At 53.3% G+C, this 106,646-nt stretch overlaps 5 protein-coding genes across 15 annotated transcripts; 4 read left to right on the forward strand and 1 right to left on the reverse strand.

The window, feature by feature from the left end:
- Positions 1–1,765: 1,765 nt before the first annotated feature.
- On the forward strand, positions 1,766–14,622 carry CENPM (centromere protein M). 6 transcript variants are annotated; one of them, XM_027595586.2, is made up of 6 exons: positions 1,766–1,872; positions 2,422–2,501; positions 3,557–3,649; positions 6,168–6,247; positions 7,341–7,480; positions 11,842–14,622. In XM_027595586.2, the coding sequence occupies exons 1-6, from the start codon at positions 1,816–1,818 to the stop codon at positions 11,980–11,982; spliced, it is 591 nt and encodes a 196-aa protein (XP_027451387.1). In that variant the 5' UTR covers positions 1,766–1,815; the 3' UTR covers positions 11,983–14,622. The 6 variants fall into 6 exon arrangements, with proteins under 6 accessions (XP_027451387.1, XP_027451389.1, XP_027451390.2 ...); XM_027595588.2 differs by having other exon boundaries at positions 7,389–7,480; XM_027595589.2 differs by lacking the exon at positions 1,766–1,872 and adding an exon at positions 2,137–2,288.
- A 6,600-nt stretch (positions 14,623–21,222) lies between these two features.
- Positions 21,223–24,844, forward strand: TNFRSF13C (TNF receptor superfamily member 13C). 4 transcript variants are annotated; one of them, XM_027593943.2, is made up of 3 exons: positions 21,223–21,512; positions 21,791–22,105; positions 22,497–24,844. In XM_027593943.2, exons 1-3 carry the CDS (start codon positions 21,368–21,370, stop codon positions 22,676–22,678), a joined length of 642 nt encoding a protein of 213 aa, XP_027449744.1. In that variant the 5' UTR covers positions 21,223–21,367; the 3' UTR covers positions 22,679–24,844. The 4 variants fall into 4 exon arrangements, with proteins under 4 accessions (XP_027449744.1, XP_027449745.1, XP_027449746.1 ...); XM_027593944.2 differs by having other exon boundaries at positions 22,569–24,844; XM_027593945.2 differs by having other exon boundaries at positions 21,225–21,512; positions 21,872–22,105; positions 22,497–24,843.
- A 6,772-nt stretch (positions 24,845–31,616) lies between these two features.
- SHISA8 (shisa family member 8) lies at positions 31,617–37,443 on the forward strand. Its single transcript, XM_027593857.2, has 4 exons — positions 31,617–32,555; positions 35,217–35,347; positions 36,144–36,290; positions 36,728–37,443. Exons 1-4 carry the CDS (start codon positions 32,032–32,034, stop codon positions 37,120–37,122), a joined length of 1,197 nt encoding a protein of 398 aa, XP_027449658.1. The 5' UTR covers positions 31,617–32,031; the 3' UTR covers positions 37,123–37,443.
- A 2,247-nt stretch (positions 37,444–39,690) lies between these two features.
- On the reverse strand, positions 39,691–106,154 carry SREBF2 (sterol regulatory element binding transcription factor 2). Of its 3 annotated transcripts, none has more exons than XM_027592886.2 (19): positions 105,872–106,154; positions 72,770–73,186; positions 71,632–71,813; positions 70,812–70,958; positions 69,151–69,372; positions 68,022–68,136; positions 67,624–67,805; positions 65,534–65,726; positions 64,713–64,894; positions 62,320–62,605; positions 59,281–59,450; positions 51,965–52,133; positions 50,745–50,862; positions 49,801–49,910; positions 48,277–48,409; positions 45,682–45,850; positions 43,437–43,622; positions 41,898–42,009; positions 39,691–41,433 (listed from the first exon to the last, which is right to left on the reverse strand). In XM_027592886.2, the coding sequence occupies exons 1-19, from the start codon at positions 105,957–105,959 to the stop codon at positions 41,213–41,215; spliced, it is 3,402 nt and encodes a 1,133-aa protein (XP_027448687.1). In that variant the 5' UTR covers positions 105,960–106,154; the 3' UTR covers positions 39,691–41,212. The 3 variants fall into 3 exon arrangements, 2 of the variants coding, with proteins under 2 accessions (XP_027448687.1, XP_027448688.1); XM_027592887.2 differs by lacking the exon at positions 105,872–106,154 and adding an exon at positions 71,922–72,001 and having other exon boundaries at positions 72,770–72,883; XR_003519779.2 differs by lacking the exons at positions 39,691–41,433; positions 41,898–42,009 and adding an exon at positions 49,676–49,727 and having other exon boundaries at positions 43,484–43,622.
- Positions 59,932–62,313, forward strand: LOC113921743. The gene has a single exon (XM_027592889.1). It carries the CDS (start codon positions 60,861–60,863, stop codon positions 61,920–61,922), a length of 1,062 nt encoding a protein of 353 aa, XP_027448690.1. The 5' UTR covers positions 59,932–60,860; the 3' UTR covers positions 61,923–62,313.
- Positions 106,155–106,646: the final 492 nt, after the last annotated feature.

Below are 106,646 nucleotides of genomic sequence, written 5' to 3' on the forward strand. Positions count from 1 at the left end.
CATCCATGAGTTCTATAGGGCTCCACGGTGGGTCCTTTGGAGGGCTCGGGGGACATGGGGTACTGACACAAACACACGTAAAGCCCCTGCTACTGTTTTTACCATGAGTAATAGGAAACAAGCTAAACAAAATCCTTGGTCTCTTACTCAGGAGTTTCATCCATGAAACAGTAACACACTATTACTAAACAGTAATAAACAGTAACAGTTTATTAGTTTGTAAATACTGTACAATCTCCGAGGCTGTACAGTTCCTGACCACATGTGAAGTGGAGATTAGTGCTGTTGAGAAAAATAGAGCAGAAAAAGGAAGACAAGGAGCATGGGGGAGGGGCGCCTGGGTGGCTCAGTTGGTTAGGCAACTGCCTCCGGCTCAGGTCATGATCCCAGGGTCCTGGGATCGAGCCCCACATCGAGCCCCGCATCGGGCTCCCTGCTCGGCGGGAAGCCTGCCCTCTTCCACTCCCCCTGCTTGTGTTCCCTCTCTCTCTGTCTCTCTCTCTCTCTCTGTCAATTAAATAAATAAAATCTTTTTAAAAAAAGGAGTATGGGGGAGACTTGATATTTTTTAAAGATAATGGAGGTTTTCTTTGATAATTTATTATTATTATTTTTAAGTACACTCTACCCCCAAGGTGGGGCTTGAACTCACAACCCCAAGTTCAAGAGTGGCATGCTCAACCAACTGAGCCAGCCAGGCTCCCCAAGACTTGCTATCTTAGATAGGATTGTTAAGAATTCCTAAGGCCCCTCTAAGAATTTTTTTAATTAAAAAATAAAAATTAGGGGCGCCTGGGTGTCTCAGTCCGTTAAGCAACTGCCTTCAGCTCAGGTCATGATCTCAGGACCCTGGGATTGAGCCCCATGTCAGGCTCAGCTGAGAGTCTTCTTCTCCCTCTGCCCCTCCCCCTGCTCATGCTCTATCTCTCTAAAATAAACAAAATCTTAAAAATAAAAAAATTTTAAAAATAAAAATTAATAAACATTTAAAATATTTTTAAAATAAAAAAATAAAATTAATAGATAAAATTTTAAAAATAAAAAATATTTTTTTAATGAAAAGAAAGGCCCCTCTGATAAGGTGGCGCTGGAGGAGAAACGTGGACAAAGCGAGAAAACAAGCCAAGTGACTATTTGGGAGAAGAGATTTTCAGCCACAGGGTACCACGGGGACAAGGCAGGAAGTAGGAGGATACTTGGAATATCTGAAGAACAGCCTAGTAGTGGCCGTGTGACCAGAAGAGTGTAAAAGGGAGAAGAGCAGCAGATGAGGTTGGGGAGTTTGTCAGGGATCAGAACGCATAGAGCCTCAAAGTCCATGTAAGGCATTTGCAGTGTACTCTGAATAAGGTGGGAACTGTCGGTGGGGTTTGATCAGGTTTTTTTTTTAATTAATTAATTTATTTATTTATTTATTTATTGTTCTGTTTTAAAAAGGACGACTCTGGGTGGCTCCGTAGTTAAGCGTCTGCCTTCGGCTCAGGTCGTGATCTCAGGGTCCTGTGATCGAGCCCCGCATGGAGCCCCGTATCGGAGCCTGCTTCTCCCTCTCCCACTCCCCCTGCTTGTGTTCCCCTCTCTCGCTGTGTCTCTGTCTTTAAAAAAAAAAAAAAAAAAAAAAAGAGCCTGCGGCCAGAGCTGGAACTCCCCTCTCAAAAAAGGAGGTAGGGTCCTTTAAGAGGGCTCCGCCCCGTCCCGCGAAGCCCCGCCCAGATTAGGGTCACGTGCCCCTCGTCGCTCACTTAAGGGCGGGCCTCTGCGCGGTTTGAAAGATCCGCGCGCGCTGCGGGAGCGGCGGTTCTGCCCGCGGCTAGGATGTCGGTGTTGCGGCCGCTGGACAAGCAGCCTGGCCTGAACACGGCCACCATCTTGGTAGGCGTCAGCTGCTCCGCTTCCTCCGCCCGCATTCCCTCCTTAGCTGCGCCTCCGCTGCCCGCTCCTCTGCGCTCTCTCAGGTTCTGGAGCGCGTTTTTCAGGCCGGGGTGTGGTGGGCGGGAGAGGCACACTCTGAACCAATTGGAGTAGCCGCCCTCTGAGGCTGAAGGACGCCCCCACCAATAGGTGCGCGGCGGGCTCTTTCCCCGCTTCTGATTGGTGGGGCTGCTGGGCGGGGAGACTGGGCAGGGTCCCGGGAGGCTGAGTTCCGCGCGGGCCGGGTAATGTGCTTCCCGGGGTTGCTGGTCCGGCCGCCCGAGGGAGGGTCCCGGGAGGTAAGAAGTGCTGTGCGGACTGGACCGGAGCGGCTGCAGCCTGGGCCCTCACCCCGTGCCTGGCGGAGCCCTCTCTCGGTAAAGGGCGCTCTGCGCGCGCGAGCGGGAATCCTGGGAGTCGCGCGCCGTTCTGTCTGTGGCCTGGTCCCCAGGCCCTCCGGCGGGACTGCTGCGCCCAGACATCAGTAGGCCGCCCTCTCTCCCTGGGCAGCTGGTGGGCACGGAAGATGCTCTTCTGCAGCAGCTGGCCGACTCGATGCTCAAGGAGGACTGCGCCTCGGAGCTGAAGGTGTAAGTAGCCGAGGCTGGGAGTGTCCGATCGCTCTGCGGTGGCCTGAACTGTGGGCTGCCCAGGAGGGCGAGCGGAGGAGCTGCCAGAGAGGCGGGCGCAGGTGGGGCCAGGCCCGCGAGGCGTGATCTGTCCCCAGCTAAGGGATGCTCCGTCACTGTCTGTCACACACTTCTGTTTCCTGCAGCACTTGTTACCACAGGAAATGTCCTTGTTCTCCTGTTTGTTTACTTGTTTCCGGTCTGCCACCCCCATGGACCCTCAGGTCAGCCCCTTGAGGTCAGGGACTTTGACTTTTTTCACTACTGAATCCCCGGTAGTTTGTGCTTGGCACAGAGGAGTGTTCAGATAGCCCCCGCCCCAAATTTCGAGAAAAGTTGACTAAAAAAGTAGTATTTTGTTTTTCTTTGTCTAACTGATGGAGAGTTAGAAACGGCTGCTGGTGGGAATCAGGTGACTGGATATATGTGGGTGTCCTTCTCCCTGATAAGCTCCAGCGGCTCATGTTGAAGGAGAAGGATCCCCGTCTACAGGGTGTTCCTCCATGGGAATCAGAAACACCCCTCAGTAGGAGAATAAACCCGTTACAGCATTTGAAAGAATCTGATGAGGGAACAAGTTCAGACGGGAGTGATGAGGGTGACTTACAAGGTCACATAGCTGATAATTGGCAGACCTGAGATCTGAGCCCACTTTCCATCACCCTCCAAAGGGGGTCCGCCTTAACCCCTGCTCTTCACAGTCCAACACCCCTCTTCTGAGCCTGATCTCCCTCCCAGCATACTGTGTAGCTGGCTAGCCCCGTGCCATCTTATATCACGAACTCCCTCTTGCCAAGGTGGTTCCCAAGCGGAGCTCCCTTCTGGCAGAAGGAGTCAGTCTAGATAGGACCAGCTCTGCCCTGTCCCTATGCTCACCTGAGGAGTCTAGCCCACAAGAGCCTCCGGGGAATAGGTGAGGAGCCTTTGACAGCCTCTTACCCCGTGGAGGGCAGCATGTGAAAGTTCACTGTGATGTGGGTATGTGTATCTTTATCCTGCAATTTCTCACTTTTCAGCCACCTGGCAAGGTCCCTCCCTCTGCCCTCCAACGTGAATCGGCCCCGAATTGACCTGATCGTATTCGTGGTCAACCTTCACAGCAAATACAGGTGAGAGCCAGAGATTAGGGGCTGTCAGGTCTCAGCTAGACCTGGCTCAGGGGTGCACAGGGATGGTGACCTCACTTGTGATGGGAAGGAGAGGACACAGGGAGAGGCTGCCTGGGGTTAGCCCAGAGGGTGAGGATGGGGCAAGTGCATGATATTTTTTTTTTTTTAAGATTTTATTTATTTATTTGACAGAGAGGGACACAGTGAGAGAAGGAGCACAAGCAGGGGGAGTGGGAGAGGGAGAAGCAGGCTTCCAGCTGAGCAGGGAGCCCAACGCGAGGCTCGATCCCAGGACCCTGGGATCATGACCAGAGCCAAAGGCAGACGCTCAACGCCTGAGCCACCCAGGCACCCCGCAAGTGCATGATATTTTAAAGACACTGATAGAGGGGCGCCTGGGTGGCTCAGTCGGTTAAAGTGTCAGACTTGATTTCGGCTCAGGTCATGATCTCAGGGTCCTGGGATTGAGCTCCACGTCAAGCTCCACACTCAGCACGGGGTCTGCTTGAGATTCTCACCCCTTCTCCCTCTGTTCCTCCCCACTATGTGCTTCCTGTCTCTCTCTCAAATAAATAAATTTTAAAAAATAAAAAATAAAGACACTGATAAACTCCAGCAGTGGCATCAGTCATTTCTCTAAAGCTTTCTGCAGCCTTCTCTGTATCCCTGATGGCAGGCCCAGACATGAATGAAGCAGACCCCTGTCCCCAAGGTGTTCCCAGCCCACTGGGAGAGGAAGCTAGACTCCTGAACGGATGAGTACAGTATCTGGCATAGGTACCATAAAAGAAGAACACGTTGGGCTATGAGAGCCCCAACAAGACCTCTGACTCTCAGGACTTGGGGCAGGGTAGACTTTCTGCTGGAAGTGACCAGGTCGAGCTAGCCTGGTAAAAATGGGAGTCAGTAGAAGGTTCCAGATGAAGAAGGTTAATATAACAGGCAGGAGGAGCGTAATGTGTGCAGGACTGCGAAGGCCAGTCCAGGCTCAGGAGCCCAGTGCAGTGTGGGGCTTTAGCCAGGGGAGAATGAGTGGGGGTGATGTTGGGGGCCCGGCCTGGCCTCCCTGTGGTGCTGACTGCCCTGGGGGACAGGACTGCAGCCAACCTGGGGAGTACGGAGGAAGGTCTGCTCCCTCCCTCTTGGGGGATGGCTGACTGAGGTTAGGCAGGGTACAGCATCCAGCACGGAAACCAAGGCACACACCCAGTCATGTGGGGGTTAAGGGAAGGCTGTGGTGGAAACACCTAGCACCGGGGACATAGAGCTACCAGACACACCCAGCAGCAGGATCAAATCCAAACCTGCTGCCCAGCCAGCTGGAACAGGTGGGCAGTGACTGGAGCCCATGGTGGGGCACAGAAAGGCCTGAGATCTGCCATGATTGCCAGAGGTCCTAACTCAGCAGATCTGTTGCTCTTTGGGTGAGACCTCTCTGTTCAAAAGGGACGCTGACTGGTCTCTGGGGAGATTCTGCTCTGCAGTCACACTTAGGGACAGAGAGCCATCCTTACTGTTTGTCTCAGGCCTTGCTCGTTCAGGCTGAAACCTTGGCTTGGTTCACCTGACCAAGTTGGCTTTTTGGCCAGGAAACAACAGATTTCATCACTCCTTGGACACCAGTGAATGAAACCCTTGACCCAGAAGGTCAAAGTGCCCTTTTCCTAGAGGAAAAGACTATTTTCATATACTTGATATGACTGTAAATACCGTCACCTTATTGGAAAGCAATTTTGTGATATCTAGGTACTTTTTTTTTTGAGAGAGAGAGTGTGCATGCACATGAACAAGTGGGGGTGGGCAGAGGGAGAAGGAGAGGGAGAATCTCAAGCCCCAAGACTGGGCTCTATCTCAGGACCCTGAGATCATGACCTGAGCTGAAACCCCAAGAGTCAAGAGTCAGACGCTCAACTGATTGAGCCACCCAGGTGCCCCTACCGAGGTACATTTTAGAAAGACACATATTGTGACCCAGCCATTCTCCATCTAGCATCTTTCCTACAGAAGCATTTGCCCACATGTTTGAGAATACAAGTAAAAGAATGTTCATGTGACATTCTTTGTAATGGTGAAAAATTGGAGCCCATGTAAGTGTCCATCACCTAGAAAATAGATTGTGATACCAGATGATCATTCCAAAGAATGTAACAGGTCTAACCCACCCAAACCCAACTACATGCTTATACGTATGACTGCCTGTATTTGCATATGAGAAATTCATATGCAAATGGCATTATACCTCAAACTGTGGGCAGCAGTAACCTCCAGGATATTGAGACGGAAGGTTGATGCTGGAGAGGGAGACTTACTTTTTACTGAATGCATCCATATTTACTGTTGGATTATTCTACTGGCTTGAGTCACTCTGTAATTAAAAGTCCTTAAACAGAAGGAAAGACAAAATACTCCCCTAGTGGTGTTTCCTTTTACGTCTCCTTCCCCGGCCTCTCTGGGATGAGGAAGGCCTTCTGCCTTCTCGTTGGTAAGGTCTGTCCTCTGGTTTGTCTTCTCGCGCCAGCCTCCGGAACGTGGAGGAGTCCCTGCACCATGTGGACACCACCTTCTTCCTCGGGAAGGTGGGCTTCCTCATCACAGGCGGTAAGTGCATCCCCCCTCTGCCCCCGCCGCGGGTGCTGTGTGCCTGGCACTGTGCAGACTCCTCACTGAGGCCGCCCCGGGGGGACGGAAAGAACGTGAGCTTCAGGCTCTGACCTGTTGGCCGTCTCTTCGAAAGCAGTTCTGAGCAGATCATTCTGCTGAGATAATTGTGGAGAGTTACCCGGTGACTCCCTGTGGCTTTCAGAGTAAAATCCCAACTCCTGTGAAAACACAGGTTTGGCCTTCCACCTTCCTGTCTGGGCTTGTCTCCTGTCACTCTCCCATTCTTTGGTTCGGCTTATAGTTCTCTGAACAAGTCCCGCCGTTCCGGAGACTTTGTCATATTTAGCAGCAGAAATAACAGTAGCTCGCCTTTCCTGAGCACTCACTGTATACCAAACATTGTTCCAGAAGTGCTTCGTTTCTGTATCACTTCATCTTCACTACACGCAACCCTTTGAGCCACATACTGTCAGGCTGTATAGCTGAGGAGACTGTCCGTGTGGTTCAGGAACCTGCCCGAGGCCCACCGCTAAAAAGTGGTAGGGGCAGTATTCATACCTCTGGAGTCCAGGCCCTTGACGATTATATCCTACAGCTTCTCTTGAATGCTCTTCTCTTTGCCGAGCTAACCCCTGTTTCCCGTCTCGTGGGGGACACCTCCCTGACCAGCCCCGCAGTCCGGGGCCCCGAGGAGTCCACCCCATAGACTCCTCCCCACCCTTCCTCCCACACGGGTGGTGTGTCTGAGCTCTCCGCCGCCACCCAGCTGAACCGTGAACTCCTGAAGGGGGAAGGGCCTGGCACAGATTATTCTCAATAAGCATTGATGAATAAGGAATGCCAGGTCATTCCTATAGATTAATTCACTGAATCTCTGTAGTGCTGGGGGCTGTTCCCATCTTCATCCCATCCTCAACACGAGATGAGGAAACTCGTGTTTTTAGAGAGCACTCTCTCCAGGGCCTTCCAGCTTTATGTTCTAATTTGATGAAAAGCAGGTTGAACAGGATGGTCACCCCACTGGCCAGTAAGCAACTGAGGCCCTGAGAGGGGTAGTGAATGAGTTTTCCCAGTGTTTCCTGGCTCACAGCTGCGAAGGCAGACATTCCAGCCCGCGGCCCTCACGGTTTCTCCGCAGCTGGGCGGGAGGGCCACTGCAGCATTCACCGGAACACCGTCGTGAGGCTGGCCCGCACCTACCGGAGCCCTCTGCTCTTCTGCGACCTGGAGGTGAGGACACGGATCGCGTGGGCACAGGGAAAGGGCCGTCAGCACACCGTGGGTGTGTCGGGAGCGCTTCTCGGAGGGTCGTCGCGTGCCCGAGCAAGGGGGTCCTGATGTGAAGATCCTGATTTGAACCCTGGCTTGTCTGCTCACTGGCTGTACCTTGGGTGCAGCGGTCACCCTAAGCGTTGGGGTGCACAGATGTAAAGCAGGGCGATGATATGCATTCAGCCCGAGCACCTCTTAGATGCCAGGTGCTAGGGCTTGTGCCTTGCTTTTTTTCTTTTGCTTTGTTTTCTCTCATAACTAAGTCTTGTGTGTGTATGTGTGGGTCCTCGTTAATATCGCACTCTCCTGCTGGGCTGGAAGTGCTATGACGCCAGGCATCTTGTCTGTTTCATTAACCAGGGCCGCTCATGTCCCCCCACAGTCAGAATGCCCACTGTCCCCCTTATGCCTCTGGACTACAGGCCTGGTCCAGTCCCAGCCTAGGGCACGGCATCCGGCAGGCAGCAGGGATGGTGGGGGAGTGGGTGGGTAGAGGGTTGGAGGGATGTGTATGGTGTCGGTTCTGCCCCAACTCACTTTTGTTGGTGTTTCTCAGAGGTGATCCTAATTATGAGCACAGCAGAGCAGATTTCCGTTTTGCTGATACATTTTGCTTTTCAGCTTCTCTTTCTGCAGTATGAATCCTGACTTTTTGCTAAAAGTGCTCAGCAGCTGCTTCCTCTGGGTGGTCTTCGGAGGGCTCCCAGGGCCTGGGCCGCCCCACCCACGTACCAGACCTGCTCAGTTAGTTTTGGGGTCTGTTTATTGGGTTTGAGGTTCATTTCTACTCTGTTCTGGGTCTTGCATCTATTCCCAAAGGCCAAGTGATGTCATGCAGAGAGAGATGAGTCAGCACCCTGTCCGTTATCACCACCCAGACCTGGGGTTCTTAGTCATGGGTCTGTGGACCCCCCTGGACTGAGGGTAGAATTCGGGGGATCTGTGAACTTGTACAAGAAGAAAATACTTCTTTCTTTCCCACTAAGCTCTATGTAGAATTTAGCATTATGAATAAAGGCAAGAGATGTCAGTAGTACTAGCAGGGGCTAGGGCTGTTTTACCAGCAGAAATGGCGGATGTTTCCATCTCGGAAGGGGATGGGCAGCTCTTCTTACTCAGTGCATCAATAAAGATGCACACCCTACTCTGTCATGAACTCGTTTTTCGTATTTGATGACCATTTTAGTCAGGACTCTGGTGTCAGATAGGACACCAGAGTCCTGGGGCACGCCCCAAGGGCCTGCCCGTCCGGGCTCTTCTCACCACATACCCCAGAAGCCCAAGACCTGCTTGCTCAGCCATGCAGCTAGTAAGTTAGCGGCAGAGCCCGCGGGTTTGCAAACGGCCGTCTCCTGCCCTTCCTAGTCTGCTGACTGTAGCTTTGAACAAGTCACTTCTCCTACCTGCAGCCTTCATCTCCTTATCTCCAAAGGGGAATCCTAATCTTTGCTCCACAGCTCAGGTACCTCAAACCTTGGTTGGTTCCGGCTGTGGTGTCCCCGAACCTGGTGCTGTGTGGTGCAGTCCTCCTTGTAGCCAGTAGGTGGCAGGCCACACCAGGTCCTGGGGTCTCGGGAGCCTGAGCGCCCAGGAAAAGGCCTGTGGCCCCCTGTCTGTCTGCAGGCAGCAGCTGGCCTTCCCTGAGACGAAGCACCTGGCACTTGGACAGTCATCACTCCTCGTCCCTGTGCTGTCCTTCGCAGGGCACACTCCACATACCTGAGTTTGAGCCTCGCTGTATTTTAAAGCCTTGCGGGGCAGGAATTTTCAGCCCCCTTTTACACATGAAGAAACACATTCAAGAAGCTGGGGGATTGGCGCAGTGACTATTTCCAAGCGCCGCTGACAGGGCCCTGTGCCGTTCCCTGGGCGCACACATGAGCCAGGCATTGCGCCCGCCCCCTCGGAATCGGGTGAGCTAGACCAGCAGGCGCAGTGTGCCACAGCAGAAGGACCTGCAGAGACCTGGCAGCCTGGTGGTGGGATGAAGTCGTTCCTGCAGGTGACGGGAGCAGCCTGATGTGCTCAGACTTGGGTTTGGGGCCACATTTCCGGATTGGAGGAGGCCTGGCCAGGGACGAGGCTTGGGGCTCGAGGATGCTGCAGGAGGCCAGCCGGGGAGCCTGGGTGCGAGCAGCAACAGCGGCTCGGAGGTATATTTCGGGGGGCAAAGCCACAGAACTCAGAGGGAGAGGATTTCGGCAACAAAGACTTCTTAGGTCCAGTGTGCCAAGCACTGGGGACGCAGCATAGAACAAAAGAGTGAAAGAAGAAGAAAAAAATCCCTGCTCTGTTGTGGAGGGAACAAAGTAAAGAAGTCAAGGGTGTGACGTGTTAGAAAGTGAGAATGTGGCACGTCAGGTGGTAAAGCGGTTATGGTTTAGCAGCCTTGACGGGAGTGACCATTAATGAGACCTTGGAAGAGCTGAAGACGGGAGGAGGGCAGGCCCTGGAAGGAGCACAAGAGGCCGGAGGAACAGCAAGTGCCAAGGCTTGGCGTGTGGGGCCTGCCTGGTGTGTCCAGGCTCCCCCCGGGGAGGCCGAGGGCCAGAGCGCAGCAAACACAGGGCAGAGTAGTGGTGGATGCGCCAGAGTCACCGCGTCGCCAGAGGAGGGGGGCCTTGTGGGCCTCAGTGAGGGCTGTGGCTTTCGCCCTGGGTAAACCGGGAGCCACAGGGAGGGTGTGGGGGCAGGGAGGGATGCGGCCTGACCTGGCTTTATTTACTTTTCTTTTCTTTTCTTTTCTTTTCTATTTATGTGAGGCGGGTTTAAATGGATCCCTCCAGCTGTTGGTAGGAGAGTATGTAGAAGGGAAGCAGGGGCAGAAATGAGGAAATGGCCGGGGGGATGTTTCTGAAAGTTAGAAGTGGCCTGGGCTCCGTGGTGTTCAGAGAAGAGGGAGGCAGGACCGTCTGCAATACTGGGGCTTTTCCAGGGTGGAGCCCACCGACTGTGCGGGTGGCCTGGGTATGAGACATGGAAGGAGGGAGACTCAGGATGGCCCTGGAGTTTTCAGCTGAGCCGCTGTTAGGATGGAGCTGCTTTTGGCTGAGATGGGGTGACTGCAGGGGGGACAGGTTGGGAGGGCCCTCAGGGACTCCATTGGGGACATGCTAATAAGATCAGGCTGTCTCGGGTAGGGAGCCACATACGTGCATCTGATGTTCAGAGGAAGGGTCTGGAGATGTAATTTGGGCATCGTGGGCAGTGAGATGGTTTTAGATCACGGAACTGGATGAGGTCTCCAGGGAGTGTGTGGGGGGAAGCCCTGCAAAGGCCAAGGCCGTGGGCAGGGGCAGCACTTAGATATGCGACAGGAGGGGCGCCTGGGTGGCTCAGATGGTTGGGCGTCTGCCTTCGGCTCAGGTCATGATCCCAGGGTTCTGGGATCGAGTCCCACATTGGGCTCCCTGCTCCTTGGGAGCCTGCTTCTCTCTCTCTCTCTCTCTCCTCCTCTGTCTCTCATGAATAAATAAATAAAATCTTTAAAAAAAAAAAAAAAGATATGCGACAGGAGGGAGCAGCCTGGGAGGGGGGAGGAGGTGGGGGGGGGAGCGTGGCCTCCCGGGGGCAGGTGGGAAGCATTCTGGAGAGGGGGAGCGCTGTGGCAGGCCAGGGTCTGCTGAGAGGAGAGTCGGTGAGAATGACAGCCACCTCTGGATTTGGAATAGTTACAGTGACTGGTCAGACGGCAAGGCCCCTTTCCTCAGTTAGAGGGGGAGCACAAGATGCTCCTAAGGCGGCCGTTGGCAGGGTAGGGCGACCGAGTATCGTTTGTCCTTCACCAGGCACCGACCTGGCGCCAGGCCCCGGGGTCAGTGTTGCCCGCCCTACCTGACCCCACCCCACAGCACCTCTGGGCCCCTGCCTTTGAAAGCCCTGGTAAAGGAACTCTGTTGATGGCACCTCGCTGTCCCCATGAGGGCCACTCTGTGTCCACTCCTCTTTTCCACGCCTGGGAGTATCTTCCTCGCTCCCAGGTAAGGAGCCTTTGGAGCTTCTGCCTCCTGGGCGTCGGTTGGAACTAGCTCTGGTTCAGATTCCAGCTCGGGCGGCCACTAGACGCTTTGCCTCCTTCGCCAGCCCGGCCTGCTAAGCTTTGTTTCCCCTGGAGGAGGGGCCGTCGCCTGTGGCGTCCCTGGAGGGCGTCTGAAGGCTCTGTAAGCCGGAGCAGTTGGAAGCTGCTGGGTGAGGAGTGCTGCGGACAGGGGCCTGGCCGTGATGGGCAGTGGTGCCCGAATCCAGCCCCCCTCTGGCAGCCTGTGCAGCTGCTCTGGCCCAGATCTGCCTCACCCCTGTCCTCCGCTCTCCCTCTGCAGGTGGAAGGCTTTCGAGCCACGGTGGCCCAGCGCCTGGTACGCATGCTGCAGATCTGCGCGGGCCACGTGCCCGGTGTCTCGGCCCTGAACCTGCTGTCCCTGCTGAGGAGCTCTGAGAACCCCGCCCTGGAGGACGTGTGAGAGCCGCCGGCCCCCCGAGCTGGCCCTCCCCACGGCCCGGTGCCTGGCGCGGGAGACTTCCGCTGTTGCCTGCCGGGCTCTGGGTCAGCGGTCGGTTCCCCGCACGGCCCAGCCTCGGAGCCCCGCTGGTGGGAATGCAGCCCCCTCCCCGCCATGCTCTTCATCCACCGGCCGGGCTCCCTCTCCACCTCAGGCTTCGCTTGAACAAAGCGTCTATGGCTCAAAAATAAGTTTGAAAACCCCTGGTCTCCTCCACCACCTTGACTGTGCAGATGAGGACACTGACTCCGGACAGTTAGGGTCGGGCAGGGGAGCTTGGACTCTGCGACCCAATCTGACCCCACATCCTAGCCTTGCCAGCCTTACAGAGCCTGCCGTGGCCTCCTAGAGCCTCAGTTTCCCAGGTGTGCAATGGAGATCGTTCTAGTGTCCTTGCTGCATTGCGAGGACTGAATGAAATGACAAGCCTGCAGCTGTATTTCTCCCTCCACTTGTATTCCGTGTGTCCCATGATCCCTTGCAGTAAGGCCTTGCCCCGTACCAGCTAAGCGCTCAGTGAACGGTAACTGTTGTGTGAAATCCCACGGAGCTAGGTTCAAAAGCTGGTGCAAACCCAGGAATTACACTGTTTATGAATTGATACATTTGTGGGAATTGTGTGAATTGATATGTTTGTGGGAATTATGTGAGAGAGGCTGTCTGGTGGGCTGGCTCCCGGCTTGGCGGCCGGAGGTTGCACCGTGACTATGGCTCCCCGTCTCCTCTGGGTCTAATGAGAATTTGCAGAAGTGCCAGGGTTGGAATCCAGGAATCCGGTCAGCCAGCTGGGCACACAGGCTGGTGGACAGGACCTCAGGAGGAGAGCCGGGTCTGGGCTCCCTTGGACCATGACGCTGCCCCCTACCTGGCTTGTGCTGGGCCCTGCCTTGGTGCCCGGGGCAGGGCTGGCACCGCGGGGCCTCTGCTTTGACTTTGCCATCACGGCCGGAGCCCATGCTCTCCATGAAGTGGGGCCAACTTGAAACTCATGAGGGCGGGGCCTGCCTTTCTCCTTTCCCGGGGCTCCTGCCTGAGCCTGGCCCAGCGCTGCACGCCTAGTGCTCAGTAAGGTCCGGCAGCCAGACACCTGGCTGATTGGAGGCCACCCCGTGGGCCCACCGAGAACCTCAGCTGCGAGGATTCCAGTTGAGGTCCCCCGTGTCCGCGACGCAGCAAGGCACTGCATGCTTTAGTCTCCTCACCAGCCGTTCCTGTGCCACCCCCACCCCCCCACCCCCGTCCCGGCGGACCTGCGAGGTTGATACTGTTTCCCTACTTACACTCGAGGAGCCAGGACTGAAGTGGCCAGAGGCGGGTCCACGTCACACAGCTAACCAGGCGGCTGCCTCCAGACCCCCCTCTGCTCTTCCCTCCAGTCGTTTTCTTAGGTGCCTAATGGTTGGACAAAGGTTCCGGCGCTTCTGCTGGGCAGGCGCTGACTGAGAAAGCAGCCGTCAGGAAGGGCAGTCTCAAGGAGCCGCTCCCATGTGCTGGGGTCCGCGCCTCAGGACAGGGGCAGGCCTGGGGGAGGAGAGGGCGAGGAGCAGGGTGGGAGCACTGCCCGAGCCAGGGAGAATATGACTGCAGACCTGGGGCTCCTCGGCGCTGGGGAAGGGAGCCCAGCTCCCGTGGTGAGGTTGCTGCATCCAGGGTTGAAGGAAGAGGCCGAGGTGAGAGGTGTGTTGGTCTCTGAGGGGATGGGCAGGATCGCCAGAGGCCCCGGTGCCCCCTAGGAACCAGCCTTGTCTCAGCTCCTCAGTAGCCTGGGCCGGAGAGGGTGGGGCTTTGCAGGGCAGTGTGGAGACGGGGTGCAAGCAGGGTAGGTCCCCGGGAGCTGATGGAGCAGGTATCCAAGCAGAAGAGGAGGGCAGTGTGGACACAGCCTGCCTGCCTCCGCTGGGCACGGCACTTTGTTGGAGACCAGGGGGTCTCCCCATACCCCTTGGCCTCCCCACAGCTGGCACGGGGCACACTCTCTCTCTGGTCCCTGTGCCATGTTTTCTTTGCCACCTGGTGCCATTTAACAAGAGAAGTGGCATCACACTCCAGCCGAGGATCTGAGAGCCTTCCAAGTGCCGGGGGGGGGGACTCAGTGCTGTCGCGGCTGCCAACTCCAGCGAGCTTGGCAGGGGCCCAGGAACCGAGAGGCTGCGTCTGCCTCACAGCACAGCTGAGCAGCTCTGAACAGCAGTCGGCAGCCCTCCCAGGCCTGTGCCCCTGGCCAGGCAGAGCGGCTGTTCTGCACGGTCTGGAGGCCAGGGACGCTGGGAGGCAGTTCCATCAAGCGAAGTAATGGAAGACCAGTCTTTATGCCCCAGTGGTGCCTGGAATGGGTGCTTGGTGCTGTGGCGGGGTGGACGGAGCTGGGAGAGGCTGTGCTTGGCTCCTTACGGATCTCATGACCTTAGGCCGGTCACTTTATCCTCCGGGAGCCTGTTTCCTTGTCTGTAGGATGAGATCAGGCTAATGAATGCCTTTCTCCCCAGCTGGTCTCAGGACTGAGAAGGAGAAGCCATTATTTTATTTTATTTATTTATTTTTAAAGATTTTATTTATTAGAGAGAGAGAGAGCATAAGCAGGGGGAGAGGCAGAGGGAGAAGCAGAGCCCCCGCTGCGTAGGGAGCCCGACTCGGGGCTCGATCCCAGGACCCCGAGATCATGACCTGAGCTGAAGGCAGACACTTAACCAACTGAGCCACTCAGGAGCCCCAAGAAGCCATTGTTTTAAACAGAATGCTTTAAGCAAATGTCAGAATTCTCAGGCTGGCCTTGGTCACAAGATGGTCACATTGGAGGCAGTGACAGAGGGTGGGCTACCAATCTGAATGGGTGGGCGGCCTGAGGCTCCTGCAGGAGATGCTTTACTATTGGACCTGGGAGCTGCCGGGTCCATGCTGTCTGAGTACACGGAGGAAAGAGTGGGGTTTGGGCCCCGCCGGGCGGATGAGGTATCCGGGGCTCTCAGAGGGGCAAGGCTTGTTCAAGTCACAGGTTCCTTTGTTCCTTGGGCGCACCCCAGGGAGCTCACATTCTTCGTAGGAGATAGCCGGGGCCTGTGTGTCCTGGCCCCGATCTAATGCTATTTCCCACCCTGGCCAAGGAAGCAGAGCCTTCCCAGGGAGGAGGGGGCTCAGCAGCATGGCACCTGTGTCTCCTTCACCCCTCAGTGAACAGAGGCAGGGGCAGCCTCGGGCTGGGGCTCCGACAGGACGACCTGGTCACAGAGGGGAAGTGATGCAGTGGGAAAGGACCCAGCCCTTGAGTCTCACTGACTCGGGGTCTGTGGCCAACCTGCAGTGTGACCTGGGGCAGCTCACTTCCTGTCTTCCTGTCCCCACAGCCTCTTGAGGTTCTCATAAGTCTCAGAGAAACCAAAGAGCCTGACATTGTGCATGCCCCGTGGCTGCTTGTGCCCAGGGGGTGGTGGGCAGGGTGGAGTGCTGGGGAGTTCGTGAGATAAAGGCCTGCCCCAGCTTGCCCCTCCCCTCACACATCTGGTGCTGGGCCAGGCCTACTGGACAGGACTCCAGCAGAAAGGGGCCCTCTCCACAGGGCCCCTGCTGGCTTACCCTCCTTCCCTCCGTCTCCCCTGGGGCCATAAGAGTGCAGCAGTCAGTGTGGAAAGACTTCTCATAGACACCTGGAGACTTAAGGGGTGGGGGGGGTGGAGACTGGGGACAATGTGGTGGGTTGTCAGGACCTGCCCACATCTGCGTCCCACCTGAGTGTGGCCCTCTGGACTGAGGGCTGCTGAGGACCAACTCTGGGAGGGAGAGAGGGTGGGGAGCCCCAGTACCCCGACCTGGACAGGAGGCCAGGAGGCCAGGAGGCAGCCTTCCTTGGGGCCACCCTCTTACATCAGGAGGAAAGCCAAAGGCATCTGGGGGCCCCTGGGAGCTAACACTGGGTGGATGCCTGGTCTGGCTTGCATAATGGCCCTGCAAGGCCAGGGGGCTCCCCGCACCTGGTCATCCTGTGTTTGGCTGCAGGCTTTCTAGGGCTGCACCTGACCTCCCCCCTCCACCTGCTGCCCAGGAGGGGACTCCACTGATGTGTGTGTGGTGGGAGAGCTCAGGGCTGCCTGGCTCATCCCTGATCCTCCTGAGCCTGCTTTCCTCTTTGTAAAGTGGGAATCCCGATGCCATTTCCCCCACAGGGTTGAGGCAAGGGGAATGGGCTCATGCAGGGCACAGGGCCGGGCAGGAGGTCAGTCGGTACTGGGCACTGCCGTTCTCCTGGTTACTGTGCCCAGACCCTGGACCTCGTCTGCTCCTCCCCAGACATCCTGGGGGGTCACTCTCGCCTCCATCCCTCTGTTCGGAAATCTCACCAGGCCTGCCCTGACTCCCGGGCCCTCCCTGACACCCTTCCCTCCTGAATTTTTCTCCCCAGCACTTCTCAGCCCCTCATCCATACGGTTTCCCCATTTGGATTTTTGTCTCTGTGGCTCCCTGCCCTCTCCCCAGAACCTAGAACAGTGCCTGGTGCAGAGTAAGTCTCAGTAAGTATTTGCTGAATGAAGGGAGGTGTCTGCTCACCGAGTTGGCCTGTGCATCATTCATACAGGGCCAAAAGCCTGCAGGGAGCCCCAGAGCCCGCGGCCCTTGTCCCCCCAGCCCCTGGGGAGGCTCCCCACTCTCCCTCCTCCCCACCCCAGCCTCACAGCCCTCCACCTTCCACCTGCAGGCCTAGCCCCCCGGGGGGGCTGGGACTCTCCTCCCTGTGGCTGAGATGCTAAGGGGCTGGGCTCTCCATTCTGACCTCCCAGAGAGGGCCTGTGTCCCCCCCATCCCAGGGCCATGCTGAGAACTGCTGGGCCGCCCTGGGCCACAGCCCTGAGGTGTGCTGGATTGTGTGTGCGCGTGCGCGCATGCACGCTTTGTGCATGTGAGTGTCCATGCGGGTGTATGTGCGTGGGGGGGGCGGGGAGGGCTTGAGACTGGGCAGCCTGGGCCTGTGAAAACCTGGACGAGGATTTTAGAACTGTGTCATAGAAGGCACGCCTGCCTCCTTGCAGAGCTTGGAGTCACGGGGAAAGGGGCTGGGGGCTCTGCAGCCTCACAAAGACTTTGTATGGATCTTCTGCCTCTCCTACCCCTCAGCATCCCTGTGTCCTCACATTCTTCCCACTGTCCCCAGGGAGAGGGTCTTTCTAAAAGTGTCCTGTGTGTCAGCGATACATACAGGAGAAAGGCAAAGGGACTCCCTACTCTGGGGCCCCCGACCACGCCTGTGACAAAATACAAAAGACCAAGGAGGGAGCCCACCCGGCTGAGGAGGGCAGGGAAGCCCACGGAACAGCTCACACGGCGCGGCCCCTTTTATGAATCATAAAACCTGCTTTTCTGCAGGCACTTAGCAGAGAACTTAAAGGCACAAAACAGGGGGCGCCTGGGTGGCTCAGTCATTAAGCGTCTGCCTTCCGCTGGGGTCATGATCCCGGGGTCCTGGGATCGGGCCCCGCGTCGGGCTCCCTGCTCCGCAGGAAGGCTGCTTCTCCCTCTCCCACTCCCCCTGCTTGTGTTCCTCTCTCGCTCTGTCTCTCTCTCTCTCTCTCTCTCTCTCTGTGTCAAATAAATAAATAAAATCTTTAAAGAAAAAACATTTTAAAAAGAAAGAAAAAATAAAGGCCCAAAACAGGATGGGATGAAGAAGTCCAGAGGGAGAACAGGCCTCCCTCTGGGGACAGCAGGGAAATGCCCCTTCTTGCTCACAGCCTTCTGTACTATTTGAGGGTTTTTTCATGAGAATGTGTTCAGGTATTACTCACAGAATTACACGTAAAAATAATTTTTACGTAAGGAGTGCACCCTGGGTCTCCGAGCACTTTCACATCTAGATCTGGGGGGCTGGGCCCCTCTGTCCCCCAGGGACTGCCCCCCGAGTAACACTGAGCTTGTCCAAGTGGCAGAGTTTCCTCCTTTCCCCTGCCCCGTCCCCGAGGCACGAAGGGCGCAGGCCACGCTTCACAGCCGGCCGGGCACACACCGTGTCCAGCACCCCTGACACGCTGGGTCCTCCCTCTGCCCCCTGCTTCGCCATCTGGAAACCAACCGGACGTCATAATACCGCCTGTGTCAGAGCCATTGGGAGGGTGGTTTTTGTTGTTGTTGTTGTTTTTTTAATTTTTTATTGTTATGTTAATCACCATACATTACATCATTAGTTCTTGATGCAGTGTTCCATGATTCATTGTTTGTGCATAAAGGGAGGGTGTTTTGAGGGGAATTTGAGGGACAAAGATCATGGGAGACTTCCTTTTCCCTGACAGACCCCAACTTAATTATCTTTGTAAAACAAGTCATCGGTGAGCGAAAACGTGAGAACACTGAGAGACATTCCGTTAGATGGGTTTCTCAGCAACAAAGTCCCTTTTCTACTCAGGACCTTTGAGGCGATGATATCAGAGTATTTAAAATAAAAAGTATCAGGCGCCTGGTTGGCTCAGTCGGTGGAGTGAGACTCTTGATCTCGGGGCTGTGAGTTCGAGCCCCACATTGGGTGCAGAGATTACTTTAAAAAAATAAAATCATGGGGCGCCTGGGTGGCTCAGTCGGTTAAGCGGCTGCCTTAGGCTCAGGTCGTGACCTCAGGGTCCTGGGATCGAGTCCCACGTGGGCTCCCCGCCCAGCTGGAAGCCTGCTTCGCCCTCTCCCGCTGCCTGCCGTTCCCCCTGCTTGTGCGTTCTCTGTCAAATAAATAAATAAAATCTTAAAAAATAATAAAATAAAATCATAAATACTATCAAAAGAACAAGGAAAATTTGCAAGAACCACACTGATTTTAGAAAGTTTTAACTCCTGGGGCACCTGGGTGGCTCAGATGGTTAAGCGCCTGCCTTAGGCTCAGGTCGTGATCTCAGGGTCCTTGGATTGAGTCCCGCATTGGGCTCCTTGCTCAGCAGGGAGCCTGCTTCTCCCTCTCCCTCTGCCCCTCTGCCTGCTTGTTCTCTCTCTCTCTGACAAATAAATAAATATTTAAAAAAAAAAAGAAGTGATGGAGAAAACATGAATAAAGAAATTAATAATCTTGACTTCAGAGATGTGAACCAAAATAAGGAATACACTGAGGATTTAACCTAACATTTATCACGCTGGTCTGTCCGGGCAATTTCTCTTAACTGTGAAGTCGAGATTCAAGGCCTCCCTCTGCTTCCCATTCAGGAGTCGCGAGTGAGAAGGTCTGTCCCAGGTCAGGCACCTGCACACGCCACTGACACGAACTGCACCCGCCTCTCGCCGTTGACTGCTTTGTCCTGGGCACGTGTGTGCCCCGTTCGGCACCCAGGAGGCCCCGGGTAAACAGTCACTCGCCCCCTCTGACTTGCACCCCCGAAGGCCTGTGTAAGTGACCCCAGACCGGCCCCACTGGCCCACCTTCTCCCAGGGACAGGTTCCTCACTCCAGGTTCCCAGAAGACTCAATCTGCTCTGCCCAATGGAATGAGGGTTAAATGAGGTGCCCGGTCCCATGTAAGGGCTCTGAGATCCTCAGGGTGACAGGTAGCAACAGCACCACTAGTGATGGGGGTGGGGATTCTGCCCCCGCTGCTCTGCAGGCTCCTGGTCCCCCCACCCCCTCACCACACACCCACACTCACACCCCCACCCACCACCCCAGACCCACTTCTCCTTTGCAGCTGCCCTGACGCCTACACCTTCCTGCCAGGGAGCTGTTGGCCCGTGGGCAGGGGCCGGAGAGGCAGTGGGCCAGGGCTCCTCAAGGCCGGCCGACGCAGGGGTCTGTGTGAGACCCCAGAGTCCCCTGAGCCAGAAACCTGGGGCCCAGCCTTGCTCCCCTCACTCCACAGCATCACTTGTTCCTCCTAAACAACTTCTAGATGGTTCCCCTGCCCTGGACCATAGTGTCCTGTCTCCAACTTCACAGCAGCCAGAGAGAGGGTCGCTTCTGAAGCACGGCTCAGAGAGTCTCTCCCTGCACTCGTACCTCCTGGGGCTCCCCACCGCCCAGGAGCCTGAGGCTTGAGGGCCAGCACGTCTGCAGCCTCAGGCTGCCCGCCTTCCCAGCATCCCCCGAGGCGGTAGCCATGCCTGTCCCCAGAGTTAGCTTCCCTTCCTACCTCTCTTTGTCTTTGCCCTTGCCAGTCTCTCTGCCTGGAAGCCTTCTGTCCCCCTTGCAGCTGCTTTTAAAGATCCACTCCTGTGCCCAAGCCTCTGCCCTGTGCCCTGGACGGTAGTTTCTGCCTCTATGCTCCCCAGCCCTGAGGGCTTGGGGGTCTGGTATGGCCCACCATGCCCGTGCTGAGGCTCTCTGCCAGGGCAGCAGGCGTCAAGGAAGGCAGAAGGGGCTTGTGTGTGTGTCTGAGACTCAATCTGAGAGACACGGGTGACGGACAGGTGGGGGAACCCAAACACGGGAGAGACAGACAGAGGCGACCTCAGTGAGACGCAGAAGCAAGCAGGCCAGGACATACACAACCCTGGGAAAAGGGAGTTGGGATGGGCAGGCCGCCCACTGGGCCTTGGTCTGTCTGTCTGCTCATCTGTTGATCTTCCTGCGTAGGATCTGGAGACTGAGCTGTCCGTCCTTGGACCTTCGGCTACCCTCCCCCTCCCAGGCTGTGCCCTCTACTCCAGCCAGAGGTTGCTGGCCATCACGCAGATCCGACTATGGCGCTGTCTGCTCAAGGCCCTGCAGGGTTCCCTGGTGCCCTCAGCCAGAGTCCAAGCTCCCTAACCGTCAGCTGAGGCCCCCGCCCAGCCCTCTGACCCAGCACTCTCTGGCTTCCTCCTCTGTCATGCTCCCCTAGACCTCGCTCCATCCGGCAAATGCCTTCTCATCATCACCTCCTTGACAAAGCCTTCCTGCCCCCTGCGTGGCTGCTGTGAGGCATCGTTTTTCCCTAGGACAGCGGGCTCTCAGGACGCATTGGATGACCTGAACCAGCTCGGCCTGGGAAGGGCAGGGAGGATGCCCAGAGGAGGGCGCAGGTGAGGTGAGCAGGACATGGCTGGTGGGGATTGTCAGGGGCTGTGGGCTGGCCCTTGGGGAGCAGGACAGAGGAGGCCACCCAGAGGGCTGTGTCCTGACTACAGGGGCCCATCTGTTGCCCAAGAGCAGGCCCAGGTCTGCACCCCAGCACTGTCCCAGCGCCCCGAACACAGGGCCCGCCCAGCCGGCCTCTGGGGGTGATGGTTGAGTGGTTGAATGGAGGAACCACAGGTAGAAAGAGAAGGTGTGGGCTGCAGGGCCTTGGGGCCCTGGCGGAGAGTGGTCCCACCCTAGCAGGCAGGAGGGTGGGGCGGGGCCCAGTGGGTGGTGGCCCCTCCCGGTTTCCTCTCTGGCCGCTGAAGCCAGGCTCAGTCCCCGCTGGGTGTGAGGCAGCATGGGCAGCAAGAGGAGAGGTGCCAGGAGCCGGCGGGGCAGGGACGGCCCGGCCCCCACGCAGTGTGTCCAGGCCGAGTGCTTTGACCCTCTGGTCCGAAACTGCGTGGCCTGCAAGCTCTTCCGGACGCCAGAACCCAGACCGGGTAAGAGTCCACCCACTCCGCCAGCTGGTCAGCGGGGGCAGCCAGGGGGGAGGAGGAGGAGGAGGGTCCCGCTGCTTCTGCCACACCCTGGAGCCGCGGGCATGGCCCCCCCACCTGCCCCAGGATGGGGAGGGGGCGCGGTGGCCGGTTTGATGGGGGGCTGTAAGCCGGGGCCTGGATGGGGGCCGGCCGGCGGTCCCCACGTGGCCCTCACCGCTCCCTCTCTTCCCCTTCCCCCTGCCCATCCCGCCCGGCCCTCCCTCCCCTCCCTGGCCCAGCCTCGCCTCCCTCCGACCCTTCCCCTACCCGGCCGTCCCTGCCCTCCACCCCCTGCCCTCCCTCTCCTTCCCCTCCGCCAGCAGCCGGGGCCAGCAGCCTGGCGCCCGGGACGGCGCTGCAGCCGCAGGAGTCGGTGGGTCCCGGGGCCGCCGCCGAGGCCGACACCGCGCTGCCGCTGCCCGCGCTGCTCTTCGGCGCCCCCGCGCTGCTGGGCCTGGCGCTGGCCCTGGTCCTGGTGGGCCTCCTGAGCTGGAGGTGGCGGCGGCGGCCGCACGCGGCGGCTCCCCCGGGGGCCCCGGCCCCGCACCCGCACGGTAAGCTCCGAGGGGGGGCGGGGGCCGTGGCAGGGAGACCGGCCCCCCTGGGCGCGGGGAGGCCTGCGGCGGGGGCGGAGCGCGGGCGGGGGGCGGGCTCTGAGGACCTCCGGCCGGCCGGGTCCCCGGGAGGGACACAACTCCAGCCTCCCAGAGCTGTCCGAGAAGAGACCCAAGGCTCCCACGCTTCTCCCTTACCCCCCGCACTTCCCATTTCGCCAGCCCCCTCTGCACTTCCTGTCGCAAGGCCCCATCACTTGCCACCCCTCCCCACCCCTGCAGGGGGGCTTCAGTCCAGGGCCGTCCCTCGTCCCTCCCGTGAGGCTTCCAGAACAGGGGCGGGGAAAGGCTCTAGGGCATCCTGACCGCATTCCCCACCTCCCCCCACCAGAGGCCCTGGACAATGTCATCCTCCTCCCCCCGGGACCCCTTGATGCCACCGCTCCCGTCTGGCCTCCAACAGGAGAAGACCCAGCCAACACCCCACCTGCCCACAGCGTCCCCGTGCCAGCCACAGAGCTGGGCTCCACTGAGCTGGTGACCACCAAGACAGCCGGCCCTGAGCAACAGTAGCGACGGAGGGGGCAGGAGGTGGCCCCTGTGCTCCCTGTGGGCTGTCAGCCAGGGGCTTGGAGGCTGGATTCGGCTCTTCACCCCAGCGCCCACCTGCCCCTTTTCTGGGAACCACGCTGCTCCCCAGCTAACCCCGCAGAACCACAGACTGCAAACCACAGGGCTCAGACGGCGCGCATGGCGTCCTATGGCATGTTAGCCTTTGGCTTAAAACCAGACGATCTTTGGCAGCCCTCGAAGGTTGTGGCAGAGCTCCTGTGCTGGGGCACACCGCGTAGGAGGTTTTTCTTTAAGTGCCAGGAAGCCACCATCAACCAGAATGAATCTAGGAAGAGGATCAAGTGGGAGGATGCTTAATTTATAGCTGGGTGTTGTATTTCTTTAATACTTGCTTCTCAGAGCTGTCCTGCTTTCAACTGATGCAAACGGCAGCAATGAGTAACCAACTGACTGGTTTGCTTCAGGATTTAATACAGGATGATTTTGATTTTTACAAAGAGCCTGGATTGTGCTAATTCTCAGGTATCTGTACCCTAGGGTCAACCCCGAGCTTGGCCCAATCTCCTAGGACCTACGATGCCATTTTCACCCTGGTAGCAGCTTCCAGAGCCCCACGCTTGCACTTGGGAGGAAGTCTACAGCCCCGGTGGGGCTGGACTGCACGCTCGCGCTGAAGGCACACTGCCAAGCATCTCTCTCAGAGGCCACCTGGAGTCCCAGCTGCCTCTGAGGCTCGCTCAGCTGTACATAGGGAAAAGCCCAGGACCTTCAAGGGGCGCCTTTGTTCAGAGGCCAGAGCAGACCTGTGGCCTTGAACCGGAGGGCCTGATGTCCCTTGAGCTCCCTCTCTCTATGGTCTGCCCTCCTGAAGCACTAGGCCCCAAGTGCTATGGTCCCTTGGCCATTCTGTGCAAGCCCCTGGGGTCATCATCCCAGTGGGATCGCTCCTCTGACAGCAGGGGCCCTTGCTCTGGGGCTTGGGACCGAGACCATCTCCTCGAGTTGTGGACCATGCCGTGCTGGGTCAGGAGCTGCCTCTCCCCCTGGCGCTCCTACACAGAGTTAGAACCTCGTGACCCGGACTCTGTCCTGGACAGTCCGTGGAACTTGTCACAGGTTAGCACCCTCCAAAGGAACATGGACTAAGAGTCAGAAGATGGAGTTTGGGTACCATCTTGTCCCACTGTAGGGCCTTGGCCACGTTCTGTTCCATGCAGCAGATGCCTTTCTGCCTACTTCTCCCTGACCTGCCCAGCAGGGCTGCCTGGCAGACGCCCACCCTTCCTGGCCCACCCTCTTCTCAGCCCAGGAAACAGTCTGGAGCCCCCAGGACCCTGACACCCACATTTAAGTCTTCCTAGCCACTCCCTCCCTGAATTCATCCCAAGTGCCCTTCCCGCAAGCTGCCAGGTGGCTGGGACAAGTTCAGGTGGCTGGCAGTCAGCGGGAGGGCGGGAAGCAGGCCCAGAATGGGCCCAGACCTCCACTCCACTTCATCTCGGGTTTGGGGCGTCTGTACTGTTCCTGGCCACCTCTGCCTCCCACTCACCTTTTCCACCACAGCCGGGGGCTGAGCCCTGGGGGTAAAACGAGTGGGTAAAACCCCTCTGGGGTCCAGACATGCAAACCTCCGGCCCCACTGTGTCCCAGACAAACCCCAGCTTCCCCTCTGGTCTCAGTTTCCATTTCTGAAAAATGGGGGGTGGGATGCGAAGTGCTCCTCCAGACCTGTGGCCCTCAGAGGAGAAGGACTTGAAAGAACCTTAAAGGATCCTTGTCCGCACCCCATTTTACCGATAAGGAAACTGAGACCCAGAGAGGGAGAAGACTTGGCATCATTGCCATCCAGCTAATAACAGAAGGGAGGTCCCTTAGGGAAGAACCAGGAGCAGAGGCAGGGGGAGATGTGGGTAAGGAGGGGGTCAGTCTCCCCTAGCCCCCGGGAAAGGAGCCCACCACTCAGGGGCCTCCAGGCTCTGGCTCCGTGTCCCAGGAAGTGCTTTCTAAGAAGGCTCCATGAAGTTACTGCATTTGATCTTAATGACAGCACCTGGAGGGGGAGCAGTGGGTATTTGTTTCCTTTTTTTTTTTTTTTAAGGTTTTATTTATTCATTGGAGAGAGAGAGACAGAGAGGAGGAGTTGGGGGAGGGGGCAGAGGGAAAGAGAGAAGCAGACTCCCCGCTGAGCAGGGAACCCCACACGGGACTCGGGGCTCGGACTTGATCCCAGGACCCCGAGATCCTGACCTGAGCCCAAGTCAGATGCCCAAGTCAGACTGGGCCACCCAGGCATCCCTTGTTTGCTTTTTAAAAAAAATGTTTTTTTATTAGAAAAAAATTGAGACACATATTTTGTAGATCCTTTGGAAAATTCAGGGCAGTAACCCAGGGTGGAGTCTATGGAGAAATGACCCATAATCCTGGGTGGGTTCTCCTGAGTAATTGTAATCATTCTACACACATAAATTCATATCTTCGCTGTTGTATTCGGTGAGTTTTCTCTTGTCTTTCAACACTTCGCCAACAAAGTTTTCAACACTTGTGAGGTTTTCCATTTGAGCATTTGGTTGTTTTTAGCTTTTACTATTGTAGCCGAGGCAGGAGCACCTCCTTGACATAAATCTTTGCCTGAGTTTTTTTATGGCCCCTGTTGGTTGAATTGATTTCCTGAAAGTCTGGACCGGTTCATGTCCACGAACAGGGATTAGATGTCCCATGTTGCAGATAGGAAAAAAGAGGCCCAGGAGGTGAAAGGATCTGGCCCAAGCCACACTATGCCTGCCGTGGTGCAGCTGGGCTAGACAGAGGCTCCTGCCCCTGTCCAGAAGGTCATTGGCCCACGTGCCCTCCTTGGGGGCGACTGACTCCAGGGATCGATTCCAGGCTTTACTCCTTGTTTTCATCACTCCTCAAAGATTCCTCTCCCCAACTGGTCTCTTTTTGCTGTAAAGGGGACCCAAGATAGACTTTGGAAGAAATGCTGGTTGGGGTGGGAACCTAGGCAAGCAGCTTCCCCTCCCCCCAGCCTGTGTTTCTGGCCAGTTTTTCCTGAAGGAGGGTCTGGTTTCCCTGAGGTCCCCAGGGTCTGGGCAGGTGGAGGAGGAGCTGGCTCAAGTCTCAGTTCCTCCTGGGGCTTCCTGCAGGCACCTTTCACTTCCTGCCCAGCAGCCCTGGGCTCTGGGCTCAGGGTGGGGGTGGGGAGGCCCAGCTGGGGAGGCCAGGGAGGAAAGACCTGACCCCTTACCTCCCGCTGTCTCAGCAAGGATGGTCTCACACAGCCCTTCCCTTTAGAAGCTGGTGGCATCTCTCTGAGCCTGCCTCCTCATCTTCAAAATGGAGCGCAAGGGCCAGGCAGCTTTCGGGGATTAAAGAGGTCATGTGGCAAGTGGTAGGGTCTTCACCCTGGAGTGCCTCCACCTTCTTTCCCCGGGAAGCAGACACATCTTGCCCAGAGTCACCAACCTGCGGAAATTCCTCTGGAAAGTGTTTCCCAGAGCTGGTCTGAGGCTCCAGTCTCAGCAGTTAGCTCTCCTCCCACTCATCCGTTTGTTTACTGCCCCATTGATCACACCAGATCAGAACATGCCTGCTCTGGGCCAGGGCCATTCTGGGCAATGCTTGGAGGTCAGCCTCAGGCCCTGCCATTAGGTCCTGGTCCAGTGGGAGAGATGGAGCGGGGCGCAATGACAGGACAGGGCGATCCCTGCCAGGGAGTTGGCTGATCCAGCATCTAGGGACTGCTTTGGACAGTAGGAATTATGCCCTGAGTCTTGCCCAGTTTTCCTGCAGGAATGGAGCAGAGAACAGGCATTCCTGGCCCAGGGGACTGTGTGCAAAGGTGCAGAGGAGAGGGCGCAAAAGGGTCAAGAAGCAGGGCGTGTGGGGGGGGGGAGTGGAGAGGTGGGTTGCCCTGGCCTCAGAGTGCCCGGTGGGGCTGTGTGACAACCTTTCCTGCGTTCCTGCCTGCCCCTCGACACATGGGGGGCATCCGTCCTCAGGGAACCCCGAGCGCTTCCCCAGCCCCACCATTTAGTGTCTCACCAGACCCCTCCGGCACCCCTCTGGGCACAGGGTGGGAGCTCACTCCCATTTGTTCTTTTTTGCGTGGCTCAGGCCACATTCTTCTTCACCGGGGACTGAAGGCTGCCCTCTCTCCACTCTGTGCCTGCTCGCCCGCTGCCTGGTCCGGACCCGAGGGTGGAGGTGGTGGGGGGGGGAGGGGGGAGGAACGACTGCCCAGGGTCCCGCGGAGGGAGGGTCGGGGAGGAGCGGGGAAGACACAGATGTCCCAGTTCCCGGCTCACCCTCTTTCCCGGCACTCGGGGCGGGGAAGCTGCCCAGGCAACGCTACAGTGGTCCCGGGACCCAGAGGGCCTCTGAACATCTCCTCCCTCCCCCGAGCTGCAGAGACTCTGTGATGCAGAAGATGACTCCGGGGCAGGCGAAAGTCTATCTCCGCAGCGTCTGCGGTCAGCCCTGCAGGTGGCACCGAGACCTGCCTCCGCCGAGCGCGGGGAGCGGGGACGGCAGCACGGAGCGGGCGGGGACAGGGCGACAGGCGCGGCTGGGGGCGGGGTCGGGGGCGAGGCGGGGCTGAAGGACCCCAAGCCTCCAGGGAGTAGGAAAGGGGCGGGGCCAGGGCCAGCAGAAGGAGTGGGTTCAAGGCCGAGTGGCGAGGAGAAAGGGCGGCACCTGGTGAGCGGCGGGACCACGACCACCAGTACCTTCTCCAAACCCTGGACCTCCACGCTCACGCGGGGTCCCCGTCCTCACGAGCATCCCGTGCCAGAAGAGGCCTGGATGCAGGGCGTGGCCCCGGCTTTGGAGCGACGTGCCTGTGTCGAGGGGCGCAAAGACGCCTCCGCCCGGGCTGTGGGCTCGGAGCTGACCTCAGAATTGTGTCCAGGAACCGGCAGGCCGGCGGGACAGGGAGGGCCTGTTCCGGGTGGGTGGACGCGCTGTGTGGCCTCCGCTGAGCTCTGTCATCTCTGAATCTATTCCCGTCGTAGGGAGTTAGTGGCCAGCTCCAGATCTGCATATTCACTAGGGCCTTTGGAGGGTCCTGAAGGGGGAGACTGCGGGGGCGGGGGTGTTAATCTGGGAATTCCAGCTGTGATGTCTGCAGCGCGACTCTCTAAGGCAGCGGAGGGGAGCGCCGGGAAGAGGGTGCCGGAGGAATTGGGACTGGAGGCTAAGCCCCCCGCTCCCAGCACCACCCCCACCCTTGCTGCTCCCTCGCGACCTCAGCCTGGGCGCCCCCTCCCTCCTACAGGCAGCTGGAGCCTGAGTCACAAGCTGCCTTTCAGAGAGACAAAGGAGCTGCGGGCCCTCCCCTCCCGACCCGCTCCCCGTACTGGTTATAGGCATCTGTGCTAGCAGGAAGTCCATCGTTCTCTAGAATCTCTGCTTTTTGGGTAACCCTCCAACATGGAAGAAATGGAAGCAAAATGGGCTTGGGAATGTGACTGTTGAGGCTTACGGATGGCACCCATGATGGCAATCACCCATCTAGTGCCGCGGTGGTGGGAGCTCCCACCAGACAGCATGTACCTGTGTGTCTCTCCATGGCGGGGGGGGGGGGGGGGGGGGGGGGGCATTGGCTTCTCCCTGCAGCCCTGCCAAAGAGGTGCTAGCTGATAGAAAACAGGCCTAGAAAGGTCGACTGTCCTATTAGAGCAGGAATTCCAATCCACTTTAATCTGGCTCCAAAATGAAGTATAAGTAGGAGCTGTCTGTGGGAGGGGCTGGAAAGGCATTCCGGGAGCAGAGAACAGCCTGTGGAAGGCCAGAGGCTCCTGAAGGAGTCAGGGCGCACCAGGCATTGTCAGGCATGAAGGGTGTTATCAGGGTGTAGGGACACTTCCCTGGGCTCTGGGCCAGGGTCCTCCAGCTGCGCTCTCGCTTTGTATGAAACCGGCCAGAAGCAGGTTTGGGACTCACAGTGCAGGTTCCAAGCCAGACCCTGGTCCTTCCTGGCTGTGTGCCAGTTACAGAAAGTCATTTCTGCTCTCTGGGTCTTGGGTTTGTCTCTAGGAAATCCCAAATTCCCGGGCCCAGAGCTGGGCAGACTGGTCACTGACCCCCACTATAAAATGGGGACACTGAGGCCCATCCCGGCCTTTCCCTAATGTCCATGACCTCTCGGGACCCTGAACCTTGCACAGCCAGAGCTGGGCACCAGGTGAGGCCTCAACAGCGAAGGAAGAACATGTGTGCACAGGTGCATTCACACCGACACACACATGCACGCGCATGTCCGTGGTGGAAGGAAGGCCCTCATAACCAGGCTGGCCCCAGACATGCACTCTCGCTCACATTCGGGAGCAAACGTAGGCACCCTCACACTCAAGCTGCCAGCACTCAGAGATGGGGGCGGGGCAGGTGCCCTTCAGGCACAGAGACACGGATCCTCTGCCCGCCCCGTGGGGCTCACTGCAGATGCTAGGGGTTATTTTAAGCCTGGATCAATGGGCGATTTTTGGTGACACAGGCTTGGGGGGGGGGCGCGCAGGCAGAGGAGACAAGAGGCGGGTGCTCTGGTACCTTGCTGTGGAGAAAGACCCCAGGGCCCAGGGAGGGCAGCCTGGGCAAAGGGGTCACTCTTCAGCTGGGCTGCTCCATTTCTAGATCCCCTTGCCTAGCAAACGGTCAGGGACCTGAAGGGCAGTGCCAGCTGAGTGAATGGCCAGATCCCAGGGCTCAGTCAGCCAGCCGTGGTCTGTCTCTCTGCATGTGATCCCCCCCCCCTGCCGCCCCCAGGCTGTGTGTTAACATTGAGAGAGCATAAGTGCACGGCATAAGCCCGGTAGATGTGGGTTCTATGGTTGCTGGCTGAGAACTGAGTCAGACTGAGATAGAGAGGAAGCCACGGATGTGGGGAGGAGCTGAAGGCTGGACATCAGTGGGGGGGGGGGGCCGGGGACTGGAATTCAGGACCCAGCTCCTTCACTGGACAAATGGAGATTATATATATATATATATATATACACACACACACACACATGCCTGATGGCAGCAACATGGGGTGGAATCTCAGCGGAGCACCCAGTGATGCCAGGACAGTGGGGTAAGAGAGGGGCCCGGGGAAGGGACATAACCCAGGAAGGAGCCCTGGGAGCTCTGGGCCCAGTAGGGTCACCCTACCTGGGAAGAGGCCACAGTCTCAGGGGGACAGAGACAAGCCTCTTTAAACCTAATGCCCAGCCATTGGGTGAGAAAGGGGAAAGAAGCAGTCCCCCTCAGAGCCCTGGTAACCTAGAGGGCAAGGGGGGGGGGCGCTGATACAAATCGGACCGTTTGTGCCATGGAGCCCCTTTCTAGGACTACCCTCCCCCCCCCCGCCCCCGCCGGGGAAGCAGGAATGGCTGCACCAGAAAATACAGCGACTAAGTTCTAAACAGAGTAACAAACAGAAAGTTTGACAGTGAAAAGTAAACTAAAAACACAGTATGTAAAGTGGGGCATATTTTAGCCTCAGTTGTCGCTGGTGACGGGATGAAGGCAATTTCGTTTCATTGCTTTGCTCATCTATTTTGTCTCTAAAATTGTGATAGTCTTCTAATGGAGTAGGGTCTTCTGAGCTGGATCAGAAGAGTGTTGTGGGTGAAGGAGGAGGGAGCTGGCTGTCTCTGGACTGGGCACAAGGAAGGACCCCAAGGGGGGGAGGGCCTCTCAGCACTAATACCTGAAATTAGCCTGTCAGCCCCTCATCTCGGCAACACACGGACTTGATCCTCCTTTAAATGTAAATCCTTCTTCTTCCTCCCTCCACTTCCTCCATTTTTATAAGCTGATCCCAGTCGCCGAGTGAAGACACGATGCAAAGGGAAGCAGGGAGAGCCCTAGGAGCCCAAATCCGACAAAAACTAGAGGCGAAAGTCACATCATTCATTCATTCATTCATTCAGCAGATCCGACGCTGTGTGGGAACACTGGGGCGAAGTGGACACCCAGCCCTTGCTCTCTGGTGCTCCCGTCTGGACAGTGGGAGGCACCCTGTTGACCCCTGCCTCCTGGAAGGGGTGCATTATGAATCTGCCCACCACCCCCCTCCCCGAAGAGTTTTTGATGTTAAGACGAGAAACTGAGGCAGAGAGAAGCAAGGCGCCACGGCTCGGTCACATTTTCCAGTTAAACCGCTTCGGAAACACATGGGACGGCTCCGTGCTGGGTCCAAGTGCAAACGGCCTTCCGCCTCCTTCTCCCGGGGCAGGCAGAGCCCCCGAGAGTCCTTCGGGGGGCGGGGCGGAGGGTCCGCCGATGCCCCCGCCCCCTCATCGGCGTCCGGGTCCGGCCCAATCTCCTCCCCGTCACACCTGGGGGAGCGAAGAGATCCGGGGAGGCCGCGGACCAGGCCATGCCCATCGCCATAGAAGTGGGGCCACCCCAGGGCCCCAGTTCGGGTTCTGGGACCAGGGCGCGCGCCCCGGGGCTAACGCTGCGCTCCAGGCGGCGCGGAGAGAACCAAACCTTGGCCCTCTGCGGCGGCCTTGCTCCGGGTTTCCTTCCCATTTGAGAGGCGGGAAAACCGAGGCGCACAGCGGGGAAGGGGCCTGCCACCTGTCACACTTCTGTCTCGGTCGGAACTGACGGAGAGGATGGGAAGGAGGAAGAAGGGGGTGAGGGCGGCAACGACCCTCCCGGGACCTCTCTGTCCCCTAAGGCCCCGCACCCGTAAAACAGAGGCGCACTCACGCGGGCCTGTGTCCGAAGTAACAGTCCTGACAGCCATAAACTGAAGGCCCTGGAGCTCCCAGTTCCGAGGAAGGTTTCACGGAGGCTTTCGGGGAGGGTCCCCGGTGGGGCGCCGCGGCCGGCGGTGCGGGCCCTGCCGCGCCCCCTCCCTCCCCTCGCGGCGGCCGCGCTCCTCCCCCGGCTCTGCCTCCCGCCCGCCCGCCCTCCTTCCCTCGCTCCCTCCCTCCCCCGCCCGCCCGAGCCCGCGCGGAGCCCGCGCTGCAGCCAGAGCGCGGGCAGCGCCGAGCGGGCGGCGGGAAGGCAGCGGTGTCGGGCGGCCCGCCGCCCCCGCTAGGCCCGGGCCACGCACACCCGCTAGGCCCGGGGAGAGGCCGGGGACGGGGCGCGGGCGAGGACTCGCCGCCCGGCCCCGGGGGGCGTCCCAGAGCGAGGACTGCCGGGCTCGGGTCCAAAGTGAGTGCCGGCGGAGGACGCGCCCACCGGAGGTGCGGCCCCGCGAGCTCCGGGCCGTGGCCACCCGGCTCTGGGGTCCCAGGAGGAAGGTGACGGCCGAGGAGCGCGGTCCCTGAGGGCGCGGAGGAGCCGGCCCGGAGGCCGGGCGGCAGGGAGCCGCGGCGCGCCGCCATGCGCGGGGCGCTGTAGCCGAAGGCGCGGGCCCGATGGAGCGGGCCGGGGCGCGGGGGCTGCGCGGCGGCGGCGGCCCGCCGGGGCTCCGGCTCGCGCTCGGGCTGGCGCTGCTGCTGGCGCGGCCGCCGTCGGGCCGCGCGGGGGCCCCCGAGGCGCAGGAGCCCGCGGAGCCCGGCACGGCAGCCCCGGCCGGGGGCGACCGCTGCCGCGGCTACTACGACGTGATGGGCCAGTGGGACCCGCCCTTCAACTGCAGCTCGGGCGCCTACAGCTTCTGCTGCGGCACGTGCGGCTACCGCTTCTGCTGCCACGACGGGCCGCGGCGCCTCGACCAGAGCCGCTGCTCCAACTACGACACGCCGGCCTGGGTGCAGACCGGCCGGCCCCCCGCGCGTGCCCGCGACGCCGCCGCGCCCCGGGACCCGGGCCGCGAGCGCAGCCACACGGCCGTCTACGCGGTGTGCGGCGTCGCTGCGCTGCTCGTGCTGGCCGGCATCGGGGCGCGCCTGGGCCTGGAGAGGGCGCACAGCCCGCGCGCGCGGCGCACCGTGACCAGGTGAGCGCGCGCCAGCCGGGGCCCCGGGGCCGGGATCCCCGCCCGCCCCGCCTGGACGGTCCTTCCCGACCGGTGGGCGCCCCCTCGCCATCCTTCATCCTTCTCGCCCGTCTGGAAACTCTGGCCCTCTCAGCAGCCCCCTCCTCCTGGTTTTTCCTTCCTGTTTCTGTCTCCAGGTCTGTGACGCCCCCCACCCCCACTTCATGGAGGGAGACAGCTGATACCGTCTCCCCTTGACCTTCCGGAGGGAGCTGGGTGCTGAGCCCTCCGCCCCTGCGGCTCCCTCCTCCTCCTCCTCCTCCTCCTCCTCCTCCTCCTCCTCCTCCTCCTCCTCTTCCTCCTCCTCCTCTTCCTCCTCCTCCTCCGGAGTGCGCGGGAGAGCTGGTCGTCCCGGACAGAGGGCACAAAGACCGCGTACCCAAGAGAGGGGGCCTGGGCCCACTAGTGCGGGGTGGGGGCGTAGGCTGATGTAGCGGTGGGTGTCTTAGGCCCCCACGGTAGGGAAGGGAGGGAAGGGGCATTTTCTGTAGCTCTCTTGGGTCTCTCCCCTCCTGCTTCTCTCCCCACTACCCCCACCCTTCCACTTGCCTTCCACCCCACCCCCATAGCTGTGACTCAGGCCTGACCTTCTTTCCCTGGGGAGAAGGCCTCCTCCCACCCGCTCCACTCAATACACAACCCACCCCATCCCAGACAGGGGTCAGGGTCTCTCCCTGTGTAGGAAGGCGCTGGAAATGTGGGGGACACAGATTCATTGTTGCTGAGGCCAGGACAGGTGCTAGCTGAGTCTGAGCTTTGTGTGAAGTGGGGTCTACAAGTGGGGTCTTAGCTCGAATGGGGACTCTGGGATTCTGTGTCCTCACCCTGGAACTCTACGCCCACCCCCACACTCACACGCTGACATGCCCCCAGCCACCCCATGTACTGGGGCCTGTGCCCTCCTCACCCAGGTCTGGGCTCCCTTGGGTGTGCGACAGGCTGGTATTTAGAGGTGACAATAGAGACGCCCCCATGCCTGGGTAGGCCAGGTATGGAGACTTCCCGCCTCCTAGACTTCAGGGGGGTACTTCAGGGGATGAGGGCTTCCCGGGCACTCCGCGGCACCCCCGTCTCCCGGACAGCTGCAGGGCAGAGCTGGGCTCTGCCGCTGTGCTGCTTTGGTGATGTGGAGGCTCTCATCCTGGGTCCTGGATGCCGTGGGGGCAGATCCTGAGTTTGGAGTCCCTCGGGCTGGGCAAGGAGGAGAAGTCAGGGCATGTCCTTGACTAGAGTGGAGTCGCTGGAGCTGAGGGCCGTGAAGGTGTCTACACCTCTAGGCTGAGCCACCTAGCTGACACGTTCCCCTAGAGCCCACTTCACCCACAGGGGGCGGGGAAGGAGGCCTGGTGATGCATCAGGACGAGCTTGCCCACCCGTGATGTGCCGTGTGGCCTAGGCCTGTCCCTTCCTCTGTCTGGGCTTCAGCTCCCATGTGCCCTTTATTTTCTCCTCTGGGGAGATCTGGAGCCCAACTTAAGCTCATGTGCGAGTGTGTGCTGAACTCCTGCCCCCGCTCCCCCGGAGTCTCACCCTTAATTCCACTGTGTTGAGGTTGATGGTCAGCTCCCCTCCAAGCTCAGAGGGCTTGGAGGGGAGCTGGAGTCTGTCCCTGGAGAAAGTTGGTGCAGAGGCCCAGAGGCATGAAAATCGCTGAGGTGTTTGGGAGAAGTGGCAGATGGGTGCTGGCGCTGAGCTGGGACCACCGGGGCGGGCGGCGGAGGAGCGCGCAGGGCGTGAAGATCAGCTCAGGCAGGCATTCACGTCCTGCCACACTGCAGCCAAACAGCACCTACCCCAGAGGGCTCACCTCTAGGGCGCGTCTTGGTGCTTCAGCCATTTGAGGCCCCAGCCCCAGAAGGAGGGAGGGTCAGACTGCGCCAGAAGAAAATCATGGATTCTGAGCACCAAAGGCAGCTGCGCTGGAGGCTGGGTCTGGCTGTCTGCAGGGAAAGCGCAGTCAGAAGCTGTCACACCTGGGTGCGGCTGGGTGTCCTGTTAGCAGGGAGGTGGCTGCCCAAGGTCACATAGTCTTGGATGAAGGGGCTGCCCCTGTGGGATCTCCTGGCTCCTCCCTCCCCTTACCTGTCTGTCCCCCCCTCCATGCCTGTGTGGCAGCTTTGTCCCAGGACCCAGCAGAAGCCCCTGCTGCGGGAAGGGAGTTACACTGGCAGGTAAAGAAGGCTTCCTGGAAGAGGAGGGATACTGGTGGGGTTTGAAGAGTGAGTAGGAGTTTTGTGGAAGGAGATGGAGGAAAATTGTCGGCACGGGGAACAGCACAAGCCCCGTCCAGGGGCCTGATACACTTGCAGAGCTTTCACTGGGAGAGGAGGTTCGACTCGGATGGGTCTTGGAGAATGGACTCTGGGAGCGGGGGAGTCTTTGAAAAACAAGGTAGTCCTGACCACACGTGACCCCATTAGAGTTTCCTGACCTGCTCTGGAAGTGCCCAGGTTGGGGAAACCAGATGTGGAAACTAGATGTGTAAGATCAACCGCAGGGCAGAGGCCCAGAGAGGTCGAAAGGGTGACAGAGTGGTGGCTGCTGGCCTTAGATAGGCCAGGGCCTGGCCAGTGGGGAAGCAGGCGGTCGGGAGGGCTGCTTCTCATGCCTCTTTCCCCACAGGACACTCACAGAACTTCTGAAGCAGCCGGACCCCCAGGAGCCACTGCCCCCACCCCTGGGCCCACCTCTGGGTAGCTGTGTCCAGGTGCAGATGGGTGATGGCCTCCCCCGGGGCTCCCCCAACAGCACAGGTGTGTAAGCTGGGGGACCGGCAGAGGTCGATCTACAGCACAGGGACTCCCTTGTCTGATGTGGGCCTGGGAGCAGGGGAAGGTGTGTGCTGAGGGGGGCAGGGGCTCTTAGCTGACTGTCTCGCAATTGGAATGAGCTGCCCGCCTCTGCAGGTGTGCGAGTGGGGGCTGGGCAAGCCGGTCAGCTCCTCTGGTGAAGGGAGACCTGCTGAGGTGTCCTGCAACTTCTAGTCACAGGGACTCCGTGAGGAAGGTTCCAGATTCAGGGTTCCCTGGCTCAGGCTGTGGTTCTAGGGCTTGACTCCGTGCTGGGGTGTGTGTGTGTGGCCGGGGCGGGGGGGTTCTGCCTGGCACCAGCCTGTGGACCCCTCTGGGCCTTTTTCTCCAGGCTGGAGCCTCCCTCTTGGCCTCTTGCTGGTGAGGCAGGCTTCACAGCAAGCCCCCTCCCCTCCCCTCTGTGGGTTCTAACGGCCTCAAACATTAGCTCCGTCTCCTGAGAAGCAGGTCCTGGGACTCAGTGCCTGGCCCAAGCTGGACATGCTGGGGAGTCATCCATTGGGCTAGCACCCACTCAGGGCAGCCTGCTGTCATTCATGTTACTCGGAGCCAGGCCCCTTGCTCTAGGCCCGGAGATTCTGTCAAGTTAGGTTCCTCTCTCAGTCTCCCTCAAGTAGCCCCCGGCCCCACGAGCTCTCGCTCAACTGCAGTTGGGTGAAGACAGTGAAGAGTGCTCGTGCAGGTGGAGAGGGTCCTCCCGTCAGCAGGCCGGGTCTCCCCTTCCCTTTCCCCGCTCCAGACAAGAAGCGCCCCAACAACGTGCCCCTGGGGTCAGCAACACCGGGACCCCTGCGTGGCCCCAGGCTGCAGGGCAGTGGCAGCATGACGCTGCAGCCCGACTACGCCAAGTACGCCACCCTCAAGGCAGCCGCGCTCAAGGGCGCAGGTGAGTGGCCGGGGAGCCCTGTGCGGGGAGCGCCGGGCGCTGCACCCCGGGTATCCAAGCTCCGAGATCACAAGGCTCAGGGTCCCCGTTCCAGTTCCACAGTTCCCAGCCTTGCGGGTCAGCGCTCCAGCCAGCTTCTGTATCGCGCCTACGCAGCCAATCGGCTCCCGCGCCTCGGCCTCCCGTCCCCTCACCGGGCCACCCGGCTGGTCCCCCACCGCGGCAGCCAGAGCCCCGGGCGTGGAGACCCGCGTCTCCCGCGGCGGGTCCCCGGCCCGCCCCGCCCCCGAGCCGCTGAGGCCCCGCCCCGTTCCGCCCAAAGAAGCTGAGGCCCCGCCCCTGCGGCCTGGCCTCTCCCTACCCCATCCCGCGAGTCGCTGGGGCCCCGCCCCCGGGGCCTGACCTTGCTCCCTGGCTCGCCCCCACTGTCCCCGCAGAAGCTACCGCACAGGACTTCTACCAGCGTTTTCCCGCCAGCGAACCTGCCCCGCGGACCCTCCCGGCGCGGGCTGCGCGGCCCCGCGAGGACTTGCCCGCGCTGCTCGACGCCTGCCCCTGGGCCCCGCCGGGCTACGCGGCCCCCGTGGGCCTCGCTCCGTCCGGTCACTACAAGGCCTGGATCGCCGACCGCCAGGCCCGGCCCGCCCCCCGCGGCCACTTGGCGACTCAGGCCTCCCCCGCACCCCGGCGGCCCGGCCACGCGCCCCGGCGCCAGTTCAGCGTGGAGAAGCTGCCCGAGGCCTTCAGCCCACAGCCCCCTGGCCTTTATGGCAGCGCGGGCCGCGGACCCCGGCACCTGAGCACCAATAGCAAAGCCGAGGTCACCGTGTGAAGACGCGGCCCGCTGGTTCTCCCGAGCCTTCGCGTCTCCTGGGGCCCTCGTCTGCCTGGGGGTGCGCCTTGGGCCGGTTCCAGGGGAGGAGGGGCGCCGGCCATGGAAGGCCAGCCCTTCCTTATGCCTGCCCAAACTGGACTGGGGCCTTGGAGCCTGCAGGGCTAAGAAGGGGCCCACTGGGGAAGGCCAGTGGTTCTGTTCTCGGGGCCCTAGGGCCCGGGTTCCTCATGTAAATAAAGCCTTTTCTGTGGCTCCCATCCCTGACAATAAAGGAGCCCCGGCTTGGCTGTGACAGGCACTGATGGTGGAGGCATTGGTCATTGACTGGACAGACGGCGGTCCGGGCAGAGGCACAGCATGTGCAAGAGCAAAGGACTGCTCCGGGAGCTGCCGGCAAGTGTTCTGGGAGCCAGGGAGAAGTGGCTGGAGAGGGTAGTCAGGGTTGAATGCCAAGCTTAATGTCTGCACCCGTGGGAGCCATGGGAGAGGGGCAGTTGCGCCCCAGCCATCTCGAGGCTCCAGAGCACAGGGGAGAGGGCTATCTGGGAGCCTGAGGCCCCCTGGAGGGTCCATGCCCCTTCCTGGAGGTGAGCCCCCGCCCCCAGCCAGTCACTCACTCTACATCTTGAGTTGGTTGAGCTGGGCTGATCCTCATTGACATAATCTGGCCCTGAGCCGGCACCTGGCTTGCAGGCCACTTGGCCGGCTTGGTCCAGGGCCACCCCCCTAATGGGTGTGGGCAGTGGGCCAAGCGGACAGCTGGTGCTCAGAATGGGGGAGCCTCCTCCCAGTAGCTGCTCTGGGGGCAAAGCGAATGGGGATGCTGGACATCGAGCCTTGGCAGTGCCCCTACTGCGGGGAGCTCACACATGCTCAGCTGGGCCAGCTCTCCCCTTCCTGCCAGCCAGGCTCCGGGTACCTAGCCGTGTCTCAGGGCATTGCCAGCAGCCTGGGTGTATGAGTTTTGTTGTACCAGGGATGGTTGGGGAGGCTGAGGTCTGGGTTATGCCCCTCAGTGTGTAACATCAACAAAGCCGCCCAGTTGGGCCTCAGTTTCCCTCCTGTGTACCCTAGGCATCGTATACTGTTTTAATGACAATGGTCACCATCTGTTGCTGCTTTTATTTAGTCCTTACAAAAGCTCCATGGGTGTGTGCCTTTATAGATGAGGAAATTGAGGTTTTGAGACCTAAGTAACTTGCCAAGGTCACCCAGCTGATTAGTTTAGGACTCTTCTGTCTTCTGCAACTGTGAATCTGATGAATGGCAGGCAGGGCAGTCTGGGGACGAAGGAAGGTCTGAATGTGTGTCCTGGCAGGGGTGGGGTGGGGCAGTGCTGCTCCCCAGGAACAGGCAGTCTCAGATCTTCCTCCTGGCAGGGCTGCCCTGAGGCCCCCCCCAGCCCCCAGCTCTTCACCTGGAGGAGGGCCCACCTCAGTCTTCTGGCTTTTGAGGAATCCAAGGCCCAGAAGCCGCAGGACAGAACAGAGCCAGGAGTCCGTGGTCCTGCCTGCAGTGAGGACCCCTATGGCTGGTAGGGGAGACAGTCCTCAACTGGGGGTGGGGTGTCCCGGGCCTATCCTGCAGCTGTGTAGAGAGCCGGGGGAGGAGGGTGGGTGCTGAGTCATGGAGCCTGCAGAGACTCACAAGAGGATCAGGTTCCTGGGCACATCGGCCACAGCCACCCACCCGGGTGACACAGGCCCTGACAGGTGGGTGCAACCCCTGCTCATTTTCAGTCCCAAGGACCCTAGATCTCCATCCCAGGGGGGGCCAGGCTGAGGCTACGGGCAGGGCCACCACCGGAAATGCTGCAGCTGGGCCCCTCCTGGCTGCTCTGGCCCTCGGGACAGTGTGGCCTGCTGTGACTCACTTCTCAGCCAGGCCAGGTCACAGACCCTGCTCTCCCCGCCCCAGACTCATCCCCAGCTCACTTCAGACTGCTCCTCTTCCCGCCCACTGCTGCCTGTGGTCTTGCCCTCAGCCGCCACACAAGTTAAGGTACTTAACTCTAACCGATACTTTGTTGTGTGTCGTATCATTGAAACCCGCCAACAGGTCTACGGGGACTTGGTCAAAGGTGGGGACTGTCAACCCTGTTGCGCACCCCTGTAAGTGGAGCGGAGGTGAGGCCCTGCCCCAGGTGGCCCAGCCGGGAAGTACGGGAGCTGGACTTGGATGTGACTGGCGGACCAGGAAGGGGAAACTAAGGGGCAGCCCACCCAGTAGGGGGGAGATTTATCTTTGAGGGGTGAGCACACACGGGCTTAGCACCCCAAATCCAAAACCCCCGCTGCTGTGCGCAGCCAGCCGTGTCCTGGATACAGAGACCTCGGCCTCCGGCAGCGCCTCGGGCTGCCCTTCTGTCCCAGGTTCTGTCCTGGCAGTGGCGTCGGAAGGGAGGGGACGGTGTGGGTCGGGGAGGAAGGTCCTTCCGACTGAAACCTTCCAGGGGCCTCTCAGCACAGAGGGAGGGGCTGTCCTCAGTCCCTGACCCCCCAGCAGCCAAGCCGCGCAGCCACCTAGTCATGACAGCGGTCACACTACAGACCCTCACACGCCTCCTGCTGGGTGGTACCAGTCTGTGTTTATTGAGTAACTACATCCAGGACACAGTGAATGATTCCATATCAAGGAAGCCATAAGTGTAGCCCCTTTTCCATGAAAAACCACCCCCTCCCACCCCTAAAACAATAATGAGAAAAGGCACGGTATATACACATGACACAAGGGCTGGCTCATGGGGGGTGGGGTATGGGCAGGGGCCACAAATGACAGTGTCTGTGGGGGGAGGGGCAGCAGAGACAGAAAAGGGGGTAAGGTCCAAGCCGAGCCATTCCAGCCTGCACCTGGTGTCGGGGGAGCCCCCACTGCGTGCACCCCCCAGTCTGTGCTGGGGCCCCTGCACAGGCGGGGAGAGAAGGCAGCCCCTCTCAGCCTCACAGCAGGCTCTGGGGTCTCAGGCAGTCCTTGGGTCCTGCTAGAAATGGCCTCAGGGGAGGCACCAACCCGGGGCGGGGGGAGGTCCAGAAAAGTGGGACTTTTCCTCCCAGGACCCCCGTCAAGGCGGGGGGGCCTTATTCCCAGTGTCCACCCCAAAAAGGGATGGGGAGGGATTGGGGGTTGGTCCCTGCCACCCTGGCTTATTTTCAGGTCCAGAATTAGGGATAAAAATAGACTGGAGATGGAGTTGGAGGAAGGAGTTGGGGTGGGAGGGAACTGAGAACCCACACTGAAGGCCCCCGGTCCTCCGTCCCGCTGGGTGGCTTCGCGTCTCCCAGCCCCTGGGCCTACCCTGAGCTTGGGCTGACATCCCAGGGGGCGGGGGCGGGGGAAGGAACAGGACAATTAAATAAGATACCATTTATTTTTTAAAAAATTAAAAAATAATGCCGACGTTATTTCACCCAACCCCAGGCCTGCCCCCTGCCTCCCACTTGCCTCCCCAAGGCTGGGCTCCCCGCCTTCCCTGGCTGTCCTGTGTGATAAAGAGAAAACAATGAACTGGCTTTGTCAGGCACAGGGGAGGGGACACAGACCCAAGGAGAGAAATAAAGATGCCACAGCAACTCAGCCCTGCATCACGGCAAACCCAAGCACACGGATATAAAAACATCTGTATAAAAAGGGGGAAAGGGGCAAGCTGGGCACAGTGCCAAGGGTGAAGCGCTCTGGTGCCCAGAGACCTATGTCCCCCATGGGGAAAGCCTGATAAAAAAACCAGGAAGCAGGAAAGGGGGGTGTTCGGGGAGAGAAGAGCTGGGGAGGGTTGAGGGCTGGAGGCAGGGGCCAAGCAGGTTGGGAGCCACCCGCTGCTTTCAAGTCAGGGAGCTCCTCAATGCCTGCCCTGCCCTGGCTTTCCTCTGCCAGCCCCGTGGGCCCCGGGGCCACGGGCAGCTCTCCACAGCAGCTCTGGGGGGCTCGGCCCAGGGGCCTACCAGGCTGAGGTGGTCGACCAGCCTCAGCAGGCAACAGCTCAGGAAACAAGGCTCATCCCACAACTCCCAGAGGGAGCAGGGCGAGAGACCAAGAGACAGAGGGAGGAGGGCGAAGGAGGCAGCGGGCTGAGGTGGGCAGAGCCCAGGGGTCAGGAGGCGGCGATGGCCGTGCCGCCCCCCAACTTGACAATCATCTGCTGGCAGTCGTTGCACGAGCGCCGGTCACCCGCCTTCTCCAGGGTGCGGGCCGCCTCAGCCAGCAGCACCGCCCGCTGACCCGGGGAGGAAAGGAAGGACAGCGGAAGGTGGCGGCAGGCCAGCAGGATGGCGGTGGCCCGCTCTCGCTGGCCGGGCCAGGCGTCCACCTCTCCTGCGGGAAGGGCGAGATACGTGGGGGGACCAGTCACCGGGAGCCCTCCAGGACGCAGGGGCTGTTCCAAGGGCTTGCTGTGGGCGTGTTATTGGACCTCAGGCCCACCCAGTGAGGTGGGTTCCGGTGCCCGCCCTGGTTCACGGACGACCACGGAGGATCACGGAGGATCGTGGCTAGTACCCCGCAGCTAGTATTCGGTGGTGGGGTTGAGACGCACCCCCCATGCAGTGTGGCTCCAGGGACACCCCCCACCCCCAGCACTGGGACAACATCTCCCTGCTCCTGAGGCTAGACTCACAAGCCCACCAAACCGCAGCTTTACAGCGTTCCCGATTCCTCCCCAGCAGCCCCCCGCCGAACCAAGCCTCGGGCTGCTCCTGTTCCCGCGCGACCCCCGAGAACACTGCAGGTGGGGCTACCCGTGGGGCTCAGGCCCAGAGCTGGGTCGCCGGCCAACTCACCGTGCTTGGTGCCCTGAGCGGCGCGCCGGCGCAGACTGTGCTCCAGCAGCTGGTGGGTGCGGGTGGGGCTGGCTCCGGCCATCAGGCGCACGGTGGCTTCATGCAGGAACACCTGGGGAGGCGCAGGGGGACACGGCCGTTCGGACCCCAGCAGATGCCTCTCCCGGCACCTCAGCGGCTGCCCCGACGGCAGCCCTTCCCCCGACATGACCCTGCCCTGCTCTCCCCGTGGAAGCAACCTCTGTCCTCACTGGGCCTTCCAGTCCCAGCCAGAAGCGGGGAGCACGGCACAGGCAGGCTGGGGGGGGGGGGCAGCCGTGAGCCTGAGCCAAGAAAGACGAAGAGGACGGCTCCCCTCTCCTGGACGCGAAGAGAGCGCGGACACACCCCCTGGGCTGGAAGACAAGAGGCCTGGGTGCAGCCTTAAGTCCTGGGGGGCTGCCTCCAGCTTGAGAACCGGCCGAGGTGAGGCAGGGGCAGCCGGAGGCAGGGGGGGCTCGCTGGGCGGGCACCAGGGAAGCTTTGTCCTGTTTCCTTCAGTTGCTTCAGAAAGCAAGGCCAGAAGGTTTCCACGTGAAAGTGCAGCTCTTCTGTAAATACGAGTCCCTGGGGAATGGGAGGCAAGGCCTAGATCTAGAATTCCTTAAAATCTCCAGGCTCCTTTATACTTTTGGATCTCCATCTGTGGGAAGGCCACGGGGGGAGCACTGAAGAGTGTCAGCAGCAGGGAAGCAGGATGGAAATGGTGTCTCACGAGAAGGCCTTTGATGCCAGCCGTGCCCCGAACAGACCACAGGGCCCCGAACCCTGGGGCACACTCCTCTTTTCCCCAGCGGGGGGGGTGGGTCCCCGGTGATTATGTGTGCGTCCTGGCTCACTGCACACGGGAGCCACAGTGTGACCCTGTGAGGGCCCAAGGAGCAGGCAGCCTCGCTCTTTCGTGCCCTTCCCCCACCCTCACTGACACTTCTGCCCTTCTCACTTGAGTTTTTAGAAAATAATTCAGGCAAAACCATGGTAAGTACATTACTCTAATTAGCAATAAAAATAAAACAAGGAAATTACTTGGGTCCAGTAAGCCCAATTATACAACTGCCCTCAGGGACTTCTCAGATCCTGTGGCCGTCACCACAGGGATGTGACGGGCAGTCAGGCGGCAGAACCAAAGCCCCCAGCGGCTCAGAAAAGGAATGAAATGAAGTTCTAGGGAGATTCTGTCACTCTGACACCGGTTAGAAAAACCAGAGCCGAGCTCTCTCGGTGCCCTTCCCAGCCATCCCAGGGCCAGGAGCTCCTGCCACCCTTGCGTTCCGCAGGTGAGGGGCACTCTGCCCGTGGGCCCCGCGGCCCCGCTCGCCGCCACGCCCCAGGGCCGGTCACACAGCAGGTACTCCACTAACACAGAAGGGGAGACCCAGCGCCCCGCCCAGCGCTCGACAGGCTAGCTGGCAGACCTCAGAGGACCCACACCGGCGCCCCACTGGGTTCCAGGGCCGCCCCCCCTCCCCCGCCCTTCCCTGCCGGCCGGCGGGGCCTCACCTTGCGGTACGCCGGGCGGAAGCTGTGTGCCAGCCGGCGCAGGCTGCCCAGGTCCCGCTGGAAGCCGGCCAGTTCAGCGCCCGATGCGTGGTACATCTCGCCCAGGGCCTGGCTGGCTCCCGCCTGCTTCTGCCAGAGTGCCGTCCTCAGCGACAGTAGCAGGTCACAGGTCAGCAGCTGGACCACCTGTCGAGTGAGCCACGAGGGAGGAGACAGGTGACTGGCCTATTGCTGGGACAGGGATCCCCGCAACTCTCATGTGCTCCCCAGCCCAACACTCAGCAGCGCCAGGAGGAGTGGAGAGTCCCACAGGGGCGGCAGCCTGGAAGACACACCACAGGGAGCAAGAGAACAGCTCAAGGGTGAACTCGGGCTCGTGGCATCTGGTCCTTTCCGTGGCCCGCAGGTGGGAGATCTGTTCTTCCCATTCTATGGGGGAGGAAGTGAGGCCCAGAGAGGGGCGTAGCTTGTGTGTCAGGGCTCTGACAGAAGGCAGAGGTTCCGCCCACCTCACGGGAGCACCCCCGCGGCTGGCCTGGAAGGTGAGATACCCAAAAGGCGCCACGGCCCTGCCCCTCAAAGTAGGATCGAAGGGCCTGAAATGGAAGCATAGCCAGGAGATGGAGGAGGGGAAGGAGAGGCTCACGCCAAGAGAAGGCAGCCAAGGCTCGGCCCGAGTGGTCCCTAGGGTTGGAGAAACAGAAGTGAAAGAAGGCGGAAGCACGGAGCCGCTGAATGCTTGGTTTAGCCCCACAGACCTACATCAATTGCGGTTTTGCCACCGACCAGCACACGACTGAACCTCCCGGCCTCAGTCTCCTCATCCACGAAATGGACACCACAAGGCTGTTGTGTTACAGGAGAGCACTGTGTGTGTGTCCCGCGCCCGGCCTTGGGAAGCACAGTCAATGCCAGCTGCTAAGTAAGCACGGACGCCGCATGAGTGGGGGCCCTCGAGGCCGGGCCGCCTGCCTGGCTCCCATCAGCACCAGGGAGCAGTGAGGGTGAGGAGGCAGCCCAGCCCTTTTTGAGAGGGGTCACACGTGGCCCTCCAGTTCAGATGGGCTCCCTCAGGACATTCCCCTTCTTGCACCTTCGCCAGGGCACTGGAGCCAACCTGGACCCTGCCTCGTGCCTGCCCGTGTCCTGTCCCTTTGCCACTGTGTTTTCTGGCTGATGATAGCCTCAGGGGGACACGGATGAGGCCTTCCTCTTCAAACAAAACCTGACACTTCTAAGAGGTGAGCGTTATGGGGAGCACCTGTGGATGGGGGTAGCAGCCTGGGGCTGGGTTATGTCCTTTGAGAGATGCCTGGCTCCATAGGGTCTCCTTCTCGGCCCATTTTCCCACAGAAAATGCCCTAAGGGTGCCGTGGCCTCTCTCACATTCCCCAAACTCAGCTGAGACTCTTTGGTTCTCTCATGAAGACAAACCCTACAGGAGACCAGCAGCGGAGAGGCACCAAGTAAGAGGGGGCTCCTCCACGGGCCTTTACTCTTGGGCCCTCCCTGCACATGGCTTGTCCTGTAGGGCTGGCAGGCTTCCTGGGTTCACCCCAGGATCTGAGGCCCCTGAGCACCTCTTAGCTGGAAGTGCCCCGCTAGCCACTGGGGACCAAACCTCAGTGAGGGTCTCAGAGTCTAACCCTCCAGGTCACAGCTCGTCCCTCCCTTTGTGGAGAGAAACCAAGCTCCTGAGTGAGCTTTTAGTTGTGGGCACTCCTGCCCTCCCCTCCGCTGGGACGGCCAGGCCTTGGGATTCAACAGTGACTGCAGTGCCCTCTAACAAAGCGTGGGGAAGGAGAGTCTCGAGGGCCAGGCAGGCCTCTGTGATGCACTGTGGAAACATTGCATGGGTACGACCAGAACATGCAATGCAACTACAATGCACCGCAGCTGCCCGCAAGGACACGTGCATCTGGCCCCAGAGGCGCCCGGGGTGAGTGCGGGAGCGGGCAGGCGCCCATTCGAAGGCTGGCCTGCAGCAGCTGGGGGAAGTTGTGAAGCTGCCTAGAGCAAACGCAGAACCCTGGCCAGCAGGATCCGGGACTCAGGGAACCCAGCAAAAGTGCAGGTGGAAACATACCTGCCCGCAGGACTAAAAGGGACCGCAACCGGGCCAGAATGGCTGGCCTGGTTTGCCTTTTGGACAGGCGCACAGGCCAGGTAAGCTCCAGGTAAGTCGGAGTGCTCTCCCCCACCACAGCTGAGCGCCTCCCGAGGCGCCAGGCAAGCCCGCACTCACGTGGTTGAGGGTGAGGTCGCAGGTGGCCCCGCTCACGTTGAGGCTGCTCCAGAGGTGGCCGCTGGCCCTCTCACAGTGGCAGAAGGAACTCTGCTGCCCATCTGCCTTCCCAGAGAGTGAGGTGTGCATGGCTCTGCAGGTGTGGAAGACGGCCTTCACCAGGGGGCTCCTGGGCATTGGAGGGGAGAGGCAAGAGGTCAGCGAGTGTCACCCGGGCAGCAAGAGGGGCCTGAGCTGGTGACACGTGGGTCTGTCCACTCAAATGCCGCCATAATGGCTCCAGATCCGAAGTGCCAGCCCTGAATGAGGGTGGGGCTCCCCCTCCAAAAGCAGCTCCTTCATTCAGGGAATGGCGGCAGAGCCCCAGGCCTGGCAATGCAGCAGCCAACGACCCAAGTCCCTGCCTGCGGGCGCTCACTTTCTAGTGCAGGAGTCAGATCACGCACTGAACACTGAGGTGTAATGCCAGGCAGTGTACGTGCCACGAAAGAAAGTCAAGCAGAGGAAGAAGGTGGCATCTTATGAGGCATGGTGGTTAAGGATGTCCTCTCTGGAAAAGAGAGACCTGAGGAAACAGGAGTGAGCCGTGCGGCTAGGGAGGATTCCAGGCAGAGGAGCAACATGTGCAAAGGCCCTGGAGAATAGCCAGGGGCCAGCGTGGCTGGAGGGAAGGAAACAAGGGGAGCAGAGAGAGGGCAGGCCCTTCGCAGCCGAGCCACGGCCCCCGTCCCTGATCTGCTTCCAGCTGCTCCAGGACGCAGGCCCCCGGAGCTCATCTCCTTTTCCTTTCCCACCCCTGCGCCTCTGCTGACACGGTCGCAGAGGAGTGCCCCCTCTCACCAACTTGCCTCCTGAGGCTCAGTCCATCTGCTGTGCCCCCTGGGCTGCCTTCTCCTGTCCTGCCCCCTCTCAGCCTCCTCGGGCTGCCCACTGGGTCAGGCCCTTTGTACCTACCTCTGGTCCCCCTGACACTGACCTGTGGTTGCCAGGCCTCCCGCCCACTGGCCCAGAACCCCTCCCAGTGAAGAGATGTGCTGGCTGCGTCACAGAAGCCATGACCGGCCTGGTGAAGGCAATCGCACCAGCTGCCCACAGGACAAGTGCCTGCACAGGCCCGGCCACTATCGATCTGCTCAGGGCTGCGACCGGCTCTCATGTGCACTGCTGCCTCTCAGAACTCAGAACGCAGCTGCCACCAAGAGGGCCTCAGTTATAGCATCCACTCAAACCATGGAACCAGGAAGAGGTGTGGGAGACCTGGGAAAAGGGCATGTGACGGAGAGGAAAGGATCAAAGACCCAGGCTCAACCAGCAGGACTGCCACTAAAGAACCACCTGACAGTCAAACAATCTATCTGTGCCTCAGTTTCCTCATCTGTAAAGTGGCCACAATCCCACTTGCTGCCACCTATGGTGGCATGAAGTATTGACTCCATTATTTGCACCTGCTCTCTGAGGGGCCATTCCCTCAGAAGCTGGGTGTTCAACTCCCTAGAGAAATGGAGCTTCTTCTCATACAGAAGATCGGGGAGAGGCTTGGGGAGGCTGGGGATGGGAGAGGGGTCCCACGGGATCGTTATCCCTAAAAAGCAAAGGGACCCCAGAGGGACTGAATTCAGGGGGAGGAATGTCTGCTGAGGGTCTTAGCGGATGCCAGGGCTCGCTGCTTACACGAGGAGACTCTGGACGATTGACCTGCCATGTCCTCAGGCACACTGGCTGAGAGACAACACACACAGGGTAGAGGGCAAGGTGGGTGCTGCCTGGTCAGGGTGCTTAAAAAACAGGTTAAATGAAATTGGGGTGTCAGACCTACCTCAGAGAACCTGCCTAGACCTACTTTTCTCAGCTCCTTTCTGCTCTCCTGGTTAATGGTCTGCTTGACAGGAAATGTTTTAGCCTTGGCTCTGAGGACCGGACCTGGTGGGGCTTTTCTGTCTTGGAGCATTCGACTACTTCTCTGGAGTTGCAGAAGATGTTAGGGACGCTCAATCAGAAACAGCCCGTGTCAGCAGGCAGGGTGGAGCATCACTATGGGCCACATGCTCCCAAGAGGCAGGTGTGAGTCCCCCAGGAGGAAGGTCAAAAGCTCTCTGGTTAGGCCTCGTGCTACAGGCCCAAGGCCCTTTTAGTGACAGGGCTAATGGGGGGCTAAAAGGCAGCTGGAAGGAAACCGGAGACCATGCTGGCCCACGAGAGGAGGATCCTCGGGCCCTCCCAAGCCCTGAGCTGGCCGTGAGCCATCGCCACCACCTCCAGGAGCTTCCGAAGACACCAGCAGCCACACTGCTCCCCCTCCAGCCTGGGGCTCTGTGGGGGGTGGGGGAGGCGGCCCTGGAACTAGCAGTGACAGCTGCTGGGACAACACACGCACAGACGGGGTGCTCGCCAAGCTCCGTTTCTCCATGCTGCCCTCCTCCTCCCTCCCGCTTTCTCTCTCCATCTACCATGTAGTCCCCAGGCTGCCTGACCTTTCACCCCAGTGACCACACAGACCTGCTCCCTCCTGCTAACATGGAGAAGGGAGCCTGGCACGCCTGGCCTCTGGGATTCCTCCCCGCCCTGAGAGGGAAGTGGTCAAGGGGGCTTACGCACTCTGTCACTTCCAGGGCTTTGGGGACACGCTCTACTTCGGTAAAATGAGCGCGTACAGCCGCGTCGTCTCCCTGGAGCCAGCTGATGGCCACAGTGATGGCGGATGTCCACCACCGACAGATGACATCTGGACCTAGAACGGAACAGTACCAAACGTGACTCCAGCACCCGCAGATCGACAGCGTTCAGCCTGGCTGTGTGTGCCCAGTTCCCATGTGCACGAGCCATCATTACCTTCTGCAGATGGGCTGGGGACCTTTGGGTTGCCCCCTCATACAATTCTGGTGGGACATGAGCCAGCACTATCTTTTGGAAAGTGTTTGGCAACCTGTATCAAGAGCCTTAAAGATGCTCACTCCTATTAATCTAGTAATCCCATTTTGGGCAACCTATCATCAAAAAATAGGCCTAAACAGAGAAAAAAAAAAAAGAATAACAAAGATGTTCACTGCAGTGTAACTTTTAAAAAAAGATTTATTTGAGAGAGAGAGTGCAAGAGAGCGCGTGCGTGCGCACGAGCAGGGAGGAGGGGCAGAGGGAGAGAAGCTTAAGCAGGCTCCCCGCTGAGCGATCTCACCACCCTGAAATCATGACCTGAGCCAAAATCAAGAGTTGGACACTCAACCGACTGTGCCTCTCAGGTGCCCCTTTAGTGTAATTTTTAAGTAAAATGCTGGAAACAACCTGAATCTCCCAACAGTCATGAAAAATGGGGCTTCCCAAGTGTTTGCATTAAGAGGCTCTTGTTAGAATCTTGTCTTTCCCTTTCAGAGGCTCAGTTTTCTCAGCGGCAGAATGACGGTGCTGGTGGTCTCGCCATGCCAGGGGTGGGGGGCAGAAATGCAAGATAAAAGGTGGAAGAGCCTGTGCTTTTCCCAAGACAGTCCACAGGGTCAGAGGTCAGGGGTGGCTGCTTTTCTAGAATCTTTTCCTCCCCGGGGGAGAATGGCCAGAAGAGAGCCTGATAGCCCCCTCTCCCAGCAGCCTCAGAAACAGCTGCTATACCATCATCCTGCTGGCAGTCTAGGGACAGAAGCAAAGCATGTCCTGGGGCCAATGTCCTGTTCAGCAGGCTGCACTGGCTCAACCTGTGGGGAGCTGCAGAGCAGTACAGATAACCGGATGAAAAAGTCTCTTCAGCAGAGGGTGTCAGACCCAAAAGCAGCCTTGGGGCCACTGTGCATCCGAGAGTGAGCAACCACCAGCCCCCAGTGTCTGGACCACTTGCTGCCCAGTCTGGGTGCTTGGGAAGGTTCTTGCCCCACTCAGCCAGGGCCCAGGAACGATATTCACTGCTCCTCGTCCCACTTCTAGGAGAATCATGATTTCCTGTCCCCGGAATGCCACCCACCAGTGGGTACCTATGGGCTGGGGCTACATGCAGGCCACAGATACACACCTCAGATCCAGAGAAGATTCCCAACTGCACACTCTTAACTGCCCCGGACCCCCTAGGACAAACAGGCTGTGAAGGAGTGAATTAAGCAACACGAGGCCTGCAGAGCCACCCTGCAGAATGCTTACCAAGGGCTGACTTGAGCACGGAGCTGCTGGAGAAGGGTGGGGTCACAATCCCCACAGAGTCCACAAAAGAGTTAAGTAATTTCAGGTACTCCAGAGCATTAGAGAACTCACTAGAAGGAAAAGAAACGGTCCCACTGTATATCAATCAGAACATACAGAAGGCCCACCCTCATGCCTGGCTTCGACGCTCCAGTTAAGACCCAATGGCCATTTTGGTCCCCTCTCCTGCACTGCGCCAGACACACCCTGAGCCCGGCCCCCAACGCCGTTCCCAGTCTCCACAGGCCTTCTTTCTTCACATGTCCCTGGGCTGCTCCTGATGCGCCAGCCCTGCTCTTTCATCCCTTGTCCAGAAAAACCTGACTCCTCCCCTCAAGGCCTAGTTCAATGTCCTCTCCTCCCACTCGTCTGCTGATGTCACGGGGCAGAACTGGCCTCCCTTCCCCATTCAGGTGCACTCCAGTTGGGACCTGGGCTTTGTAGGACCGTGACTTTGGCACCTGTCTGCCCTGCACGTCTCACTCTGTGGAGGAAAGACTGTTCCATTGCTCTGTAAGAATAAGAAACTGCCTGGCACACTGTATAAAGGTCTGGGTCCCCCAGATGTCTGCCTTCTGCTCAGCCCACGACATTCCATTCCTCTGTCCTTGGCAGGCCTCACCCCCTCCACACCCCAAAAGGCGAAGCAACCCAGTCAGATCTCTGATCTAAGAACTGCCTCCACTTGGTGAAGGGATGGGGAAGGCAGCACACTCGGTCTGGGGCTAAACGGTAAAGAGGGCTGGTTAGAGCTCCCACGGGACTCTCGTGGGGCTGCCAGCTTTGAGAAATACACACCAAGGAGTCATTTGGTTTCCCCGCAGACCCTACACTACGGCTTGCTTCCTGCCCGGTGCGTGGGCCTCGCAGATGCCGGAGGCAGGGGCCCATCCTGGGGACATTACCAGCTCTCCTCGTCCTGGTCGCCAGCCTTCTTCTTGGCCTGAGGCTTCACCAGTGACTCCACAGCTCGCTCCAGCAGGTTCTTGCAGAAGGCCTGGTGGACCTGGGCAATGGGGTCAGCTGAAGAAGGGGGGGAAAAGGCCAAAAGGGTCAGATGGTCTTCTCATGAGCCCATTTTGTCTTTGCAGAGAAAACAGAGGGTGGGGAGAGGAACCTGAGAAACAGCTCTCCTCTCTGAATGGGGATCAAACGCCCTTCTCCACCAAAGCCCAGAAGCACCCTGCTCGATAGTTGGAAGGTAGGGGGAGGTGTGGGGGAGCGGTGCTGTGTCTCCTGGCACACTACTCAGTACCTCCATTCAAGGTTGGGGTTGCAAGCCTTATTAGTAAACAGAAAGTGGGAAGGCGGACAGCCAACCGAGGAGAACAAAGTGGTGGCCGCTGCCTTGACATGACATGGAAGACCTGCTCCTATTTTCCAGGCTTTTGTGGCCAGCGATGGTCTGGCTGAGCTGATTAAACGAGGGGCCTCGTAATGCTTGCAACAGCTGTCATGGCCAAGTTCCCAACTGGCAGGCCCAAAGCAGGGTGGCAACGGCCCCTTCCCTCCTGTCCCATGTGCAGACGTGGGGGCCGCCATCTGACAGGGACACTTAGGAACACATTCTGGGCAACAAGGCCTAGAAACAGAGCCTGCATGAGGTGAGAAAACCTGTGGAAGTCTGCAGTGTAGACAAAGCAGACCACGGGGATGGAGCTGAGATTTAGGAGGCTTTCACTTGTACCCTTTCTTTTTGGTGTCGTGCGCCATTCTTATACTGAGCCATACGTGATTATTTTTGAAAAAAAAGGACAGTGGAAGCGCACGCCCAGGCCATTCCTGCACAACACGCCTCACTCGCCACCGGCTGCTCACGTTTGAGAGCGGGGCGAGTCGCCTCAGATCACTGTCAAACAGCAGGGACAGCAAGTCCGCACCCCCGCTGCCTGGAGTCCTGTCCCTGCCACCACTCTGAGCACTTGATGCCTGCCTGTCGCCTACTGTTCTCTGCTTTCCAGTGGGGCCAGCGAACAGCAACTCCACTCATCTTCTGTGTCTCCAAAGCACCCGGAGTAAGGGCGAGAACAAGACCGAGTCCCCACGTGTTTGGAGCACAGTCCCCCTGAAAGTCCTGGGGGTTCTTGTGGTTTTTTCCAACCCTCAGTGGCTGCAAAATTCTCACCTGGGTTCCTCTGAGCACAGTAGAGACTCTCCTTGGCAGCCGACTTCACTGACCAGCTCCGCTCCATGAAAAACTTCTGGCCCAGGGGGTGGCACAGCCAGCGCAGTGAGTCGGGGACCGCGCTGCGCTCAGGGCCACACAGGCTCTGGGCTCTACTGAGGAAGTAGCTCTGCAGAAGGACAAGGGCCAGGGGTAATTCCATGGTGGCAGAATGCTGGCTGCGGCCACTGTGGGGCTATCAGAAAGCACCACCGCGGTGGAGGCAGGCTGGGGCAAGACCAACGGGAGGGCCGGGCCCCTCACATCCGTGGAAGTAAACACCACCACTGAAACCAGGACAAGTGGCTCTGGGGGAGCCAGCTGGACTTGGTGACCAGGCCCCACCTCCCACAGGAGGAGGGGTACAGGGTTTCAGGGCATGGTGGGGCCCGCGCTGTACCCTGCCCTGCTCGGTAGGCCTAACCCTCCTGAAATCTCCCTCTGGCCCTGCTGGCATTGAACCTGCAAAGGTGAGGAGGGGCGGTTCGTGGAGGAGAGGTCACAGAGGCTCCGCAGCTGTATTTCCACCCTCAGCCCTGTGAGGGCCTCCGTGTCCAAGCCGGGTGGTCCCTGGGATCCTGGGACTTTTTCTTATCTGTCACTTTAATTACTTATCCTTTAGAATATTTTGAGGCAAAAGAGTGTTCTACTTTGACTAATTTTTCATCTCTTTTAGCTATGAGTATCAAGAGTATAGAGAAGCACAAAGCAAGTGGCTAGGAACTGTTATTTGTATCACCCTCACACAGGAAAGCACTGGAGTGATGGGATAGCCAATGGTTCGTCCAAGGACCCAGGCAGGCGTGCGTGTATATGGCTGATGTCTTTCCCCCCAAAGCTGGCCTTGCAAGGGCTTTATCTAGCCCCCTGAAGAGACTTCCGCACCATCCCTAGATGATCCCCTGACATGAACACCAGCCTGTGAGGGAAGACCAAGAGACACTCAGAGCCTCTTTGCTGGGCCGTTCGAAGCCAGTGCCCTAGTCTCCCAAGCCCCTCCCCTCTGCCTGGAGGGTCACATCACTCCCGGCCTCCAGGAGGAAGAACTGCAGGCATGCTGTCTATCCAAGTTTTCAGAAATTCTGTGATTTATGGAGTGAGGATATTTTTACTCTAAAATCCATGATTTCCAACCCATACACCCCGTGCAGACTAATCTGAATTGAGGAGCTGAGCCCAGAAGGATGGGAGGGAGGGAGGTAGAAGCACAAGACCCAGTGCTCAGAAAATCCAGAGGGGCCACCGGGACAGGCACGCAGACTTCAACCTTCACACTTCCGCCCTTGCCTCCACAATGAGGGCGGTGCCTCCTTGTCTGGTTCAGTCTGATGGCTCTGACCTTTACTGGGCTCTCTAAGTAGCCATCAGCTAATATAACGGCTTCAGAAGACTTGAATGCCAGGGTCAGAAATAGCACTGCCCAAGTGCCACTCAGGGAACACAGACTAAGATGACGGACTCTCATGGGGGCAGTGGAGATATTCAGTGCTGCCTGAATCTGAGAGAAAATGACCTGGCCAAACTGCTCTACAGATACTCTAATACTATCATAGCACTTCCCCGAAGTCTCTAATCACGGGACCAGCAGCACTAAGGACCTTGCCTCCTCTCTGCTGACCGCTGTATTGGAGACGGGATACTGGAGAACAGATGCAGAGGAATCCCATGACCTTCTCCTGACCCTCAACAAAGTGCTTGCTGAATCTGAGCTTGTAACTGCAGTGGAGGAGCCCGAATGGGACAAGAGGTTGGGGGTGGGGTGGTGGCCATCCCAGGGCCTCTGAGGTCAGAGAACCTTCTCACGGTTACCTGATCAGGAAGGGAGCACAGTGCTGCTGCAGGGGTAACTGCAAACAACTGGTCCCTCAGAAAGGCCCAAACGTCACCAAGAAAAGCAGAAACAGGGGCGCCTGCCTGGGTGGCTCAGTCGTTAAGCGTCTGCCTTCAGCTCAGGTCATGGTCCCAGAGTCCTGGGATCGAGCCCCACATCGGGCTCCCTGCTCAGTGGGAAGCCTGCCTCTCCCTCTGCCACTCCCCCTGCTTGGGTTCCTTCCCTCACTGTGTCTCTCTGTCAAATAAATAAATAAAATCTTAAAAAAAAAAAAAAAAAGCAAAGCAAAGCAGAAACAAAGCCTGGTTAGGTGGTTTTGCAAGAGGAACCCAAAGAATGATCTAGAAAATCATCACGTTAAAATACATTTTTAAGCTTAATTCTGGAGAAAAATCTCAGTTCTAAGACATCTCAGTGTGTGTGTGCGTGAGCTGGAGTTTAGTGGTTTGAATTAATAAGACATATAAATCCTGGGGTACAATCATCCACAGTGTAATTTCTAGAAGGCAAACTAAAAGAATAACTTCTGTTGCTCTTTTAATTTTCTTGGCATTATCCTCCTATGGTAATTTTCCTAAATTTTACAGACACCAGAATCCACCCAAGCTCCAGCCTGGGAGCCCCCTCCCCTCTAACTCATCTGCTAACTGCCAGATGGAGCAGCTGTGGCAGGAGACTCAGAGCTGCTTAGATCCTGGGAGCCACCCCGCGGTCCCTAGCGAGTCCCAATTCTACACTGTGTCCTCCCACACCAGGCTTACCCAATGGTTCTCAAACTGTGTGCCAAGGCACCCCAAAGCACCACAGGGAGCTGCAGGGGCGCCACGGGATATTTCACATTTCTGAGGTAAATACAGCCATGCCCAACATGAGTCAGACACCATGTAAACTACTAAATGGTGGTAGTTTGAAGTCTCGATGTGAGACTGCATGACCTTCCTTTGGAAGATGTCACATCTTCATGAAGCTGAGTTTTTAGAAGCTATTGTAATAAAACGCAAGCGCTGTCTGAAAATCAGAAGTTGGTGGTGTTACTCTGGTTTCAAAGTTTGAGAAGGTATGCAACACCCAACAGGCACATGTACCCAGTAGTCAGTAATATCAGCTCACTTATCGAGAAAAAAAAATACTATTTCTTCTTTCAGTTTTGTGTATATTTCTTTAATGGCTAGTAAACTGTTAAGACATAAATGTGTATTAAGGTGTCTGTACCTAACTAATTAATAAACAGAACTGTTAGGTATTTCTTTTAGCCCAGGGCAACCATGAAAAAATTACTGAGACACAAAGGGTGCCATGACTGAGAAAGATTAGGAACCTCTGGTCTAAACCATTTTCACAGAGGCCAGCCCTCTGTTTGCCCTCAAAGTCTGACTCATTTGCTAGCTAAATATATTCGACTGGATTCAAAGCTGCTTCCTCTTTAGGAAAGTACTGTCTGGGTCTCTTAGTCTGGCCCCTCTCAAGAGAAGCCAACAGATGAAAGGGGCGGTCACTTTCCTAGAAATCAGTGCCTCTCCTCTGCCCAACCTTACTGAAAATGCAAATATGGCGATACCATTGGTGTTGCAGATATTGATGCCCTCTGAGGGAGCATCACCACTTCTAGAGAGTTCACCTCAGGAGAAACTTGTACAAGTGGGTGAGGAGAGCGTGAGGTGACACTGCCTGCAGCACCATAACTGCAAATACGGGAAGCAACCGGATGCCCCCCAGCAAATGCGCTGGAGTACCAGGTACCTCTGTGGAGTAAGGAGGCAGCAAAGACAAGAGGCCCAAGACTCACTGGCTGGTTGGAAAAAAGCAAGTGGCAGAACAGTGTTGCAGGTAGGATCACATTAAACAGATTATAATGCGTAAATGTTAGCACGTGCAAGGAGGAAACTGAGGAAATACCCATCAGACTGCTCACTGCTTGTTAGACACATCAGATATTTTTGGGGAGGGGACTCGGGCAAGGACAGTTTTAAGGGCACATCTTCCTGATCCTCAGCTGCCACACACACACACCTTCCTCAAGTGGGCTGAGTCCCTCTGAAGCGCAGCTTCGTCCTGGCAGTAAGGACAATCGAAACCCCAGTGGAGCTTTTGGGATGAAAGGATGAGCCTAACATTTACAGGGGAAAGTAAAGGGCAAAAACTAGTCACTAAAGCTAGAGGGCTGACACTTCCAGATATCAAGACATATTAGAAGGCTCAGCCATTAGGGGCGTGTGGTGTTGGTGTAATGGAACAGACTGGAGCATCCAGAAGCAGATTTGTTATACATGGGCACCTGATTTATGAAAAAAGTGCCACTTGGTGCAGTGGGGCAAGGACAGTCATTTTAGTTAACAGAGTCTGGAGGCAGGGCGATTTCCATATGGAAAAAAAAAAGTAGATCTTGCAACTCCACCTCACACAAAAAATCAATTCCAGGTGGATATGGACTTGGGTGTGGAAAAAAAGTACAGTAGAGTGTCTTCGAAACTGAGATACGGCAAAGATTCACCAAACAGGACATAAAGTAACTAACTGTAATAGAAAAGACTAATCGACTGATTTCATGAACATTAAGAACTTGTGCTCATCAACTGACACCATGAAGAGAGAGACTAGGCAGGGGCCCTGTGTGGCTCAGTCGGTGGAGGGTCTGACTCTTGGTTTCATCTCGGATCATGATCTCAGGGTTGTGAGACTGAGCCCCGAGTCGGCCTCCATGCTCAGCGTGGAGTCTGCTTGAGATTCTCTCCCTTTCTCACTCCCTGCCCCTCACCCCTGCTCACACATACTCTGTCTCTAAAATAAACGAGGGCACCTGGGTGGCTCAGTTGGTTAAGCATCTGACTCTTGGTTTCAGCTCAGGTCATGATCTCGGCAGAGTCTGCTTGGGATTCTCTCTCCCTCTGCCCCTCCTGCTGCTTGTGCTCTCTCTCTCTCTCTCTCTCTCTCTCGCAAATAAATAAATAAATAAGTAAATCTTAAACAAAAATAAATCTTTAAAAGAAAGAGAGAACAAGAGAGACGTGGCAAGCCACAGAGGGAGACACATGCAAAACACATATCCAACAAAGGATCAAAGCCAGAATAAAGCACTCCTTGAATCAATAAAAAGACAGACATCTCAAATAAACAGGTATAAAGCTTGAATGTGGTTTTCACAAGAGATTATCCAAATGGCCAATGAAAAGGTGCTCAACATTGTTAATTCCCTGGAAATTACAAATGAAAACTATGAGATACCCCAGAAGGGCCAGAAATGATGCAATCATGTGTTTGGTGAGGATGTAGACCTGGAACCTTCTTTCCTACACTGCTGGCGGAGTGGAAACTGGTATACCTGCTTTGGAAAACTGGTAGGCACTGTCTTCTAAAGCTGAACATCCTCACAACAGCTGACCTAGCAACCCCATCCCTAGAAATGCAATCACATGCTCACCAAAAGATGAACAGGGACCTTCACATCAGCACTATTCATAATAACCAAGAACAGGAAACAACTCAAAAGTCCATCTCTAGGTCTAGTCATAGAATGGGAAGCAATGAGAATGGACAGTCTAACTATATGCAACAACACAAATGAATCTTGCACACAACACTGCACGAAAGCAGCCAGACACATACGGTACATACTGTGTGACCTTCTTCTGTAAAGTTCCAACAGAGGCAAAACAGCTGAGGTGATCAGGATGGTGGTTACCCTGGCTGGAGGCCTTGGGAGTAGGGGGATTCGCTGACTGCAAGGAGGCCCAAGGGATGCTTCTGGGGTCCTGGTCATGTTTTGTTCTTGATCTGTCTGCTGGCTGTGTGAGTGTATTCACTCTGTGAAGTCACTGAACTGTTATTTATGATTTGTGTACTTTTCTACATGCATATTATAGTTCAATAAAAAGTTTAAAGAAATAACAAATAAGAGGCAGATTAAATTATGGTGCCAGAATTCAGAATAATGGTTATCTTTGTAGGGGGCAGTGTGAGTTTGAAAGCCTGCAAAAGCTTCTGGGGGCGATGGGAAGTTCTACTTCTTCTTTTTAAAAATATTTTATTTTTAAGTAATCGCCATACCCAACGTGGGGCTCGAACTCACATCCCCGAGATCAAGAGTCACATCTTCCACCGACCAAGCTGGCCAGGGGCCCTGCAAGTCCTACTTCTTGATCTGGGCAGTTGCTGTTACATGGGTGGGTTCACTTTGTGAAAATTCAACAAGCTGCAAATTAAAATGCACACATTTTTCTATGTGCATTGTATTTCTATAAACTTAGTGTCTCCAAAACACTTTCTGGGGGCAGAGAAGTTACAAGTGTGATGACATCGGCCCAGAGCACCAGGACAAACAAATGGGACAGGGAAGCAGCCTAGCCGATGCAATCCTGCTCTCAGCCTCGAGGGGCCTTGCCCAGAAATGCCACCTTGCCTTCTTCTAAGACTGGGTCACGAGCAGTGTGCTCTCTGGGCAGGCAAATGAGCCCCGGCCTTGCACTCACCCACTATCATTAAGGCCTGTTCCTCATCTGGATTCCCTGCCAGACTGTGTGCTCCCTGAGGACGGGGCGAATATTCTGCACACCACTGCATTTCCACTCCAGGGAATGCCTGGTCCAGAGCAGGGACTCGGTAACATTTGCTGAATAAATGTCTTATCTAAGGTCACTGAAATAGGGATGAGACACAGAAAATACACTGGGTTTTCCCATGCCCTCTGTCACCTAGACTGGGGTGACACACTTTAGGAAACATCAGTGTCGCCACAGGGCACGTTCCTTTTCATCAGCTTATCAGTGCCACGACTGAGATACGGCAACAAATGGAGATGTGATCACTGTGCTGAACACAGCTGATGCATTCAGCAGCCTACTCAAAGTGGGCACCGAATCAAACGTCTCTTTCTGCTGGAGTAAGAGAAAGCCTGAGGTCAGCAGATGCTGTGAACTAGTTGATAACAAGGACTGTGAATTCCCAAGGCTGACCCCATGCCGGGCACAATGCAGGCGCCTGATGATAGCCATTCCTGCCCCGGGTCTGACGCGAGCTCCTCAAAGACGTGCACTGTTTCCCATTTCTGGACTGAGAGTAATAGAAGATACGCAATAGCTACCTTTTGTGTGAATAAAAACACCAGGAGACACAATCAGAAAATCTCAAAAATGTTTATGACCACTTGAAGAGCAGAATAGTCATATATTTAACCCCTTGAATATGGGTCACTGTATCATGGAATCAATCTTCTTACTTCAGGCACCAAAATGTCCTGCTTATGCTTATAAGGGCCAGGAGGGGTTTTGTTGTTTTTTTGATCTACTTTGTTTAGTGCCTCAATGTTTGTGAAACGACCCACTGACTGAATATCTACCCCTCTAGGTAGTCGGCCCCCAAAGGCAGGGCCCACACCCATTTTTGCATCTTAGCTCCTGGCCGGGGAAGGGCGCTTCTGCAAGTCCGCAGAAGGGAGCTGAAGGGTACTCACCGCCAGGAAGCCTAGCTTGCCCCCACACCGAGTCTTGAGCCCCATGGCGGCAGTCAGATGGATCTCAACCAACGTGCTCGGCGGGATTTTCTCTTCTGCACATTCGGCCAAGTTCACGGCGCACAAAGCCATGTGTACATCGGAACAGGCAGATCCTGCAGGAAGTTTCCCTGTGGCAGGCAGAAACAGACGCTGATGTTGACAGATTCCTCCAAACCGAGCTTTTTTCTGTTTTTTTTTTCTAGTGTGATCAGAGCAAGAGCACAAGGACTGGAGAAAAGTACTTGAACTCTGTCATCAGATGGTCCTGGCTGGGATGCAAGGCTCTGTGACCGAGTAGCTGTATGTTCCTTTCTACCTCACAGGTTGTTGGGGACGAGAGAAAATGCATGTCAAGTCCCTGACACGTGGCCCATGGGCTGTGGAAACGGGAGCAATTATGATTGCAGGTCGTTGTATGGGACTCCGACATAGGCACTGTGACACTTTCCAAAACACAACCTTGTTCTTTTTTTTTTTTTTTAAAGATTTTATTTATTTGACAGAGAGAGAGAGATAGCGAGAGCAGGAACACAAGCAGGGGGAGTGGGAGAGGGAGAAGCAGGCTTCCCACGGAGCAGGGAGCCCGATGCGGGACTCGATCCCAGGACCCTGGGATCATGACCTGAGGCGAAGGCAGACGCTTAACGACTGAACCACCCAGGCGCCCAACACAACCTTGTCCTGCTGAGACATCTTGCATCTCCAAACATGGAGAGAGGTAATAAGAATTGAAAAACAACAAGAAAAAAAAATTGATGTGAATTTATTTTCATTGTAAAAGAATGCACAATATCTAAGCACACCTCTTTTTGAGGGGTAACACAAAACGGCACCGACGTTGGACACCTCTTGGGTTAGCAGGTGGAAAGCTAGGGAAGGCTTCCCACATGCTCCTGTGTGAGGGCTGCAGTCATGTGGTGTGACGCTGCAGTCAGGGGCCAAAGTGCCCTCGTGCGGGCACAAGGACCCATCAAGGCCATGAGGCTTTCACACTGTTGCTACTTTGGTCCTCGCTACAGGGCAGGGAGGGGGCCAGGGCAAGCCAGCTTTCCTAAGGGAGGCTGAGCTTCAGGGGTGGCCCCGTGTCAAAGGTCCAGGCGGTGGCCAAGCCAGGCCTCCTGACCTCATCAGCCCCACATTCTTCCCCTGGGGCCACCCTGCCTCCTCCATCTTTCTATCAGCCCCTACACTTTGTTCTGCATAGGCATCAGGTGTCGCTCTCCCCCAGGAGACACCATCTGGCTTTCTGTCTTCAGGGGAGGGAAGGTGGAGGGCAATGAGGGGATCAGGTTTTAGTCAGCTGTTCTCTCAGTGCCTTGAATAAAGCCAGGCCCACAGAGTGCTCAACTAATGTGGAGAGAATGAGTGATGTGAACTACCCCAGCTGGAATTCTCCAGAACATGACAGGTGGGAGGATGCAGCCTCCTGAGCAGAGAGACCTGGGAGGGTGCTGGTTCCATCCCCCAAGGGCACACTGAGAGGGCAGAGAAGAGTGAAGCCGGGTCTGCAGACAGGGACCCTCTACCGGAACTCTACCATGACCCCAGGTGTTAAAACCCCAGGGCTGGCCCCACGGGTCTCATCTTCCATTCACTCCGTGCCCGGGGCCTGCTACAGCCTCATGTCTGAGCTGAAGCTCCTTCACCAGGGCACTTCCATCACCTTCCCATTACCACACCCCACTGCTGGCTTTCTGACCTTCATTGGAGAGCCCCACAGCAACCTCCCTTCTCGGGCCCTCTCCCCCAGCACCAAATCTCTCAGGCAGCGTTCACCTGACTCCTGCCCTTGGCCTGCTCATGATGTGTGGTGTTTTTCTGGGTCCCTGGAGGGTCCCCTTCCAAAGGCCTCTCATCAGCAACTTCGGCTTTCATCCTCACTGGAGGCCAAAGACCAAGCCCCCTTATTGGGCTGCGGATCCGGCACGTCCGCTGCCACTCATCATTTCCCTCCAGGTCTCACAGGCAATCGTCCCAAACAAAACTCCTCACCTTCTCCCTGGAAAACTGCTCTTCAGCCTGTTTCCCTCACCTTTGTTGGCAGCAACACCATTCCCCCAAGCCCTCAAGCAAGAAACCGGGGAACCATCCTCACCGCTCCTTTCCTGACCCTCACGACCCAGGGGCCCCTAAGTCCCGTCAATCCCAGCTTCTGCTCTCTCTCCACCTGTTCTCCTGCCCCCCCTTGTCTCCAGCTACGTTTGCTCCTATCTGGACTCCCTGACGCCAGCCTTAATCCTCTCCCTATCCACCTTCTACCTGCCAACACAGCGAATCTGCTCACTTCAGAGTCTGATGGCGTCGGCACTGTCCGAAGGCCCCTCACCGCCTGGCTCCTGTCAACGCCCCCTCCGCCCCCCCGGTTGGCTCTAGGACTACTGAAATCTTCCCAAGAGTCATCCCAGGTGGGGCTCCTCCCTGGGAACATCCCACTGCCTAGAAGGCACACCCCCCTGCACGCGGCTGGCCAACTCTACCCATCCTGTCAGGCAAAGCCAAGACTTCCCAGAAAGCCTCTCCTGGAAACCCTCCTCACCAGTACACCCTGCCCTGCAACTGAAGCCCAATCCTTCTGCTACCTCTACCACACGAAATCATAATTCACTTGCTGACCGGCCTGCCTGTTATTAGGGCGGTAGTTTGTTGAATGAAATAAGTGCTATTTCACCGAATCTGATACGACATCAATTTTAAGTTTACTATTAAGTACCACTAAGGAAAAAACAGTGCCAACTCAACCACACCATCCACTGTGTAAAGGACACAGCACAAGCGTATAGAGGTTAATGTGAAAACGTGTGCACTTTAAACTGATGAGCTATGGTAATGAGCCACGTTTACAGCCATGGATGTGGGTGGAAGGTCTGTCCAACCATTCTAGGAGAGCAGTGTGAAAAGGGCTTCAATCGGGGCAGCGAGCTGGCAAAAACCAAGCCAGGGTGGAGAGATGGCACAGGGCACCTGGAGGCTGGCCAGGCAGTGGGGGCCACCCCTCACCTGTGATGTGCAGCTGGTGCAGCCTGTGATAGGCCAGGGCCGCGTCCCGGGCGCTGGCCTTTGCTTCGTCCTCAAAGCCCGCCGTGGTGGCCGGGGTGGCCGGGGTGGCCCGCCGGCGCTGGAAGACCTTCTTGAGCAGCCAACGCACCAGGCGCAGCTTCTGCAGGCTGTAGCGAATCACGTTCCAGGAGAGGCTGCAGGCTAGGTCCAGGCGGGAGGTGGGCAGGGCCCGGCCCAACACCGACAGGCAGGTTTGGAGGTTGGCCGCAGCAGCCGCAAAATCCCCCTAGAAAGCAGCAAGAGGTGTAATATTCACTGGCCTTGCTGTGGCCTTTTTGTTTTGCTTTGTTTTTAAATTTTTTAATGATTTACTTATTCATTTTAGAGAGGGGGATGGGGCAGAAGGAGTGAGAGTCTTAAGCAGACTCTGCTGAAGGCGGAGAGGCAGGGCTTGATGCAGGGTCCGTCTCACGACCCTGAGACCACGACCTGAGCCGAAACAAGATTCAGACACCCAACCGACTGCGCCACTCTGGCGCCCCTTTTTATTTTAACAAAAACTTTTACTTTCCCTTCACTCCCTAGATTATCAGAGTAGTACATGCTCATTGAAGAGTCTGGGAAAATTCAGAAAGCAACGAAAAAGTAAAAAGAAATCACCTGTAACCTTACCCCCCAGAAAGAATGATTGCTGACATTTTCATGTATTTTCTCCTCGCCTTTTTACTAAATTGGGATTGTACTGTGGTCTACCTTTGAGCAAATACTATTCACGATTTCCCATAGTAGTTTTACACGTAAGATGATAAAATGGATTTAAATGATGATCTTTTAGGCTCGTGATCTTTTAGGCTTTTGGGTTCTCAAAGTGTGGTTCCCGGAGACCAGCAGCATCAGCCCCTGGGATCTTGTTAGAAATGCAAATTACTGATGTGCTAGCCCCACCCTCCCCCTACCTGCTGAATTGGGGGTTGGGACCTTCCAGGTGATTCTGTTGCCTGCTAAAGTCTGAGAACCACTGTTTTAGACAAACACCTGGCTAAACTACTATAACCAAGGATCTCGATAAACTACTCTTTCCCAGCCTGAGAGGGTCTAATGGAGAGTCTATGGCCCTGTACTGAGATCTCTTTCTCTCACTGCTGGCAAACAGAAGGAATCTGTCCTCTCCCTTCTGTCCTGCAGCGGGCACAGCTGTGTTTCCTTCCGGCATCATTACAGGAAGTGGATCGGTACAAGGGGAGCACCCCTCTCCCAGCTGACACGCAGCTTCCAACACACTCTGGTCCCGATGCACCTCAGCCCTGCCTCCTGGCCCCTTCTCACCCCCAGGGCCCTCTCGCTGTACTTCCGAGCAACACGGCTCGGGCAGAGGCCACCACAGCTCCAGCCTCGCCCACCCTGGAGTCAACGTCACATCACTTCCATTCCACTTTGTGTCTCAAATATTTCCTGAATCGGTCTTTCCTTTGAATTCCAGGTTCCTGCCAGCTCTCATCTGGTCTATTCCAGGTGTCCCTAACTTGCTTCTGTGCCCCCTCCTAATCCATCCTTCCTGCAGCTGCCAAAATGACAATCATGAAACACAGACCTGAACCTGCCTCTAGGATATACATCTTGGAATGCTTTTTTTCTGGGAATGGTCCTGCTTCAAGGGCTAGGGACCCAACAACCACATCTATATTCCATGAGCCACAGCCCTCGGCATGGCTGACAGCTCCAGGCTGCTCAATCAGATTCTCTCCGGTGGGCACTGCAGCCCGCAGGAGGGGAGTCGGCCCATGGTTTAGTGCAGCTGAGGACTGTTCCGGCTCTTGTTCCTCTGAGATGTGACCTTGAACTCTTCCTTCAATGCTGTGAGTTGCCCCAGAATCCTTCCCATAAACTTTCAGCTAATTTTCCTGTTCAAAAACCTTCCCGGTTCTCCAGAAAACTGGGAAAAAAGCCCCAAATCAGTTACTAGTCAAAGACCTCTCCAATTTGGGGCCGAGATATATTACCAGCTTTAGCCCTCATCTGTCCCAGATGTATCTTACACTCCAGACGTACCTGTCTACCAGGTGGTCCCCAAATACCCCATCTATTCACGACTTCTCCACATGGAAGGTCCTTCCTGCCCCTGACTGTCTGGCTCAAACCCCAGATTCCCTCGACCAGAGCGTGTCCCTTCTGCCCCAACTCCCGTAGCACTTTACTCTTCCTCTGTCATAACACAGACTACAGATTATCTTGTGTCCATGGAATCATTTACACATAGGTGTCCTCTCCTCTGCTGCCCTGTGACCGTCAGGCAGGGTCCCTTCCAGCTCTTGCTGCTCACAAGCACCTACCACAGGATTTTATACACTGGGGTATTCAATAGAAGTCACTGAGTTATCGGCTGCGGAACTTACCCTGGCAAGGTCCAGGTCTGCCTGCTTCCGATGTCTCCAGAAGGTGACTGAGGAGCGTGAATGTGGCCGGATCACCGGCTCCCCGTGGACCAGCAGCTTCACAAAGACGCTCAGGACAATCACACCATTGACCAGCCATAAGAGGAGCGTTGGCATCATCCAGTCAAACCAGCCCCCAGAACCTAAAGAGGGAAGTCTCAGCTGAGCCCATGAGGAACGGCCTCCGGGAGCAGCCCTAGGGGACTGCAAGCCACTTGACTGACCCCCAGCATCTGACAGGTTAGAAGCCTTCTACCTCATTTTCAGAAGAAGCATCGATAACAAGATTGCTTCATTTAATAACAATGTCTAAATGCTTTTGATAGGAATAAGACATAACCTTAATCTACACTATAGGCAAATTTGGGACGGTTCTGTAGCCTAAATAGGAACTCTGTAGTCCTTGTCACTATGGAGCTAGGTGCCATAGCCAAATAACAAAGATAATACAAATCTTTATTAGTCAAGGTAGGGTGAGACCATTAGTTTCACAACTCGGGCAAAAATATCACATCCTCCTTCAAATAGGTATACCTTCCCTCCCCAAATCCCCAACCCTGATAATAGTAGTAGTGTGGGTTCCTGATTTCTTTTGTTCTTACTGACTGAACTTGGGCTTGCCCTGTTACTTCCAAAATGTGACTTATGCCCGTTCCTAGCAGGCCTGGTACAAAAGCCCTCTGGGACCCGGTGGACAAGCCGAGCAGTGTGCACACATAGGGCCTGTCTCCTACCATGGCAGGCCACCCATGCTTGGGTGGTTCGACGGGCCCTCTACCTACCTGACTCAAGTGACAGGATGCTGCGGCCGGAGCCCGAGTATGGGTGCTGGTCAGAGCTGTGGGCCCCTCCCCACTGCAGCAGGGCAGTCAGGGGGTTAAAGGAGAGGCAGAGGAAGGTGAGGACACACAGCAGAATTCGAGAGCGGTCCACCATGCCCAGTGCTACGGGAGGAGAGTCCGGCTCATCCTTGACCTTCAAAACAGGGCCAAGAGGTTAGAATGAATACTGCGTGGGTTTTGTTTCTACGGCATTTTACTTTTATATGTATTGGAGTCAGATTGTGAGATTTAAATTCAAGACTACGAAGTCAGACAGGAAGAGAGCCAGGAGGCAAGTAAGAAGCCCACAGCTCTCCAGCTGCTTCTCAAACACTAGCATACGCGTCCTCTTGACACCTGGGACAAGAACATGTTCTGAAGACCAAAGGTAGATGAGTCCTGCTTACAAAATAGAGCACACAAGAGAACATTCTCCATGATTCTGTATAATTCCACAACAGGCACGCTAATCTAATCTAAAGTGACAGAAAGCAGATCAGTAGTTGTCTGAGGCTGGAGAGGGATATGTGAATTACCTGCCACGGTATATGAAGGAGCTTTGTGGGTGATGGAAATGTTCTGTACCTTGATTACAGTGATAGTTACACGAGTGTATACACTTGTTAAAACTCCTCATACTGTACGCTAGTACTTTATGCTACTGGAAAATAGCTGTTTTATCTCATGTAAATTAAGCATCAGTAGAACTGATTACAGACCATACAACTGGGGCGCCTGGGTGGCTCAGTTGGTTAAGCTTCTGCCTTTAGCTCAGGTCATGATCTCGGGGTCCTGGGATGGAGCCCTGCATCGGGCTCCCTGCTCAACAGGGAGTCTGCTTCTTCCTCTCCCTCTGCCCCCCTCTCTCCACCTTCCCCGCCTGAGCTCTCGCTCAAATAAATAAAATCTTAAAAAAAAAAAAAAAAGACCATACAACTTCAATATGAATCTATTTACAGGAGTTTGCCTGTTAACACTGCTTGTTTCCCCCCCCCCCCCCCCCCCCCCCCCGTCTTACAGAGGGAGGACTGGGGGCAGAAGCCCCGCCTGCCCAGGGTGCCGCCCACAGAGAGGCAGGGAGGAAGGCTGGAATCAGATCTCCCGACTCCCACTGCACACATACTACAGCACTCCTTTTCAATATTTTCTTTTTTAAAGATTTTATTTATTTGAGAGAGAGAAGAGAGAGAATGAGCAGTGGGGAGGGGCAGAGAGAGAGAAGCAGACTCCCTGTGGAGCAGGGAGCCCAATGTGGGGCTCAATCCCAGGACTCCGAGATCATGACCCGAACTGAAGGCAGACACTTGACTGAGTCACCCAGGCGCCCTCCTTTTCAATATTTTAAAGCCATCTGAAAATTTCCTAGGATGACAGATGCCTAGCTAATTCAATGTATATATCATATGGCCTTCTGTTACCAAACAGAATCACATTTATAAAGTATTTCAAAAATAGAGCTTCGTCAGTAAAATTAAGTACATGACACCACAAAGTTTGATCAAAAACTTAGGCTAGAAGGGAAGTTTGTGCTTTCGAAGTCAGAAATTGCCAGTAGCCTCCACGGATTCCCAGGGCTAGATCATTAGGCTCAAGCCTCTTTTGGCTAATTCCATTAAACCACAATTGCCAGTGGCTTTCTTTGATGATTAAAGGCCCTTGGTTGGAATGTTATTTGTCAGACTGCAAATTGCAATCATTTCCAGAAGAGGACCCAGAGGCAGCCTTGTCCTAAACCGACTAAACAAGGCCCATTATGAGTGAGGGATGTAATGAGGCGCCTCTGGCAACTCCTAGCACCCGCATGACAGCTGCTGTGTGTTCCCGTTCTGGATTCGGCCCGGATTCCTCTCAGATGGGCTCTTTCAGCAAGGACCAGTTAAATTGGATTACACTGAACCAGTTAAGTGGATTTTGTGGAGGATGCAGTAGGACCTCTCCTCCATCCCTGGTCCTCTCAATGCCTGGCCGGGCCCCCTATCGGCAGCTTCTCCACAGTTAAGTTAGGAGAGATGGGACAGATTCCAGGGGTCAAGGATTTCAAAAGCTCATACCTTTGCATCATCCAGCAAAGGGCTTCCTGGCTCCGAGTCGATGGAGTAGGGGGAGAAGCCAGCCTGGGAGCCTGAGTCGGAGGCCGGAGGGGACATCAGAAGGACATTCTGATTAAAGTCATCGATCTTCAGCTCCACATCATTGTCCACCAGGCTCCCCAGGTCGATGCCCTTCAGGAGCTCTGCAAAGAAAACCGCGTCTGGCAAATGATCTGTTTCTCCAGAGCCCCCACCTGGGTGCCTGGGCCAGGGCTGGGCTGGGGGAGAGGCCCACGGTCCTTGCTCCTGTTTCACCCATGAAGGCACCTTGTACACATCAGTGGGCCCTCCCCAGCGCCCAGCATAGGACTTCTACAACCACAAGGTCTGATAACCCTTCTTTCAATGAGCACACTCACTGTTTTTCTGATTTGCCAGCTTCAGCACCATGTTCTCCTGACGTAGTTTATGATTGACCTGCTGCAAGTATTTGATGTAGTCGATGGCCTTCCTCAGGACGCCAGACTTGTGCATCTGGGAAGGAAGACAGGTGAAAACACAGTGGCATCACTGCAGGCCACACAGTGAGAGGGCTGAGGCCCAGAGCCTGTGGGGTGAAAGCATGGCTCCGGGCTGAGATGCTGGCTCGCCCACTGGTTAGCTGTGCTACCCAGAACATGTTACTCAAAATCTCTGAACCTCACTTTCCTCGTCCTTAAAATGGGGATAATGATGATATGTGAATCACAGGGTTGCAGTGAGGACAAAATGAAATAATACACAGAGAGAGTAGCTACCCTCTCCCCCAGTCTGGTGCATAGTCACACTCGATAAATATTAGCTAGTACTCCGCTTTCTTATAATAATCCTAGAACCAAAACAAACTTTACAGAAAGCAAACGACAAAAATCCAGAGCATTGTTAGATAACCATCTCAAGGAAAGTTCTATCAGCACATTTCAGGTCTATAGGCTACAAGGAAAATAAAATTTTCTTTCAAAATAGAGATGATGAAGATAAAACCGGTAACAGGTTAAAAAAAAAAATCTATGTGACAGAAGACACATTCACTGAAATACCCGAAATAATGAACTATCTATTCCCCCTATTTGCTGTTGGTTAAAGACCCAATCTCTATTTTCTGTCTTCCCTAAAAGGTAAAAATATTGCTAACCACCCATGAACACAATTAAATATATGTCAGCAACACCACCAGCTGACTCCAAGGTACACACCATCCTGCACCCGGCCGCCAGTGAGCAGGACACATCCCTTTGCCTATACTGCTGGGATCCGTGATCCCCGCAGAGCAGAGTCAAAGGTCCAGGCAGGATGCTGCATTACCAACCTCCACTAGTTGCCTAATGTTGGTTAATATTTTATAATCTTGAAAACAAAACAAAACAACCCAAGATGCTTTAAATAAGAAAGCACCTCTAACCATCCTTATGTTCACTCACTTGGACCTGGGTTTTCCTAAATTCCTACCGCAAAGACAGGTAGCAGGGAGATGGTGGCACGTGAAATACCACGTTGCTGGGCACCCACCTTGGCATCTGTCCCCATGACCAGGTCCTTCAATTCAATGATTTTGTCATTGATAGAGGAGCGATAGCGCTTCTCAATGATGTTATGTGTCGTCCGCCTTTCTCCTTCTTTGGGGGGCTCCAGCTGCTTCACTCCCCCAGGTACCTGCTTAATGGGCACTTTCTCTTGCCCCATCATCACAGGCATTGTGGTCAAAATGGTCCCATTGCTGCCCACCAGAGTCTAGAACAGGCAGAGACATAGGGCAGAATTACCCCGTGGTTAGTCTGAGTCAAGCAATCCCAGAACACAAACCCGCTGGCCCTGGCCGTATGGCATTGCTGGGTCTGACACCCTTCGTGGCTGAATCAAGTCAGGCCCCACGAGGCCTCAGGAGCCACGGTATCTGAGTTCCCCTTCAGAACCACTGTCAACAAATCACACCACAATGGGATTAACGTGGGTAAATAGGTTTTAACCTTTGATCTAAGGGTACCTGAAACAAGTCATAGGATTTCTGCTTTGCTGGCAAACCATTAGCTACCTCTGAGCTCGCATACAATGTACCATATCCTTCTGGCCCCAAGGAGAGCTTTCTCCTGGTGCAGGATATATCTTTTCCTCTCACGTGACAGTGAAGTCACTTGCTGCATTTCCTTATATAATTTGGCCATCAAAAAGCACAAGGGCAGAACGGAAAGAGCCATTCTATTAGATAAACAGACCAACTGTAGAGGCTCCCCCTTTTCTGCTCAACTCTGCTTCCCTCTGCTTCTATTTTTACTAATTTTAGTTTCATTTTCTTCAATAAATGGCCAATGAACTTCATTAACCATTAAGAAATAATTCTCACATAATAAAAAACACACATTTTAAATGTACAGCTTGATGCATTTTTACGTATGGATATCATGTCTGTAACCAAGATAACCCAGACCAAGATACAGACCATTTCTATCCCCTTAGAAAGTTCTCTTGTGCCTCTTCCCAGTTCTGCCTGCCCCTTCCCCATCTTGTGATCACTGCTCTGACCTCTATCACCACAGCTTAGTTTTGCCTCTTCTTGAACTTCATATAAATGGCATCCTCAGCATTAACTCTTTTGTGATAGGCATCTTTTGCTCAACATACTATTTTTGAGGTTCAGCAGTTGTATATATCAACAGTTCTTTTTGGACATGTGGGTTATTTCCCAGTTCTTGGCTCTTACGAATAAAGCTTACTTTCAAATTCTGATCACCTTTTACTCTATCAGACTCTCTTGCCGTAAGATGCTGAAGCGGCTGCGACCCTGCAGCCCAAGTATGGGGCCTTCCATGTCCCTCACCTTGCAGCCCCTCCCTACCTGGTGGGCCTAGAGTCCTTCAGAAGCCAAACCTCCATCAGCAGGACCTAGAGACAGACAGCCCTGTGTGGAGCTGCTGCCTAGGAACCGGGGGACCCTCTGCTACTCCTCTCTCCTCCCTCAGAGTGCTCAGTACTCCCACATAACATGCACGGATGGTACTTCTCAAGGGGAAAAAAAAAACAAACCCTAAATGGGGGTGATATTTGCAATCTGACACATTCCATAGAAGTTCTACACCTACCCACTCTGTAGAGATTTTAACATCTCCGGGGCCTAACACCTCCAAGACAGGAGGGGGTGGAGGGAGAAGGGCAGGGAGCAAGGCGGCTCTTACTGGTACTTGAAGGGCAGCTGTCTGGATGGGGGTGGTGAGGGCGGTGAGGGCTGGGTTCTGGACTGCGGCCATGACAGGGCTGCCATCTGTCTTTAGTGTGGTCAAAACAAGGGAATCTGTCTTGATGATCTGAGGCTGCACCAGGACCTGGATGGAGAATGAAAAAAAGGAAAAAAGAAGGCAGTATTATTTTCCTATTTTGCCTTAGCTTCTTACTACACAGACTTCCTCCAGGAAAGAATGAAAAAATAACATTTTCCTAAAACCGAGAACACAACTTGATGATGGGGTTGAGACGGAGAAAGAGTATAGTTAAAGGGTCTTGCGTTTTAAGGTGGGAAGGCTTTGAGAAGAGCGATGCCAGGGCCTGGCAGGGGCAGAGTGGGGGGACAGGGGACAGGAAGGAGGTCTGATTTTGGATAAAACTCAGGAAAGCCAGGAACATGGCTGCAAAACAGAAAGGAAACACCTGGATTTTTTTTTTCCAAACATAAATGACCTTGTTAGTGAGAAACTACAGTCCACTATAATACGTGACTTAAAAACATTTTGGCATATCTCCAGTTTTATGCCCATTCTATGTATAAATCGAATAATCCACCTACGCTGACTGAGTCTGCACGAGGGCCCGTGTACATCCACAGAGACCATCTCAGCCAGGTCTCCACACCCAGCTCATGGGTGTCTCGCCAGGCCCAGGCACCTCAAACGCTGCTCCTTTACACGCTGCTGGTCCTTCTAGTACGTAGACCATAGCTTCAATCAAAGGCCAGCCCCCAGCCCCCACCAGTGCCTCCCCAGCTCCTCAGCAGCCACCTACCGGGACCTGCTGCACCTGAGGGGCAGCGACTGTCTGCACCGTGGCCGGGGCGAGGGTCTGCAGCGTGCCATTGGCCGTCTGCGTCAGCACCCGCTGGGCCTGCACCGTCTGCACCTGCTGCTGGATGGTGACTGGCTGCACCTGGGAGGATGTCACTAGGCTTTGGACTTGAGGCTGAAGGACTTGGGAGAAGAGGAGGGAAAAGTCACATGGATTAGGAATGCATTCTGTCACTGTAGCTGCAGTAACAACCGAGGATGGGGTGCCTCAGGACAATCCCGACTCCCCACCTGCTGCTGAAGAAGATGTGCACAGCCATTTACAGGCTGGTCTAGATAACAAGAACATTCCATGAGGGCTGCATCAATTTCTGAGGGAATGAGAACAGATTATTTTATTACTCTGGGTGCTGGGGTGGAAGTGAGGGGAGCCAATCGGCAAGTGACTGCACCCAGCAAGGGAATTCAGAGACACAAGGAACCAGCTATTCCACCGGGCTTCATTTCCTCTCGTGGAAGGAACAGAGATGCACTTTGGGATGACTGTCTCAGCTTTCTGCTTTACTGCCTCTCCGCAGCCCCTAAACCCTCAGAAACCCACTGAAGAACTGTCAGACCCTTTGAACTTGAGAGGCTCCCGGCCGCACAAGCAGGGCGTGTAACAACACGGAAAGTCGCTCACTCACTCACCACACACTGAGGGCTTACTGCAAGGCCTGCTGTACGGAGCTGAGCTCCTGCTCTAGGTCACAGTCTCTGTAGTGGCTGCTCAGGAGATGTTTGCTGAACGAATGGCTCTCAACCTATAGGTGCCAGGATCTGGCTGGTGTTCGGGTTAAGTTTCTGGACCCATTTTACTCAAACCTCGCACCCTAGTTACCAGCACAGCCCTGTGTCTACTCTGCTTATTCGATTCTTTGACCAAGTACCCTTGAAGCAGGCACAACAGATACTAGGGTATCTGAGGAGGCAGAGTGTAAGCTGTTCCTGTACTACCGTCCTTGCTGCCCGTGACCCCCAAACTCCTAAGACTCTGTCATCCCCAAAGAGGGCAGAACCGCCTACCTCAGAAGTGTCTGCAAACTGGCACAGAACCTTTTGAACCAACCAATCACTATCCTATCTGACTTCTGAATCACCTTGAAAGCTGGTAGCTGCATTCTGGTATATCAGAGGCTGCTGGATGATCCTCGTCTGTGGAGCGGTGCTGAACGTCGGGGTGATCATCACCGTCTGCTGCTGCAGCTGGGCCTGGGGCTGGGGCTGGGGGCGGGGCTGAAGAACAGGAGTGGCCCGTGGCGGGGTGGGCACCGTGCTGGGGGGAACCTTGACCTGCAGGGCTGGAGTCTGGGGGGAGGCGGCCGAGGGAGAGAAGGCAGGTAAAGGGACCTGGCTGAAGGACCGCTGCTGCATCGAGGGGTCCCCGGCTCCACCTCCCCCATTGCTGCCGCTGCCGCCGCTGCTGCCCCCACCCCCGCCGGGGAAGGAGCTACACAGCTGCTCTGGGAACAAGTCCGGGAACTCTCCAACTTGATTGCTGACAAACTGCAGCATCTCTGTGAATACACAAAAAGGAGTAATTTTATTGCCATCCAAAATATACATTAACTTTCAAATTTGCTTAAGAAATGGAGGCATGCAAATCAAAAGGCTTTCCCATGACCATAGCAGAAATGGGGAGGAGAACCACCTGGGCTCAGACGGCCAACCAAGGGACAGGGGGAGAGAACTTCGCGTCTTTGATGTTCTCTCTCCCCACCCCACCTCCAGGCCCTTTCTACCGACTTTCCTGATTATATCAGGCCAAACAGGAGCCACCTCTGTGCTAGGTGAGTATTGCTTTTGGGGATTACTGCTGGTCTCATTTTACAATTGGGGACCCTGGGGTGGAAAGTGGGAAGTCGCTGTCCTAAGGCTTCTGAGCTCAGTAGCCTCAGGTATGAGGCCACCTCCAGTTTCAGCACCGCTCCCCAGGACAGAGCAGGAGTGCGGGAGTCAGGAGGGTCTGGCTTCGAAGTTGTGCCAGACCCTAATCCGCTCTCACTCCAGGCAGCCTTCCCTCCTCACCACAGGCAGGCCCTGGGCCTTCTCTCCGAAAAGGACATAGCCCTGGGCACTGCTGGTACCCTCAGGAACAATCAGGGATGATGAAGTTGATGGCCTCCGAGTCATGGAACTTTAGGGATGGAGTGGATGGAAAGATCATAATCGAAGTCCAGAACAGGGAAATAACTTGGCCAAGGTCCTGCAGCTCATCAGGGCACAGTGAGGATTAGAACACCCAGCTTCACGTTCTTCCTCTGCACCACAGTACACTCACTGCCAGAAGGCTGGGCCAGAGCAACCCCAGCCCTGGACTCCGTGCTCTAGAGGGCTGGGCCCCTTTGGGCAAGGAGTCTGTGGGACCAGGGGGATGTGTCCACCTGGAGACCACGGCCCCCTTCTAGATTATGTTCCAAGTACCTGGGACCCCTAAGTTCCCAGCCCAAAGGGCCTCAAGCCTGCCTCCAGGGCTTCTTCCCCAAGTTCATCCTCCCTGAAATTTACCAAAACCCAACTTATTCCACAACTAAAACTCATCTCTTATAACTCCTGCCTCCCCACAGGGCTGGTCCCCATTTAGAAGTCTGGGGCCTCAGCTTTGTCGCAGCTATTTTCAGACCTACAGTTCTTCATGTTGCTTCCATTCCCTCCCCTTTCCTCTCCAATACATTCCCAAGAAGCTACTGCTTGTTCCTGAACAGTACACCCTTCTCTCCAAACATTCAAAGCCACACGATGCTCTGATTTAGCCACCAAAATACCCCAAACCAAAAACAAACCAAAAACAAAAAACACCACCTCTTTTCATTCCCCAAACCTCTACCCGCAAGTACCTCCCCGCCTCCTAGGTCTCTAACAGACGTGTGTGTGTGCGCGCGCGCGCACGCGGGTGCACACACGCGTGCACGCACATACACACATGCCAGTAATGGGTCTGGGCTATGAAGAGTCTTATGTTAGGCAAGCAGAAAGCTACTGGGGGTTTCTAGGGTAACCATACAGGGCGACTGAAGCTTAGCAGTTCAGTACTTCCAGTGTTCCATCAGTTCAACCTACTGGCAAAACAGCATCTCTTAAGATCAAAGATTACACTAACTGTAGTGGTATTATTTACCAACACCTCAACACTCTGCTGTGTCCCCTCGACACTCAGCCGGCTGTGTGTGGGAAGGAGAAATGGGCACAATGCCACAGATACTGCAACTGGTACCAACCAATTCCAATTCCTTGTACATGATTAAGAAATGTCCTTAAACTCAGCACAAAATTCAAACAAAACACACTTTATTGCTGACACAGTCCAAGTACAACACAAGATTTATAAAAAGTTTTAAGGAAAAGCTTTAAGAGAAAGCTAACAATCTGTTGAGCTTTCCAGAATTCCCATAAAATTCTTACTCTGGGGAATCAACACAGAGGCCCGCTTTGTGAGCCAAAAGAACATCACTCCCTGATTGACTGTTTTAATCCATGGAACGCTAAGGAGCACATAAGGGAACAGAGGCCAGAGGCCTGGTAGATGGGCACAGGCTTCGGTACTAGCTGGGTCTCAAGACACTGCCTACCCAGCTGTGTGAACGTGGGCAAGCAACCTCTCTACAGCCTGGTTTCCACACCACAAAAGGCTGCCTTAAGAATACTTGGCTTCTGGGGCGCCTGGGTGGCTCAGTTGGTTAAGCGACTGCCTTTGGCTCAGGTCATGATCCTGGAGTCCCGGGATCGAGTCCCACATCGGGCTCCCGGCTCAGCGGGGAGTCTGCTTCTCCCTCTGACCCTCCCCCCTCTCATGTGCTCTCTCTCTCAAATAAATAAATAAAATCTTTAAAAAAAAAATACTTGGCTTCTTTGTTGTGAGGATGGATAAAACAATTTGTGCAGAGTGTTTGGTGAGAGGCAGACCCTTATAAAGGTCCCTGTTAGTGGTAATTCCAGAGCACCTAGCGCCTGGGCACTTGGCTCCACTTATCTCATCTGGTTTGAGTGTTCTCCAAAACCTTCTGTGGAGAAAGACATGGGTTGGCACAGCGAAGTAACCTGCAGAGGTCACAAAGCTTGTTCACAAAGCAGGTTAAGAGTGTGTAAGCAGATGGGATGCAAAGGCTTAAATTAAAAAAAAATAAATCCTTTCAACCCACACGTGACAAGCTCCAGTGGTGTTATCTGCAGCCAGGTGGACAGGCCCTGGGCTGAGTGGCGCAGAGGGGCCCCTTAAGACCAAGCATTTGAAGGAAGAAGTAATGGGAAGAGGCTCTTTGAGCCCCAGCTCCAGCAAGGCACGCGGGGTCTTCCCGGGACCCCATCTGGTCTGCAGTGACAGAGAAGGGAAGGCCCCACCAGCCGGAACGAGGCCTGGAGAACCAAGGCACCGAAAGCCCACCCCGGGTGCAGTTTTTCTCCATGCGGCACCCTGTGGGAGCATCCTAATGTCTCATGTTCCCTGCTCCAATCACTGGAGGGTCGCAATTACACCAGCTCTCATTTCCGCCGAGAGCCATGAAACCCAGAAAAGAGAGGCCTGGAAGAAGGCACAGGTTTTATGGGGCTTTGAAAATGAAGTTCCAGATCCTGCACGATGAGCTGTGTGGTCCCTAGAGCGGAAGGCCCGACCTAGGCCTCCTGGGAGCTGGGCGGGCCACCCCTAGGCCTACAAACCCTAGCTTACCCGGCAGGGGTGCTCCTGGCGGTTACCTTCCCCAAACAGGCCACAGTCCCATTTTTTAGCTGCTTCTTAAAGGAAGGGATAAGTTTGCTTAAGAAAGTAAGCTGGGCCCCAAGAAACTACACCTGGGTTTTGGTCTCTTTAAAAGCTCATAATCAAAATCAGAGGCTGTGACTGTCACCTGTGCATTGCAACCAGTCCAGAGCCTCCTCCAGACCCCAAGTTCACGAGCACTTCATGGAGCTTGCAACCTGAAGGTAACATCAAGCACTTTGCCTGGCCCAGCCAGCAGCATCTGCCTGAGAGTAAGGTGACCCAAAATCTGGGCAGATTAATTTTGGTCAGGAATACAGAGCCGAAAGCCCCAGCTGAGGTAACACACGGTCTCCAAACCGCACAGTCAGTGAGCCAACAATTCTTCAGCAGGCCTTTGCTACCTAGCCCAGGTAGGTGCTAAGAGAACGATTTTACAGAGGTCATCTATTCTTCTTATATTTTGTATTTATTATCACTTTGTGTAAGATAATGTTTTAAAATAACTTTTTCAAAATCAAAAAAGTCACACTCACTATAGAAAAAATTTAGAAAAAAGTTAAATGAGAAAAAGAAATCCAGCAATTCCACCCTCCTGAGACAGCTACTGTCAATGTTTTGATGTGTCCTTCCTGAGAGCAAGGCTTGCTTGCACACACGAGCACACGTGTGTGTCTGTGACAACAGTCACTGAAGTGGGATCGTACTGAAGACGCTATTTTGTACCCTGCTCCCTTCATTTAGCAACACGTGAGAAGTAGTCAGTGTCAACCATTGTAGATACGACAGCAACCTTTGAGAGTCCCACAGTACTGTATCATAGCATATTGTTACTGACACCCTAGAATTTAACCACTTAGTGGTGACAAGCGGCTGTGTTCAATTTTTTAGCATGAACAACTCTTTTTTTTTTTTTTAGATTTCTTTATTTAGGAGAGAGAGCACTAGTGGGAGGGGCGAAGGGGGAGGGAAGGAGAATCTCAAGTGGGCTCTCGGCTCAGCGCAGAGCCCGACGTGGAGGCTCGATCGCACAGCCCTGAGGTCATGACCCGAGCCGGAAGCAAGAGTCGGACGCTTAACCGACTGCGCCACCCAGGCGCCCCAGCGTGAACAACTCTTAACAAAAATCTTTTCCCACTGATCTGATTTGGGATAAACTTCTAGAAACTGATGGCTGGGTCAAAGGACAGGTATGTGTGCTTTGGGGAGGCTATAACAATCTATGCTTCTACCAGCATTTCCCCACATCTGTTTCTGTCATTCAGACAGTGGGGAAAGAATGACATCAAACTGTGTGGGCTTGCACGAGTGAGCGCTAAATGAGGTCGGATGTCTCCCTGCCAATTTTATTGGCCATTTGTATTTCTTCCTCTGTAAATTGCTCTTGACCTTAGTGCATTTTTCTATTGGGCTATTTGTCTCTTTTTACTGATTTGAAAAAATTTCATATACTACGGGTATTTCCTCCTTATATATGTGCAAATATCTGCCGCACTTTTTTTTTTTAATTGAAGTACGGTTGATATACGATCCACTTTATTTTTCTTTTACTTTGTTGAGAAAAAAGAGGGGCACCTGGGTGGCTCAGTCAGTTAAGTGTCTGCCTTCAGGCTCAAGTCATGATCTCAGGGTCCTGGGATGGAGCCATGCCCCCGCCCCCCATCAGGCTCCCTGCTCAGTGGGGAATCTGCTCCTCCCTCTCCTGTTCCTCTCTCTTTCCCTGCCCCCCTTCCCCCCTGCTCCTATGTGCTCTCTCTCTCAAATAAATAAATAAAATCTTTAAAAAAACAAATTTGTTGAGAAAAAAGAATGGCATAGTGATTAAGTTATCACGCCCTAGCCTTATACCTTGGGGTAAGTTTTACTTCTCATCTATAAAATGGGGATGAAATTACACCTACCTCATGGGGATGCTGAGAGACAGTCTGCATGGAATCTAAAGCACAGTGCCTGGCACTCAGTAGGAGCCTAGTGCACGTTATTCGTGACAGCTCTTTTTGACAGTTTTGCTTGGACTCTTGTTTTGAAAATTTGAATCTGTTCCAATGCATTTGGCTTTATTAGGGAACACTCTGGGCATATCATGAATTTTGTGTTTACTTATGCATGAGAGAAACACTAGGAAATGCAAAAACATACCCAAGTGAAATGAGCCACACAAAATGAGCACACAGTTGCATACCTCAAACACCCAGCAGCTCCGTCGGGTCAGTGCATGTGTTATGAACCATAACCACCCACATCTGGATCAGAACTTTCTATCGGACTACAGACTGCCCTCCATCCATCACCTCACAGAAACTCAGAAGCTATAACCTCTACTGCCCACTTCCACAAGCAAACCTCAGGTCTTCTTTAAGGTAAGGGGTCCTATTTGTTGTGGTATTTCTGTATTTCTTACCCATTGAATATCTGTAAAACTGAGCTGTTTTATTAGGTTAACTTTTAGTCTTTTTATTTTCTTTTTGCCACCTCTGAAGATTTCGAGTGTTGCGACCCAAATCCCATTTGCCCCATAAGCCCTATGGTTTGCATTACATGATTTTGCTCAGTGCAGTGATTTTTAGGGACGGGCATGTTGCATTACAGCAGAAAGGACTATATACAAGTGCTAATACTGTGTAATGAAATTACATGGTTTTTGTGTTAACACTGAAAATGTCCCTCATCCCCAAGATTATAAGGATATTCACCTAAACTTTCTTCATTTAGTGTTGTTCATTTAATCTTGCACATTAGATCTGCCCAAACAACATAAGAACACAGAATAAGTGTGGTATGTGATGTTTGTAGGCCGCTGGGAATCAGATGGACCCACAACCAGTGAGCGAGAGGGAGGTAAACACAAAAGAGTTAATTCCCAAGTACGCCTCTTAAGAAACAAGTATCCTTCATTCAAGCTGATGATCCTATCTTCCCTCCTAGGATGTTTTTTTCTAAAAATTAAGAAAAGAAAATCAAACGTAGACTAGTATCAAACCTGAGGGTCAATAGTGAGGTAACTTTTCCTTTCTCCACCATTTTGCTACCTGTAATCACCACTGCTTTCTCAGGGCCTGAAACATTATTACCTCCATTCAGGTCACCCAGAAGAGCAGTTCAGAAGCTGAAATGCAAAGAATGTAAGGAACACAGGGACAATTATAACAGGCAAATTGGTGCCTAAAATCACTCCAAACACCAGGGGGCACATTTGCTAAGAAGCTCATAGCACAGGGACAGCATCACGTACTTCAAGGGAATTCTGGGTCACCTTCTTGGGGGACAGGGAGTCTGGAGGAGGGCTGAATGACACAGGATGGCAAACTAGTGACTCAGGCACCCTATATTTTAGGCGATGGATGAGTAAACTCTTTTTACTGGCAAAGAAACCACAAAGGAAAACTGGGCAGGGAGGTGGGGGTTCTCAAACGCTTGTGTTACATAACACATACAAATGTATCACTGCATATATCAAATATTACATAATGAAATAAAACAGTTGAAAATTAAGAGAAAAAGCAAGCACAAAGGGAAGCAAAAGTCATTCTCAAATGGTCTTCTGGTCTGCTCTGTTTGGCCCTCCCTCCCTAGCTGCCCGGCTGGGGTCAGCCTCAGAGAGTCCCAGCTGGGAGGGCCAGTACTGACTTCTCTGTCCAACACAGGGCCCCAGAGCAGCTCTCTTTCAACCAGGAGAATGATCTTCAGCACCACCTTCAATTGCTCTTTCTGTTTCTTTCCTCTGCCAGAAGTTTACTATGAACTTCTGGCAGGTCTCCTTTCATGGTACCAGAGTTCTCCTTGCTTAACTTCCATACTCTGCCTTGATTGCAACTGCAACCTCCTACCTACTGACAATTGTCTTCTTTGAGTATCTTGTTGGTCCAACAGTCTTTTAAATCAAATCAAATCTTTTAAACACAAGCTTCAAAGCTTCCTACTGATTGCTCCCTCCTACTCCAAGGGATTTCACTTCCCACTCACCTCAGCTCATCATCCACCTGGGGAAAATACCGGCACCTTTTTCTGCACATGCCTCTGGTGTGGATAGGGAGGGGAGCCCTCTCGGTGACGGCCACACCTCACCCTTTCTGCTCTTTACCACCCTCTTCCTGTCCCAATTTCACAATTCCATTTCAAAACCACTTAAAATTGGGGCGCCTGGGTGACTCAGTCTTTAAGTGTCTGCCTTCGGCTCAGGTCATGACCCCAGGGTCCTGGGATCGAGCCCCGCATCGGGCTCCCTGCTCGGCGGGAAGCCTGCTTCTCCCTCTCCCACTCCCCCTGCTTGTGTTCCCTCTCTCGCTGTGTCTCTCTCTGTCAAATAAATAAATAAAATCTTCAAAAAAACCCAAAAAACACTTAAAATTACTCTCAACCCGGACTCTTCTCTATCTCAGATCCAGCTGTCTTTGAGCTCTTGAACCCAACTGTGATTTATTTGTTAAGAGATGGCTCAGTAGGTTAAGCATCTGCCTCTTGATTTCAGCTCAGGTCTCAGGGTGGTGAGATTGAGCCCCGGCTCTGCACTAGGCGTGGAGCCTGTTTCTGATTCTCTCTCCCTCTGCCACCCGCGCAACCCCCGCTTGCACACACTCTCTTAAAAAAAAAAAAGGAAATTATCTGGAACTTGAAAATAAGGTAAAAAAAAAAAAAGTGTCCTTTTAGAGTTGTACTAGAGGTAGTCATGTCTACCATGACCACATAAAGGTCATCTGATGCTCTGTGGAAACATAAATTTGTTTGACTTTCTGTTTACCACAGATTAGGCCCACATTCTGTAAAGTTAGATGTTCACTTATAGAAAATTGATAAGCTGCAAATGATTTAAAAAAAGATAAACTCGAAGGCTTTATTTTTATTGCCCTGTAGGACATTAGCCAGTTTTGCATCTAAATTTGCAATCTTACTCCTGCATCCTTTTTTATTTATTTTATTTTTTTAAAGATTTTATTTATTTATTTGACAGAGAGAGACACAGAGAGAGAGGGAACACAAGCAGGGGGAGCAGGAGAGGGAGAAGCAGGCCTCCCGTGGAGCAGGGAGCCCGACATGGGGCTCGATCCCAGGACCCTAGGATCACGACCCGAGCTGAAGGCAGACGCCTAACAACTGAGCCACCCAGGCGCCCCCTGCATCCTTTTTTAAAACTACATAAATACCAGTTTCTTATACTCTCCTTTGATCCAGCTTTGTCATCTTGATGGTTTTCTCATTAATAATATTAATAAATCTCTGATATGTGCTGATGATATATTAGTGTAAGAGTAGGTTTTTAACACTTAAAAATTTTTATTTTGTCACACTATACATATAAGTTATATTTTTAAAGGCTTTTAAAAAAAATATTTTATGCTTCACAAAGTGCATGGACAAAATCTTCTACTCCCCTGGACCTCTCCAAGCACTAATCATTCTGGCAGTTTAAAAAACTGGCATCAATTCACTGAAATGCTTCCCAAAGCAACTTTCATGCAATCTGTAAAAATGGCAATTATGCTTTCTGAACCAAAACTGGAAGGGACATATCACCTCACAATGGGACAAGATATTTTTGAAATCCAGGTTATCCTGGAAAATCTGGACAAATCTGCAATTTCTGTAAAGCTTCTACTTTTGGTGAAGTGGGTATGTAAATGCAAAAGGATTTAAACGAGTTGAGCACCCACTGTGTGCCGGCCTAGAGAGATGATAAAAAAAATCCTCCTTGACCTCAGTGAGTTAGTGAAAAGTGACATAATCACAGCAGCAAGGAGGACACAGGGAAGGTGCAGGTGGAAGAGCTTCCTGAGGGAGCTGGACTGAAGGCCGATGGGCACCCAAAGTGAATTCTCGGCCCAGAAAATCTCACGAGCCAAGGCTCGGAGGCAGAGAGCTAGCACTGCTGAAGAGAATGGGCAACTGGTAGGGCAGCAGGCTGGGAAGGTAGTCAGGGTCAAATCGTGTCAGGTTCTATAGCTCATGCTGATGAACTTGGTCTCTCTCCTTATCAAAGAAGAAAACGCCATAGTAAGTCATCCAACAGTGCTCTAGGAAGGGGCACCTCTTGCTCATGCTGGTTTGTACGGTGGGGCCACTGGCCTCCCCAGAACCCCATGACATCATGAATGCATTAAGTATCATTCTGAGCACAAACTTAAGACTGAATTCTGACTTGAGAGGATAATATCAGAATAGCTGAAACAAAAACCTGGATAATTTCACCAACTGATGAAAAGAATCTGAAAATTGATACAAGAAAAGTTCCAGTTATATACGAGGTTCTAGAAAATGGCCCACACTGGGAAACAGGCCACCTCCAAGGACTATGTGAAGGAAGTGTGGCAAAGAATCGTAATAAGGGAGAAAAGCAGGATGTCAAAAAGCTAAGCCAAGAACTAACTAGAAGGCCAAACAGAAAGGGGATTCCCAAGTATAAATTCAAAGAGAACTGGCTGAAGAAAACCTGGCTATCAGATTAGCAATGCCAGGCCATGAATCTAGCAATGCAAGTGCCATGCTGCCTTTGGAAAAGAAATCTCCCTGAGACTCAGTTTCTTGTAGATATGGAAACAATCCGAACTCTGATATACGTATATATATCACACACACACACACACACACACACACACGTGTAAGTGTATACAAATATACACACATATATATACATTTTATATATATTCATGTCCATATATATGAATACATCCAGAACATTAAAAGTATTTGATTCTTTCAGTGGTTTTTTTTTTTTAACGTAACAAATATGAAAGGGCATCATGTCCAGGTTAGATTCTAATTTAATCCTTGATTAAAAGCTAGTGGTCACACTATTGATTTTTTTTTTTAAGATTTATTTATTTGAGAAAGAGAGACAGCACAAGCGGGAGGGGCAGAGGGAGAGAGAAACTTAAGCAGACTCCATCTTGAGCACAGACCCTGACCCTGACGTGGGGCTCGACCTCATGACCTTGAGATCATGACCTGAGCTGAAACCGAGAGTCGGACGCTTAACTGACTGTGCCACCCAGGCGCCCCACACTATTGATGTTTAAAAGCAAAAATAACACAGTGATGAAGCTAATAAACTTATTTTCTAATTAGAGATCACATTTATATTTTATTTAAAAGTACAGAGGTGGTTATGACTAAAATTAATTTCATGTTGATTCTAGGTGGACAACATAATAATAGCTATCACTGATACTTAGTACTTTATGTAAACCCCAAGCCCAGTATTATTCTTTTGCTTAATAAACGAAGAAAATAAGATTCAAAGAAATTAAATTACTTGCCTGAGTCCCCCTCATAAGATACAAATGGCTGAACCAAGATTTGAATTGAGATCAGATTTAGGTTTATCTGAATCTCTCCTCTATGCATACTATTTTCCCCTAGAAAACAAACATTTCTTGGATTTTAATTTATGCTCATCACAAATTGGGAGACAGATGCAAGAGAGATCTGGAGTGACAATAAAGTAAGGAGAATTTAGGGGTGTGTGTGTGGAGGGGGTTGCTTATGTAATCCATCTCATTACTTCCAATATTAAGTTCAATGCTAATGGAAGATTAATCTCAGGGTAAGCATGCATGTAACTGATTCACTGGGGGAAGAGAGGAGAGATATTTTTGCCTGGCTATTTGTATTTTGTGAGCACATCTTCCTATTCAAATGATTCCATTTATTCTCCAAACGAGACTCTTGCAACCTTGATAAGATGCTCTTTCTAGAAGCCTCTCTCTCTTTTGAAAAATACAAATCAATAAAGACACCCATTAAGATATGCATTCAACAAACATTAACTGAGTTTGCTATGTGCCAGACACAAAATTAAATGCCTTCAAGAGGTACATGTTCTGATGGCAAAACCCTGTTACAAACATCTGCCTCGGCCAGGTGCCAAGTGTTAGGATAAAAAGAGGTACACAACGCGGGAAGAACCCGTAGTGTATGTTGCTTAAAAAGCTTTTGTTGTTGTTGATTTTTACTGCTATTTATCTGTTTCTGTGTAAGTATATATTTATACGCAAAGTTTAAACATGATTTTTTTTTTTTTTTACTGGAAAAGCACCTCATTAGCACTGCCACCCAGTTGTTTTTGCTTTTAACACCTTGCTGGCACATTCACACATACTGTGGTATATAATCTTCAAATCACCCTGTGAGGTAGCTGTTTCAAGTACTCTTTGAAAAAAGAGCTAGTACGTGTAAAGCACGCAGGACACTGCCGACACGCCGACACAAAAGTTCTTGAAAAGTGGTGGTGGTTACACAGGAGGAAACAAGTCCAAGTCCAAAGCGGGGGTGACCTGCACACGGTCGTAGGCAGGCGGCTAAGCGAGCAGCAGTCTCCCCTTCTTCCCAAGCCTGTGCTCTTTTCGCAAGCACCCTGCCCCAGGAGTCGCCCCAACAACCACACTGTGGGGCTTCCTCTCCGGAAGTCCCTCCTGGCGGATGCCCTGCCTCATGGGCCGGGCTCAGAATGCTGCAGTCAGTAACCAAACACGGCACCACCCGTGCAAAAGCCCCACCCTGGGTCCCAGCCAATCCTTACCTAACACCAAATTAGGGGCATCAGATAGTTGGCACCCCACTTTTGAAAGGCTGTTCCTCTTATTCCACTTATTACGTTGAAATGCCTGCTCTGAGAAAGAGGTTAAGAAGAGACTTTGAACAACAACTACGAGGAAAAAATCTGAGCCAATGAGTAGTAACAATAATAAAAATAGTATAGAACTGTTAACAGTTACTAAGCTCTTACTATTTGTCAGCGATTGTGTTAAGCACTTTGCATAGATTTCCTCATTTAATCTCCATAACACTTTGAAGTAGACACCATTATCACCTCCACTTCACAGACAAGGAAAATGACGCACAGAGAGGTTAAGTAACTTGTACAAGGTCGCCCAGTCAGCAGGTAGGTGGTGGAGCTGGAATTTGAGGTCAAGCTCTCAACCGCCACACCGTACAGATAGATGCATTGGTTCTATTATTGAATGGACGTCACCAAACAGACCCTGGCACCAGGCAGATGCTCGTTAAGTGCCTTACTCACGAATGAGAGCCAACATCCCCCACTAAAAAAGGGAAGGACTGTCATCTCTGGTCTTCCCGTATTTCTGGCTCTTCACCTGCTCCGCCCTGCACCGTACTGCTTTCACTCTCCTGGAAAGAGACTGAAAGGTGAGCAAGATGCAGAGTGAGGGACTCCCAGAAACCGATCCTGCACAGTCCTGTTCTGGAAGACAAGGGCATCACACTTCACAGTGCCAGGTACCCAAGTGTCAACAAAATCAGGTGCAAGCTGAACCACCCTCCTGACTCTACTGGGGGCAGAGTCTCCACAGCAGGGGATCTCAACCTTGTTCAGTCCTAAAACCAGCCAGGCAAAGGTGAAAGACCCCAACAACCCCCCATCCCATCCTTCCACTCTACCACCCTCAAACCTCCCTAAGACTAAGGACAAAACAAATACTTACAAAGAAAGTTTTTAAGTAGTGCTACAAACACCCACCCAGCACCTGCATATACTGTGTGTTATGGTGTTGGGAGCTGGAGGATGCTGAGCACCTAGCAGGGGAACCCAGCCTAGTGCTCCAGGACTCCAAAGGATTGGTTCCCCTCCCCCTCCCCATCTCACAGGGGAGACAGAGAAAGCCAAGCAACTCCCACCCACTGTGATAAGGGCAAGAATAGCCAAGTGCCTCCCAAAGAAAGGGCCGTCAGGGAGTGGAGACAGGACTGATCCATGCTGGATGGCAGTGGATGAAGAGTTTTAGGAGTCAGAGAGAAGGAAGGTTATTGCAGGCAAAGGAAACAGGCTAAACAAAACCACAGCACCAGGAAATGCCCTGCAAGCAGCTGAAATGGAGAGAGCATGGAACAGAGTGGAGAGATGGAGCTGCTTATAATTAAGTTGTGAAAGGCCTTAATGGCACCCTAAGCATTTGGCTCTTATTTCGGAGGCAAGGAGAGGCACAGAAAATGTAGTGGACATTTGCCACTTTTGTTGTTTGTCCAACATCTGACCGAGCCTCCCACTGACACCGATATTCCTTGTGGAGAACCCCCACTGGATGGTCTCAGTGGGAGGTAAGGTTTCCTGTCTGTCAGCCCAGATTCATGCAGACCCCCAACCAGGAGCGTGGCTCTTGCGGAAGTGACCCAGGAAGGCAGTGGGGTCCTCACCCAGTTGCCCCTGGGCTATCCTTAGCTGAGCTCTGCTGCTGAGCCTCCCTTGGTTCTGGCCCATTTGCCAAGTTTGGCTCTGCAGCTTTTCTGGTCAGTCTGTGTGCCACTGTCCTTGCAATAAACTCTTTTGTTCAGGCCAGCCAGAGGCAGTTTCCGCTGCTTACTGCCAAGACTCCTGACTAATGCAGAAGCACATGGAAGCAGCGGAGGGAGGCACCAGATCAAAACACGTTTGAGAAAGGTAACAACAGTTACCAGGATTATAGCCTGCAAATCCCACACATCAAGTGCCTTTCAAAAGGGCTGTTCCCTCAAGCCTAGAACATGACTCCTCTCTCCTGCCCCTTCAGCTGTAAGACCTCAGCTTCCAAGGTACCTCCACAAGAAACCTCTGATCCCACGTCTCCACTCCGTAGGTGCCCCTCCTGGATGCCATTCCAGACCTGTGGGTTTTTAGACACTTGGCAGTTTGAGAACCTCAGTCCTGTACTGTACTCTGGTCACACTGAATCCCATGTTCCCATAACATGCCCAATTATTCCCAACTCTGGTCCCCATTCTGTCAAAAATGAACACCCTGACACTTCTTTTTAAAGTTCTATTCACTCATCCTTCACATCTTGGCTCAAATGCCAAAGTCCCTGTGAAGATATTGCTAATTCCCTTCCTTAGTGCTCAAAAAACTTGGGAGTTTGTCCCTCTGTTATGGCCCCTGTTGCATTTCGCTTTGTATTAGATCTGGTTGTTAGGGGGTCAGCTCCCCGAAAGTCAGGACTGTTTCACTCATCTCCAATACCCCAAAGAGTCTAACACTGTAATACCCCAAAGAGTCTAACACTGTGTTGTGAATATAGTGAATACTCATTCATACTGAACTGATTTGAACAAATTTTTAAAATTATATTAAAATTTTAAAAAAATAACTTCTGACCAGAGCAGGGGCTCCTAGACAGGGCTTCCTGAGTCAAGGACACCTCCCACCTCATTCGCACAGGGTAGGAAAGAGTATGGGAACCCACGTTAGAAGGAACAAATTCAACTCCTGACTCCACCAGCATGGGAAACCTTGGGCAATTCATTTTATCTCTGTCTCAGCTGCAAAATGGGAATAAAAGTCAAGCATCTACCTCACAGCACTGTCAGGAAAGCAAATGTCTCAGAAGAACTTCTGAAAAACACAATGCTTCACCATAAGTTTCACACTTAGCAAGGAGCATAATCTCCCCGCTGCTGTGGGATGGTGAAGGCCCGCGCTGAGCAGACACCAGTTTAACAAAGCAGGTCTACATCTGGTTCGCAGCCAGAATTTACCACTGGTCCAAACCAGATTCTGAACCCAACAGACCAGTTCCACCGGCCAGACGCGGAAGCCAGATTATAAGGGTCATTTTGACACATATTCATTAGCAATTCCAAAGGGCCTAAGTAATGCAGAAAGAGCCCTGCTTTTTCAGTTTCCAAGTCGGTCAATGGTTTAGGATTAGTTTCCCCAGGAAGCCTTACCTGGAGCCCAGCCTCTGGGATCCTGCTACTCTAAAAAAATTCCACCGAAGTCAACCAACTTTAACCCTTGAATCCTGTGGCCCGAAAATGGCACATTTTACCTGCACTCTGTGACTACTCCTTTGTGTCCTGCCCACCACACCTACAAAAGCCCTTTCAGAAGGAAGAAAGAAACATTCCAAAACTGTATTATAAAAAAGGCCCTTTGGTCCTAAGAGTCAACTTGCAAAGTGAAGTTCCTCTTTCATTCTCGGATACAGTCAAAAGAGAATGTCAGTTCCTGTCTTCTTCCTTTTATGTGCTTTGGTTCACTTCTTGCAGCACCTATGACATACATCTGCCCAGTCCCCACCTTTACAGCGGAAACTAAGGCTCAGAGAAGTGCTGCAGGGGAAGTCACCAGAAGGGCAAGTGACGAGGGAACAGAAGGCTGGCTGAAGACAAAGCAAGCCAACACCCTGCAACCTCCCCCCAACCCCCACTCCTGGGTGGGACTTGTGTGACATTCTTCTGGGAAGTTCCCAACTATCTTAATGTTAATGCCTTACTAGAGGGGTAAACAACCTTAACTTGGCAATGGCGTGGCCTCCTGTATCCTGTGAGTCTTCTTTAACATACAAAAATCCTTTCCCTTTTCCTTACCCTTCCCAACCCCTCGTTCATAATCAGCCACCCCTCACAACCCCGGGGCAGCAGCTCTTTCTGCCCATGGGTCCTGTCCTGTGCTTTAGTAAACCACCATTTTGCACCAAAGACGTCTCAAGGATTCTTTCTTAGTCGTCAGCTCTGGACTCCACCCCACTGAACCTCACTAATATTCTAAAACTTCATCATATGGCGCCCAAACGTAGGGCTTTGAGTCTTTCCATCTGGACTCTGACCTTCGGTGCAAAACTGGTGAGTACTTTCTCTCTTCCTTTACTCTCATTTCCGGGGCTCTTCAAGGAGTACGGTCTTACTGGAACACTTTCATGCCCATTGCTCAGGCTGCAATCCTCTAGCCGTGGCTACTCTACGGGGAGGAAAAAGCCTGCCTTTTGGCTGGAAGTTGGTACCTGGCTGGGATGGTAATAAGATCCAGAAACTCGATGCCTTCTCTTTATTCCTGTCCTTATACAAAGTTGTCTGTCTTGGGCATGGGACAGCCACCTAAGTCACCAGGACGGCTGCCAATCTTAAGACTCCCTTGTGAGGTTTCCTCCTGATTGATCTAATGTGATCCCCTTCACATCCCTGGTCTAGCCACTTCTGGCCGCGGGGCACCTCCACTGGGAGCCGGCTGAAACCAGTACCCGACTGAACTAAAACCCAACCGGGGACTGCTTCCTAGGGAAGTTGGCCGTAAAGACTACATGTGTTGGAATGTCACTTAGACCATGCTGGATTTCAATCTTTACTGTTTTCTGTCAGTGTTCCTCTACTAAAACTTTCCTAGCATTTTCCATGGGTTAAAAATGGCAGGGCAGTAACATAACTTTCAGGGTATCGGGCGACACAGTATCTTAGTCCATTCACCAGGCACCCATCGGCAGCCTAGGATGCGATGGGGAAGGGGAGGGACGCCGGCATCCCTCACACGGGGCCTTTTACAACAGGAATGTCTTCACAGGAAGGCAGGATGGTGATCAGTAGCGATTTTTGTTAAGGGACACCTCCGGTCACTTTTGACACCTGGAACCTCTGACATACCCTGTGCGGGATGCCACCCAGGAGTCGGGGGGGGGGGGACGGATTTTGGTAATGGACCTTCTTTACTTTTCTGGGAGCATGGCCTTAGCAGGCTTCTTTGGTTCCCAAGGACTCTATCTTGGGGTGCCTTTTAACCCACTAGAAACAATTTGGATTACAAAACTCAGGAAAGGACTAAGCTCCTGTAACACTGCATGGCCTCTGTGGGATCTATCTGTTAGATCTCTGTAGGAAATAGGGCAAATGGACCTAGGGTAACTTCACTGCTCGCACCTAGGCCTTCATTGTTCTACACCAGGACCCCGACCTAAGGGCCTTTTGCAGAATGTGATTGCCCGATGTGTCCGCTAGTAAACCCGCTCGTGACATATTGGATGATAATTATCTAAATAGGCCTCCTCCGACCAAACCCAGGTTGCCGGAGGAAACACAGGCCATTCCTAGCAAAGGGGACTCTGGCTCTCTCTCTGTTCCTCCTAATAGATGTGGGGGCTTCTCCCTCACTCGCTTCCCGGGTTAATGGCTGTAACTGGAGCCAAATGTGGTTAGTCTCCTTCCGCAGGGGGGCTTTAAGGAATATTCCCTAGCAGCTGCCAAAACTCCCTTTGTTTCGGGGAAATCCCATCTTCTCTGGCCCGACATGGACTGCCTAACCCCTCCCCCGTCGTTGGCGGGGAAAACAGGGCATCTGCGCCTCTATTGGAGCTGATGAGCTCTAAAACTGGGAGCTCTTTCTCCGCCTTCTGGCAGCACTTTGCCTCTTCTGTCTCCCCCTCCCCCTTCTGTTTCCGCACCACCTTGGGGGCGGCCTGCGTGACTGGCTTCCGTACCATCCTGGGTACCTCAGGCACCAGGGCTCCTTCTCCCTTCACTGTCAAAGAGCATGAAGAGCACCCCTGGACCTAACACCAACCACCAGTGTCTCAGGTAAAAATTAACAATGAGGAGGATCCAGGTGGAACATAATTCAGTATTTAAACTAAGTTAAGTTTGTTGGTTTAATTAAGATAGACATGTCTTTAAACTTATCAGCACTAAATGTGAAACTTATTCTATAGAGGCTTACTGAAGGTCAAACAAGCTCGTTATTTCTGTTGCAAGTTGTTAGCAAAAAGATGACTAAAATGATGGTTAACTGTCTGTCTCATCAAAGTTTTCATAGAAGTTAAGATAGCTTTCAAAGTCTTGGGTAACCTGATACTTTAAAGTTTGCTTGAATAAATGGGATTAATTCGTTGGACATCTAGGACTTTTCCAAATAGGATAAAATGCTAAATCACTGATTACTGGACACAGGGATTGTGCCTTTTCACTTCTTATTGCAAAGAAACTAAAGATACTTAAATCTGTTGGTAAACATGCTTGTGCTTAACTGATTCACAAATTTGCCGTCTAAAAGAATTCTGGTGTAACAGTTCACAATTGGTTCTACCTAGTCTTCACTGGAGATTAAGGTTTCTAAGAGTGCAAAATTCTGCTAAATGTAATTAAGAATGATGGGAAATCTTTGGAAAGGAATTTTAGGTGTGGTCAGGATGGACTAAGATTGAAATGAATGGATTTTTATTTTTATTTATTTATTTTTATTTTAAAGGTACACTGGTGTAAGACTGAAATTCTCTTCTGTTCAAAAGACAAGGTTTCTTGAATTGTTCATCTGCTCTGGGTAAGAAAATGTAAACAAAGGTTTTTGTTCTTGTCTGTCCAGAAAACCAGTTTCTATATGTTTCGTCATCAGGTCTTCAATCACTTGGTTAAAACTTCTCAATATTAAAGGAGCTAAGTTTTGCTAACAACTATAGAACCCTACATATTTATTTGCCTTTCAAATCTCTTATTGTCACCTTGGTTAATAAAAATAATTGTTTTGTAATGATCTGTAATCCTATTCAAGCGCATGTGCTATATAACTTTCTAAGGTTTTAACAAACTTCCCAAGATTTAAATTGTAAATGAAGTCTCTTTAACTCATTAGGCCTTTTATTTGGTATGCTAAGTCACTCCAGAAGTACTGTTAAACAAATGATAAGCCTTAGGTAACATTTGGGTAAATGCTATAACTATTCTAGAGGCTATATGCAATTCCTAAAGTTTTAGTGGGTTTTTTTTTAAAGATTTTATTTATTTTTTTGACAGAGAGAGACACAGCGAGAGAGGGAACACAAGCAGGGGGAGTGGGAGAGGGAGAAGAAGGCTTCCCTCTGAGCAGGGAACCCGATGCGGGGCTCGATCCCAAGACCCCGGGATTATGACCTGAGTCGAAGGCGGACGCCTAACGACTGAGCCACCCAGGTGCCTCAAGTTTTAATGTTTTAATATAAGCACCATCACTCGATATTCTGGCTATTGAAGTATTATGTGTCACAGAAATAACCTGATTTCCTTGCCAGCTATATTGTAAACTCCCATCTCATCAGATCTTTAACCATGTCTATTCTGATTTTTGGTCATTTATAATTGTTCTTACTCTCTTGCAAAATGAGTGTCATCTTCAAGGAGATTCACAAAAAGGACTTTTAGGACAAATACAGGTAGGTATTCAATATCTTTAAAATCCTAAAACTAAAATGGGTAAGAATTTCCAGAACTGGGGCGCCTGGGTGGCTCAGTCGTTGGGCGTCTGCCTTCGGCTCAGGTCATGATCCCAGGATCCTGGGATCGAGTCCCACATCGGGCTCCCTGCTCGGCGGGAAGCCTGCTTCCCCCTCTTCCACTCCCCCTGCTTGTGTTCCTGCTCTCGCTGTCTCTCCTGTCAAATAAATAAATAAAATCTTAAAAAAAAAAAAAAATTTCCAGAACTAACTAAAGCTGCGTTCAAATAAAACAACAAATAGAAACATGGGACTAAATGAACTAAAAGATGATTATAGTTTTGTCACTCTTGCCTGAAACTTTGCTGGCTCTCTAATGTTTACTCTTCCAGACTAAGGAGACTTTCTCTTAAGATGTCAATGACTTACAGAAACGTGATAAAATACTCATTTGTAAACAAACGGAAGCATTTAACTTTTCTCTCTACCTGAACCCTCTAAAATTAAAAAGGTCTCAGTAAGTACTCTTTCATCCACGGCAATCACAGTCATTTGCATAAGTTCATGTAAGAATCTCTTACCCTTGTAACAGGACACCATCGGAAACATTGGTTATTTTACCAAGGTTTTGACTGGAATGTCCTATTTGAGAGAGACATGCATAGACTCAGATATGACCAAACAGCTTTAAGGAACTAAGGTTGACTTTATCAAACCTGGAGCCATAAAGCTTCTTGGAACTGTTGGCCTGATACCTTGCTTACAGAGTTCCCAGCAGCCTCACCAGGTGAGTAAAGAATGTCACCTCCGGGCAGGTGCAGAAACCTCAGGATACTTTGGGGATCTCCGTGAAGAGGAATTCGCCCAAATCTGCAGGTACTGCAGGCACGTCTAATGGCAAGTACTTGGCTTGGCTTGGCTTCTGACCGGGAGAGGCTACTGAAAGTTCAACCTAGAGATTCCTTATAAATAAGTTCCAGCAAAGCACATTCTAAAAAGATCTATATGATCAATCACTATTCTTGCTGAGCTTATGTAAATGATTAGGCCAAGTTTGTTAAAATTGGACTTGTTTTTCAAATTAGCCCTGATTTGGCTATATCTGGAAATGAGGACTATTTTAGAGAGAAAAATTACGTTTCAATAACCCACCCCTGCAGATGTTAAATCCTGGTTTTGATTATCCTTAAATGTTTGCTTAAGTTAAACAACTTGAGGTAAACTTCAGAGAAATTGCCACAAAAGCTCATATAGACAGTCTTTGTGCTTTTTATTCCAGGGGATAATAACAGGACCCCGTGGGCATATGATTATTTGAACAACTGGAAAATGGGATCAATCCCCAACAACTGTATCACTCCACTAGCACCCTGACCAATTCTCTGTGGCCAGGATGATGAAATCATCCCCTAAAAGCCAGAGCATACCCCACTCTGTAGGGTTAACTATAGACTTGTGGAGGTAATGGATGACCCCACTTTATGATTGGACTGGATGATGCACCTGGGGATGACCTTATCTCTTGACAAGTCTAATCCCACTTGCCAGTGAGTCCTTATAATTAGGGTATTAATGCTCTACCTCAAACAAAAAGGGCTTCTTGGTTTTGTCTCCAAGCCACCTCCATGGATGTACAATTGCAAACAAAGGCTTTAGCTGAGCCTACAACACTGCTCCTGGTAAAAGGAGCCTCCAAGCTCACTTCGGGACAGTCCCTGACTGGAATGACTTCCACATCAGATTCAGAATGCCTTAGAGACCAAAGGCCACCAACAGATGATGGGAGGCCGACTTACTAAATATCAGGCAATACTTATAGAGATGCCTGAAATAACACTTAAAACCTGTCAAACTTTAAACCCAGCTACCCTTATACCTGGACCCGACCACTGTACTTTTATAGAGCGTAACTGTTCAGAGGTTATTGAGTTGACCAGATTTAAGACACCCCTATTAAAATTGCGAATGAGGGCGCCTGGGTGGCTCAGTCGGTTAAGTGACTGCCTTCGGCTCAGGTCATGATCCTGGAGTCCTGGGATCGAGTCCCGCATCGGGCTCCCTGCTCCACGGGGAGTCTGCTTCTCCCTCTGACCCTCTTCCCTCTCGTGCTTCCTATCTCTCATTCTCTCTCTCTCAAATAAATAAATAAAATCTTAAAAAAAAAATAAAAGTAAAATAAAATTGCAAATGACAGCTGATTTACTGATGACAATAGTTTCCTGGAAAAAGGAATAAGAAAAGCTGGGTATGCTATAGTCATTCAGCAAACATGTCTGAATTAATAGCGCCCACCTGTGCTTTGCTATTGGCAAAGCCTTAAAAATATTTATACTGACTGCAGGGCGCCTGGGTGGCTCAGTAGGTTAAGCGTCTGCCTTCAGCTCAGGTCATGATTCTGGGGTCCTGGGATCGAGTCCTGCATCAGGCTCCTTGCTCTGTTGGGGAGCCTGCTTCTCTCTCTCCTCCCCACTTGTGCTCTCTCTCACTATCTCTGTCTCTTAAATAAATAAAATCTAAAAAAAAAAAAAAAAAGGATTTATACTGACTCCAAATATGTCTTTCTAGTCTTACATGCCCTTGGAGTAATTTCTTTAAAGAAAAGGGGATTATTATCAAGCCATAACTCCCCAGTCAAATACGGACCTGAAATTATTGCATGTTCAAAAAAATGGCCCTCCAAAATCGAGTAGCCCTTAAAATCCTGACTGCAGTTCCAGGAGGCCCAGTATTAGATGGCTGGCTCCTGGCTGGGACCCAGTGGCTATGCAGCTCTAACCTGTGGCCATGGCTTCCCCCAGGCTGGATAGGCCACTGTACTCTGGGTTTTGCCTGGATGCATGGACACATTAAAACCTTCACCAACCCAGCTAACCCTTGAAATTTAAAACCATGGTGGACATGTTCTGTGTCTCACTGGTATAACCACCTAGCACCCAACCTTGTACCTCTTTGAGACTGGAGAATGTTGTTTGACACATGGTCAAAGCCCTAAATGATATCCAAAACAGTATTCCTCTACTAAATACTTAAATGACTCAAATGCATAAAGCAGTTCTACAAAATAGAATAGCACTAGATGTTTTAACTGCTGCACAAGGTAGAACTTGTGCTAGTATACAGACAGAATGCTGTGTGTACGGTCCAGATTACCACAAAAGACTTCTGGGTTTCTACCTGACATGAACACTCAAATTGGTCCTTTAAATGATCTCTTTCCTTTAGTGATTGCTTTAAACTCCTGGACTGCAAGAAAATTGTCAAAGGTCAACTATCAAAGATCTTTTATTCAGACTCCTCTTTCTCATTATAATATTAACCTTATGTTGTCATTTCTGGTGTCTCCGTGCCTAGCGTCAAGACTCCTTCACTGCCGTAACTTCCAGCTAACACATGATCCTTTCTACTCAAGGAGGTTCACATATGTTGACCGCGTTGGATTCAGCTGCCTCCCCCTTTTGTAACTCCCTAAACATTCCCCAACTGACCAGTATTGACCCATAGGTAGGGACATCTCTATTCCCCTGTTCAGCAGGAAGACATTACAGAAGATGAGACCTTCCACCTTCAACAACCTTAAAGATTGAAGGGTCAAAATTGTTCGGGAGGGGGGGGGGATGATGAGGGAACAGAAGGCTGGCTGGAGACAAAGCATAAGCCAACACCCTGCAACCTCCCTCCACCTCCCACTCCTGGGTGGGACATGTGTGACATTCTTCTGGGAAGTTCCCAACTATCTTAATGTTAATGCCTTACTAGAGGGGTAAACAACCTTAACTTGACAATGGCAAGGCCTCCTGTATCCTGTGAGTCTTCTTTAACATACAAAAATCCTTCTGAAACCTCCCTTTCCTTACCTTTCCCAGCCCCACAGTATATAATACTATGTATATACATAGTACATACAAGAGTAACACATAATACATAATCCTTACCCTTCCCAACCCCTCGTACATAATCAGCCACCCCTCACAACCCCGGGGCAGCAGCTCTTTCTGCCCATGGGTCCTGTCCTGTGCTTTAGTAAACCACCATTTTGCACCAAAGACGTCTCAAGAATTCTTTCTTGGTCATCAGCTCCAGACTCCACCCCACTGAACCAAACTTATATTCTAAAACTTCATCACAAGCACAGAGCAAACCCCTCTTGATAAACACATGTCCCTAAGTGTGTACCTGAGCAGAGGATCCAGGGTCTCTCTGGCCTTTGCCCACCACACCAGCTTGTGTTTGCAACCTGGAAGCTCGCTTACATCAGACAGAGATGTAGCACAAGATACAGGAAAAGTACACGGGTTTGGATTTAGACCTCACTCTGGAGTGAGGTCACCATTCTACCACTTAGTAGTTGTGTGATCTAGGCCTCAGTTTCTCATCTGTAGCGTACCACAGAATTGGGAGGAAGGATTAAAAAGCACATCAGGAAACGACATATGTAAAGGGCCATATACACTGCGTGAGGGCAGGGTCCTTGCTTACCTGGCCAGTGCTGTACCCAGAGCCCAGCACAACACAGGCCCTATGTTAAGGTCTCAACTGCAGGCCTGCCTAGACACAGCGATTGCAAAACCTAGTGAAGGATAGAAAAGTAGAGGTGACTGCAGGGACAGTCAATAACTAATAAAGACGAGTCATATTCATCTAGAGAACACCAGTGACTTTTAAAGTTCAAAGGTAGGGGCGCCTGGGTGGCTCAGGTCATGATCCCAGAGTCCTGGGATCAAGCCCCGCATTGGGCTCCCTGCTCTGCAGAAGCCTTCTTCTCCATCTACCACTCCCCCTGCTTGTATTCCCTCCCTCGCTGTCTGTCAAATAAAATAAAATCTTTAAAAAAAATAAAGTTCAAAAGTAGGTATTATGAGAACTGAGCTGTTTATAACAAAGGGTACTCCCTAAAATGTCTGCCGATTTTGGTGAAAAGTAGTCTTAAGAGAATTACAATGAATGGAAGCAACTTCCAGAACATTTATAGTGATGGAAAGCCCCCAAATTTTTCTCTAAGAGGACACACTGAAATTTCACGCCAGCAAGGGCTGCCACCATGAAGCTACATGAAAGAGAGCCCAGACAGAGAAGAGAGTCCCAACAAAACAATGTAAAACAAAAAATCATTTTTCAAGTCCCCAGAGCTGAAAATAAGGAATGGCTGAACATTAAGGAGCATTTTTTTAAGTAGGCTCCATGCTGGGCATGGAGCCCAACGTGGGGCCCAAACCTACAACCCTGAGATCAAGACCCAAGCTGAGACCAAGAGTCGGACACTCAACAGCCTGAGCCACCCAGGTGCCCCAAGGAGCAATTTTAAAAGTAAAGAGAGCAAGCGAACCAGATGAAGGATCACTCCGAGAAACCAAAAGTGGCAGAGGTCACAAGCACAAGGGTCCTCGGCCAGCAAAGGGAACATCTGAGGCACAGGAGGGGATCATTCAGAAAGCTGGTCACTACCAGTGGACCGCCCAGGGGTCTCGAATACAGAAAAGTCAATGAGGCACCGGGAGGCCCGGACAGAGGGATCGCTACATGTGTACTGCCGGGGGCTGAGGGAGTGGCATGAGCTCTGAAATGGCACACGTGTGGCAAGGACAGGCAGAATAAAGGGACCAGAGTTCTGGACTCTGCAGGGACACCAAGGGGGAAACAGGCCCTCTTCTACACACTGGTGGTGGTGTAAATTGGTACATCCACTGTGGACAGCAGTTTCCCAGGATTTCTCAAAATCGAAAATGCACAGGGCCAGAACAGAATGTTAGTTCCTGCCCCTTCCTTTTATATGTTTTATATAATTTGATTCTGTGGCATCTATGAGGTATCCCCATCTCCACGTGGACCCAGCAATCTCACTTCTGATCATTTATCCCATACTTACACCTGCACATGTGTGAAATTATGAATTTACAAAGCGAGTTACTGTAGCATTGTTTTGGGTTTTTTGAATTTTTCTTTTTTTAAGTAGGCTCCTCACCCAGCGTGGAGCCCAACTCGGAGCTTGAACTCAAAACCCTGAGATCAAGACCTGTGAGATCAAGAATTGGATGCTTAACCAACAGAGTCACCCACGTGCCCCGCACTGTCTTTTTTTTTTAAGATTTTATTTATTTGACAGAGAGAGACACAGGGAGAGAGGGAACACAAGCAGGGGGAGTGCGAGAGGGAGAAGAAGGCTTCCCACGGAACAGGGAGCCCAACGCGGGGCTCAATCCCAGGACACTGGGATCATGACCTGAGCCAAAAGCAGACGTTCAACAACTGAACCACCCAGGCACCCTTGGCATTGTCTTTTTTTTTTTTAATTTTTTTATTGTTATGTTAATCACCATATATTACATCATTAGTTTTTGGTGCAGTGTTCCATGATTCATTGTTTGTTCATAACACCCAGTGCTCCATGCAGAACGTGCCCTCCTCAATACCCATCACCAGGCTAACCCATCCCCCCACCCCCCTCCCCTCTAGAACCCTCAGTTTGTTTTTCAGAGTCCATCATCTCTCATGGTTCGTTTCCCCCTCTGACATACTCCCCTTTTCTTCCTCTCCTGTTATCTTCTTTTTCTTTTTTCTTAAAATATGTTGCGTCCTGGCATTGTCTTTAATAGCAGGACTGGAAACACCCTCAAATGTCCATCAAAGGGACCGGATGCATCTGTTACCGTGCATCCATGAAATGGAAAATCATGCAGCAATGAAGAGTGGAAAGATCTCTAATACACAGTTAAGTGAAAAAAAAAAACAAATGCAGAGCGCAGAAGAACAAAGCTTGTTGCATGCTACCTATCTGTGCGGAGATAAAAAAGGGGAGCAAGTATTAAAATCCACACCTATCTGCTTATATTTGCATTAAGGAAGTTTTGAAGAAGGTAAAAGAAACCACAGAATGAATTACTTGCGAGGAGGCGGAGCTGGTGGGTGCTAAGCAGATGGGGGCAGGGCTGAGAGCACAACTTTTCACAGTCCCCTCTCACGTGTTTTTATTTCGCCATATGAACACATTGCCTTTTTGAAGATATACAAATATTTTCCAATCAGCACAGTAATTAGAGTAATGTAGAGCACTGGAGAGTTTCCAAACTGGAAGGGCCATGGCTGGTAGTGTGAAGGAGCTGTAACCCACCTCGTGATGTAGAGTCCTCTTCGGGAAACACGCACCAAGCAACTGACTCCAAAGTGACTTGCTCCTACGTGTTCAGAACAATAGTATTTATGTTGATGAAAAGCTGCAAATGATGCAAATGTTCCACGGGACGTGGATATGTAAGGGCCTGCCTATTCGGGTGGATTACCCCCGGTTACTCAACACCTAGCAACCGGTATGTGAAAACGTTACAATTTGTGCACACATTAATAATAAAGTTCAGACAATCCAGAGAATACAGATACTTTGATAGTCAGAAAGCCCTTTTTGAATCAAGTTAAGAACTTTTTAAATTATGAATTGGAGGAAAGAAAAGATCCAGTGGAGACACACGAAATATATTTTTTTAAATGCCAATACATGAGTTGAGTAGGAGAACGACAGAAAAGACTGTTCAGTAACATTAGGCCAAAGGCCTAGGTGTGAATGCAGAACAGTTGTTTGTCAAGGGCACAGCCAAACAGATCCGAGGAGAAGGAGAAACCCAAGGAGACTGGTTCAGTGGTCTGAGCAATCCCAGAAAACTTTATCCCACGAAACAGAACTAGATGAGATCAGGAGCTAAAATCAGGTAGAAAATAAATAAGCTGTGAGCAACAGTAGCTCATTCTACCCAAACATTAGCGACAGTGATATATTTTCAAGTGTCAAAACAAAGTTTATGTCATGAAAAAGATCTACACATGGGTAAAAAATCTATGCTTCACCTCACTGAGCAGTTTCCCCAAACATGACTCACTGGAGAAACGTGTAATCGGTTTCCACCCTCTCCGCACCTCAGCCTCCCAGTGGTGTGCTGGCCACACCCTCCCAACACTCAACCCTGGCTCATCAGGTTGGCCACTCCAAACTCCCCTTGGATCTGGACACCTGGCCGTGGGCCCACACAACACCCTGAGCCTGAAGTGCTATCCTTGTCAGACACACCTTTACAGAGCACCTCTTCAGTGTTAGGTAGTGTTGTGGTCTCTGCCAAAGATGGAGCTGACTGCAGGGAGAAAGACAGCAGAGGACCAGGCAGTGCTACCCAAAGGCTCAGGAACTGGAAGTTCCTCCGCAGGCTGGGGCTTGGGGTGGGCTACCAGCAGGAGGAGTGCATGAATGCAGGTGTCTGACAGAGTGAGCCCCCCAAGTAGGTACAGTGAGTGACAGTTCGGTCACATCAGTGTATATCACCATGGAATTCAGAACACCAAGGATAAAGATCCTACAAATTTCCAGAAGTGAAAACAGGTGGCACAAAAGGACCAGGAATCGAATGATACCCGATTTCTCAACTACCAGAAACGAGAAGACAATTAGGCAATGCCTTCAAACTTCTGATACAAAATTATGTCCAACCTAAAATTCTAAACTCACCCAAACTATCAAATTGGTGTGAGGTTAGAAAAAAGATATTTTAAGACAGACAAGGCCTCCCCCCCCTAAATTTACCTCTAATGTACTCTTTCTTAGGAAGCTACCAGAGGATGTGCTCCATCAAAACTAGGGAGTAAAAAAACCAAAAACTAGGGAACAGGGGCTTCAATATCACCCCCCCCAGGGTAATGGCTAAAGTAATCCCACAATAAGTGTGGGACAGTAGAGCTAGACAAACATCAGATGGGGCAAAAAGAGGGAGGGCTTCAGAAGAGATGGCGACAAGGGAGATAAAAGCAACTAACACCCTACTGAGAGTTTCTGTCACAAGAATTAGGGCTGAATTCATTGCCAGAACATGGAAAGTAAGCAAGTGAATAACTGGTGCTATTATAAGTCCGAGGAAAAAAACAAACTCAAGAGAAATGGAAACCTCCACCCAAACAAAAGCTTGTACACAAATGTTCCTAGCTGCTTCATTTATAAGAGCCAAAAAGTGGAAACAACCTAGATGTCTATCAACTGATTAATGGATAAATAAAACATGATGTCTCCACACAACGAAACACTAGGCTACAACACAGATGAACCTCAACACTATGCTAAGTGAAGGAAGCCACATACTGTATGATTCCATTTAGGTGAAGTGTTCAGAATAAGGCAAATCCAAGGACAGAAAGTAAATGAGCTCACTGAAAAGTTTCTTCAACCTTCTCTAAAGAAAACAGCTGCCTCTACTTGCCATCACCCACTCAGTCCTGACGTCTTTCTGGCTTATCTAGACTTGGACCCCTCCATCTGACTGCTCTGTCAAATGTCGACCTCCTAATTGCCAAATCCCATGACTCCTTTCACGGCCCTGCCATCCCTGCTGTCCTCTGCACCACTATTCCCATCATCCACTAACCCACTCCTTGAAAAGCTCTCCCTCCCTTAGTTTTTATTACACTTTCCTCAACTGATCTGACCTCCCAGTTCTATCTTCTCTCACCTCTAGCCTCAACTCCAGTGACTACTCCTCAATCTCCATCCCCAGTTTTGACCTTCTCCCGAGTACTGGCCTCTGATTTCCTAGTGAATGACGCCCCCCCCCGCCCACAGCCACCAGCACCTCAATTTCTGCCCAGTTAAAGACAAATGTTTATCATCCCCCCAAACCAGCTCTTCCTGCTGGCTTCTGAACTTGCCCAGTGCCCCAGGATCAAAGCTATGATGGGATCTTAGAATTCCACCTCTGCTCTGCCTTCAGGGTGAGGCCTTCGCTGAGGCCCCATCCTGTTATGTCCACCATCTTGCACGACGGCCACTTCCTATCCCAACCCCATCACCCTCTTAGTATCATCATGCCACACCCGGATGCCCGCAGTTCCCTCCTAACTGGTCTCCCTCACTCCAATCTTCCTTGCCCATCACCACACTTAAATTTTCTTAAAATCTGTGACTAATGTGTCATCACTCTACTTAAAAATCCTCAGCAGTTCCCTCTACATTCCACAAAACACGTGCATTAGGTATGAAGACTTTCCAGTTTGGCTCCAACTCACCTTCCAGACCTTATCTTCTATCATTTCCTTACACACACACACACCACCATAGAGTCCAAGAACTCACTAGCAGTCCTTTATCTCTAAGGCAGCTTGATCCTCCTCTGCCATGTGCTTGTCACGCTGATTCTGCCACCTACCCTGCTGGGTCTCATGAGAAGGACACCTCCATCACTGTGCCTTTCCTGATCCCAGTGGAAAAATATCTCACCTTTCTGCCCTTCCAGAAGACCTGGTTTATCACAATACATGAGGCACGTTCTCGTAACACAGCTATCTGCCACAAAAGAAAGTGCTCTAGACATTCTATCAACAGGGGCCTTGGGGGCCTGGGACAGCAGAGCATCCTGGAGTGGAACAAGGCCCTGGAGATCAACTAACACAACAGGTTTCTTTGTTGGCCTTACAGTATGTTTCTTTTAAAAAACAAACAAAAAACACTTTGAGCCAACATTTAAAAATGTGGCTATTTCACGTAAAAATCCTGACTTGGGCATCCCTTGGAAAAAAGACAACAGATCTCACTTCCAAGGGGCCTCCCTTGCCTACCCAGTCTAAATTAGTCTGCCCTGGTCATTCTCTATAACATGGGTCCATTTTATTTTCTTCATGTGTCCCGCCAGAAGTGTTCATTTCAGTTACTTGTTCAGCTTGTGTTTCCTGTGTATGCCTTGTTCAAAGCTATCCTCTGCACTCTGTCCATCATAGGGGTACTGAGAAGCCACCTAAGAGATGTGCTGAATAAATGGATGGATGTGGCCTCCTTGGACTCACAACCTCGAAGGGCACTCATGGATTACAGCAAGAACGAAATGGCCCAGTGAAGCATTCTTGCCCACCTAGACTTCCTGGAGGCAGGCATGAGAGCTCCAGCAGGTTGCCAAGTACCAGCCCCCATCACACACACAAAGTAAGTGTATGTATTCATACTCAGTCTCTTCTTCCTTACCTGACTGGCTCCTAGAAGCAACTGATCTAACCCAACCCCAGGGGCTGTGTCTATTACAACTTAGAATCCTGCCCAGCCCAAGGTCACTGGATTCATTCAGGCACTCCACAAATATTTAGTTCTAAGTGCAAGAAATACAGCATGAAGGAAAGAAAAGGACCTGGCCCTCGTGGAGCTGACATTCTTGAGGGGGAATGGATGTGTAAGTAAAATACAGGGATATCTGTAACTGCAGACCACTTGCCTTCAGCCTATCCAACCCTTCTTGTGCTCCAAGACCCCGGTCAAAGGCTACCTCCTTGGAGTGGTCTTCCTGGTATGGCAGTCTTTACCAAGCTCCTTCAATTTTGACTTTCACTTACTGCTCTGAGCAACTATTAAATAAAACAACTGAGCAACTAAGAAAATAAAATAACTCCAGACTAATTTAGACTGCGTAGGCAAGGGAGGCGTCTTGGAAGTGAGATCTGTGTCTTTTTCAAGGGATGCCCAAGTCAGGATTTTTACGTGAAATAGCCACATTTTTAAATGTTGGCTCAAAGTGTTTTTTGTTTGTTTTTTAAAACAAACATACTGTAAGGCCAACAAAGAAACCTGTTGTGTTAGTTGATCTCCAGGGCCTTGTTCCACTCCAGGATGCTCTGTTGTCCTGTTCTAAGCCATTCTATACTTAGCATTACAGTTTTATTGTTATTCATCTTAAGTTCCATGAGGCCAAAAATTCTCTTTCCTATCTTTCATGTTCCCTACAGCTCAGAAACCAGAGCTGGCACTTAAATGCTTGTTGACCAATTGAAGACAGGGAGTCATGTTTTCCCAAATCTGGTATGGGGACCTGTGAAGCCATCAAACCACTGTGGTAGTTTCCAGAATGTATATTTTACTCAGAAATCTACAGAGGAAAGGCTAATACTTAACCACTAGGAAATTTAACACATTACAAATTAAGATAAACAAGAATCAGTTATGGAATGAGAAGGCAAAATGCACATGAATTTCTTCGTGTGAGCTGGCTGGTAGGCAGCCTCAGACTTACTTCTTACTGGCTAGGTAACCTTGGGGAAGTTAATGAACCACCCTGAACCTCTGTTTCAGGATCTACAAATGGAGATGAGAGTAGTATAAAAGATGTTATCTACTTGATGAAAACTGTTGTTAAGGATTGAGAACATTAATGTGTACGAGTGCTTAACACAGTGCCTGCCACATAAACGCTCAAAACATGTTAGCTGCCCTTGTTAAATTCCAAGAACCTTTCTTCTCCATTTGTTAACACATCTCTGTATTTAGGAGCACTTAATGGAAAAATCTGTGGTTAGACCTGGGGCTTCAATTAAGGGTCTTAGCTCACTGCCAGGATGACCAAAAACAGAAGGCAAGGACAAGTCAAGGGGTTAAATGTCACAGAAGCAAAATGAGAAAGAGATCCTTTCCAATTAGCCGCTGCCACTTAATCTTTTCCCCTAGAAGAGAATCTTCTGCTGCCTCGGTGTCTTCATCTGTACGATGGGGATGGAGCCGCCCTTCCTGCCTAGAAGACCATAATGTAATCCTGGACATGATTGCACTTTATAAACTCAAGAGCACAATGCACTTGAGTTAGTGCTTAAGAGCACGGGTTCTGGGCAATCTAAGGTGAGTGACCTTAAACAAGCAAACATCTGGCCTCAGTCTCCCATGGGACTGCAGTGAGAAGTAAGTGAAACAATATAAAGAATTGGGGGACTAGAACATCGGAAGAGCCCAACTCCTGAGAGTTACTATTATGGTTATAAACCTGTTCATTGGACTCTTCACCCCCAGGGGTCAGGTGAAAGCCTGATATAGTGATACAAACACTAGCCCAGGAAATGGGCTCTGTAACCAGCTGGTTGACCTTGGGCAAGGGGCTGACCCTCTCCAAACTTTGGATTCCCATGGTCACAAAATGAGAACACTGCAAGAGAGAATCCCTGGGCTCCTACCAGCTCTTCCACTCCGCTGTTAAGGTCGCCGGAACAAAGGCTACCCGCTCCCCAGCCTGTCCCCGAAGGGCCACAACTCAAAATTCTCGCTGCTCAATTCCCTTTGCAGCGCGACAGCAGGAGCGCCCGGGTCTCCATTCCCAAGAGAAGCGTCCACACTCCGCCGCCACCGCTCGCTTCATCAGCAACTTGCTTCTGCAGCCGCTCCCTGCCCAAAGTTTCCCTGAACGCCAGGAGACCCGGCCGCGGGTCAACCCCGGGAAGACCACAGATGAGAGCGCAGAGCCTGGGGACCCCGTTTCGGTGATCCCAAAGCCGCCTCCGCAGCCGGGCGGGGGAGTGACAGGTGCGATGAGGAGCCGCGAGCAACGGGAGAGCGGGACCCGGGCGGCTCGTGTAGGCGCGCAAGGGAGGCGGCGGCCGCGCGCTCTCCTCAGGCCGCTCCCGCCGGACACTTGCGACGCCCCCGGCTCCGCGCTCCGGCCCCACGACCCCCGCTCCGCTTCCGGACACGCGGCGCCGCAGAACCCGCAGCGCTTGAAAAGGACGGGTTCCGCCGGGCCGACCGCGCGTGCTGATTCTTCCCGCGCTAACCGGGGCTGCGGGGGGTGGGCGCACGCGCACCCGCGCGCTGCCGTAACCCCTTCCTCCCCGCGCGCCCCCGCACTCCCACCCGCCCACCCACCACTCACCATCGATGTCCCCCAGGGTCAGCTCGTCGCCCAGCTCTGTGAGCGTCTCCATGGTCTCCAGACCGCCCAGCTCGCCGCTCTCGTCCATCGCCGGGCTCGGCTCGAAGGCCGCCCTACCGTCCCGCTCAGGGAGACGCGGGGGCGGTGCCGCCGCCACCGCCCATGACACCCGACAGCCTTCTCCCGGTACCGCCTCACCGGCCGGTGCCAGCTTCCGCCATGTTTGCGCCGCGCGGGAGGGGCGGGGCGGGATTACCCCGCCCCAACCCGCGCCCTCTGCGGCCCCGCCCTCAGGCCGCGCGCCCCCTTGTTTGTTGTCAATGGGACCAGGCTCTTCGTGACCAATCGGCGCGCGAAGCGGCGCGTGGGGTGATGGCGCGTCATCGATCAGCAGCTTAGATTTGCATAGCAAGGCCCCACCCCTCGCGGGCTCTTAGCGAATGCGAAGAGAGGCCTCCGGGTCCTCAGCCCAACCTTCCTCCCCAGGCTTAAAGGCGTCGCTCCTTTTTCCGTTGGGTCGGCTTCTACAAGCTATTCCATCCACCGGCTGGGGGTTGAAGGGTTAACACTCTCCGCCCCCGCTTGCTGGTCGCCCCCGGAGCGAGCTGTGAGCACATTACGTCATCTTCCCAGCTGCTCCCCCGCCCGGCCTGCCTGGGAGAGCGGGTAGAATCAAACCTGGCCCCCCAATGCTGGGGCCCGGAGGAATCTGGATCCTTCAAGTCGCGTTCCTCGCAAGCCCCTTACAAAGGCAGAAATGGAGGCTCGGCGCAGG

This window comes from Zalophus californianus, chromosome 9, assembly GCF_009762305.2.
Source record: "Zalophus californianus isolate mZalCal1 chromosome 9, mZalCal1.pri.v2, whole genome shotgun sequence".
NCBI lineage: Eukaryota > Metazoa > Chordata > Mammalia > Carnivora > Otariidae > Zalophus > Zalophus californianus.

What these genes read in the sequence shown, in the direction of transcription:
- SREBF2 (XM_027592886.2), bottom strand. Translation starts at nt 105,959, where the DNA reads ATGGACGAGAGCGGCGAGCTGGGCGGTCTGGAGACCATGGAGACGCTC. An exon ending in GACCCTGGGGGACATCGATG is followed by an intron (nt 73,187 to 105,871) that starts GTGAGTGGTGGG and finishes GTGTATTCACAG; the next exon opens with AGATGCTGCAGTTTGTCAGC. An exon ending in CAGCTGCCCTTCAAGTACCA is followed by an intron (nt 69,373 to 70,811) that starts GTAAGAGCCGCC and finishes TGCCTGTTCTAG; the next exon opens with ACTCTGGTGGGCAGCAATGG.
- LOC113921743 (XM_027592889.1), top strand. Translation starts at nt 60,861, where the DNA reads ATGACCCCAGGTGTTAAAACCCCAGGGCTGGCCCCACGGGTCTCATCT.
- TNFRSF13C (XM_027593943.2), top strand. Translation starts at nt 21,368, where the DNA reads ATGGGCAGCAAGAGGAGAGGTGCCAGGAGCCGGCGGGGCAGGGACGGC. An exon ending in GACGCCAGAACCCAGACCGG is followed by an intron (nt 21,513 to 21,790) that starts GTAAGAGTCCAC and finishes TCCCTGGCCCAG; the next exon opens with CCTCGCCTCCCTCCGACCCT. An exon ending in CCCGGCCCCGCACCCGCACG is followed by an intron (nt 22,106 to 22,496) that starts GTAAGCTCCGAG and finishes TCCCCCCACCAG; the next exon opens with AGGCCCTGGACAATGTCATC.
- SHISA8 (XM_027593857.2), top strand. Translation starts at nt 32,032, where the DNA reads ATGGAGCGGGCCGGGGCGCGGGGGCTGCGCGGCGGCGGCGGCCCGCCG. An exon ending in GCGCGGCGCACCGTGACCAG is followed by an intron (nt 32,556 to 35,216) that starts GTGAGCGCGCGC and finishes CTTTCCCCACAG; the next exon opens with GACACTCACAGAACTTCTGA. An exon ending in AGCCGCGCTCAAGGGCGCAG is followed by an intron (nt 36,291 to 36,727) that starts GTGAGTGGCCGG and finishes CTGTCCCCGCAG; the next exon opens with AAGCTACCGCACAGGACTTC.
- CENPM (XM_027595589.2), top strand. Translation starts at nt 2,160, where the DNA reads ATGTGCTTCCCGGGGTTGCTGGTCCGGCCGCCCGAGGGAGGGTCCCGG. An exon ending in CCTGGCGGAGCCCTCTCTCG is followed by an intron (nt 2,289 to 2,421) that starts GTAAAGGGCGCT and finishes CTCCCTGGGCAG; the next exon opens with CTGGTGGGCACGGAAGATGC. An exon ending in GGGCTTCCTCATCACAGGCG is followed by an intron (nt 6,248 to 7,340) that starts GTAAGTGCATCC and finishes CCTGGCTCACAG; the next exon opens with CTGCGAAGGCAGACATTCCA.